Raw genomic sequence first — 144,179 nt, forward strand, 5'->3', positions numbered from 1 at the left:
TTAGGGTAAGAGTTGTGAGTTTGATGAGTTGTTTTGAAATCTTTGAAGTAGGTTAGTCTAAGAAACTTGTCATTAGGGTGAGAGTTGTTGTTGTTAGGGTTAGAGGTGTAAGCTTGGTTAGTCGATAACAAGCTTGGTTAGTTTATAATTTTATTCTTAGATTTATAATTTAATATTTTTTTTTGTGGTGGCCGTGGTTTGAACCCCGGACCTTGCATATATTATGCATTGTCCATACCAACTGAGTTAAGCTCGTGATGACATTTATATTTTAATATGGATAGATAGAAACATATTTTATTTTTCTTTAAAAAAAGGAACATATTTCATTAGGATTATAGTTATAAGCTTGATTAGTGGATAAATATTTGATTAGTCATTGAACGTCCATCTGTAACGCCTGTCTTAATTATTTAATTAATTCGATGAAGTTTAGAATATAATTATAAATATATGCTCATATGATTTATGATTTAAGTGATTTATATGATTGATATGTGTGAATAATATGATTTATAAATAAATTATGTGGAGTATATGATGTTGTGAAGTTGTTATGTTGGTGTGACTTATTTTATTATTAAATAAAATAAGATATGAGAAATAAAATAAAAATATTAGAAGTTGGGCTGTGAGGTGGAAAGAGTAAGTTTATAGGTGAGATGAGTAATAGGGTAAATAAATAGGACAGACATAAGTTGGAAACGTTTTACGTGAAACGCTTTTGGGGGAAAAAGGAGAAAAAGTCAGAAGAGGAGAACCAGAGGGAGAGGCTATCGATTCTGCAATTACAAGGTAAGGGTGAGACTAATTTTCATTACTATTAAGGGTATGATTCTATAGGATGAATTTAGCATGATTAGGTTAAGTTTGGTGAGAATTGGGAATTAGGTTTAAGACCGAATTTGATGATTGAATCATGAAAAGATGTTAGGTTGATGCTAAATTAGTGTACAGAACTTAGTTATACCATAAGATGATAATTAGATGTTAAATTGAGGTTAGAATTAGGAGATTAAGTGAAAAGTTGGAATTTTTAGGTTTCTGGCCGTACTGACATTCATCGCTCGCACCTGCGAGCAAGAACACTCGCATCTGCGAGCTAGAACCCAGAACTCGCAACTGCGAGCAACATAACTCGCAACTGCGAGTGACCTGTGAGCTCGCAACTGCGAGCAGAATAACTCGCCACTGCGAGTAAATACGTAGGCACCCAGAATGCACACTTTGCTCGCCATTGCGAGTGAAGTTACTCGCCACTGCGAATTAGGCTGTTAGTTGCCCAAAATTGTCCTGATGCGATCCTTTCGCACGTGTAGTCTTGAGATGACCTTAGAAGTAAGTTAGAGAGCTGTTTAGGATGCTTTCATAAGCTCCAGAAGTCTGTTATGGTGACTGAAATTAGAAGTGTTGCTGCATGAATGCTATAATGATGTTTTATGATATTTATATTGATGTAATTAATTCTTTACGTGAATGTTAACACATTCAAGCGTTGTTAATTGTTGTATGTTGTTGCTGTTTTCTGTTGTCGACTGTTAGTGTCTTGAGGTTGCATGAGTCGGTCTATGTTGTTGGAATTTAAGAAGTTGTCCATGATTATGAGTCATATGAGTTGTACACGTCGTTGTCTAAGTTGTTGGGAGTTGAGTTCATTGCATACTCATTAAAGTTGGGGGCTTTAGGCCCGGCAGCCTTTGTGCTCATTAAAGTTGGGGGCTTTAGGCCCGGCAGCCTTTGTGCTCATTAAAGTTGGGGGCTTTAGGCCCGGCAGCCTTTGTGCTCATTAAAGTTGGGGGCTTTAGGCCCGGCAGCCTTTGTGCTCATTAAAGTTGGGGGCTTTAGGCCCGGCAGCCTTTGTGCTCACACGTTGAAGAGGCTATTATGCTCATTTGTTGTTGATTGGTACCACATGCATTTGCATATCAAGAAGTTTAATGATGTTTAAGTTGTCAAGTTGTTGTCAAGTTGATAAAGTTGCATGGTCTAGATGAGTTGTGTTGTCAAGTTGTTGTTGAGTTGATAGAGTTGCATGGTCAAAGATGAGTTGTGTCGTCAAGTTGAGTGTTAAGTTGATTATGATTTGTGATGAAAATTAGTAATGATATTTGATGATTGTATTTGTTATGACATGAAAAATATACTGATTGTTAATTGTTGACATGTTATTAATGTTTAAGTTGTTAAATGCATTTTATTGGATTATATGCTTAATGTATTGATTATGAAATCTCACCCCTTCTGCGTATATGTTGCCTCGACCGTGGGTAATGTGCAGGTAATAAAGATTAGAGGCGTTCATGAGTGGACTCTCAGTTGGTGTCTAGGTGCTCTGATACGTAACGGGATGGGGGCTTGCATTTACTTCTATTCCTTACGTGTCTCTTTTATGAACTAATTTATGAGATTTTTCAATAAGGCCTGCGTGCCAAGACTTTTAAATGTTGAACTAATTTCCGCTGCAATAGTTTAAGATTTTTCATGATGTTGAATTTGAAGGATTATTATTATTATCCATTTTATGATTTAAATGAAGTATGTGACATTCCGTTGTGATCAAAATACTCTGATTTTAAATGAAATTTTTATGTTGGGAAAACGGGGTGTTACACCATCCAAGTACTTTGACTCCAAGATTCTTCCAGATAGGGTAAGAGTTGTGAGTTTGATCAGTCGTTCTAACATGTTTGAAGTAGTTTAGGTCCAAGAAACTTGTCATTAGGGTGAGTGTTGTAAGCCTGATTAGTAGATAAATAGTTTGATTAGGCATCGAACATTCATCCAAGTACTTTGACTCTAAGATTCTTTCAGTTAGGGTAAGAGTTGTGAGTTTGATAAGCCGCTCTGAAGTCTTTGTAGTAGTTTAGGTTAAACAAACTTGTCATTAGGGTCAAAGTTGTCATTAGGGTGAGAGTTTTTAGCTTAGTTAGTGGATAAATAGTTTGGTTAATCATTGAACGTTCATCCAAATACTTTGACTCCAAGATTCTTTCAGTTAGGGTAAGAGTTGTGAGTTTCGTCAGTCATTCTGAAATCTTAGAAGTAGTTTAGCTGAAAGAATCTTGTCATTAGGGTGAGAGTTGTCGTTAGGGTGAGAGGTTTAAGCTTGGTTTGTCGATGACAAGAGTTTGATTAGTCATTGAACATTCATCCAAGTACTTTAACTACAAGATTCTTTCAGTTAGGGTAATAGTTGTGAGTTTAATCAGTCGTTATGATAATTGGAAGTAGTTTAGGTCGATGAATCTTGTCATTAGGTTGAGAGTTGTAAGCTTTATTAGTCGGTGAAAAATTTGATTAGTCATTGAACATTGATCTAAGTACTTTGACTACAAGTTTTTTTTGGTTAGGGTAAGAGTTGTTGTAACACCCCGTTTTCCCAACATAAAAATTTCATAATAAATTATCAGAGTAATTCACGTAAACGGAATGCTACATCTCTTTATTCATAAAATCTTAACAAAATAGATAATAATTTATCCTTCAAAAATTCATCAACATAATATTTAAAAACTTCGCAGCGGATATAGTTTAACAATTTAAATAGTCTCGGCACGCAGGCCTCATCATAAAAGTCTCATAAATCTTAGTTCAATAATAATTCTTAAACATCAAAAGCAATACGTAAAGGAACAGAAAATAGTATTAAAATCCTCATCCCGTTACGTATCAGAGCACCTAAGGACACAGTGAGAGATAGTCACCCACGACCGCAGTTAATCTTGATTACCTGCAAGTTACCCATACGAAGAGCAACATTTTCAAGCAGAAGGGGTGAGATTTCTCAAACAATAATATAAAGCATATAAATCATATAAAGTACATTCAACAACTTAAACATCTTATAATTCATTAATCATATCTAACAACTTAAACTTTCTTAACTAGTGTCACTATTCTTCCTATATTAGTCATATACTTCATCTTATATTATCAATAATATCACATACATCATCACATATCATCATTAGTAAACATGTAGCATCATATCATAAATCACATAGCATCATACCATAAATCACATAGCATCTTATCATAAACAACTTCATAATCAATCATCATAAGCAACTTCGTAATCAATCATCATACACATCATAATCATTCATCATCTTAAGCATCATAATCATTCATAAAGCACTTCATTAATAGCTCATCAACTTGACATCTTAACATCTTAACATCTCGATAACTTGACATCTTAACAACTTGACCTGACAATGCATCTAGACTCAACTATACAACTCTTAACGTCTTAAACCATCTTTGATCATCATGAAAATGCAAATGCATGTGGTACCATTTTAGGGCATAAGCCCTCATCATCGTGGTTGAGCATAAATATACTCCTAGGGCATAAGCCCTCATCGTCGTGGTTGAGCAAAAGCTCCATCGTCGTGGTTGAGCAAAAAGCTCCATCGTCGTGGTTGAGCAAAAGCTCCATCGTCGTGGTTGAGCAAAAAGCTACATCGTCATGGTTGAGCAAAAGCTCCATCGTCGTGGTTGAGCAAAAGCTCCAGGGCATGAGCCCTCATCTTTAAATGAGTATGCATGGACTCAACATCTTACGTCTTAGAAACTTTATGAACATCTATGACATCCTAACATCTTGATATCTTGACAACATAACATCTTAACAACTTGATGACTTCATAACAACTCGACGACTTAACAACTCTTATCATCTTAACGTCTTAACATCTTAACATCTTGACAACATATGGATCACATAAATAATTCATGTCATATCATAATATAACAATATCAAATGATAATAAACAACGTCTTAAAACATCATATTCATCAATCATAAACAACTTCATATAACATCGTATTTAAACATCGACAATAATTCACTATGTATCTTTGTAAAAACATAATAAATTATCCACAACATATTTTCATGTCAAACCAAAGCTACTGGAAAGATATCACAAATATCAACAACTTTCATGTTTAGAACAAAGATCAATTCAAAACAGAAACATATGAACAAAACGCAAAAACATGAAACAGAGAATGCTGTCACCGTACAATTTTGCTAAGACCTCCCTGTAGTATTTTAATCATAACTCAAAGACCAGACATTATTTTCATGTAAAACCAAAGCCACTAGAAAGCTAACAAAATTATCTAAAACTTTCATGTTTACACCTAAGACCAATTCTGTACCGATCAATACCAGTTTTTATTTTAAATTCGGAAAAGTTGTGCTGAAAGTCCATAAAAATTCACTGTGACCTACGTGCAGTAATTTGACCATAACTCAAGCTCTATAAATCCTATTGACGTGAGACCAACGGAATTAGAAAGCTAACATCCATACCTACAACTTTCGTGTTTACAGCTAAACCCAGTTCGGAACTTAAACTTGTCAAACTGAGACAATAAAAACGCATTTTGCACATTGACAGCAAAATCGCAGTTCAGCTGCGATTTCGCTTTGGGAAAATCTTTTCCACTTCTTATTCGATCAAATACTCTCCAAACTTGATCCTAATCATTACTCTATGATTGCCCTATCATTAGAACACTAATTATTCATCAACTTACTGTATGCAAATTCAAAGGGTTCTCAAATCTATTAACAACCTATTACAATTATTAAACCCTAATTCTTAAACTCACCAACATCTCATCCAATTCCATGGTTCTAACCTCAAAAATACATCCAATAATCATCATATGGGTTATCTAAGGACTGTATACAATTTCTACATCAATTCAACAAGTTTTCCTCATCTAATCATCAAATCTCTCTCAAAACCCTAATTCTCAAATTCTCACAAACTTTCCCCAACTTGTTAGATGCAATCTAATGATTTAACAACTTAATATTAATGCAAGATAGTCTCACCCTCACCTTAGATTAATTCCTGAATCAGCGGCAGCGTTCTTCTTTCCTAAGTCTTCTCCTCTTCTCTTGACTTTTCTTTCCACTTCTCTTCTTTCTTGTTCTCCTCTTTTCCAAAAAGCGGTTTCCGGTAAACTCTTTCTAACCTAAACTTCTCTATTTATAATACCAAATACTCTTCCTAAACCTATTTAGGCCCAATAACTTATTCTTCTTTCTATTCTAACCTCCAATTTTACTTACACTAACAATTCTCATATTCTAATAAATAATAGAATAATGCCACATAATAAAATACTAACACCTCGTATATTTATTTTATTTTCGAATCTTATTTTATTTCTAAATTAAATATATCTCTACACCAATTTAACAAATATATTTCTACACCAAATAACATATATATTATACTAGTAAATACCAACATATAACATATTTAAATAAATCACATAAATAAACTCTAACTTAATAAAAATAATTAAATAAAAAGGAGGGCGTTACAACTCTCCCCAACTTAAAAGAATTTCGTCCTCGAAATTCAAGGCACAAGAGAAAATAAATTTAATTATTGCTTTTTCAAACAAAACACAAAAACCACATCAAAGTTAGTCTGTTAAACATGATCACGTAAAAAACATAACTACTAACTAGAAAACATGACGACACGACACAACGACTCATCTACTTGGCCGGACGGACCGACCTGCTCTGATACCAATTGTAACACCCCGTTTTCCCAACATAAAAATTTCATAATAAATTATCAGAGTAATTCACGTAAACGGAATGCTACATCTCTTTATTCATAAAATCTTAACAAAATAGATAATAATTTATCCTTCAAAAATTCATCAACATAATATTTAAAAACTTCGCAGCGGATTTAGTTTAACAATAGAAATAGTCTCGGCACGCAGGCCTCATCATAAAAGTCTCATAAATCTTAGTTCAATAATAATTCTTAAACATCAAAAGCAATACGTAAAGGAACAGAAAATAGTATTAAAATCCTCATCCCGTTACGTATCAGAGCACCTAAGGACACAGTGAGAGATAGTCACCCACGACCGCAGTTAATCTTGATTACCTGCAAGTTACCCATAGGAAGAGCAACATTTTCAAGCAGAAGGGGTGAGATTTCTCAAACAATAATATAAAGCATATAAATCATATAAAGTACATTCAACAACTTAAACATCTTATAATTCATTAATCATATCTAACAACTTAAACTTTCTTAACTAGTGTCACTATTCTTCCTATATTAGTCATATACTTCATCTTATATTATCAATAATATCACATACATCATCACATATCATCATTAGTAAACATGTAGCATCATATCATAAATCACATAGCATCATACCATAAATCACATAGCATCTTATCATAAACAACTTCATAATCAATCATCATAAGCAACTTCGTAATCAATCATCATACACATCATAATCATTCATCATCTTAAGCATCATAATCATTCATAAAGCACTTCATTAATAGCTCATCAACTTGACATCTTAACATCTTAACATCTCGATAACTTGACATCTTAACAACTTGACCTGACAATGCATCTAGACTCAACTATGCAACTCTTAACGTCTTAAACCATCTTTGATCATTATGAAAATGCAAATGCATGTGGTACCATTTTAGGGCATAAGCCCTCATCATCGTGGTTGAGCATAAATATACTCCTAGGGCATAAGCCCTCATCGTCGTGGTTGAGCAAAAGCTCCATCGTCGTGGTTGAGCAAAAAGCTCCATCGTCGTGGTTGAGCAAAAGTTCCATCGTCGTGGTTGAGCAAAAAGCTGCATCGTCATGGTTGAGCAAAAGCTCCATCGTCGTGGTTGAGCAAAAGCTCCAGGGCATGAGCCCTCATCTTTAAATGAGTATGCATGGACTCAACATCTTATGTCTTAGAAACTTTATGAACATCTATGACATCCTAACATCTTGATATCTTGACAACATAACATCTTAACAACTTGATGACTTCATAACAACTCGACGACTTAACAACTCTTATCATCTTAACGTCTTAACATCTTAACATCTTGACAACATATGGATCACATAAATAATTCATGTCATATCATAATATAACAATATCAAATGATAATAAACAACGTCTTAAAACATCATATTCATCAATCATAAACAACTTCATATAACATCGTATTTAAACATCGACAATAATTCACTATGTATCTTTGTAAAAACATAATAAATTATCCACAACATATTTTCATGTCAAACCAAAGCTACTGGAAAGATATCACAAATATCAACAACTTTCATGTTTAGAACAAAGATCAATTCAAAACAGAAACATATGAACAAAACGCAAAAACATGAAACAGAGAATGCTGTCACCGTACAATTTTGCTAAGACCTCCCTGTAGTATTTTAATCATAACTCAAAGACCAGACATTATTTTCATGTAAAACCAAAGCCACTAGAAAGCTAACAAAATTATCTAAAACTTTCATGTTTACACCTAAGACCAATTCTGTACCGATCAATACCAGTTTTTATTTTAAATTCGGAAAAGTTGTGCTGAAAGTCCATAAAAATTCACTGTGACCTACGTGCAGTAATTTGACCATAACTCAAGCTCTATAAATCCTATTGACGTGAGACCAACGGAATTAGAAAGCTAACATCCATACCTACAACTTTCGTGTTTACAGCTAAACCCAGTTCGGAACTTAAACTTGTCAAACTGAGACAATAAAAACGCATTTTGCACATTGACAGCAAAATCGCAGTTCAGCTGCGATTTCGCTTTGGGAAAATCTTTTCCACTTCTTATTCGATCAAATACTCTCCAAACTTGATCCTAATCATTACTCTATGATTGCCCTATCATTAGAACACTAATTATTCATCAACTTACTGTATGCAAATTCAAAGGGTTCTCAAATCTATTAACAACCTATTACAATTATTAAACCCTAATTCTTAAACTCACCAACATCTCATCCAATTCCATGGTTCTAACCTCAAAAATACATCCAATAATCATCATATGGGTTACCTAAGGACTGTATACAATTTCTACATCAATTCAACAAGTTTTCCTCATCTAATCATCAAATCTCTCTCAAAACCCTAATTCTCAAATTCTCACAAACTTTCCCCAACTTGTTAGATGCAATCTAATGATTTAACAACTTAATATTAATGCAAGATAGTCTCACCCTCACCTTAGATTAATTCCTGAATCAGCGGCAGCGTTCTTCTTTCCTAAGTCTTCTCCTCTTCTCTTGACTTTTCTTTCCACTTCTCTTCTTTCTTGTTCTCCTCTTTTCCAAAAAGCGGTTTCCGGTAAACTCTTTCTAACCTAAACTTCTCTATTTATAATACCAAATACTCTTCCTAAACCTATTTAGGCCCAATAACTTATTCTTCTTTCTATTCTAACCTCCAATTTTACTTACACTAACAATTCTCATATTCTAATAAATAATAGAATAATGCCACATAATAAAATACTAACACCTCGTATATTTATTTTATTTTCGAATCTTATTTTATTTCTAAATTAAATATATCTCTACACCAATTTAACAAATATATTTCTACACCAAATAACATATATATTATACTAGTAAATACCAACATATAACATATTTAAATAAATCACATAAATAAACTCTAACTTAATAAAAATAATTAAATAAAAAGGAGGGCGTTACAACTCTCCCCAACTTAAAAGAATTTCGTCCTCGAAATTCAAGGCACAAGAGAAAATAAATTTAATTATTGCTTTTTCAAACAAAACACAAAAACCACATCAAAGTTAGTCTGTTAAACATGATCACGTAAAAAACATAACTACTAACTAGAAAACATGACGACACGACACAACGACTCATCTACTTGGCCGGACGGACCGACCTGCTCTGATACCAATTGTAACACCCCGTTTTCCCAACATAAAAATTTCATAATAAATTATCAGAGTAATTCACGTAAACGGAATGCTACATCTCTTTATTCATAAAATCTTAACAAAATAGATAATAATTTATCCTTCAAAAATTCATCAACATAATATTTAAAAACTTCGCAGCGGATTTAGTTTAACAATAGAAATAGTCTCGGCACGCAGGCCTCATCATAAAAGTCTCATAAATCTTAGTTCAATAATAATTCTTAAACATCAAAAGCAATACGTAAAGGAACAGAAAATAGTATTAAAATCCTCATCCCGTTACGTATCAGAGCACCTAAGGACACAGTGAGAGATAGTCACCCACGACCGCAGTTAATCTTGATTACCTGCAAGTTACCCATAGGAAGAGCAACATTTTCAAGCAGAAGGGGTGAGATTTCTCAAACAATAATATAAAGCATATAAATCATATAAAGTACATTCAACAACTTAAACATCTTATAATTCATTAATCATATCTAACAACTTAAACTTTCTTAACTAGTGTCACTATTCTTCCTATATTAGTCATATACTTCATCTTATATTATCAATAATATCACATACATCATCACATATCATCATTAGTAAACATGTAGCATCATATCATAAATCACATAGCATCATACCATAAATCACATAGCATCTTATCATAAACAACTTCATAATCAATCATCATAAGCAACTTCGTAATCAATCATCATACACATCATAATCATTCATCATCTTAAGCATCATAATCATTCATAAAGCACTTCATTAATAGCTCATCAACTTGACATCTTAACATCTTAACATCTCGATAACTTGACATCTTAACAACTTGACCTGACAATGCATCTAGACTCAACTATGCAACTCTTAACGTCTTAAACCATCTTTGATCATTATGAAAATGCAAATGCATGTGGTACCATTTTAGGGCATAAGCCCTCATCATCGTGGTTGAGCATAAATATACTCCTAGGGCATAAGCCCTCATCGTCGTGGTTGAGCAAAAGCTCCATCGTCGTGGTTGAGCAAAAAGCTCCATCGTCGTGGTTGAGCAAAAGTTCCATCGTCGTGGTTGAGCAAAAAGCTGCATCGTCATGGTTGAGCAAAAGCTCCATCGTCGTGGTTGAGCAAAAGCTCCAGGGCATGAGCCCTCATCTTTAAATGAGTATGCATGGACTCAACATCTTATGTCTTAGAAACTTTATGAACATCTATGACATCCTAACATCTTGATATCTTGACAACATAACATCTTAACAACTTGATGACTTCATAACAACTCGACGACTTAACAACTCTTATCATCTTAACGTCTTAACATCTTAACATCTTGACAACATATGGATCACATAAATAATTCATGTCATATCATAATATAACAATATCAAATGATAATAAACAACGTCTTAAAACATCATATTCATCAATCATAAACAACTTCATATAACATCGTATTTAAACATCGACAATAATTCACTATGTATCTTTGTAAAAACATAATAAATTATCCACAACATATTTTCATGTCAAACCAAAGCTACTGGAAAGATATCACAAATATCAACAACTTTCATGTTTAGAACAAAGATCAATTCAAAACAGAAACATATGAACAAAACGCAAAAACATGAAACAGAGAATGCTGTCACCGTACAATTTTGCTAAGACCTCCCTGTAGTATCTTAATCATAACTCAAAGACCAAACATTATTTTCACGTAAAACCAAAGCCACTAGAAAGCTAACAAAATTATCTAAAACTTTCATGTTTACGCCTAAGACCAATTCTGTACCGATCAATACCAGTTTTTATTTTAAATTCGGAAAAGTTGTGCTGAAAGTCCATAAAAATTCACTGTGACCTACGTGCAGTAATTTGATCATAACTCAAGCTCTATAAATCCTATTGACGTGAGACCAACGGCATTAGAAAGCTAACATCCATACCTACAACTTTCGTGTTTACAGTTAAACCCAGTTCGGAACTTAAACTTGTCAAACTGAGACAATAAAAACGCATTTTGCACATTGACAGCAAAATCGCAGTTCAGCTGCGATTTCGCTTTGGGAAAATCTTTTCCACTTCTTATTCGATCCAATACTCTCCAAACTTGATCCTAATCATTACTCTATGGTTGCCCTATCATTAGAACACTAATTATTCATCAACTTACTGTATGCAAATTCAAAGGGTTCTCAAATCTATTAACAACCTATTACAATTATTAAACCCTAATTCTTAAACTCACCAACATCTCATCCAATTCCATGGTTCTAACCTCAAAAATACATCCAATAATCATCATATGGGTTATCTAAGGACTGTATACAATTTCTACATCAATTCAACAAGTTTTCCTCATCTAATCATCAAATCTCTCTCAAAACCCTAATTCTCAAATTCTCACAAACTTTCCCCAACTTGTTAGATGCAATCTAATGATTTAACAACTTAATATTAATGCAAGATAGTCTCACCCTCACCTTAGATTAATTCCTGAATCAGCGGCAGCGTTCTTCTTTCCTAAGTCTTCTCCTCTTCTCTTGACTTTTCTTTCCACTTCTCTTCTTTCTTGTTCTCCTCTTTTCCAAAAAGCGGTTTCCGGTAAACTCTTTCTAACCTAAACTTCTCTATTTATAATACCAAATACTCTTCCTAAACCTATTTAGGCCCAATAACTTATTCTTCTTTCTATTCTAACCTCCAATTTTACTTACACTAACAATTCTCATATTCTAATAAATAATAGAATAATGCCACATAATAAAATACTAACACCTCGTATATTTATTTTATTTTCGAATCTTATTTTATTTCTAAATTAAATATATCTCTACACCAATTTAACAAATATATTTCTACACCAAATAACATATATATTATACTAGTAAATACCAACATATAACATATTTAAATAAATCACATAAATAAACTCTAACTTAATAAAAATAATTAAATAAAAAGGAGGGCGTTACAACTCTCCCCAACTTAAAAGAATTTCGTCCTCGAAATTCAAGGCACAAGAGAAAATAAATTTAATTATTGCTTTTTCAAACAAAACACAAAAACCACATCAAAGTTAGTCTGTTAAACATGATCACGTAAAAAACATAACTACTAACTAGAAAACATGACGACACGACACAACGACTCATCTACTTGGCCGGACGGACCGACCTGCTCTGATACCAATTGTAACACCCCGTTTTCCCAACATAAAAATTTCATAATAAATTATCAGAGTAATTCACGTAAACGGAATGCTACATCTCTTTATTCATAAAATCTTAACAAAATAGATAATAATTTATCCTTCAAAAATTCATCAACATAATATTTAAAAACTTCGCAGCGGATTTAGTTTAACAATAGAAATAGTCTCGGCACGCAGGCCTCATCATAAAAGTCTCATAAATCTTAGTTCAATAATAATTCTTAAACATCAAAAGCAATACGTAAAGGAACAGAAAATAGTATTAAAATCCTCATCCCGTTACGTATCAGAGCACCTAAGGACACAGTGAGAGATAGTCACCCACGACCGCAGTTAATCTTGATTACCTGCAAGTTACCCATAGGAAGAGCAACATTTTCAAGCAGAAGGGGTGAGATTTCTCAAACAATAATATAAAGCATATAAATCATATAAAGTACATTCAACAACTTAAACATCTTATAATTCATTAATCATATCTAACAACTTAAACTTTCTTAACTAGTGTCACTATTCTTCCTATATTAGTCATATACTTCATCTTATATTATCAATAATATCACATACATCATCACATATCATCATTAGTAAACATGTAGCATCATATCATAAATCACATAGCATCATACCATAAATCACATAGCATCTTATCATAAACAACTTCATAATCAATCATCATAAGCAACTTCGTAATCAATCATCATACACATCATAATCATTCATCATCTTAAGCATCATAATCATTCATAAAGCACTTCATTAATAGCTCATCAACTTGACATCTTAACATCTTAACATCTCGATAACTTGACATCTTAACAACTTGACCTGACAATGCATCTAGACTCAACTATGCAACTCTTAACGTCTTAAACCATCTTTGATCATTATGAAAATGCAAATGCATGTGGTACCATTTTAGGGCATAAGCCCTCATCATCGTGGTTGAGCATAAATATACTCCTAGGGCATAAGCCCTCATCGTCGTGGTTGAGCAAAAGCTCCATCGTCGTGGTTGAGCAAAAAGCTCCATCGTCGTGGTTGAGCAAAAGTTCCATCGTCGTGGTTGAGCAAAAAGCTGCATCGTCATGGTTGAGCAAAAGCTCCATCGTCGTGGTTGAGCAAAAGCTCCAGGGCATGAGCCCTCATCTTTAAATGAGTATGCATGGACTCAACATCTTACGTCTTAGAAACTTTATGAACATCTATGACATCCTAACATCTTGATATCTTGAACATAACATCTTAACAACTTGATGACTTCATAACAACTCGACGACTTAACAACTCTTATCATCTTAACGTCTTAACATCTTAACATCTTGACAACATATGGATCACATAAATAATTCATGTCATATCATAATATAACAATATCAAATGATAATAAACAACGTCTTAAAACATCATATTCATCAATCATAAACAACTTCATATAACATCGTATTTAAACATCGACAATAATTCACTATGTATCTTTGTAAAAACATAATAAATTATCCACAACATATTTTCATGTCAAACCAAAGCTACTGGAAAGATATCACAAATATCAACAACTTTCATGTTTAGAACAAAGATCAATTCAAAACAGAAACATATGAACAAAACGCAAAAACATGAAACAGAGAATGCTGTCACCGTACAATTTTGCTAAGACCTCCCTGTAGTATCTTAATCATAACTCAAAGACCAAACATTATTTTCACGTAAAACCAAAGCCACTAGAAAGCTAACAAAATTATCTAAAACTTTCATGTTTACGCCTAAGACCAATTCTGTACCGATCAATACCAGTTTTTATTTTAAATTCGGAAAAGTTGTGCTGAAAGTCCATAAAAATTCACTGTGACCTACGTGCAGTAATTTGATCATAACTCAAGCTCTATAAATCCTATTGACGTGAGACCAACGGCATTAGAAAGCTAACATCCATACCTACAACTTTCGTGTTTACAGTTAAACCCAGTTCGGAACTTAAACTTGTCAAACTGAGACAATAAAAACGCATTTTGCACATTGACAGCAAAATCGCAGTTCAGCTGCGATTTCGCTTTGGGAAAATCTTTTCCACTTCTTATTCGATCCAATACTCTCCAAACTTGATCCTAATCATTACTCTATGGTTGCCCTATCATTAGAACACTAATTATTCATCAACTTACTGTATGCAAATTCAAAGGGTTCTCAAATCTATTAACAACCTATTACAATTATTAAACCCTAATTCTTAAACTCACCAACATCTCATCCAATTCCATGGTTCTAACCTCAAAAATACATCCAATAATCATCATATGGGTTATCTAAGGACTGTATACAATTTCTACGTCAATTCAACAAGTTTTCCTCATCTAATCATCAAATCTCTCTCAAAACCCTAATTCTCAAATTCTCACAAACTTTCCCCAACTTGTTAGATGCAATCTAATGATTTAACAACTTAATATTAATGCAAGATAGTCTCACCCTCACCTTAGATTAATTCCTGAATCAGCGGCAGCGTTCTTCTTTCCTAAGTCTTCTCCTCTTCTCTTGACTTTTCTCTCCACTTCTCTTCTTTCTTGTTCTCTTCTTTTCCAAAAAGCGGTTTCCGGTAAACTCTTTCTAACCTAAACTTCTCTATTTATAATACCAAATACTCTTCCTAAACCTATTTAGTCCCAATAACTTATTCTTCTTTCTATTCTAACCTCCAATTTTACTTACACTAACAATTCTCATATTCTAATAAATAATAGAATAATGCCACATAATAAAATACTAACACCTCGTATATTTATTTTATTTTCGAATCTTATTTTATTTCTAAATTAAATATATCTCTACACCAATTTAACAAATATATTTCTACACCAAATAACATATATATTATACTAGTAAATACCAACATATAACATATTTAAATAAATCACATAAATAAACTCTAACTTAATAAAAATAATTAAATAAAAATGAGGGCGTTACAGTTGTGAGTTTAATCATTCGTTATGACATCTTGGAAGTAGTTTAAGTTGAAGAATCTTGTCATTAGGTTGAGAGTTGTAAGCTTGATTAGTCGGTGAAAGATTTGACTAGTCTTTAAACATTCATCAAAGTACTTTGACAATAAGATTCTTTCAGTTAGGGTAAGAGTTGTGAGTTTGATCAGTCGTTACGACATCCAGGAAGTAGTTTAGGTCGAAAAATCTTGTCATTAGGATGAGATTTGTAAGCTTGATTAGTCGATAAAGAGTATGATTAGTTGATAAAGAGTTTGATTAGTCGTTGAACGTTCATCCAAGTACTTTAACTCCAAGATTCTTTTAGTTAGGGTAAGAATTTTAAGTTTAATCAGTCGTTCTCATGTCTTTGTATTTGTTTATGTCAAAGAATCTTGTCATTAGGGTGATAGATGTAAACTTGTCATTAGTTTCATCACTCGTTTTGTGGTCTTTCTACTAGGGTTGGAATTTATTTGTTCTTCCTTTTCAAAATCATCATTTTTCTAATTTTCACAATTTTGTTCCTTCTACTAAGGTTGGACTTTATTTTATCGTCCTTTTCAAATTCATCATTTTTTTTTAATTTCCACAATTTTGTTTCTTCTATTAGGGTTGGACTTTATTTGATATTCATTTTCAAATTCATCATTTTTCTAAATTTCACAATTATTTTTCTTTTATTTGGGTTGGACTTTATTTGATCTTCTTTTTTAAATTCATCATTTTCTTTTTATAATTTTCACAATTTTGTTTCTTCTATAAGGGTTAGACTTTATTTGATATTCCTTTTCAAATTCATCATTTTGCTAAATTTCACAATTATTTTTCTTCTATTAGGGTTGGACTTTATTTGATATTCTTTTTCAAATTCATCATTTTTCTAAATTTCACAATTATTTTTCTTCTATTGGGGTTGAACTTTATTTGATCTTCCTTTTCAAATTTATTATTTTTCTAATTTCCACAATTTTTTTATATTCTACTAGGGTTGGACTTTATTTGATATTCATTTTAAAATTCCTCATAGTATAGAGCACAAAAGAGCTAAAAGAGGTTATTTTCTTTATATATAGTGTAGATTACGTGAAAAGAATATATTAACCAAACAAGGGTGTTATTTAAAAAAAATAAAAATAAGTAAGGGAATGATTTTTTTTTTTGAATAATGCAATGAATTGAATATTAAATAAAAAAACTTAATTTCACTTTAAATATTGTTTTTGGCATAAATCATAGTACTCAATTTCCCTTTTCCTCTTATGCCAAAATAATCAAATTTTATCTCCCTCCAATTTCACTTTTTCTTTTATGTCAAAATAATCAATTTTTATTCCCCTCCCATTTCACTTTCCCTCTTATGCCAAAATAATTGAATTTCATTTCCCTCTTACCACTATTTTCACTTTGGCTCCAACATTTCCCTCCATTTAATTTTCAGAAAAAGTCCCATATTAAATGAAACTAGATTAAAATCTATTTTTCTTCTCCAAATCAAAACCTAAAAAACAAAAGCCACTCCATATTTTCTTCTTCCTCTGTCGCTGTAGACTCTTTCTTCTTCTTCGTTATCCTTTTTATCGTCACCACCACCACCAACTTTCGGATGCCACAACTCTTCCGTCCAGCCTCCTTTAAAATTCCGACCACCACCATTGAATTCCTCTCTTCTTCCTCTACAAAAGCCCTCAATTTATTTTTAGATTGGAGAAGTTTAATTTTTGAGATCTTTCCCTTCTCTCTTGTTTTCCGGCCACCGTGAGTTGCCAATGGGAAAACCAAACCCACCATATTCTTCGTCATGTTGTCAGCAGCAAAACCTCTATGATTATTTTGCAATCGGAGCAACTTTGTCGGCGACCACTGTGCCAAAGTTCACCTCTGCCGCGCCGGAAAAGTTGTTGACGGCCATTTACTGCATCTTTCTCCTTCTTGGTGAGTTTCATCTTCTTCGTTCAAATAAATGTAAAAGTTATCTTTTGAGGTATTAATACTAAAGATGTTTGTACTTGCTTTTGTAAATTGATTTCATATTTAAGCATTTGTATCTTTCTCTTTATACACTCATATATTTACACTAATGTCAGTCATAGTTTTATCATTGTAATTGCCAATTGATTTCGTTTTGAAGTCAGAATTTTAGCATTTTAGACAAATTAAATGGATTGGAACAGGTTGTGTATCATGAATGTCAGAACAGGCTGAAAATTTACTAAATTTTGACTGTCTTATTACCTGCTTCCAGTAAGAAAAGCTTTTGGGAAGCCTTGGTGGCCTCTTCTCCAAAACATGGAAACCAAAGAAGACACGTACATTAATAGGCCCTGTTATTTTTGGAGGTTAATATTTTCTCTCCATATGTTTTCTTTTCTAATTATTGTGTTGTATCATTATCATAGGCATAATGTGCTTCATGTTATTTTTATCTAATTTTCAGGTGAAGTGTTCAAGAGGGCCTTACTATCACAAGAAGTGTAAGTCTAATTTTGCTTCAATTTAGTTGTGTTGATTCAATGAAGTTTTTGTTTCATTTTTGTTCATACCTTGTGATTTATATTAAGGGAAGTGTCACTATAGAATGAATTCACTTTCTAAATGTATACAATGTTGACTCAGATTCACAATATAATGTTGATAACATTATGATTTAAATGTTTTTTTTCATCAACTCTGAGCTTCACACCGTCGAGATTTATGCCGTTGAAATTCGACGCCGAGCTTCACCTTGCGGAGCTTAATATATTTTGCACAAGAAGCATGCTGCTTGGGCAAGGGGTTTCTATATGACTTAACTTATATGGTAAGTTGCATTCAGCTTAACTGGCTATTAAGTCATCGTTTCTATCTAAGGCTTTGTCAATAGAGAACTATGCAGCAGGCAAAATCACAAGTATATCTACTTTTAATATGGTATTGGCCTTGGTTATAAAATATAGGTGGAGATTTGTTTCAAATTACTTAAGTTTCAGTACCACTTTAGGGTCAAGTGCATCGAAATCAAAATTTATACAGTTTGAAGTTTGGAAATTTTGTTATGAATTAAGTTGATCTTTTCAAGTGTTTCCCTTGTTGTGCTCTATTTAATATCTAAGTAACATTAGGGTTCAAAATAGGTTGGGGGTCTTGTTGCCAATATTTCTCAACTCTGTTAATAGAAATGGTTTATATATTCCTTACAAGAATCACGAAAGCTCATGAATTCAAACTATCTATCTTATATTTAAGATTGTTTTACTTTTCATTGGACTACACTACTTTTATTCATATCATATTACCTATTTTACTAGTTGGAACTGAGATGTCTCGGCGTTGCATTTGGCATAGCATAATTGACCCAGTTGAGAAATTCCTTTTGAGTTTGGCATTTGGCATAGCATAATTGACCCAGTTGAGAACTTCCTTTTGAGTTTGGCATTAAAATATTTATGCATGTTGACGCTTATTTAGTGCTCAATTCTGGTGTAATGTGAAGCCCTTCCCCTATATCATAGCATGACCGGTACTTTCTACTTTTCATTTTGATTTTGCCAAATTGATCTGCTTTGTTGGCTGTCATGCTCATATATGATTTAGCAAATAGGTCTTTATGCCAAGAAATTCAGAAACTTATGTATTATAAAGGACATAAAAGATTTGCATGCGTGTCTGTGTGAGCATATCTTATGTTATTATTTTTTTCTTCCCTTATCTAATGTAGATCTAGAACTATTGAAGGTTGTTGTCACTGCTGCAGACAAGTGATGTTGTTAATAACAGTTCGACCTTGTCTACTAATGCAAATGCGAGTGCTTACCAAGATAGAATTTAAAAAGATGGTTAGTGTTGTTTATCGGTAGATTTGATTTATGAGCTATGAGACAAGACATTGCGATGCCTATTGGGAGAAAGCTTAGTTTGTTGTTCACTTGATTTGTGATATTTATCCTTATAAAACACATATTTATGTTATATAATTGAGGGTTATTTCCAAGTTTTAATTTTTGTGTTTCAAGAATAAGTTTGACTCAGGAGCAGTGGCTAGCCTTCAAAGAAAATTATGCCTGACATAGAACAAGCCATTCAGAAAAAGGAGTCATGCGCATAAGGATGAGAAGATTTCCATATGCAGGTTGAAGTATTCATGTCGTTGTCTTATGATTGCCAAGTGATGCGGTGATACTTGATGTCTCAACTCTCAAGTGACATGACTTTGCTTTGTACCTCAACCATTTTGTTCAGGACTTTAAATCACTAAATCATGTTTTGTTCAGTGTAGTGCAATTGGAGTAAAACTTTGTAGGAAAACTCTAGAGAAGCTGAAATGAATGCTATTCAATGCAGTAATATGATATTTCCTTCCAAATATTTCTCTCTGATGGTTTTGTGTTTAGTAATATGCCAATAAGAAATTCTCAAATGAAACATAATAATTAAAGTGTCATCAATTGTAAATTAAGGAACCAAAATTGAGTAAATTTATTTTTAAAAGACCAAAATAAAATTTAAAATTAACTTATAGATAAAAAATATAATTTACCTAAATTTAGAAACTATCAAAAATGCTATTATGTCATATATGGCTCGGCCTTGGAGACTACCTACCAAGCTTTCCCTTTCCTTTCAAAAACAATTTCTTTATTTTTAGGTAACCTTTTTTACCTTTTCATTTGTCTAATCTAATCTAATAAACTCATAAGGTAACATGTGTGGTTATTTTTTTCTTCTCTTTTTATTTTATTTTTCCCATATTCACACAAAATACATTTTAAAATGGGGAAGGAAAAAAAATTTCAAAAAAAAAATGGGGAAGGAAAAACAAACCATTGGCTGCTAAGTCAAGACATTCAATTTTACAGGTTATTTGGTTTGCAACAGTGTGAAAAATATGGAAAGAAAGAAACAACAGAATTTTTAAAGCAAAAGAAAGCTCAATTATGCAGGTGGTGGACAAAATAAAGTCATTAACTTACAGGTGGTTGAAGGAGAAACTCGTAACTCTTCCTTTTAATTATCATGGATGGTGGCTTAGACCGTTTACCGTTTTAGACATACGCTAATTCTCTGTTGTTGTTTCTTGTGGTCCTCTCGGTGTTGGATTTTGCCTTGTAATTATTGTTTATACTTTGGATTTTTTTTTTGAAGGAGTTTATACTTTGGATTGACTTTGTTTTTTTGGTAATATATTTTATTTTAGCCTATTCAAAAAAAAAAATTAAAACTATTTTATATATTTCTTCACCAGATTCCAACCATATCTAAATAATAATTACATCCATTAAATATTATTCATTGATTTAATACTACTTCATAGAAATAATATTTTAATTCCCTATTCAGTACCATTGGATCCATTTATAAATTTCGACATTTTCATTTCCTTTTTAAACTCCAAAAATTCAATATATTTTCTTTCTATTTTCTCAAGACCAGAATATTATTTTTCCTATTTCAAATTTTAGATTTTTTTTTTCTTCATCTAACTCTACTATTTTTTTTTTATTTAACGATGAAATTTATGCACATGGTGCAACTATTGTTCTTGTTTAATGCTTTAGTTTCTCAAGCTTTTAATTTGATTTTAATCTGTTAATTATTTTTCTTTTGAACAAAAATATTTACCAGTGAAGTTTTGAGTGAAGTGTTTGAAAACATGGAGGCTAGTGGCGGCGTTACGGTGGTCGGGTCGGATCAGATGCTCCGTCGGAGTACCACGTAGCTTCGAGAACAGACAACCAAACTCCGACCACTTGATTGGATATCGTCGTCTGCTCCGTTGCCGCTGGTGATCGATTTCACGGCGGAGAAGCGTGCAAAAGTGAAGCCAGTTAGCTCTGTGATATGCTTCTCTGTCAAACAAACATGAAGGATGGGGGAAAGAAAATTAAGGTGAGAGTGAGAACCAAGCTGATGGCACGTGTTTCTAAGGGGGTGTGAATTACTACTCTCCATGTTTCAATTTTAGTAGGGGGTATACAAGTAATTGCTGATAATTGGTGGTTTTTTAGGGGGGTGTGAGCAACATAAACAATAAATGGAATAGTTTATAATATAATATGTTACATTAAAATATTCCAGCAGGTAAAAAGTGATTTTTTTACCGCCAGCTGTCCTTAATATTTTCCCTTGTGCATGTGCACAAGTCTTTTGCTTGTGCAGGCTAAATGGCACCAACGCATAGTATTGTTGTGGTTAAATATCAATTAAAAAGGTAAATATTCGTTGTCCACCATAGACCATTTGATGCAAGTGGTCCATAGTGGTCCATATTAACATTAGTCATTTTTGAACAACCAATTGTGTAGGGTGACATTTAGGGTGGGACAGGGAAAGAGTTTCCCACTATGGGAAAGCTGTTTTTAACCGTCAGATACACATCTTTACAATAGACTCTCAACACCATATGTCCATCCCTTTCTCTCTCTACCTCATCCTTTCACTCCTCCCAATAACAAACTTCCCTCCCCACCGTCGTCCACCTATTCCTCCACCACCATCAATATATTATGCTTAAAACATGAAACTTTGTATGAATGAGATTGATTACAATAATTTTGCAACATATGTTCATAAATAAAACTCAAAATCAATTAAATAGAGAATCAAACAAACAATTGAATACATTACAATTCAAGCTGTTTAATGGGTTCAACTACACAAATTCAGCTTAAAGTTTTTTGCCCTTACGACACTGCTTGCTCCCACAATAAGATAGTTCTTGCTAAGCAGTTCTAAATTGAGTTATAACAGCTTTTATTAAAGGACTAACAACAGTGAAATCTTTACTGCAAGAATCTTGAGGCAATATAGGTAGATCCAAATTCTTGTGACTAACATTAGGTAGAAATAATCGGTACAATTAAGTTATCTAGAAAACCATAAAAGATTTCAAATTAGACTATTGGATTGAACACACAACCTTATTTATTATCATGTTTGTTTCTGGTAGTGCACTGTTTGTTTCTAGAGTTCTTGAGTTTCACTTCACATAAATATATGAATAATAAGGATCTTGCTTGTTTGTTTCTGGTGTTCTTTATGACCAAATTGACAAATCCGATTCAATCTGAAATCGCCACCACCACCGGCGCCGGAGAAAGGACGAGGAAGCTAAAATTAAGCATCGAAGAAGCTTTCAATTTGGAAATTAACGAGATAACCGTCGGAGAGAGCAAAGGAAGGGGATGATGGTTCATGACGGAGGGTAGTTAGTACAAGTTTTTGCATGGCGGTGGTGATGTGGGAGGAGGGTGGGAAACAGGGTGATGAGGGTGGAGGGTCGGATTGGGCGATGATGGTGGTGGAGGTGGATGGCCATGGCAGAGGCGTTGGAAGATTCAGTGAAGTGGTGGGGACAAGGAGGAAGATGAGTTAGAGGGTGAGTGGTTTGATCTGATACTGAGAGACTATGATAAAGAAATGTTCTTACCTTGATCTGACGGTCAAAAACAACTTTCCCATAGTGGGAAACTCTTTCTCTGTCCCACCCTAAATGCCACCATTGTTGTGTAAATCAGAAAAGGAAAACTACATGAACAAGGAAATGGGAATCAATTCCCATATACGTACACAAAGAGCAGTTGTACTAAAACCACTTAGTCTATAGTGGATTAATGCCAGAAGACCTATTTAAAGTCACTCTTCTTGCTTTGGCTCTTATAATTGGTAGAGGTTAAACTAAAAATAACAAAAATATTCTTCTTCCTCTATTCTTTCACACTTAGACTTTTAGGCATTTATTTACAAACAAGCAATAACCTAGCACAAGATAATTAAAAACAAGAGGTTCATATGGAATATCATAGACGTTTAGGGTGCTAACACATTCCCTTTACGTAAACAACCCACGAACCTTTAATCTCTTATAGGGTTATTCTTTCTTTTCTCCTTTTCCTTGGAATAAAATAAAAGATCGGTGGTGAGTCAAATTTGTGATTCAAGACTAATCTAATAGCTTGATATCCAAAAATCACCGCGACAGTACGCCTTTGGGGTAGCCTTGTGTGCAAGGTTGTCATCTTCATTGTATGCCTTCATTTTTTTCAATCTTTGTTCATTTGAATCTGTTTTTACACCACATTTTAGGAATTTTTTCTTGCTCAAAGATAGAATCTTAACATATTACACTTGTTAAGTCCTAGGATTTTATTACTCAATAGTAACTATGAGAAGCTACTTCCACAAACTATGTTATAATTTAAAATTGATTTTTGCGTATGAATATGATCACACGATTTAAACCACAACTATGTGCATTTCAAACTAGTCCTTGTAACTAAATATGCACATCATACAATTTGAGCCATAATTTCAATTTATATGAAATTATAGCATGAACACATCACAACACATATTTGGGACCATCTCATAATCTCAAAATGTTATACTAAAATTTTTGAAAATGAAAAGTGAATGAAACTAATTTGGCTAACAGTATTAGAAATTAAAAAAAAATTATTATTAAAGTTTCATGATCAAGCATATTTTATAGCGATAGCTCAAAGTTGTATGCCTAACTATCACATGTTTTCCATATTTCTTTATTTCCACACCGATGGGAAGAAAATATATGCCTATGTTGTTTCTTCATTTATAGGGTGGCATTAATAGATGATTGTAGGTGGATGGCAGAGATTAGAAGTCACAAGTTTACTTCTTTAATATTTCTCTTTAATACTGGCATCTTAATGAAGGAGGTTTATGGACCACAACATATATAGGATTTGTTGTTTACGTATTTAAAAATCAGAAACTACTACCGAAGAGATTACCGGGTTGAGGCACGAGCATGCCGCTCTCTTTAAGACGTTTTGCGGTACTATTCAAGTTTGTGCAAGGTAGACTAACAACCGCGCCACCTCCAGGATAAAACATCTCAGTTCACTGTTCAATTGCGGCACTATTCAAGTTTGTGCAAGGTAGACTAACAACCGCGCCGCCTCCAGGATAAAACATCTCAGTTCACTGTTCAATTACGTACTGCACAGTATGTAATTGTTCGAGAATATATATCCGGAACTTTTCGGATACGCGTTTTGGAGGTCACCCCACCCTTATGTAAACACTTGCTAGTTGGTGTCGCTCACCAATGTGGGACATTTTTAAGTCTCACACACTAGTTCTTATACCTTGTGTTTTTCTATCCAACTTTCACTAGAATCAACTAGTGTTCCAACAGGATTGCATCAGATTCTTAGTAAAAAGCTCAGAAAGATGGCTTGGGTAGAGAATGCTGAATCAAATTTTTAATCGATTTTGTTTTACTTTTTTCCATTCAAAATTGTACTTTTTTTAAAAAAAATTTATTGGTTTGTATGTTTAATTTTTTGAAAATATAGAAAAATAAAAAAAAATAAAAAAAAATATAATAATAAAACAAGTTATTATGGCGAATTTAAATACTAGCTAACATTGATGGTTAGTATATGGCAGCAGTAATGTGGCTATTATGTATGGTCACTTTCTTTTGTAGTTTAAAAATAGGGAGAATCGAAAAAAGGGGAAGAAGGGCCGTTGGGGTTGGATTGGGGTGTTGGGTCAAAATATGATGGAAGTGGTCCTTCCCATGAACTATTATGTTTGTGACATATTAACATGTTTACCTATGAGTGGTTACTCATCAAATTATCACATACTACTACGTCATAAGCTTGCGTTGCGTAGTTTGAATCGCGTGAAGGTATTTAAACTAGCAATTTCGGTATTACCAATTAAGTTAAGCATCATTTGTAATAGGATAGTCTAAATGGTGGTTGTTAATTAGCCAACAAAGAATTAAATCCAATGTTCTTGAGATGACAATGTTATGATGGACGAGTGGACACAAAAGATAATATAGAATTAGGACTCTAAAAATGATATAGTTTAGGCTATATTGTGTTTTGGGCATGCATGGAGAAAACTTGTAGAAGCCCTGGTAAGGAGTGTTAATTGGATGGAGTATAGCCAAATCGTAAGAGTTGGAGAGAGATCATGGACAACTATAAGTCATATCATTAAGAGAGAAACTTATATACCAATCTGTTCCAATTAAAATTTTATATATCAAAATGAATCTTGTAATGAGTGAGTGACTCATATGATTCATGATGCCTACCTATCACATGTTTTCCAGATTTCTTTATTTGCACAAGATGGGAAGAAAATGTATGCCTATGTTGTTTCTTCTTTTATAGGATGGTATTAATAGATGATTGTAGGTGGATGACGGGGATTGAAAGTCACAAATTTACTTAAATCTTTCTCTTTAGTACTAGCATTTTAATGAAGGAGGTTTATGGACCACAACATATATTGGATTGCATTAGATTCTTAGTAAACCATAAGGCCAAAATAGGGAATAAGTTTTGCCACCAAGGCAGCAACACACTAACCTTGATTATGAATATGCTTAATTGTAGGATAGTATACCCAACTAAACAAGTAACACTTTTTTTTTTAACATAAGCAAGTAACATTTTGACCACATGGATAAATGTCACCATCCTTGAACGGTGTCCCCAACAAGAGCTTAAAGGAATAATATGTATGAGTATCCATTAATTAGAACAAGTAATGTCATAATAACTATCAATCTAATTGTTTCAGCCACCTTTGGATATTATTTACCAGCACTGCACCTATAGCATGTCCATACAAAAAGGGTTTGCATTGCATGGCAACATAATTGCACCGGTAGGTCAAAATCACATTAATTACTTGAATGAAGATATTTCTTTTATTAACTTGAGATATATCTTTAACTTGAAGTATATGTGTTATAGAATTCCTTTAGTTTGAACAGAATTCCTTTAGTTTGAACAAAGGACCTCTTTCTCAAACTACTTGGAATGTCTGAGCTCAACCTGGACGGTGCATTTAAACAAGCTTATATATATATATATATATATATATATATATATATATATATATATATATATATATATATATATATATTCAACATATATTGCTATTTAGAAAGTAACTTACCGCAAGGATACTAATAGCCAACTACCCTTCTACAATGTAACTAAAATAACGATAAAAAGAATACGTCAATATGTTATATACTTATATATATAGTTAGGTAGCATTTTTTTTTTTTTTAGGGATTAGGTATTTCTTAAAATTTAACATAAATCACATATAGTTGACCCTTGGCAAGTCTTCTATAAAAACCTGTTGCTCAAGGATCATTTGTCAAACGTAATTGTTTTTATTATTTCAATAAATCACATATAGTTGACCCTTGGCAAGTCTTCTATAAAAATCTGTGAGAGTGAGTTTGGTATTTCGCCGAAGATGCTGGTGCGGCTGATGATGAGGACCTCAAGTTTGGTGAGTTTCGAGATGGAAGGCGGGATAGTGCCAACGAGGTTGGGGATGTTGTATATAGAGAGAAAGTTTATGAAAGGGAGGTTAGTGAATATGAATGGTGGAATTGGAACGGGTTTGGGGAGGTTGAGGTTGTAGAGATCAAGCTTGTTGACATGGTAGGTTTGTGAGTCGCATACGACACCTTCCCATTTGTGGTTGCAGCAGTCAGTTGTTGGGTTCCATGAAGAGAGTTTGGTTGGGCTGCCTAATTCTTTTTTGATTTTGAGTAGGGCTTCTTTTTCAGCTGGGTTGCATTTAACTGAGAGTGAAGGAATTATCAAGTGATGTGTGGTTAGGGTTAGGAGGAGAAGGAATATGCATGAGGGGAATTTCTCCATGGTTGATGATGATAACATCTTTGTTATTCAATTCATTTGCTTGCTGTTGGGATGCAAATATATAGACATATATATCGTAGCTTTTAATGTTGAAAGATGCATCAAGGAAAAAAATAAAAAAAAGAGTTTGTGGTGAGATGAACTAATTTACTTTGGGAAATGTTAGCCAGTGCCCCAGGGGCACTGGTTAAGAGTCAAATATAGTAGTATTTTGCATTGAAAGTTGGGTGGTCATTGCATTAAAAGCATAAAAAGTGTCTTTTTTGATTTAAAGTTTTCATTTTTAGCTTCCTTAACCGGTGCCCCGGGGGCACTGGTTAACATGACCCATTTACTTTTAGTAGTACCATGTGAAGATGTTTTGTTTTTAACCAGAATAGGATGTTACTTTTGACTTCCTTCCATTATAGTACCACTTGTTTTTATTGTTGAACTATATATTTGATTGGCCCTTCATTATTATGGGAATCTCATATGTCATAGACTTATAGGTTGTTACCAATCCTTTTCAATTTCATTACTTCTGAATGTATTAAACAGCTTTCGATGTTGAATTATTTCATGTAAGTGATAGAAAAAAGATGAGTGATTTGTTTGTGATATTGTGCTCTGTGTGAGAGAAAGAAAAATGAATGAAAAATAAAACCAAGTAAGAGAAAATCTTGTGTGGACCAAGACCAATAATTTTGGTTTGGTCACACACAAAGAGAGAAGAGAGAAGAGAGAGAAGAGAGAAGAGAGAGAAAATGTAGAAGAGAGAAGAGAAGAGAGAGAATGAGAAAATCTTGTGTGTGTGACCAAACCAAAATTCTTGGTCCTGGTCCACACAAGTGTTTCTCTTTATTCCATATATAGGCACTTGTAAATAATGAATGTTGATTGGTTGGATGAGTTGCAAGAATTGTGATTCTTGTGGTTGGTTGAGATCATGCCACATCAGCATTGTGCTTCTTCAGGTTGGTCAAGATCAAATCATGTCACCAATCCTAGTTTTGAGCAACACAAAGGTACGTTGTAAAATAAAAGATTCGTTTCTTTACAAATGTGACTTTGTTATAATGGTTTTTTTATATGACAACACAAGCAATTCACAATACACTTATTACAAGTGAACCAACGAATACACCGGAGTACAAGCCACAAGGTTTATATATTTTCTAAACCCTCACCCATTCGCAAAAGTGGGGATACTCCAAGCACATATTCTTGGAGGTCACCTCCTACTTATATAAACACTTATAAGGTAGTATTTCTCTCCAATATGAGACATTTTTAAGTCATATCAACACTAGCTCTTATCAAGGTGTTTTTTCTTTTCAACTTTCCACTACGACTTACTAGTGTTCCAACAGTACTGAATAGCATGAATCGATGAATCAAGAATCAATGATTAATTTATGTTGTTACTTTTATTTTACAATTTAATTCATTTGCATTGACATTGTAAAAATAGTTTACACCATCAACTAATCATAATTTTTTGATTGTTAGAAGTGTTTGAATAGTTGTAATGAGTTGACTCTCAATTTTTTATACCGATAGAGTATGAAAATTAAACTCTTTAATTTATAAATGGAAAATTTAATTAATATATTTTATCAACATATAATTATTGTAGAAATAAATTTAATGATTTGTGGCCACATCAATTGAGTAAAATAAAATGCCAAATATATCTTAGGGTCTTTTAAGTTTAACGTTTATACCGGATTAATCCTTTTAGTTTTTTTTTTGTTTTAAATTGGTCCTTTATGGTAGTAAAAGTGAACAAGTTAATCCTTTAATTATTTTTTCTAACAAATTATTTTTTTCATACAACTTTGTTAAAAATGATTATATGACCATTTAACATTGAGGTGGAAGGTCAAAAAGTGTTTATGACACCAAAATGATTACTTATATACATTTTCTTCTTATTGTTTTGCTAAATCATTCCTAATTGTAGAGGTAAATATTTCATCAACAACATTATAAATCAAGTAATTGAATGATTTTTGTTTCAAACTAAGATCGAATAATACACTTATGAACCCTAGTTTTGAGAGAGGTACGGGCCGGCCCGTTTAGCCCGATTAATTATAGGGCTTAGGCCTTAAATATTGATCATGAATTTTTAGCCCTAAAAAGCCCGATGCTCGTTAGGGCTAGCCCGAACGGGCGACGGGTAGCCTATTAGCCCGCATAACAAAAAAATCCTATAAATTATATATATATATATATATATATATATATATATATATATATTTTAAATAATTCTTTACTTAGTTGATTATCAAAGTAAAAACTAAAAGTGAAAATTCAATGAATTAACACATAAATATTAAAGTAATATAAAATTATTTTTACTCGTTTCGTTATTTATAATTTTAAAGATCGAATATATAAATATCTATAACCATAACATATGTAATTTATTTAAAATTGTTTTTCTTTGCCGTTTTAGTTTACGACGTTTGTACAAAAATGTTTACGATATTTTTTTGTGCTACGCACTATTTAAACATATTAAAAATATTACCTATACTATATATAAAGAAAACATCCCATTTCAGCTCTTTTGGGCTGGATTTTTCTTTCCAAAAATTCCCTCAATTTTAAATACAAATAACACATGTAACAAATAGATAAGAACAAATTTAAATATAATGTAACAAACACGATATGAATATATATGTCTGGTTTATTTTTCCTATATCATTTAAAAAGTGTACCAAACTAGATGAGTATATTTATACTTAATTTTTCATTATTCCAATTATACACTTAAACAACTTTTTCTATAATAAAGATCGTTGTTGGTGTCATTAAAAAAAATTAGATTATAATTTTTTGTTATATTGTTGGTGTCATTGAAATAAATAATCATGGTTAACTTGGTTTTGAAGTAGATAAAATAGTCACAAGGAAGGGGGGTTTTGAATTGTGACCCTTTAAAAATTATCCTGAAACTTAAAAGTGATTCTCAAGTTGTTTACTTGGAATAGTTAAGTTAGTATTCTGACTTCAGAACGTTCTGAAGTTCATATGCAAAAATTGCTTAATAAAATAGATGTGCAAGTGTATGTTGTGTATACTGTAATTAAAGAGTATAGAGAAGAGAGAAAAAACACACAGAGATTTATAGTGGTTCATCCAATGTGGGCTAGTGCACTCCTCACAATCTTGTGAGAGTTTCCACTATGATGCTTGAGATAACTTCTCAAATCCTGCACCTTACCATCTTTGTTCACCTGAATAATTACAACTCTGTCTTCTGTAACAGCCCGATTTTTCGCTAGATTTGTTTTATTATTTATTCATGTGTGGTATATGTGCTCTTATGTGATTAATTGCCTCTGTGTGTAGTTTGATTGGGAGTTGTAGAATTCGGTGCTAGAAGGGTATTTTAGTCATTTTGGACTCAGGGGTATTTTGGTCATTTTGTGAGTAGGTGTAATTTAGTAATTTTGTTGAGGATTATTTTTAGTGCTTAGTGAGAGCTAGTATTATTTTACTAAGTGCTAGGGAGTTGTAGTGAATTGTTTTATTACCGGTAGGTGACCGTTATTATTACATTTTACCGTTAAGTGAGTAGTAACATTTTGAATTAGATTAGTAATGGGTTAGGCCCATTAATGCATTGTGAGTTGAGCCCAATTAGGTAGAGCCTATATAAACTCTAGTGTTAGAGAGGATAGGGTTTACCTAATCATTTTTCATTTGGAGAGAAGAGGTAGAGAGAAAGAGCAAGAAAAGAGAAAGGGTTTGAAGAGGAAGATCTAGAGAGAGAGCTAGAGGAGGCTAGATGTAACACCCCGTTTTCCCAACATAAAAATTTCATAATAAATCAGAGTATTTAAATCTTAAATGGAATGTCACATACTACTTGAAAGTCATAAAATAGTTAATAATAATTATCCTTCCAGGTTCAACATCATAAAAGTCTGAAAATACGCAGCGGAAATAGTTCAACATGAAATAAGTCTTGGCACGCAGGCCTTATCAGAAATCTCATAATTTGGTTCAATACTTATTCATAAAAAGTTCATAAAAGACACGTAAGGAATAGAAGTAAAGCAAGTCCCATCTTGTTACGTATCAGAGCACCTAGACACAATGTGAGGAGTCCACTCACGAACGCCTCTAGTCTTTATTACCTGCAAGTTACCCATACGAAGGGCAACATTTTCAAGCAGAAGGGGTGAGATTTCACAATCAATAAATTAAACATATAATTCATCAAAATGCATTTAACAACATAAATCATCACTAACATATCAACATTTATTACTTAGCATCATATCAATCATAATCAAATATCATTATCAATTGTTATCATCAAATATCATCATTAAATTTCATCATTAAAATCATAATCAGCCATCATATTCAGCTTAACACTTGACTTGACAACGCGACTCAACTTGACAATGCAACTCTTAACAACTTAAATCATCGTGAAACTTCTTGATATGCAAATGCATGTGGTACCATTCGGGGCATCAAGCCCCCAACATAAATGAGCGTAATTAGGCTCCTCAACATGTGAGCATAAAGCTGCCGGGCCTCAAGCCCCCAACGTCGTTTGAGCATTAAGCTGCCGAGCCTCAAGCCCCCATCTTTAATGAGTATACAATGGACTCAATCTTCCTACAACTTCGACAACATCTTGAACATCTTTTACAATTCCATAAACATGGACAACTTCTTTAATCTTTACAACTTAGACCGACTCATGCAACTGCAACACATTACTGCCAACAACATCAAATAACAGCAAGATTCCAACATATAACAGTGCTTGAATGTATTAACATCATTGGAGGAATGAATTACATCAACATATACATCATAAAACATCATAATATTACTCATGCTTCATCATTAATAATTTCAGTCACCTAAACAGACTTCTGGAACTTCTGAAAACATCCTAAACAACCCTCATTCTCACTTCTAAGATCAACTCATGACTATACGTGCGAAAGGATCGCATGGGGAACAAATTGGGCAACTAACAGCTTAACTCGCAACGGCGAGTAATCTTGCTCGCAATGGCGAGTGATTTCACTCGCAATGGCGAGTGTTTGGGTTTGTTTTATCTTGGTTTTCGGGTGTCAAACATTGATTACGTTTGAACCTTTTTAACCGGTGATATCTTATTTTTTCTTGGGAAGGGAAAAAGTAAGCAAAACCCTTGAGAATCGAGGTCCGGGAGTTGTTTTCGCTACGGGAAGGTGTTAGGCACCCATAACGACTATAGTATTCTATAGGAACCGTCTTTAATTTCTACGCGTGCGCTTTATTTTTAAATGCTATTTTGAAAATGTTATTAATCCTAAGAGTTTTCTAAGTGAAGAATTGGAGGGAGAAGAATGTTTTTGGATTTTTATTTTAGTCGAATTGAAGGAATTTTGTTCCTTGCCTACGTACCCGTTTAAGGGATCAAATCCACCGTAGTTCTCTCTCAAAAATGTTTTTGTTTTTGTTGGTTGATTTTAAGTTTGAAAATTGGATTTTGAAGAATGGAAAGAGGCCTCAAGGGCATGAGATTGGGAAATTGTGAGGTTGAATTAGTCATTTGCAAAAACAAGTCAAAGTATGATTAAAGTTTATTGAAATTTGATTAAGAAAATGAAAAGGAAAATCAATGGGGTTTTGACCCCAAGGTTTGTTGTAAAAAAGATTTGGGTGAAGTTTGTTCATATTTTTTGGAAAGTTGATTTTTTTTCTCTAAGTATAAAGCCTAACATTCATCTAAGCATACAATCCTAAACATACATCTAAACATGCATATTCTAGCTATATCTAAAGTGGCGTGTGTGCATGTGTCGGTGCTTGTGTCGGTGTACATCATTAGAGTCCATTGTCCTTTACATCATACCCTAGATACATTCTATGGCCTCTTTGCCAAGAAAATTAAAAGTGCATAAAGGAAAATATTACAAAACTCCTAAATTTTACATTCTAATTTTTGCATGGAATTTTAAAGTGTAAGAAAAATAAAAACCAAGAATGAGAGATGGGGATTGAAATGCTTATGGAATGTATGAAATATGAAATGAAAGGGTTAGTATCACAAGATGCAATAGGATAAAGAAATAAGGCAAGAAAGTGTTTAAACAAAAGTGGTAAAATCAACAAGAATAAAGTGTTAAAATATACTAAAAATTTACCATAACTTCTCAATATGCACATGACCTATAATTCTCTCATCATAGCACTTTTCAAGAGACTTTATTGCAGCCACAATGTGGTAATTATAGGCACATATTCAAACCAAGAGTTATGACACACTTTTAGGCACATTTTACACTTTACTTTTGCATAGAAATATTCACATAACTTGTAAAACACGAAACTAACAAATCAAACTCCAAAACAGTAAAGAATAGCACCAAATCAGAGGCATACACATTGTAAATTCTCATACCAAGGGTCAATATACCATTGTAAGATTTTAGGATCAAGAACATGCAAGAATTTCACAAGAAATTAACAAAAAGTAACATAAAATCACAAGGAAACTCCACATATATTTTTATCAATTTTCAACAGGCTAGAATCATTACAAAAATACCACAAAACTACCAAGAAATGTGTATGAAAATTTTTAGAATTTTTAAAGAATTTTTAGACACAAAAACATATAACAACTTCACAATTTTTAACAAGAATAGTAAACAATTGACAAGAAAATACCACACATTTTTTAATCAAGATTTAACACATGACAACATCACAAAAATATCAAGAAAATGATCAAGAACACATAGGAATTTTTTAGGAAATTTTTTATGGAAAAAAATTAGACAGACAGGGGTGCAATTAGCAAGAAATCAGTAAAACATGCAAAAAAGGGGGGGTGTGCGTAGCAGGTCGTATCAGCAAAGGCAGGTTTGGGCTCAATCTGCATGGAAATGGATCCTGGAGCGGGTCGAACCGGTTCACAGGCCTATATAAGGCCTTGAACCGGTTCCTTCTTCATTTTCTACATCTCTCTCTCTCTCTAGAAAGCTCCCCTTCTCTCACTAGAAAGGAACCCGTCGGAAACTGGAAAGAGTAGGCCGGAAAGTTTGAAGGCTCGCCGGAAACTTCATCTTCTCCGACGAGAAGTGCAGATTCCGGCGAGTCCTAAAATTGTCCAGATTCGAACTTTTTTTACATAGAAACGTTTCTTTCCTTCTCCTCTTTCCAATTCCGAAACTAATTTTCTTGAAATCACAGTGGTGTGCCCTAGATCTACACTTAGGGTTTCGAAAATTTTTGCAAGAAAATGATGAATAAAAGCTATGAGACGAAACCGTTACCTTGAATTTAGATTGGAGATGATGAGAACACGAGGGAAAGCTTCTGAGCACCTTCGATTCTTGCTTCCGTGTTTTCGAACTTGATTCTGTTGCAACTCGTTTTGAATGATTTTGAGCTTGTGTGTGTTGAATTCGTTTCGAATTCGTGGTTCTTGATCCCTTCTCTTCCACTAAGCTGATTCGGTCCAAATCTTTCTATGGATTGATGGATTCGATTCGGTTTTCGTGGAACTTGAATTCGAATGCTTGGATTTAATCTGTTGATGTTGATGGTGGATGATTCTTGGTGAATCAGTGATGGATGATGAGGATTTTTGAGAAATTTTGTGAGTTAGGGTTCAAGGATGAAGATGAACCTTCATCTTTGTTCTTGAGGATTTTCGGTTTTGATTCTGTTTTGTGGAGAGAGAAATTGTGAAAGTGTTTCTGAGATTTTTTGGGGAATGTGCAGAATGAGAAAATTGTTGACTCTTTGACTGATGAGTTGCCTTATTTATAGCTGACACATGTATGGACCTGGACCAATGATAGACTGCCATGTGGCACTGGACTGTAACTAACTTTTGGACTAAACTGCAATTATTAAAAATTGGGGACTAAAATGCAAAATGACACAAGGGACTAAAAAGTAATTAAAAATAAAATTGGTAAAAAACGTAATTTGGAAATAACGTAAAGTGAAACGATTAAAAAACGACAAAACGGACTAAAAGGAACCAATGACTTAAATGAGGTACTTTAAAGTAACCTCTCTCTGCCGAAATTTCGTGTGAAATGACCAAAATGCCCCTGGGGACTAAAACAACTCAAAATGACTCAGACGCAAATTTTGAAAAGGATTTTTAACAGGGAATTAAAGCAAGAACTTACACAAGCAAAATTAAAAGACTCAGAGACAATTTTAGAATTTAAACAGGGTTTTAACACATGAAAAGACTAAAATGCCCCTAGGGGCAAAACTGACTCAAAATGACTTCAAATGCAATTTTTAAAATGGAATTTGACATAGAATGAAACAGATACTTATTCTAACCAAATGGAAAGACTCAAACAAATTTTTAAAGATTGAAAGAGACTTTAACATAAGAAATGACTAAAATACCCTTGCATATGAATTTTGCAAATAACATTGAAATAGAATGCAGAGAAACATGCAATTGTTCAGAGACATATCAAATGACTTGAAATGCAAGAAAGGGACAATTGATTAGTATTTTTAGGTCCAAAATTAGGGTATAACAGGGTTGAGCTCGCAATGGCGAGTGATCCTGCTCGCAGTTGCGAGCGTCTGGGGTAGCTCGCAGTTGCGAGTGTTACTGCTCGCAGTTGCGAGCGACAAATGTCAGTACGGCCAGAAACCTAAAAATCACAACTTTTCATCTATCATCATGGTTCTTTCATCCAAATAACATCTAATTATCACCCTAGGTAATATCTAAGGTCTGTACACAGGTTTTGCATCATTCTAACATCTTTTCATGGTTCAATCATCAAAATCGATCATAAACCTAAATTCCCAATTCTCACAAAATCTCAACCTAATCATGTTAAATTCATTCTACAGAATTATACCCTTAATAATATTGAAAGTTAGTCTCACCCTTACCTGGTTTTTGCAGAATCGCAGCTCTCACTCTCTTGTTCTCCTCTTTTCTGACTTTTCTCCCTTTTCTCCAAAAGCGTTACGTAAAAATGTTTCTAACTTCTGTCTTCCCTATTTATCTTTTCGTATCACTCTACTCACCTCTAAATTTACTCATCTCACCTCAGCCCCACTTCTTAATATTTTTATTTTACTTTCATATCTTATTTTATCTAATAATAAAATAAGTCATACTAACATAATAACTTCACAAAATCATATACTCCACATCAATCTTGAAAATCACATAATTTATCTATAAATCATGTAAACTACTTAAATTCTTAAATCACATAAATCACACATATAAATCATATAATATATATATATATATATATATATATATATATATATATATATATATATGCTAAACTCATCAAATAATTAAATAATTACGACGGGCGTTACAACTCTCCCCAACTTAAAGAATTTTCGTCCTCGAAAATTTACCTCAAGCAAATAACTCTGGATAAGACTCCAGCATTTTACTCTCTAGCTCCCACGTCAAGCTTTCACCAGTCGCTCCATCCCAAACGACTTTCACAAGAGGTATCTCCTTGCCTCTCAACTTCTTCACTTCACGACCTTCAATCCTCACTGGTAAAGTCTCCACCGTAAGGTGTTCTCTTACTTGCACATCATCTCTCTGGATCACATGGGACGGGTCTGGAACATACTTCCTCAGTTGCGATACATGAAACACATCATGCAAATTCGATAAATGCGGCGATAAACCCACTCGGTACGCCACCGTTCCGACTCTTTCTGATATCTGGTACGGACCAATAAACTTCGGAGTCAACTTCTTTGACTTCAATGCACGACCAACACCGGTCATCGGAGTAACTCTCAAGAACACGTGATCTCCTTCTTGAAACTCAAGGTCCTTCCTACGCTTATCATGGCAATTCTTTTGTCGACTCTGCGACACTTTCATCTTTTCTTGAATCATCTTTACCTTCTCAGTAGTCTGATGAACAATCCCTGGTCCTAAAAAAACACTTTCACCTGTCTCAAACCAACACAACGGAGTCCTACACCTCCGACCATACAAGGCCTCAAAAGGCGCCATCCCAATACTTGAATGATAACTGTTATTATAAGTGAACTCTATTAACGGGAGATGACTATCCCAAGTTCCACCTTGCTCAAGTACACAAACTCTCAACAAGTCTTCGAGTGACTGAATCGTTCTTTCCGACTGACCATCTGTTTGAGGATGATAAGCCGAACTCAATCTCAACTTAGAGCCTAAGGCCTCTTGCAAACTTTTCCAAAATCTAGAAGTAAATCTTGGATCTCTATCTGACACAATGCTTGAAGGAACACCATGCAGCTTCACAATGTCTCGAATATAAATTTCCGCCAACTGAGCTATAGGAAAACTAATACTAATATGAATGAAGTGTGCCGACTTCGTCAATCTATCAACAATCACTCAAATGGCGTCATTCCCTTTAAGAGTATTCGGCAAACTCGTCACAAAATCCATGGATATACTATCCCATTTCCATTCTGGTACATCTAACGGTGTCATCAACCCAGCAGGTTTCTGATGCTCCACCTTCGACTTCTGACAAATCAAACAAGAGTACACAAATTGTGCTACATCACGTTTCAATCCAGACCACCAAAACAACTTCTTTAAGTCATGATACATCTTTGTAGCTCCTGGATGAATACTCAAGCTACTCCTATGACTCTCTTCAAGGATCATCTTCTTTATCTCATCATTGTCTGGAATACAAATCCTACCTCGAAACCTCAACACACCCTGATCATCGACCTTAAAGTCACAATCTTCAGTTTGATTACTAGCAACCAACAAGTCCACAAAATTAACATCAATTTTCTGCGCATCTTTAATACTTTTCAAGAAATCATTATCAATTTTCAGCATTCCTAGCTTAACACTCCGAGACGACATCTCACAGACTAAACTCAAATCTCTAATCTGTTCAAGCAACTCAAACTCTTTAACCATCATAGCAGACATATGTAAAGTCTTCCTACTTAAGGCATCCGCAACAACATTGGCTTTACCCGGATGGTAATTCAAACTAAAGTCATAATCTTTCAACAATTCGAGCCACCTTCGCTGTCTCATATTCAATTACTTCTGATCAAACAAATACTTCAAGCTCTTGTGATCACTAAACACCTAAAATCTCGAACCATACAAGTAATGTCTCCAAATCTTAAGCACAAATACAACTGCAGCTAATTCAAGATCATGAGTAGGATAGTTTCGTTCATGAATTCTCAACTGTCTTGATGCATAAGCAACCACTTTACCATCTTGCAAAAGCACACCGCCTAAGCCCAACTTGGATGCATCACAATACACTACAAAAGGCTCATCTGGTTTCGGCAAAATCAAAACTGGAGCTGTCGTCAAACGCTTCTTCAATTCATTAAAATTGTTCTCACAATGAACATCCCACACAAAGGTTTTACCTTTACACGTCAACTGCGTTAACGGAAGTGCTAACTTAGAAAATCCTTCTATAAATCTTCGGTAGTAACCTGCTAAACCCAAAAAGCTTCTAATCTCTGTAACCGACTTAGGAGTCTCCCATTGGGATACTGCTTCAACTTTAGACGGATCGACTGCAATACCACTACCAGAAATAACATGGCCAAGAAAACTTACTTCCTTCAACCAGAATTCACACTTAGACAATTTAGCATACAACTTCTTCTCTTTCAGCACTTGCAAGACAATTTTCAGATGCTCAGCATGTTCTTCCTCTGTCTTAGAGTAAATCAAAATATCATTGATGAACACAACCACATAGCGGTCCAAAAATGCATGAAAAATGCGATTCATATACTCCATAAACACGCCAGGCGCATTACTAACACCAAGAGGCATCACCTTATATTCATAATGTCCATATCGCGTCCTAAAAGCCGTCTTCTGCATGTCTTCATCTTTTACTTTGATCTGGTGATAACCCGACCTCAAGTCAATCTTGCTGAACACACGTGCACCCACTAACTGGTCCATCAAGTCATCAATTCTAGGAAGTGGATACCTCTTCTTTATAGTTACTTTGTTCAACTGTCGATAGTCAATACATAACCTCATACTACCATCCTTCTTTTTAACCAACAGCACCGGCGCTCCCCAAGGTGAGACACTCGGTCTTATAAACTTCTTATCAAGCAAATCTTCCAACTGTTTCTTCAACTCAGCCAACTCAGATGCTGACATACGGTAAGGTGTCATAGACACAGGCTTCGTTCCCGGAACAAGATCAATAGAAAATTCAACCTCTCTCTCCGGCGGCACATCAGGAATTTCTTCAGGAAAGACTTCAGGGAAATCGCACACTACTTGTAATTTATCAATTACTGCTTGACTCTCCAAATCACGATCAAACATTGACAAGGAACACCGTAAACAAACAAGAGAAGTGGTCACTGAACTCTTAGCTGGAGTTTCGACAACCATTTCTCCATTCATATCAGACATAGCAAGGCCCAACTTAGAAGCACAATCAAAAGCAACAAAACAATGTGTAGCACCAGTATCAATAATAGCAACTAAAGGAGTATCGTTAATATAACAAGTACCTTTGATCAAACGATCCTCATTTTCAGTCTGAGTAACAGCCAAAGCAAAAACTTTCCCTCTGGTCTGAGCCTTCTTCGGATTCTTGCATTGAGACCCAATATGACCCTCTTCATTGCAGTTGAAATACACAACGTCTTCATGCTTAGACTCTGCAAGTGTATGTCCTTTACTGCCACAACGAAAGCACCGTTTTATATCCTTAGTGCAAACATTACTCTTATGGCCTTTCTCGCCACAAGCGAAACAAACGATCTCAGCAGCAACATCTCTCCTATTTGACCTTCTTTCATCATTAACTCTTCTCTTTCCTTTATCAGCAGGGGCACTGTAAGGCTTTGGGCGACTTTGCTGACCCTTACCTCTCTTCTTACTCACAATCTTATAATGAGCTTTACTATCATCTTCATATATTCTGCATCTGCTCACCAAATTTGAAAAATCACAGATCTGTTGGTAACCAATGGCTCGCTTGATGTCAGCACGCAAATCATTCTCAAACTTGATACACTTAGAAAACTCAGCATTGTCACCAGTATAGTGTGGATAGAACTGAGCCAACTCCACAAACTTCGCTGCATACTCTGTCACCGACATGTTTCCTTGCTTCAGCTCAAGGAACTCAATCTCTTTTCTTCCGCGAACATCCTCAGGGAAATATCTGTTTAGGAACTCCCTCTTAAACACAGCCCAAGTAATAGCTGTATCATCTTGCTCTAGGGTACGTTGGAGGCTCACCCACCAGTCATCAGCTTCCTCAGCCAGCATGTGCGTACCAAAACGTACCTTCTGATCATCAGTACATTGCATAACTCTGAAAACTCTTTCAATCTCCTTGAGCCATGTCTGTGCTCCATCAGGGTCGTACCTTCCTTTGAAAGTGGGAGGATGATTTCTCAGAAAGGTCTCCAACATTCTCACTTCAGCATTAACACCAGCACCAGCATTCAGATGTTGTCCCACAGCTTCCAACGCAGCAGCAATCGCAGCATCATTCCTTCCAGCCATTCTAGTTCTCTTATAACAGATAAAATTTGCAGCCTCCAGGTCTCTTCTCTGCACAACACACAACTATTAGAATAACATAATAATGGTATTCCAACTGCTAACGACACAACTCGACTCATATACTTGGCCGGACGGACCGACCTGCTCTGATACCAATTATAACACCCTGTTTTCCCAACATAAAAATTTCATAATAAATCAGAGTATTTAAATCTTAAATGGAATGTCACATACTACTTGAAATTCATAAAATAGTTAATAATAATTATCCTTCCAGGTTCAACATCATAAAAGTCTGAAAATACGCAGCGGGAATAGTTCAACATGAAATAAGTCTTGGCACGCAGGCCTTATCAGAAAATCTCATAATTTGGTTCAATACTTATTCATAAAAAGTTCATAAAAGACACGTAAGGAATAGAAGTAAAGCAAGTCCCATCCCGTTACGTATCAGGGCACCTAGACACAATGTGAGGAGTCCACTCACGAACGCCTCTAGTCTTTATTACCTGCAAGTTACCCATACGAAGGGCAACATTTTCAAGCAGAAGGGGTGAGATTTCACAGTCAATAAATTAAACATATAATTCATCAAAATGCATTTAACAACATAAATCATTACTAACATATCAACATTTATTACTTAGCATCATATCAATCATAATCAAATATCATCATCAATTATTATCATCAACTATCATCATTAAATTTCATCATTAAAATCATAATCAGACATCATATTCAGCTTAACACTTGACTTGACAACGCGACTCAACTTGACAATGCAACTCTTAACAACTTAAATCATCGTGAAACTTCTTGATATGCAAATTCATGTGGTACCATTCGAGGCATCAAGCCCCCAACATAAATGAGTGTAATTAGGCTCCTCAACATGTGAGCATAAAGCTGCCGGGCCTCAAGCCCCCAACGTCGTTTGAGCATTAAGCTGTCGGGCCTCAAGCCCCCATCTTTAATAAGTATGCAATGGACTCAATCTTCCTACAACTTAGACAACATCGTGAACATCTTTTACAATTCCATAAACATGGACAACTTCTTTAATCTTTACAACTTAGACCGACTCATCCAACTTCAACACATTACTGCCAACAACATCGAATAACAGCAAGATTACAGCATATAACAGTGCTTGAATGTATTAACATCATTGGAGGAATGAATTACATCAACATATACATCATAAAACATCATAATATTACTCATGCTTCATCATTAATAATTTCAGTCACCTAAACAGACTTCTGGAACTTCTGAAAACATCCTAAACAACACTCATTCTCACTTCTACGATCAACTCATGACTATACGTGCGAAAGGATCGCATGGGGAACAAATTGGGCAACTAACAGCTTAACTCGCAACGGCGAGTAATCTGGCTCGCAATGGCGAGTGTTTGGGTTGAGCTCGCAATGGCGAGTGATCCTGCTCCCTAATTCTTTGATTAAGTGGTTAATTTGAATTTTTATGTAGAGATTCATGCTTAATTTTGATGACATGATTATGTACTTGAATTGAATGATAATTGTGTTATTGTTGTTGAAATTGTATGTCAAAATGGGTATGTATGAACATGATGTGTTTTTATGTGAAATTGATGATGAATGATGTTGTGGTTGTTAGATTGAGGATGAATTCATGATTAGATGTTGTTGTTGTTGTTAAATGTGTTGATGATGAATTGATGCATTGTGTATCATGAATTGGTGAATTGGTGATGAGAATGATTGTTGTTGTTGAAAGTTGTGGAAGTTTGGTGAATTGATGAATTTTGTTGTGTTGATGTTTTAATCTCAAAACTTATGCATCTTTAAGTGTTTTGAAGTGTATATGACCTATAAACACCTTTGGGATTAAGTTTTGGGGTTTGGAAGGATCAAAATTTGGATTTTGGGGTGAAAAGGGTTGGAACCCGTAACATTTTTGAACTGTTCTGGTGTAGGACGCTTAAGCGTGCTGCACACGCTTAAGGGAGCTACCCAGCGAGCCGCCAGCGTGCTCCATGCGAGCAACCTCCAGAAGCTACTGGAAGTTGGACGCTTAAGCGTGCTGAAGACGCTTAAGCGTGCAGCTCCCAGTTCAGCCATTTTTGAATCTTCGCTTCGTGCACTTGGGGGCCAATCCGAGCTTTCTAAAATGTTTATTTTAACTTGTTTAACCTCTGTTTACACACTTAAACTTACTGGCACTTCATTTGAATCGAATTGGACTTGATTTTGTGAATTTCACTTAACTTTTGAAAAATGGTCCAAAACGTCAATTTTCCGGAAACTCGTTTTTCTCATGGAATTGAAGTAGGGTTAAGGTTGTGTATTGATTATATGATTTCTAAAAATGGATGTGATTGGTTTCATCAAGTCTTAGTTTGTTTTGCTTTGAAAATGGGATTTTCTTGAAAAGTGATAAAGTGGGACGAACTTTGTGAATTTCATGATTTCGTCGTGTTTAGCTGGTGAAACGCCAAGGTATACTCTACTGCACTTATATGTAGCCTAAAGGTATACTTAGTTGAGGCATTAGATCTTGTTTACTTGGTTTTGGTTCAATAGCTTCAATTATTTTGAAAATGGTAGTAAGATAGACGAACTTGGTTGAAAATGGTTCCTTTAAACCAACTACCTTATAAATCTTTCGTGAATGGTTTTACATGATTAATTGAGGATATGTGGATGATTGTTGAAGGTTGAATATGATATTTATCATGAATATGGAATTGTTATGATATTTTGTAGTTGATGTATGTTGATCCATGTTGATGACCCTTATTTGAATTGTGAATTGTTGAATGTGTGGGCATGAATACTTGATAATGCAATTGTTGTTGAGATAGTCAATGTAATTGGAGGTGTACTTTTACATTGTCGTTGATAGTTCTTATGTTGAAGTTGTGCATTATCGGGTCATTGTTATATGTCCATGCATCATATCATATAAGTCGTATGTTGAAATGTAAAAGGAGGTGTACTTTTACATAGTTGTTTGTAAGAGGAGGTGTACTCTTACATAGATGTGTGGTTGGCATCTGATGTTGTTGTGTGGTACCACATGCATATATGTGTCGAGTTTAGGCGCATTGCATATGAAAATGAGATCTTGTTGTGATATGTGAATGATGTCTGTTGGTGATAAGTGTTGATAAATTCTTGCTTGCGATACTTGGATTGATTGTATGAATGTATATGAAAATTTATTGTTCATGCAAACTATTGAAAGCTGAATTGACTCATTTATGTCAATTATTATTTATATTGATTATGATTGATGTAAAGCTAACCTCCAGTGGTTTTTGACCGCCTACCTGTCTGTATGGATGGGTAGATGTTGTGCAGGAGTAGTTCGCTTTTGGTGAGTGCTTGGATAGCGGGAGCTAATCTCCATTATCATTTTGGAGTTGTAGGTTTAGGCTCTGATTAGGTTGTCTATGTCTTTATGTTATTGTTGGATTTTGTTTTATTGTTGAGATTTGCCCACTTGTCGGGACTTGGAGGATTTTCATGATGATGTATTGTTGACCATGGCATGTTATGTTGGAGATATATGTTTTGTATCCGTTGCGACTGATGAGATATCTTTATATTATGCATGTTGTTTTGGATTTTTGTTAAGATGTAGCGTCTATTTATTGAATATTTGTTATATTCGCGTGTTTTATCGCTTTAATTGAAATAGGGCGTTACATATTCTCTAAGCCTCAGCAGGCTTGCACCTTGTTGCTAAGTTACCTACTTAGACTTTTACAACCCTTGCTCAAACTAACACTTTAGTACCCCGAAAGCTAGATGAGACTTTGTTTACAATTTGTGTGAAGGTTGGATTTTGAAAAACAAACAAAGTGGAATGGAAGAAGTTATCTTTAAAAGAGATAACAGAAAGAATTGATTTACACTATAAAGAAGATAGAAAGAGTCTTCAGTGATGATCAATTCAAATTGCAAGAGCTTCAAACACGTTTCAAATGTTTTCTTGTATGCTTTGCAATGGTGCAAGTAATGCTGAACCTTTGATCTCTATTTATAGAGTTTTTGGGCCCATATAGCCATTGCAGGATGTCCATTGGTGTTATGTCATGTGTCCTGGGTCCCACAAGCTTTTACTTGAAATTTTGGGTAAACATTCTGATCAAAGATGAACTTCAGAATGTTGTTGTGTTCTTGATGATCTTCATCTGGGTTCATCATGATATTCATCTGGGTTCATCATGTATGAATGAACACATGAATTTCTGGGTTTATCATATGCGTTTCATATGAATTTCTGGGCAATATCCAAGAGTAGTGGCTTTTCCACATACATCAGAAAGTTGCTTTCCCAGATTTGCCTAGGGACTAGTGCAGGAGAGATAAAGTGGATTATGCATCTTCATGCCCATGCTTTGAGGGATTGTGTGGTCCATGTACTGTACCAACTCCCATGCGTGTCTATCTCTGATTGAGCAGGACAGATTTGCTTTGCTTTTGCTTTTTGCTTTTTGCTTTTTAACCTACTGTACTGTTCATAACATAAGCATGTGCAAAGCTGAACATTCTGATGATCATCAGAATGTTCCTTTTGTTTCACTTAGGATAATTTGTAAGACTACCATTTGATGTAATCAAATCCTAATAGTGAAACAACAATGAAGAGCAGTGATTTTAACATCTAGGATGATATTCCCTTTTGGAATATTCCTAGTACTTCAATGTTCATAGTCTTAAATGAACATTGAGTATCCTTTTTGACATAATCCTTGTATATGCCTTTATTGCTTGATTGATCAATGCAAATGTACTTTCCTTGGCATTTATTCATGTCACGTGTGCCTTGCATGACCTTGATCAATGTTCTTGAGATTCTGGGCTTGTGTAAGAACAACCTCCTGATCTCTGCTTGAACATTCTGATCTCTGAGCAACATTCTGATCTAATTTTCTGACCTCGGTGTTAGATCATGAATTCAAATGTCCTTTGATTTCTTGATTATTGGTATGATTTAAACCTTGTTCCTGTCATAGTAAAACACTCAAGTGCACAAGTTAAATACCAAGGAATAAATCAAAGTCCATTAATTCTTTAATCATAATGGTCTATTATCTTTAAAATTAATTTAGGATTTTGCCTCAACAGGTTTGTTATAACATAATCATATTTAGCTTGATTTGTTATAACTTGAAAGTAACAAACATTTATATTATTAGTTTTAATTCAAATCAAAATTTCATAAAAAAAAACTACATTAATAATTTTAAAACGTTAGCGTAATAAAAAGAGGAGAAAGACAGGCACGTGAATGTCGTCTTTTCGCTAGTTTATAAGAAATTTTATAGGAGTATTTTATAGTATTTTTTTTAAAATGTAATTTTTAATGCGGGCCGGCCCTTTAGCCCGCGACCCGTGTCGGGCTGGGCTCGGGTAGTATATTTGAAGCCCATTTTCCAACCGGGCTCTTTGGCCCCACCCGATAAAGCCCGAAGCCCGTTAGGGCCGGCCCTAAACGGGCCAGGTAGTCCGTTTTGACAACTCTAACAGTCAACTTAGCAATATCACCCACATATACATTTTTTAACTAAGTTTGTTGAACATAGGATAATGATACATATATTTTATGACTTAACATTAGATGCACAATTTCACTAACATGAATGACCAATTTAAAATTAAAAAACTAATAAAACTTGTCCAATATAAACGTTAAACCTAAATAATAAAGATTGGTAGACACCACTAATGTGTACACCCCTTTGTACCACTCTCAAAAATTTCAGTTAACGAAATATATGTTCTATGTGACCACATTTTTCAGTTGCGTGACTACATTTAGAAGCTGAAAAATGTGGTCACACAACTAAAATGCGCGTGATCACTATTTTTCCACTTAGTTAATCAAATAAATTTTGGAAAAATAGTGGTCACTCAACTAAAAAAATATGGTCACATATACCATATATTTGATTAAGTGTAATTTTCCAGAGTGATACAAAAGATGTACTCCATCCGGTCACATTTTTAAGCAAAAAACAACTTTTTAGATACATTGAATAATTAATGTATCTAACCTATAAATGTGACTGGATACATTAATTATTCAATGTTCCTAAAAAGTTATTTTTTGCTTACATATGTGACCGGAGGGAGTACACGATAACGGTGTCTACCTATCATTTTCAAACCTAGAAATCGGACGATGCATTTGGCAAAAATAAAAGTAAAACGAAATAAAAAAGAAAGACAAAATTACACAATTAGTCCCTTAACTTAATTTTAGATAACATTTTCGTCCTTTATCTTTTTTTTTTTGTCACGATTTAGTCCTTTATGTTATAAAATGACAATATCTTATCATTTTTTTATGAGATTTTTTCAATGAAATTTGATTTTCTAAGCTTGTATGATGAAGATCTGTGTTTGTCTATGAGTTTGATGAATTTTTTTTTGGAGTTTTTGATTATTTTTTACATAAAAAGGGATAACTACGTTGTTATTTTATAACTACGTTGTTACCTAAAATTAAAAATTAAGTTAAGGGACCACTTGTGTAATTTGCCATAAAGAAATGTGGTTTGACTAGTCTAAAAATATTTTGTTTTGTTATTTGGAACTATTAGTCATTTCGCACACACTCCTCTAGTCGCAACTTGCATATATGTTTCAATGGGAACCGCCTTTCTTCTTCGACCCGACAATTCATCTTCCATCATCAGACCACACCGAAACCCTAACCCTAACCATACTTCCCGGAAAAAGCGAATTCCTAAGACCGTGAACCCTAGTTCGCCAGATCGAAACTGCACGGTTATGAAGCACCCCGGATCGAATCTAGTGATGGGTCAGGTGAAGATTCTGAAGAGAGGTGAGAAGCTGAGTCCCGATAACATGATGAAGAGTGAAGAATGTTACGATTTGGTTTTAGGATCAACGAATCGGCTTGGTCCTGATCCTGTTACGGTGATGAAGCAGGTTAGGGTTCAAGAAGGACTTTACGCTGGACTCACTGTTTTGTCTCCGCCGCCTAGTTCTGTGCCAGTTCCCAAGTTTCTTGTGATGGAAAAACCTTAGTGAATCATGATTCTGTTTATGAAAGAAAGAATGTTGATGATGATGGCAATTTCAGTGTGAGGGAAACAAAGAATGTTGAAGGCAAAAGAACAGAGCAAAGATTGTTGGGTTCTTCAAGATTTATTAGCTTTTGGTTTATGAAATAGAGAACGGGTTTTGGGTTTGTGTAGGTTGAGATAGGTTTCTTATATAAGAGTTTTCAAATTAGAATTAGAATGCTTAGGAGGGTTATGTTTAGATTTTCACTTCTAGTTTATTTAGAAAATTATAAAACGAGTAAATTTATTGTGTTGTGCTTTGATCATCACTTATAATACTGATGTATTTCTGATATTCAATGCAATAAACTTTCTCGTTTTGGTAGTGATACTGGATAATTTGCGTTTATTGTTTTTGTTTTGAATTCATAACCATTGAGGTATATATATGCATTTTATGTTTGTAAGATATAATTGTGAGTTTAATAGATTTACATTGTCGATGAAACTAGTTTTTACACACATCATCAAATATGAGCTCTATATTTTACTGGGTCATATCGCTGTCACTTTTAAGCTCTGTAGTATCAATACTTCTAATCGAAGGAGTGTCCGACACAACACCGACATTTTAAATTATGTCATTTTCTCAAATTATTATCGGTGTCGACATGCCAATATCTGTGTGTACTTGTGAGTACAGTCTAATAAACTAAGGTTTATTCTGTTTAGGTAATGGATTGAGAATGCTCTCAAGGTTAGTATTTATAGCCACCTTGGGCCGGTTTTTCCGATAACTTAGGCGCTAAGTCAGTTGGGTTTAGGATACGCATTCACAGGCTTCTAGCTGTTTCTAGAAGGTTTCTAGGCGGTTCATGCGAAAGGGGCGCTTAAGGCCTCTTTGGCCTATACGAAGGGCGGTTAGGCCCTTGCTAAGGGCGCCATGCTCTTTACCCGGGTTTTCCCGATCCACCATGTCATGTCCTATATGTGCTTCATAGCTTTTAAGATGAAGTTATAAGAATGGTGTGGTGCGGGGCGAGGAGTGCAACACTTCAATGTTGGTCATTGCCGGAATAATATTAGCAGGAATAACACATTTTGGTTGGTAAAAATGTCTCAATGATCTTTCTAAGGAATGATATTTTAGAGCTGGAAAGAAACATCATTTGGTTGGCTTATGAATGAGTCAACTCTTTCTAAGGATGGATATGTGAATCTCTCTTTTCTGGTCTAACGAGCAAAGAAGAGTTTTGTTTCTTATTATATGTTCTGTACTTGTTTTGTTTGTTGTAATTTTCTTAAGTGATCTTATCTCAATATTATCACAGGCAAGGAATTGGAGGTAATTAGATGCTTCAAATGTTTTGATAGTTTTAGAATTAATGTTGCTTAAGTGTCTCAGTGCCTTGCTGGAAATGGTAGTTGAAGTTAACATAAGTATATGCAAGCAAGCACCCTCAAAACCAATTTCATAAACCAGAAGGATAAAAAAGGTGCAGGTTGTTGGTTCTCTTTTTACCTTCCCTTTACTAATCTTTTCTGTTGCTGTAAAGCTGCAATTGAATATGTCAAAGAAGAGTGGAAGGAGAAAGAAGATGATGAAAAAACTAAGATAATAAAGACAGATACGAAGAAATAGCTATTTTATCCCATCTGTTTGTAGTAAGTAATTCCTTTCTGGCTATGATTGATAAAATATACAGTATCAATTTCAGTTGTGTTTGTCGATTCTTCGTTTATTAAATGTCCGTATTAGCCTTTGCCTTCCTTGTGTGATTAATGGCTATCAGAGTTAGAAAGGTAAGTTTTGTTAAGTTAGATTCCTACCAGAGTTAAAGCATACCTTTGCTTCTGCTTCGATATTGCTGAATGGATCATGTAATCCTTATATAATGTTTCATCATTATAAGATTTCACTGCAATTCAGCTGTTTTGCATAATATAAGCTAGGAGTTTAGACTTAGACAGAAAATAAAAGAAAACAGAGATGGGTAGATCACACGCAAGAAGGGCCGTTAAAAGTAGTCTTAGAGCGTTTTTGGTTGGGAATTTTACTCACAACGGTGTGTTTCTGCTAAATTCTCTGAATTGTATCTTGATAAATCGCAGTGGGATGCAAAAACGTGCATCCCGCATACAATTAAAGCCATTAGATTTGTTGTCGGCGGATGTGAAACGGAGCTTCGGCGTGGAGGAAATGAATTCGAAGTTGTTCGGTGTTGCTAGTAGAACGAAACTTGAGAGATGGGCAGATTGGTAGGAGAAGGGAGCTATGGAGTGTACATATGAGAAGGAGTAGCTCGTAGCCATGGAGTTTGTTGAGACTTCGATTTACAGTTCAATTCTAAAAAAACAAATAAAATAAAAATAAAAATTGAGCAACCTGTACCACCGGTTAATAGGTAAAGGAACAATAAAACTTGATGATATGACTAATTTATATTGTAGTGTGTTATAGGAGTGTGTTAGAACTTAGAAGGTGTGATTCTATCATTCTTTCATACTAGTATGTATGTATATATATATATATATATATATATATATATATATATATATATATATATATATATATATATATATATATATATATATATATATATATTATCAACTGGTTTCGTCACAAAAAGTAATCGAGAATTCAATATAACTAGTATCATGTGAGGCCCATAATATTTATCAATACAGTTGCTTATAAACAAATTTATTCCACCCTCTTCTGAAATTCTCAAGATCATTTATAATTTGAAAATACTTTTGAATCTTCAAGCTGTTCCACCCCAAGTTGCACTACAAACTCCGATTTTACCATAATCACTTGGCAAATTGTCGTAAGTTCAATTATATTGTAAAAAAGCAAAAACTTTGACACTTTTAGTATGCTCAAAAAAACATGCCACTCAACGAGCCCCTGCACAAGAAAATAGGTACATCAATCCAATGAAAATAGCTTCAGAAAATTTAAGACTAAAGGAAAAAAAAAAACTAATAATAGATTGAGGCTAGATGTTTCTAACCAAAACCCTGAGGCTTTCTTGGTTTCATTTCTGCAAAATTTTCAGATAAACAATTCAATGAGTGTACTATTTTGTCAGATAAACAATTCAATGAGTGTACTATTTTGTTTAGTTCAAATTTTAAATAAAAAATTTAAGATAAGAAGATCTATTACCTCGGTTTTCCTTCAAAGGAATCATTAATTTCATCGACAGTAGGCCTTTCAGGAAAGGTGGACAAAAGTACATACTTCTCTTTTCCCGGCGACTCTTCTACTCTTTTGTACAGCTCGTAACGGTATGGATAGGACATCCTACATCATAAAGCAGTGAAGTATAAACTTAGATCAATAGGATTTGTTTCAATTGACTAATGAAATTTTCCACCCTATGAGGTTCTCACGCGCCTTATTCAATTCGGATTTTAGAATCCGAACTGCTAAAAAGCCCATAAAACCTCTGAAAACACGTTGAAATATTTCGGATTTTAGAATCCCAATAGGGCGCGCGAGAAACTCATAGGGTTGGAAAAGTAATGACCATAGTTTAATGACAGAAATATATGTTACCATCTTACCTGAGAGCTCCCATTATGGGATACTGGGTTCCTGCATAATAGAGAAGCCGAAACAAGTAGCAACTTTCAAATGATGCTGAATACTCGAGTCTTTTGTCTCGCCCCATTGTCTAGTGATTAAGAAGACAAAGTTATAACCTTATTTTTCTCTCGAATAAATTGTTATCTTCAACTTGCTGGTTTAGTACTCACTTGCATAATACCACTAGAAGCAGGTAAATCCTGGATTCATAGAAATGTATTAGTTTTGTATATTACATTGGAAAATGACTGATATAAATGTGAATGAACTGTTCAAAAAGGGGTTACAAGTTGTAATATCCCTGGGAAAACCATGCAAACAAAGATATTCTATGCATATGTGACATCTAACTGCCAGTGTACATTCGATAAACTGGTTGTATGACTACCATGTTACAATATAATTAGGTCAACCATGCAGATCATGATGCCTGCTCAGTCCTCGGTTATGAGTACATCAGTTTTGGATTATCAATATGTATCTATGTTATGACAAATCTGAAAAACTTGTAAATCGTACAACTATTTCATGAAATAAACATGAACTACAGTATAGGAAACTAGGAAAGGAACCTTAAGCTTAGCATTGATTAGGATAACTGGTCTGTGTTCGGCAGCAGTGGTCATTGCCTTTAAATCCTGTATATCCAACCTCAGAAAATATTAAGATATGTGAAGAAAACAATAGCAGCTTGGAAGAGTTGTGATAAAATACATCAAAATCCATCAAGCTAAATAGAAGGTTCAGAGGATGATATATCTCTAAAATGCGTCGAACTTCCACTCTATCCCCTTACATCAATAATACAATTCCCTACAGCATTTTGAGGAGCCACCAAGAAATACATGTCATCTTGCTCTTCAACCTCCGCTGCACCTGAGATTAGAAATTCACAAGTTAATTCTATGCCGATATCAAAACAAACCATAAGGAAAATATATCAGTATGGCAATAAATCAGAAGCCCGTATAGATACTCACAATAAGATGTTCGGAAGTAAACAACACAATCAATTAGTATGAAACATATAAATGTTTCAATTCTTTTTTCTATTTATAGGAGGACATATATATATATATATATATATATATATATATATATATATATATTAGGGCAGAAATTAATTATTTTTAATATGTTCATAGAACAAGCATTTAACATAGCAAATATAAAATGTTTCAACCCATATAAGTAAAATGTTAATTGTCTTGAAGCAGCTACGTAGAAGTGGATGACCAAGAAAATAGATGGATAAAATAAAAGGTTAGACATTAAGGTAAAATCAAGAAAACGAAAATCTAAATGCGTCCAACTCCAACCAGTTAAAATACAAAAGCGGCATTAAATCAAAAACCGCAACAGCAGAACCATAAAGGTTTCAGCTCATTGATATACCTATGGAACCAATGTTGATGAAGGTTCCTTTTGCACCATAATCACCCCAATCCATGAATTCTAAAATCTTTCGACTTCCAGCAAGCTGTAATGGCATTCCAGCAAGAGCACCTTCTCCCATTGACCCCTGTACACAAACCTGCAGGACAAAGTTGATTTCAAACAAAAAGAACTATGCTAACGTTTACAGATAAAGTAGTGCCATTTAATCTCTACATAAAGAAAGTGTTGTATGTTAGAACAAAAGGAGTAAGGAAGATACCTTTACACATTTTCCATCATTGGCAAATGAAAGTGCAAGAGATCGAATAAGTTCCAACAGTGTACCAATTCGATAAACATCCTGTATACAAAAATATATGGTTATATCAAGACATTAAGAGAAAATCAAAGGTACAAAAAAAATGTCCGTACCATTTCTGGATTCAGTTCAGGAATGTTGATGTCAACCTATTATATTTGGAATGAAAACAGAAGAAGATATCATCAGAGTAGGCCTCAGGGGCATTAAAAACAAGACAAGTCCAGGAAACTGTGAAACCTATTTTTTCCATCTGACCATCCTAAACTTCATTCACCTCAGTTATAAGTTATAGTTTTACTCTCTAAAACATAGAAAGAATGTTCTGTAAGCAAAATGAATGTTGATTCTTACTAATTTTTACATTTTACATTTAGAAGTAGAATACTCTTCTTACGAAAGGAGTAGGAATATATGTAGCACCGACACTTCACATCGAAACTTGTCGGTGTCGGACACTAACACGGAATCGACAATATGGTTATTTTCAAATATTTAATTTTCTGAAAGTAATACTGGTGTTGACGTGTCAACATGTCTGATGTCAGTGTTCTATAGGTTGGAATGTTATGATCAAACGTCTCGCTCAAATCTAGAGTCACCCAAATAACAGGAAGAATGGCAATGTTGTACAGACTACAATTACATACAGTTCTGGAGTTATGTTATTCTTATACCTTTAACCTAGTTTTTCCATCATTGATGGCCCTCTGTGTAGCTAGTAGCACATCATCATAGAAATATTTCCTCATTTCTCGAGAATGGGGAATGTTATTTAGTCTAGTAGGTATTCCTCTCCATTTATCCTGTAACAAGCTAAAGCAAAATAAGAAGCGATATACAAAGGAAGCTTTTCTAGCACATAAAGGAGGAAAAATATTCAAAATAAAGAAATCAATGCCTTTTACAAAGTACTACCATCTACCTGGATCAAAGATGCTTGCCCCTTTTTCATACCAGGAATCGGTTTTTCTGAATAAATAGCAGTTAGTAAATAATCTTCAAAATTTATCAATTTTTCTTACTTATTGCATATCAATCCCCACCATGTCAATTAAGACCAATAAATGTAAGTAGAGTTTCAATCAAAAAGTTATGAGTACCCTCATATCATAACAAAACCGAATAGCAGAAAGATGTAATTACATACAGATATTAATCAAACTAGTTTATAAAATACTATGTCAATTGTTAAACTCTGGAAAGCAGCTCTACATAATAAGCTCATGAACAATATCAGTTCATAATATAGATTTGTGATTCCCTACAAATATATCATGGCTGGAGATTGAAAAATAGGCTTTTGAAAATTCATACCTCCAGATTTCACTATTTTCACTCTATTTTGTTGCAATTGAGATAATAAAGATTCAATATCTTTGAAAACTTCTTCTTTTGGACGGCTTCCATCAATCTGTAAATATGCCAAATAAATTAACAGTGGCAATGTCCCATCGGTTGACATTAATGACATGACACAGAAAAGAGAATAATCTTTAGTAACCTTATTTGTTATGTTTGAGTAAGAGGAAGATACTGATTCTGCATTTTGCTTATAGATATTTAGGCGTGACATAACCTGAAAATGATTAAATAAGTACACATAAGTCACTTCAGAGCAACATCAGATTCATTTACTTAATGACTACCTTTATGCTTCATAACTATGCATTGCAGAAATGGAGCTCAGAACATGCCCAAATGAGACACAAAATATAGACAGAAAGAGAGGTTCATGTCATGACATTGCGGGCTTGCGAAGACATTTAAAGTCTATTTTAAAACTACATGTACCATTCCTTTAGACCCTTAATGCTATTACTGAGAAGGAAATCTAATTAAGATAAGACATGCGTCCTCAGTTTGATTACAAATGCGACCACTCATATTTTTACATTCTCAAAAATACTGTGGACAAAATTGCCATGCAACAAACTGAAAAAGTTATTCATGGAAACAAGTATTTAAGAGATCTTTTCATGTTGAGACCATCCTTTTCTTATTGCAATGATGAAACATATCCGACACATTTTCAGATGATACAGCCCAGTGTTATATCCACGAAGGTAGCGAAAAAAGAAAAGAAAACGAGGAGTATAGTATCTCATACTTTTTCTTCAGTGTCATCAGGACGAGTTACTAGCCTTGCTTTGATTTCTTCTGTCTCCGGCGGAAAAAATTTCTCATGATAGATCTTGCCAGTTACTGGATCTAACCTTCTACCAACGCATCTGTCGATCAGAATTTCATCATGAACCTGAATATTAGAAAATTTTAGTAACTTGGCAAAGAAGATGAAACTATTTTTTTCTGATTGACACTTATAAAGCGCATACATTACTCAATGGAATGCACTTAAATTACATATGTTACTTCAATATCTCAATATCAGCAGAAGTCTTTATGTGCACTATCAATAATAAATAGTTTAGTAGTTTGTTGTATATAAGTTATGATATCTCTTAACCCACTTGGGTTGGCCTGGTGGTATTGACTTGGGACCCGGGAGTGTGCTCTTCCTCAAGGTCTCAGGTTCGATTCTCCGTGGTGCCAATTTGGGCGGGTTAATTTCGCTTCTTCAAAAAAAAGTTATGATATCTCTTTAAGACTGTAATCATTTTACAAACTTGTTTTCGTTAAATTAAGTGAACTAGGCCACATTTGTAAGAACAGACTGAAACTTTGAGTAAAAGAAATAAGCCAATATTTGATGAACTTTTGTGCTTTAAGAAAATTGGAAATTTAGCATAAGATGTTTTGGAGATAAATGAAAAAACAGTTTGTTTCAATTACTTAGTTATGTTTGCAAAGAGTTAATGGAAACCAACATCCGAAAAAAGATACTTCAACAGTATGCAGTTACTAAACATTTAACATACATCTAATACGATATACACATCAGGTCGTATCTGCATTTTCTCTAGACTTTCAGCTTGGGATAAACTACGAGGGTAACCGTCAAGAAGCCACCCTTTTTGCTTAACATCTTCGCAAGACAACCGTGCTGCCACCATCTACAAATGAAAAAGAAAAAGAAAACAAACGGAGGCATGGCTTTCAGCATATGAAAATGGATGAAGCACAGAACTGCAAATAAAAATGTGCAATTCTTGACAGTACAGCTGTCACAATTTCATCAGGAACCAAGCGACCAGCATTCATGAACTCTTTTGCTTTCTTTCCTATTTCTGTTCCAGCTGCTACTTCTGCTCTTAGCAAGTCCCCAGTTGATATGTGCACTAATCCATACTGCAGAAACAGACACAACGCATATGATCATGGCTCCGGCCATTATTTCTATGAATGCACATTACAAGCTATCACTTTTATCAATAACATTAACAGATAACGAGACTGTAAAAAGATACAATCCTTCCGTCTCATAATATCTATCACTGTTGTAATTTTGATTTATCTCAAATTATTTGTTACTTTAGAATATATGAGAAAATAAAACATTACTTATAAATTATAATCCTTTTATTCTATTTAACGACAACGCTAACCAAAAATAGTTATTTTACAATGCGAATCAGTAATATTAATAAATTTCTTATTGTGTACACATTAGCTTAAATGAAAAATAATGACACAAAGGGAGCGTGCAGCTAGACATATAGAAAATAAAGCAGAACAAAATAAACACTCCTGCATTTTTCTCCGTTCAAGGTGATGTACAGGTCATAGAAGAATCACTGGTCATACTTATTTCTGTCGTGAAATAACCGTTTGTTACTCAAAATGTCCTAATTAATGAACAACTTATATTTAAACTATACAGTTTACTCATCTTTAGAAGAATATAAAACATTGCTAAAAAAAAAAAGAAGAATATAAAACATTGCATTTGGTAGTGATTGAATTTATTACAAACTACAGCATAATTAAAAACATAATTAATATATTTTTGGTATTAAAAAATGAGAATTAATTTCTGACAAACCAATGCACCTTCTCGAATGAAATATAAGCAAAAACTAACTCGCGTTTCTTAGAAAGAAAGAGCTCTATAGGTCAGAATCTGGGTTATTTGTGGCACTGGCAGAGTATTTGTATGGCTGGAACTCTTCTAAAGGAATGGTAGTGATGGATAATTGGGTATGGAAACACATAGGTTTGTGGAATGAGCGCTGACTGAAAAATGGGGAGAGACAAGTCCCTACCTCCATGGCCACAGCTTATTCTAAACGCCAGAAGGTAGCCGATTTAACCAACACGGCTGGTACAGGTTGGAACATGCAGTTGACAGCTGAGTTTTTAGATCAAAACCAAGTTTTGGCTGTTGGCTGTACACGCTTGTTTTTGGAAATTCGTGAAGGCAGGTGAATAAGGAAGGCTACTAGACAAGATTAGTTTTCTGTCTAAACAGCCTCTCATATTGGTATCAGTTCCATGATTGATATTGAACCCATACAAGAAGGGAAATGGTCTGAAATTTAGAAGATGCAAGTACTATACCGAGTTGAAAACTTCTTATGAAGAGCTTGTAGAGATGTTCTTCCTACCAAAAGGCAAACACTACCAAAGCAAGAATCTTAGAAAGCAGTAGTGCATTGCTCTAATATGTGTGAGGTTTGCAGGCAAATGAGGCTTGTGGTCCATCACACAAAATGTTCTAACCCAGTATTAGAACCAGTAATTCAAAAACCAATTGTGGTTGCCACATATGTTTAGGCCTTCCACTTACACCAGTTGTGACTTGGGTTCTAGTCCGAAATTCTGTAATTGGTAGGTTATACGTCAAATCCTCAACGAGGTTGGTGGTTCTCTCTGACCTTACATGAGAGTGTGCGAATTACTTGTGTTATTCACAAATAAATGGTTGAGCTCTGCCAATCGGGCAAGAACTAAACCAGAGCACAAAATAAGGAATTCCAGAGGCCTTTTCTCTCCCACACTATGTGACGTACAACAAAACTGTTTTCTCACTACCATTGACTCCTATACATCTTTAACTTAACATTTGTTTCCGATGAATGAATTAACGCGGAGTCTTTAAATACTCATTTTATAAGTGAGGGCAGACCTCGGCTCATTGTACCGAGTATTTCAAGTAAAAAACAAGAGGGAGGGACTAATTAACAAACCTTATTAACAATTAATTCACATTGAGTTCCCTTGCCAGATGCAGGTGCACCTGATATCATCACCTTCAATGGCTCGCTTGTGGAGCAATTTATCACCTTTCTTGTTGCCTTACCAAAAAGAATAAAAAAAAAAAAAAAACACCATTAACTAGTAAACAAAAATCAAAATTCAATTAAATGACATAAATTCATTAATGAACCTTGGGTCTTAATGGCAAATTGGCATGTCTGCTGAAGTTGGTTAAGTGAAGATATTGAGTGTTAAAGTTGTGGTGTTGGAGAAGTAAACATGGTTGATGAGAAGAAGAAGAAGAAGACGAAGAAGAAGAAGACGACAGAAGAGAACGAGGAAGAAGAGTTGTTGAGTGGACGTAGGAGGAAGAGGGTGTGGTGTGCAACATTGTTGCTACGGGAGAATGAGCCACACAGACTCACTTTGTTCTCAACTGATTTTCAGTGGTTCTTAGTCATTCATTCCCACATTAAAGCCAAGCAACCAAGGCCACTACTTCTTACACTAAAAACCAAATAAAAAAATTCTTATTAAAAAGTTTAAGTGAGTTGGATTTGGATCAGAGCCGACTTGAAAACTCAGAGACATGGATTTATGACCCATCAAAAAGATCATTAAATTGGCGTCCAAGTTGAATTCACATTTTTTTTTAATAAAATATGGTTCAACTTACCAATTATTCAACATTCATGTATTCGTATTTTTTTATTTTATATTAAATTTTTATTTTTATAAAATTTGAACCTTATTTTCTATTCTTAATCCAAGTTTACATACATATTTAAAGAAATTCGATCAAGATAGTAGACTCTATTGGATTTCGCCCCCCTTTTCTATATAAAAAAAAATACAGTAGACTATATTGAGGAAAAATTGTAATTATAATTAATTGATAATAATCATTCACAAGTCATTACAGATTCAATTTTTTTATTTTTCTAGAAAAACCATATGCATGCGGATTTCTTTAATCAAATTTTGGGTGGGTTTTACCTTTAAAAAAATAGATTTTGTTTTGCCAACATTTGCAAAAATATAAATAAATAAATAAATATATTTTGTTTTAAAAAATCTAGACATTTTTTTATTGAGATTAAACAAAATTGATGCTATTTCTATTTCTTTATTATCATCAAAATTGTTTTTTTTTTACAAAAATATATGTTGTTTAACTTGTTCATGAGCCTTAAAAAAAAAAAAAACTTGTTCATGTGTTTGAAAAAAAAAATAGATTTTGGGAAAGCTAATCCTAATAGCTTTTCATTTTAGAGTCAAAAATGGATTTTTTTTATAATAATAAAAAAACATTTAAAAATGACAAAAGTGATTTTTTCTCAAAAAAATAAAAAACCTTAATCAAACGGGCTCTCTTTTTGGACAAAGTTTTGTTTCGTGTTAATTTTAGGCAAAAATTAGAGTGCAAAAATGTTTTTTTTTAAAAGCTAAAATGGAATTTTATTAAACATACCTCTTGACTTTTCCCGCGCTGAAGAGAAGTAAAGAGAAAATTCAAGTTACATCAGAAACAGATAAGGGACACTTGAATGAAAATAAAAAGAATTATTACAAGAAATTTAAAGGATTGACCCACCATAACACATTATAAATAGTAGTAAAAAGCAAGATTTTAATAAAGATGACATTTAAACTATGTTGGTCGGCTCTGGCTACGGTATGCATGCTGCATAGGTTATGTAATGTGCATGACCTTAACCTTTTTTTTTTTGTTGCAAAATGAATTTGATCTATTGGATATACTTTTAATCTATTGAATGGTTGTGATATCTTTGAATCATGACCTGCTAGCATTTATTATTTGAACATATATATATATATATATATATATAACCAAAAGATAGTAGCTAGCAAAGAGCTAGACTACCAAAATGAATTGAAGCAAACAAAATGAAAAGAAGTACAAGAAAGGAGGGGGACAAGAACCAAAACCTCCTTGAAAGTTAACAAACCTATAATTAGTTATCCCTAATTTGTTCGTTACACAAGGTTCTCTAATACATTCAGGAACAAATAACCAATTTGTGATATTAGAAGCATTTAAACCTATATTAGCCAAAGCATCAACACAAGTGTTACCCGCTCTAAAAACATGGGTAGCTAGGAAATTCATGGATATGGTGATGATTAAGCAATTCTCCCATCTGTTTCTTAGATTCCAAGGCACTATGAAATGGTTTTATATAGCAATTATAACCAGTGCAGAATCACATTCAAGCCACAAATTATTCCATTGATACTGTTTGGCAAGCTCTATTGCTCTCAGAGCTCCCAATAGTTATGCATGAAAAACATTACAATTATCTGTATTCTCAGCAAAGCAAAGAAGTAAATCTGCATCATGATTTTTAAAGATGCCTCCACAAGCAAAAGATTGACTTGTTGAGGAACCATCAGTATTGCACTTTATCCAATGAGGGATAAGTGGTCTCCAAATAATATCAATAATCTTAGGAGCTTTGGGAGGATGAATTGTGACATTGGATTTTTTTTAGAATGACAAAATTCGAGATGCTTGCAGAAGCTACAACCTTTGATAGATTACCATACAAAGCAGTGCTTGAAATAATTGTGGATAATGAGCTCTTCCAGTGAATCTTCTTGTTTAAGAATCTCAGTTGGTTTCTAGCAAACCAAACTGAATTAATGATATTAATCATAGTAGTAGTAATCACCAATTTGCACTGAGGATTCCATGACCTGTTACAGAGAGACCACATATCTTCCACTGACTGAAAGTGAAGATTCTTGTTCAGCACTGATGCAAGCCAACACCATAAATTCGCTGCATAAGAGCATTCAAAAAACAGGTGGAAGGAAGATTCTGCATACTTGCTACTGAGAGAACACATAGAGGGCAAGTGACAATTTAGATGTGATTTAGAGTATTTGTTCATGGTTTGAAGGACATTTTGTATTGTTTTAATTTGAGTTATTGAAATTAAGTTTTTTTCCTGATCATGCAATTTTATAGGTGTTTTGAGTCTTTTTTATTGATAAATCATATAATTTGGTAAAGCAAGACACTACTTGGTGGACTAAAGGAGTTGAAGAATGAAGATCAATGTTACTTAAAAAGTATTTTAAAGACAATACAAGTTGGACAAAATTCATCCAAAGTCCCAAGACATTTCAAGACGAAAGACCACTCGAATGCACCCAGTGGCTATCAACAGCGCCCCTTGCACATAAAAAAGGTTCCCATGTGCATGGAAGCCATTTGGTTACCTTCGAATGCACCCCTATGGATGGAGCCACGTTCTTGGTGCATCCTAGCAGGGTTTTGTATGTTTTCAGCTTGTTTTCCAAGCTGGATCAGATGAAAAAGTCAAGAATTATCAACAAATCCTAGATGCAAATATGCCTATAAATAAAGACCCATACACACACTTATATTCATTTATAAATTTGGTGGTACAAGGCAGAGGTCAAGCATCCGGAGCATGGAGGATGAACTTTTTCTTCCCAATTGTTCTTAATATGTTTTTGTTTTCTTCTGTTATGTTATCAGTTACCATGAAAGACTAAACCTCGATCATTAGGGTTCCAAGATGAACCTCTATTTATTTGTTGGATTCAATTAATACAATTTATTTATTCATTATGAACAGAGTTATATTTGCTTTTCATATATTACGCAAACTAGATTACGGTTCATTAGGTCCCTGTGAGCTTAACTCAGTTGGTAGGTACAATGCATAATATATGCAGGGGCAGGGGTTCGAACCCCTGACACCCCACTTCTTCACATTTAAAATGTGTGAGCTCCAGCCACTAGGCTATTTGACAAAAAAAATAAGATTAGGGTTCATTAGACTTGGTATTACGTTTTCACCAGAATCATTACACATCACTTTTGCTTAAGAGTCTTTAATTTATTAGGGACCTCAAAGTAAGAGGGTTAGACATATTCATGGAGTGTAAGTCCTTTAGATGCAAAATTTAGCAGGCACACGAAATGTTTAGGTTAAAGGATATGTTTGATAATGGAGCATCATATGTTATTTTGGCTATGTTTTTAGTACTTTTTCTTTTTGTATTTGAAAACAAATAAGATGAGAGTTAGAGGAGTTGTCAATGGTTTGAGGAACATATTGTATTGTTTACACTCGATTTGTTGTAATACACTTTTATCCTAAATCATGCAACTCCAAAGGGGTTTTGAGTGTTTTAAGTAGTGAGAAATCATGTAAATCGACAAATCAGGACATCACGTGAAGGATCAAGGAAACGAAGATTGAAGATCAATGGTTCTTAGAAGGTTTTTGAAGACAATGCAAAGTGAAGAAAATTTATTTCAAGTTCCTAGGAGTTTCTAGACGGAAGAACGATTGAAAACGCAAGAATTCACACAACAAGGGCTACCTCATGCGCCTCTTGCACATGGTCATGTGATTCCTATGCATGAGGCAGTGTTCTCACTGCCTCATGCGCCTCTACGCATTGTTGGAACAAAATGTGTTTAACAATAAACCATTGAGAGTTTTGATGATAACAAGGTATTAAAAAATTGACAATTGGACTAGCTAATATTTGTTCAAGTGTACATGACCATAGTTAAAAATTTACATCACATAAAGGTTCTGAAGAACAAAATAGAGCTAAGGAATCAAGAAAAGGAAGCTTAAAGCGTCTGAAGAGAAGTGCTCCTGAAGACTAAAAGTGCTCCTGAAGTCAAAGTGCTCCTGAAGATGGATGACGTCATCAGAAGCCGAAGTTCATCAGAAGCGAGTAGTTCAGAAGCGACTTCATCAGAAGCTGAAAATCACCACAAGCTGAAGATTCAAGAATTAACACTTCAAAAGCTGTCTATTGGATTCGAAACCAATGCAGAAGACTAGTGGAACTTTGCAATAGTCATTTTTGGTGAAGATTTGAAGGCATTGGAAGCTTATCTTCAAAAAGCGTTGACATTGTACTATGTACGAACTGTACAACCACCTTCTCCACTACTCTGTTTTGTGTCCACGCTACAAGACAAGAAAACAGCTCCAGAATACGGCTAAGACTGCAAAGATGTTCCTTCACAATGGGAATGGATTTCAAATTGGTTCTTCATAGGACAACAACCAAATCAGGCAAAAGATCATTGGTGAAAGATCAAGCTTCAACAACGACTCTTTTGATGTGCTGGCAATTTCACAACGTCTCTTTCACACCTCTATATAAAGGAGTGAAGACTTAGAGATTTGGTAATGCTGAACGAAAGACTCTCAACATTTTTACAAGTGTCAAACCTCTGCTGAAATTGTTCTGCATTCACTTAGAATTTCTGTTTCTCAAGTCATATCCTAGAAATTCTTAAGTCTTAGAGTCTTATCTGATTTGTATTGTGAGCACCTCTGATTGTATATGTAACACCCCGTTCTCCCAACAACGTAATATTAATAAATAAAATCAGAGTAATCACACAACGGAGTGTCACACTGCTAATCAAAATTTCATAATAGAAAATTGTCTATTTATTTAAATACCAACATTTAAATTATCTTACAAACTGCAGCGGAATAATTCTTTAAAATATAAATTCAACCAAATTCAACATCAATAAAAATCTTGGCACAAAGGCCACAACATAATTCAGCTTTATTCTAATAGCAAGTCTTTTCCAAAATATGTGATACATAAGAGAAATGAGAAGACACTCGCGACGATCCCCATCCTAATATGTATCAGAGCCCTAGACACTTGAGCCAATCAACCTACAAGCCATCATTACCTGCACATTACCCACGGTCGAGGCAACATATACGCAGAAGGGGTGAGAAACTTATCCAATAATAATATATATAATTCATCAAATTGATGAAAACAAACAAGCATATCACAACAGACATCATTAATAATGTATATAAATAAACACATAAGCAACGACATAATTATTTTCAGCAACAAGGTACAGCAACAACAACAACAACAACGTTATCCACAACGACACTGACAACTCGACAATGCGACAACGACAACAACTCGACAATGCTACAACGACAACAACAACTCGACAATGCTACGACAACAACAACTAATGCATCATGCAGGTGGTACCAATCTACGCGCGTTGAATGCTAAGCATTCCAGGGCATAAGCCCCCAACAATTTGGATGGTTAAAGCATCCCAGGGCATAAGCCCCCAACAGATGAATGATAAACATTCCAGGGCATAAGCCCCCAACAATTTGAATGATAAACATTCCAGGGCATAAGCCCCCAACAGAATATGAGTATGCATATGGACTCGACTTGTGTATATCAACATACAACTTCAACAACGACTACAACAACAACATATGTGCCTACAACAATTATGACACACTCCCCAACTTTGACATTAGACGTTACAACAACGTCAACAACGGGAATCAACAACATAGTATATATTTATAAATCAATTACATTCATCTCAAAGTCTAAAACATCCCCCAAAAGCAATTAAGTTTTGATCAATAGAACATAAGTCAAATATCCATAAAACACCTCAACTAAATCCCTAACACTTGAGTTTATTGATTTGGGGTCTTACTATACATCTTAGGACCCCTTTAGAGGCATAGAAATAGGTCAAAAATAGTCTAAGTCAATACTTCATCGTGGCACGTTAAGGTACCATCGTGGCACGTTTGGACAGCCTAAAAATGGTTTCGTTCCTGGAAAAATCGTGGCACGTTGGGATGCCATCGTGGCACGTTCATAGTTCGACAGACAACATCAGATTTTCTACCTCTCACGTTTTCGTGCGTAAAACCTAAACCGTTAATCCGTTTTCGATGCCGTTTTCGCTCATGCGCTCCTGACACTAAGCTCTATCATATTCTACAGGAAAATTCAAGTTTAAACCACTCAAAAAAAAATCGTTTTCCCAACCTCACATAATCACTTGTCTGTAGAACATTCAGACACCGACGTTTCAATCAAAATCCCAATTTTTGATCCCTGATTACCCAAAATACGTTTCAACAGTAGTTTTCAGGCTCAATTAGGGAATATAGCAATCAAATAACATAGAAACATGCATCAACAACACAATTCATCATATTAAGCAATTAACCTAAAACTTTCTAACCCTAATGCCCAAAACACCACAATCATCAAAAATCAGAATTATATACCATGATTATTGAAAGGAATCCCACCCTTACCTTAGTTCAGCAACACCAAACGACAAGCTACCGCAATCGATTCCTTCCTAGCTCTCTCTTGGTCTCTTCTAGGTTTTCTCTCCAAAACCAGTTTTCTTCTAATGTTTTTACGTGAAAAATGTTTCTCTCCCTTTTCTTTCTTTTACTTCAAAAATATCTCTCTTTTCTTTTCTCACCCAACTCCCTTAATTTCTATTAATTTCCACTTAATTCCCATTAACCAAAAATAAATACTATTTCTATAATATTTCTATTTCTCATATTATTTCTATCAAATAATAACAACATTCATTCAAATAAAATACAACTCCATAAATCATATAATAAAATAGCATCATAACATTTATCACACAAAAATCATATAAAATATATATTTCACATAAAATCATATATATATAACAAATAAAGTCATATAAAAATATTCACACATCTATTAAAAATAATAGAATAAAAATGGGGCGTTACAACTCTCCCCAACTTATAGAATTTCGTCCTCGAAATATTACCTCAAGTAAACAACTCAGGATAAGACTCCTGCATCTTACTCTCCAACTCCCAAGTAAGACTTTCACCAGCTGCTCCTCCCCAAACAACTCTCCCTAGAGGTATCTCCTTGCCTCTCAACGTCTTCACCTTACGATCATCGATCCTCAAAGGTAAAGTTTCTACCGTAAGGTTGTCTCTAACTTGCACATCATCTCTAGGAATGACATGTGAAGGATCCACTACATACCTCCGAAGTTGTGACACATGAAACACATCATGCAAGTTCGAAAGATGTGGTGGCAACCCGACTCTATAAGCCACCGTGCCAATTCTCTCAGATATTTGATAAGGACCAATAAACTTTGGAGTCAGCTTCTTGGACTTCAATGCACGACCCACACCGGTCATAGGAGTGACTCTCAAGAACACATGGTCACCCTCTTGAAACTCAAGGTCCTTCCTACACTTGTCATGATAGCTCTTCTGTCGACTCTGCGACGCTTTCATATGCTCTCTTATCATCTTGACCTTCTCCGTAGTCTGCTGAACTATTTCAGGCCCTAACACAACACTTTCACCCGACTCAAACCAACATAAAGGAGTTCTACACCTTCGACCATATAAAGCTTCAAAAGGTGCCATACCAATACTCGAGTGGTAACTATTGTTGTACGTGAACTCTATCAATGGTAGGTGACTGTCCCAAGCTCCACCTTGCTCAAGTACACACACCCTCAACAAGTCTTCTAATGATTGAATCGTTCTTTCTGACTGACCATCTGTTTGCGGATGATACGCTGAACTCAACTTCAACTGAGAGCCCAAAGCTTCTTGCAAGCTCTTCCAAAATCTCGAAGTGAACCTCGGATCTCTATCCGACACAATACTCGATGGGACACCATGCAACTTCACAATATTATGAATATAGATCTCCGCCAACTGAGCTACTGAATAGGTGATTTTAATCGGAATAAAGTGTGCCGACTTCGTCAATCTATCGACAACAACCCAAATGGCATCATGCCCTCTTTGAGTGTTTGGTAAGCTAGTCATAAAATCCATGGAGATGCTATCCCATTTCCATTCAGGCACATCTAAAGGCGTCAACAAACCAGCAGGCTTCTGATGTTCAACTTTCGATTTCTGACAAGTCAAACATGCATAAACAAATTGTGCGACATCACGCTTCAATCCAGACCACCAAAACAGTTTCTTCAAGTCATGGTACATCTTTGTAGCTCCCGGATGGATACTCAAGCTACTTCTGTGACTCTCTTCTAAAATCAACTTTTTCAATTCATCATTGTCAGGGATACAAATCCTGCCTCGGAATCTCAACACTCCTTGATCATCAACCTGGAAATCACCATCTGCATTCTGATTACTAGCAGCCATCAAGTCTACAAATTTCAAATCAACTTCCTGGGCTTCTTTGATACTCTTCAAGAAATCATTATTAATTTTCAACATACCCAACTGCACACTCTGAGGTGCCAATTCACAAACAAGACTTAAGTCTCTAAACTGTTCCAGCAATTCAAATTCTTTCACCATCATAGCCGACATGTGCAACGTTTTCCTACTCAAGGCATCTGCAACCACATTAGCTTTACCCGGATGGTAATTTAAGCCAAAATCATAATCTTTCAACAACTTTAGCCACCTTCTCTGCCTCATGTTCAACTCTTTTTGATCAAATAAATATTTCAGACTCTTATGATCACTAAACACTTCAAATCTGGAACCGTACAAATAATGCCTCCAAATTTTCAACACAAAAACCACAGTAGCCAACTCTAAATCATGTGTAGGATAATTCTTCTCATGGATTCTCAACTGTCTCGAAGCATAAGCTACTACCTTGCCATCTTGCATAAGCACACCACCTAAGCCCAACTTGGACGCATCACAATATACCACAAAAGGTTTATCCGGCTCTGGTAAAATTAAAATTGGAGCCGTTGTCAATCTTCGATTCAACTCATTGAAATTATTCTCACACTGAGCATCCCACACAAAAGCTTTACCTTTACAGGTCAACTGAGTCAATGGAAGTGCCAACTTCGAAAATCCTTCGATAAATCTTCTGTAATAACCAGCCAAACCAAGAAAACTTCTAATCTCCGTAACTGACTGAGGGGTCTCCCATTGCGATACGGCTTCAACTTTCGACGGGTCCACTGCAATACCACTACCAGAAATAATATGGCCAAGGAAACTTACTTCACTTAACCAGAACTCGCACTTTGACAATTTTGCATACAACTTCTTTTCTTTCAGCACCTGCAACACAATCTTCAGATGTTCTGCATGCTCTTCTTCAGTCTTAGAATAAATCAAGATATCATCAATAAATACAACAACAAACTTATCCAGAAAAGCATGAAAAATTCTGTTCATATACTCCATGAACACACCTGGCGCATTAGTGGCACCGAAGGGCATCACTTTATACTCATAATGGCCATACCGTGTCCTAAAGACTGTCTTCTGCATATCTTCATCCTTCACCTTAATCTGATGGTAACCTGACCTCAAATCAATTTTACTAAACACGCGAGCACCCACTAATTGATCCATCAAGTCGTCAATTCTCGGAAGTGGATACCTGTTCGTTATCGTCACTTTATTAAGCTGACGGTAATCTATGCACAATCTCATGCTACCATCCTTCTTCTTCACCAACAATACCGGCGCTCCCCAAGGTGAGACACTCGGTCTTATAAACTTCTTATCAAGCAATTCTTCCAACTGCTTCTTCAATTCTGCCAACTCGGAGGCTGACATACGGTAAGGAGCCATCGACACAGGCTTCGTACCCGGCACAAGATCAATCGAAAATTCAACCTCCCTCTCTGGTGGCACATCTGGAATCTCATCAGGAAAAACTTCAGGAAATTCATTCACCACGGGCAATCTATCAATTATCGACTGACTCTCTACAGACAAACACGCCATCAAGGAAAACATTAAGTTTCCATCATGCTCTAACCGCTTCAGCTGCTTGGTAGATAAAAATTCTGCTCCACTCTCTTCTTCAGCAGCAGAAAAGTACACCGTCTTTCTAAAACAATTAATATGCACATGGTTGTATTCCAACCAGTTCATACCAAGGATCACATCCATACCCGTCAATGGCAAACATACAAGATTAACTTCAAAATCTCTACCATACATGGATATAGGGCAACTCTGACAAACAAATGATGTGGTTACTGAACCCTTAGCTGGAGTTTCAACAACCATTTCCACAGGCATACTTGACATAACTAAACCCAACTTATTTGCACAATCAACAGCAATGAAACAATGTGTAGCACCAGTATCAATAATAGCAATTAAAGGAGTACCATTAAAGAAACAAGTACCTCTAATAAGTCGATCTTCATTAGCCGTTTGTGTACCGGCCAATGCAAACACCTTCCCACTAGTCTGAGTCTTCTTAGGCTTCTTGCACTGAGAACTAAGATGACCCTCTTCATCACAATTGAAGCAAACCATGTCACCACGCTTGCATTCAGCCATGATATGCCCTTTCTTGCCACAACGATGACACTTCTTCTCATCCCGTTGAGTACATGCATTACTCTTGTGGCCTTTCTCACCACACTTGTAGCAAACTATCTCAGCTTGAACATCTCTTCCCTTGGGTCTCCTTTCCTTAGGCATCCTCTGTTTGCCCTTGTCAGCAGGGGCACTGTAAGGCTTCGGACGACTCTGCTGTCCCTTACCCCTACGGTCACTCATCACCTTATAGTGAGCTTTAGTATCATCTTCATAGATTCTGCATCTGCTCACCAAAGCAGAAAAGTCACGGATCTGTTGGTAACCAATGGCCCGCTTAATATCAGCACGCAGACCATTCTCAAACTTTATGCACTTGGAAAACTCAGCATTATCTCCAGTATAGTGTGGATAGAACTGAGCCAGCTCCACAAACTTGGCTGCATACTCTGTCACCGACATGTTTCCTTGCTTCAGCTCAAGGAACTCAATCTCTTTTCTTCCGCGAACATCCTCAGGGAAATATCTGTTTAGGAACTCTCTCCTAAACACAGCCCAAGTCACAACTGCATCACCTTGCTCTAATTCAGGTAAGAGACTCACCCACCAGTCATCAGCTTCCTCAGCTAGCATGTGCGTACCAAAACGCACCTTCTGGTAATCAGTACATTGCATAACCCTGAAAACTCTTTCAACTTCTTTGAGCCATGTCTGTGCTCCATCAGGGTCGTACCTTCCTTTGAAAGTAGGAGGATGATTCCTCAGAAAGGCCTCCAACATTCTTACATCAGCATTAACACCAGCACCAACATTCTGTTGTTGTCCTATAGCTTGGGCTACAGCTTCCAACGCAGCAGCCACCGCAACATCGTTTCTTCCAGCCATTCTATTTCTCTTGTAACAGATAATATTCGCAGCCTCCAGGTCTTTACTCTACATAACAACAAAAATCAGCACAACTAAGACAATATAAATTGTCAAACAACTCTACATGGCTCGACACGACTCTACTAATTGGCCGGACAGACCGACCTGCTCTGATACCAATTGTAACACCCCGTTCTCCCAACAACGTAATATTAATAAATAAAATCAGAGTAATCACACAACGGAGTGTCACACTGCTAATCAAAATTTCATAATAGAAAATTGTCTATTTATTTAAATACCAACATTTAAATTATCTTACAAACTGCAGCGGAATAATTCTTTAAAATATAAATTCAACCAAATTCAACATCAATAAAAATCTTGGCACAAAGGCCACAACATAATTCAGCTTTATTCTAATAGCAAGTCTTTTCCAAAATATGTGATACATAAGAGAAATGAGAAGACACTCGCGACGATCCCCATCCTAATATGTATCAGAGCCCTAGACACTTGAGCCAATCAACCTACAAGCCATCATTACCTGCACATTACCCACGGTCGAGGCAACATATACGCAGAAGGGGTGAGAAACTTATCCAATAATAATATATATAATTCATCAAATTGATGAAAACAAACAAGCATATCACAACAGACATCATTAATAATGTATATAAATAAACACATAAGCAACGACATAATTATTTTCAGCAACAAGGTACAACAACAACAACAACAACAACAACAACGTTATCCACAACGACACCGACAACTCGACAATGCGACAACGACAACAACTCGACAATGCTACAACGACAACAACAACTCGACAATGCTACGACAACAACAACTAATGCATCATGCAGGTGGTACCCATCTACGCGCGTTGAATGCTAAGCATTCCAGGGCATAAGCCCCCAACAATTTGGATGGTTAAAGCATCCCAGGGCATAAGCCCCCAACAGATGAATGATAAACATTCCAGGGCATAAGCCCCCAACAATTTGAATGATAAACATTCCAGGGCATAAGCCCCCAACAGAACATGAGTATGCATATGGACTCGACTTGTGTATATCAACATACAACTTCAACAACGACTACAACAACAACATATGTGCCTACAACAATTATGACACACTCCCCAACTTTGACATTAGACGTTACAACAACGTCAACAACGGGAATCAACAACATAGTATATATTTATAAATCAATTACATTCATCTCAAAGTCTAAAACATCCCCCAAAAGCAATTAAGTTTTGATCAATAGAACATAAGTCAAATATCCATAAAACACCTCAACTAAATCCCTAACACTTGAGTTTATTGATTTGGGGGTCTTACTATACATCTTAGGACCCTTTTAGAGGCATAGAAATAGGTCAAAAATAGTCTAAGTCAATACTTCATCGTGGCACGTTAAGGTACCATCGTGGCACGTTTGGACAACCTAAAAATGGTTTCGTTCCTGGAAAAATCGTGGCACGTTGGGATGCCATCGTGGCACGTTCATAGTTCGACAGACAACATCAGATTTTCTACCTCTCACGTTTTCGTGCGTAAAACCTAAACCGTTAATCCGTTTTCGATGCCGTTTTCGCTCATGCGCTCCTGACACTAAGCTCTATCATATTCTACAGGAAAATTCAAGTTTAAACCACTCAAAAAAAATCGTTTTCCCAACCTCACATAATCACTTGTCTGTAGAACATTCAGACACCGACGTTTCAATCAAAATCCCAATTTTTGATCCCTGATTACCCAAAATACGTTTCAACAGTAGTTTTCAGGCTCAATTAGGCAATATAGCAATCAAATAACATAGAAACATGCATCAACAACACAATTCATCATATTAAGCAATTAACCTAAAACTTTCTAACCCTAATGCCCAAAACACCACAATCATCAAAAATCAGAATTATATACCATGATTATTGAAAGGAATCCCACCCTTACCTTAGTTCAGCAACACCAAACGACAAGCTACCGCAATTGATTCCTTCCTAGCTCTCTCTTGGCCTCTTCTAGGTTTTCTCTCCAAAACCAGTTTTCTTCTAATGTTTTTACGTGAAAAATGTTTCTCTCCCTTTTCTTTCTTTTACTTCAAAAATATCTCTATTTTCTTTTCTCACCCAACTCCCTTAATTTCTATTAATTTCCACTTAATTCCCATTAACCAAAAATAAATACTATTTCTATAATATTTCTATTTCTCATATTATTTCTATCAAATAATAACAACATTCATTCAAATAAAATACAACTCCATAAATCATATAATAAAATAGCATCATAACATTTATCACACAAAAATCATATAAAATATATATTTCACATAAAATCATATATATATAACAAACAAAGTCATATAAAAATATTCACACATCTGTTAAAAATAATAGAATAAAAATGGGGCGTTACAGTATATCAAGTGTTCAACCTCAAACATTTTTCTCTGTAATCTTGTTTGTTTAGAAGTCTCTTGCAGTTGTGCTTGAGCATAGAAGTCTCTTGATTGTGTTCTTGAGCATAGGAAGACTCTTGCAAAGTGTGCTTGAGCAAAGGAAGTCTCTTGCTATGTGCTTGAGCAATTGTAATCAGATATTACATTTTAGTGAACTCTCCTTGGAAGTGCAAGGGGGACAGGACTACTTCCGGTTTGTGGAAGGAACCTGTATAATTGCTTTGTGTCTTTCTTCTTCTCTCTCTCTGTTTTTATCCAATGCGTTCAGATTCTGATTATCACTTCAGAAGCTGTCTCACTTCGCTTCTGACCAGTGTGTTTCAGTTTTAGGAGAAACGAAGAATTTTTCAAAACACAATTCAACCCCCCTTCTTGTGTTTTTCTCACCTTCACGCACAGCTGCGGGCAAAAATCGCTCGTAGCTTGTTTTTCAAGCAGAAACGGTGGAAAAAGCCCAATTTTCTTCTCTTAAACTCTAAGAATCATATGCTATAAATAAAGACTCTTGCACACATTATTTTTTATTCAGAAAACTAGCGGTTCAAGGCAAGGGTCAAGCATCAGAGTTCCAAAGTAAGATCTCCATCCTGCTATTGTTCTCTCTAGGATATGTTTTACTATTGTTTTGTTATGATGTTTGTTGATGTGTGAAACTAAACCACTTGATTAGGGTTCTAAGATGAAATCCTTCTTATTTGTTGAATTTAATTAATGAAGTTTTCATGCAATTATGGTTTTCTTGTGTTCGATTTAAATTCGTACTTGTTTGTTCTTAATGCTTTTTCAATTGAAAATCCGCATCGGTAATCTTGAAAATTGATCCATAAATGAAAAGTAGGATTGACAACCCGAAATTCTTTATCCAACCTTGACAGTGCCAATTACTTATTTCATAATTATTTTAATCAAATTCAAGTTTGAAATTCAAAGTTTTCTACTCTCTTCTGTGGGGAACACAACAATATAACTAGGTTAACTCGGAACATATGTTGATGTCAGATGTTTTAATGGAGTTTTTAATGTTAGTTTCAATAAATTATCAGTAGACACCACATTGATTATTGTTTTCTAAGTTAATTCCAACAAAGACGAAGGGGAGATTCAAGGATTCCTTAATTGTCGTTAATAATCTGAATTAAAAACCTAATCTCGCTTTGGGCAGGGCAATTAAACCCTGCAACTCTATTCAATTCTCTTTTAGTTTTACTATTTGAAATAAGTTTTACTTATTGCTAAGTTGAACGACAATCCCTGTGGAGAACGATAAATTTACTACTTTATTACTTGTTACGATTTGGTGCACTTGCCAATTTCGTCCATCAATGTCCATGGCCTTTATAACTTAGTTATAGTGGTTATGGAGTAATTCAACATTTGGATGGATAAAAATATTCTTCCCGCAAATGAAGGTACTTTGCATTAACCCAACAAAGAAGGTCGAGGGGATTCGAAGAATCCTAATCACCATTAAACATTTGAATTAAAACCTTTACTTTTTACGCAATCAAACAACTACTCTTATTATGATATCAATTCAAACATACTGATGACATGTTAACTTACGTTATTCTTAGCATGGTTTTTAGTATATTTTAGTAGGTTTTACTAGCAAACCAGATGAGTATTAGAGCAATTGCCTATAATTTCAGGACATTTGTAATGTTTTATATATTTGAGTCTATAATTCTATTCTTCCTCAAACATTCAAATTAAAAATCTCCCCTTCTCTCCCTTCCAAAACTCTCCAACCAAATTAAAGTTTTCCTATTTTTATTGATATTTCATTTTTTGGGTTCTCAAATTTAAATTGAACACGAAATTACAGTACATAATTTCCGAACTAGAATCCAACTAACTAGCATGAATTGCTGTGTTGTCCTACCTGGTCTTGGAAGTGAACCACAAGACACGGATCTCACAACGCATGTGTCGTTTACCGTCAACAAATTTCATTTTCCCTTTCTCTTTCTCTTTCTTTATTCCTTTTAACAAACGTTGCCATTTGCCAACTCTTTGTATAAAATGTCCACCACCCATGTAATAACCTCTTAAACTAAACACCACTTTTGTGATCTCCCAAAGCCTAGCTAATAGCTAATAACTTGGCTATCAGCATGGCCACCGGTGCCGGAGATGGGTTTCTTCGGCCAATATTTGAGGGTTGTATTTCTGGATACGATCACTCCGTGGAGCGTCGTCCTTATCATCGCAAGTGTGGTTGTGTACTTCATAGCAAATCAAGAAAATCATCAAGCACACAAAAATTGCCAACGATGTGTGGCAAAGTCAAGTATCCTATAAGAAGAGCATTTAGTGAAGGGAATTTGGCTTTGATTGCTTCAACTCATTCTTCTCCTTCTCCTTCTACTTCTCCTGCTCCTATTGGTGGTGTAAAATCTCGTCGTGGTTCAGTCGATCTAGATCATGATGATATGGAAGAACAATTTAATAATAATACTAGTGGTTTTGTTTGAGGTGAATCACTCATTTTCACCATTTTTTTTTTTTATCTTTCTTTATTTTGTTTCATTATATTTGTTAGGTTCCAGTTTTGAATTATTAATAATTTGAGTCTTGTTAACCTTTTTTCTTTGATTAATATTAAGATGATTTGTTGGAGGTTTTTTTGGCTTGTAATCGATTTGTTTATTTTTTATTAGACAACAACCCCTTTATTGTAACGATGTATTTTGGATCTTTTAATGTATGAGTATATATCTAACTTCTTATGGAATTACTTGGGGTTCAGAATTTTGATGAACGAACAATTCCCTTTATTTTGTGTATCTTTTTGTTCAATTCGATATTAATGTTGCAATTCGTTGGTTAGTGTTCATATAAATGTTTCTCAATTGATCAATTTGGTTTGAATCCAAAACTGTATTGAAATAAATCGTAATTCAACAAGGGATCTCTCTATGCTCTAGCATTGTGAGTAATTAATTAATTTAATTATATTTTAATATAAGACAGATCTAGTAAGTAAGATGGGTTATGAAAAGTCCCATGACCATGTGGCCAGCAAATAATGCACCGAACCATTTAATGAGAAGTGGGTGCCGGCAACACGGAGAAACAGCTAATCTTTCCAAAAACTTTGAGTGTTTTCATTGAAAAGGACTAAAGATATTTTTTTGATTAAAGCTAAAATAGCTGTCCTTTGTTTAATTTGATGAATCTATGAACTGTTTCTGAAGTTGACCTGTTAGGACGGTTGTACTTACAATCTAGAACAAAGAATTGATTCGTAATTTAAAAATTATTATTGCAGCATCAAAATAATGATTTATTTATGTAAAAAAAATATAGGGTGAAGGAATGCAATAAAATGGAGAATATTGTAGAGTTTAAAGAACATGTACAAAAGAATTTATATTTATCTCATTTGAAGGGAATTACTAGAATTTGAACCCAAAATCTCCTGATCCAAATCAGTCTTTTGACTACATGCAATTTTCTGTCATTTAATCTATTAAACCTATTTGCTTAATCGATTTAGTGTGAATTAGCCAATTTTGCCAGTACTACAACAGAACTTAATAAATTCTGGTACACATTGCATTAAAAAAATATTTGGTTAAAAAAAGCAGATAGAAACAAAACTTTTTGTAAAATAGTATTTGTATTACTAAATTTCAAGTAACTCTGCCATAAAGTCCTAATGTTTAACTTCAATGTCTGTATTTTATACATCACAACTTCGAAGTAAACGAACTAAACTATTACGCAGATCTATGTTTTGTCCCAATGTTTAACTTTACTTCCTTTCAATTTTCAAGTCATTCATTTTGTTCACTTTAGGGTTTATTAATCATCAGTTCCTTTGAAATAATTTGAGTATGATTTACAACAACAGTTAAATGAAATTCTCTTGAATAATAATGTACACAGGGAAAGAAGTTAAGGGAGAGAAGGTGTGAGGGAAGGCTTTGCAACCTCTAGCACCCCACAGTCACTAATATAAATTGTGGTAAGAGGCCTGTTCCAAATAGCACGAGCATTCTGGGCCCTTTCGTCTCCGAAAAATTCAGCTAAGTCATTAAATTGGCGAATTCGTTCACCTGGTTGGTACGTGGGAGTTGACGCTATGGCTGTGATGACATCCAACCCTGCAATTAGATTCAACTAGAAGTTGAGCAATGTAAATGGTGAAAAAAACAAGATTTATGATCAAATATTTCAATATCTAAAAACAACTCTTAACAGGTTGATACACAAAATGGCTAAATAGAGATCAAAAGTCAAAACTATTAAACATGGAGGTATAAAACATGACCTCTTACTAATGGGAGAGTACAATGCTTGTGCAAAAAACAAAAGCACAAACGTTTCACCAGGTTTAGTTACAAAGATTATAGTCTACACACAATCAAACAGTGAGTTCAGCGAAGCAACTTAGACCTTATGATACTGTGACAAACCATCATTGTAACCTAGTTCTCAATTCTCTTTACTACATGGTGGTATGAGTTCGGGTACACAGTATGCTACTCTTGAAGTATAGGGTACTTGGGTTGGGGGGTATACACAGTTGGTTCGTTGGTACTCAATTCTCGTTAGACAATAATTATCTATCTTGTCTAGTTAAAAATAATTAAGTACATGCTAAAATCAAAAACAAATAATCCAACAGCTAACAATAATAAGATGAGAGTAGTCCATTTTTCAAAAATAGAAGACGAAAATAGTCCGACATTGAAAGTTGAGAGCATAGAACATTGTCTCTATAGTTTAAGATATTGCACTAATGTTAAAATAGTCCCACATCAGGAACTTTAAACAATAGAGAGGAGGATTTATATATATAAGGAATCATTTTTCACATACTCTGTTGTACAGCAGAATCAAATTAGTGCACTATGTCATAATAGAAGGCAGCGCGGGTTTCCATATAATAAATTTAATGGCCACAGACCAATTTTTTACTATGAGTGTTTCCATAGTCATTAAGGCTGGAAGTAAACAGTTTTATAGTGATTTTCTACGAATTGGGCATGAGTTTGTGCGAACCAATTTGTAAAAGTACTACAAATTGGTACACACAAACTGGTTTGCAGTTCTCAAGGCACCCTGGCGAGTTATGTCACCACTCATTTTGAGAGTAGATGCATGATGTCAAACTTAAATGTGAATACCAACACTCAGTGTGTCACTCTTTTGTCAATTCTCCTTATCTCCTACAAAGGTATCTCCAGTTTCCAGTTTAAACAATGAAAAGGTGCAGCGAAAAAAGGTAGCCAACCACAATTTGGATTGGGACATCCAAGGTTTTTGGGAGCAATGCTAGCACAATTTAGTGTACATCAACCACATTTAAGTGTTTAACTATATTCTCAACGGTGTTATTAAATGGCAATGATGATGGCCATGGCAGAAATTTTTACAACTGCACTTAACCAATTTGTGAAGGATCCCTTGCCTGCCATGGTTTTTACCTTCCATCGCCACAACACTGATTCTCAATCATACCAAAGGAAAGGATCGCAAAGCAAATGAAATTTAAAACAATTTGCATATTGAATTTTGTGTGTGCCCTGATTTGCTGCTTTTGACTGTAATATTTGTTATATACAATGCATAACCTATATTCATGAATCCTAAGCTTCATGTGTTTGAAACAGATGAATCATAAAGCTTCAAGTTAATCGTGCAAGTTGTTGTCTGGCAAGTGCTTATAAACCAATTTTGCAGGGTTGAGTTTGATTCAACCCAATTTTTTTAACTGCTACCACAACATATCTAAGATTTGTTCAGTCAGCCGTTATCAAACAATCGGCAACACTTCACAGTCTCCTCGGTAACGAGGGCTATGCTAAGAATATAACATTGAATAACATATAGGCTAAAAAGTGCTATAAATGAGACACATTCCTTGTACTACACAAGGATTAAGCTATTTTCAATTTGGTTCACTAAGCAACACATGAAAAACACAGCAAAAAGAGTTAGTTACCTTCAAGCACGGTTCCAAAGACGATATTCTTGTTATCAAGCTGAGGACAAGGTCCAGGTCCAGTGGTGATTAAAAACTCAACATTCCTGTATTCAGGGTCAAACTTGATCTCATCATCGTCATCATTCTCCGAGAGCGAAAGCGAAACAACGCCGGGGCGAGAATGCGTAAGCGCAAACGCCTTAGGGTCAACCGTTTCAATGTTGCGTGGGAGGTGACGAGGAGGGCGGACCTCGCCTTTTTCAGGACGACCCTGACGTCCAGCAAGAAAGTACTGACCTGGTAAAACCTTGTGGACGAATGTGTTCTTGTAGGAGGAAGATGATGAATTAGGAGAGGAAATGCAAAGGGATTTGAAATTTGAGACTGTGCGTGGAACGAGGTTACCGTAGAGGCCGAGAATGACGCGACCGAGTAAGGTGGAGTCGGAGCATAGGGTGGAGATGGTGTCGCCGAGGGTGCGATTTGGGAGGTAATAGTTGGGGCAGAGGCTGAAGTCCATGAAGATGCGGTCGGTGATGGTGGGGTTTGGTGGTTGTGGTGAAGCGGAGGAGGAGAGGGAGGGGAAGGTGAGTGTGGTGGTGGTGGATGTGAGGAGAAGTGAGCGGCGGGTGATGGTGGGTTTGAGAATTGGGTGGTGGAGAGAGGGGAGTGGTGGTGGTTGTTGGGTTATGGAGGAAGCCATTGAGGAGAGGAGAGGAGTGAGTTAGGTTGTTCATGACGCAGAGGTTGAACTAGGAGAGGTGCCAATTAATGTGGGGTCTACCTTAGTTTAGATTAGATTATACTCGTGAAATGTTTGCCAGCAAGGTCTTATTTCCATAGGAATGATATTTTCACAAGGGTTAACCGTGTTTTATCCTTGAAAATTTTTTTTTTGGATTTTGTCCTTGTAATTTGAAAAATTTTGGTTTTGAACCATCATGAAATTTGACTGTACAAAATCGAAGATATGGCAGGGGTTAAACCGAAATTTGCTCAAATTAATAGGGAGTAAACCAAAATTTGCTCAAATTAACAGAGGGTAAACCGAAATTTGCTCAAATTAACAGAGGGTAAACCTAAATTTGCTCAAATTACAAAGGGTGAAATTTTCCATGAAGGTCCAAAACCAAAAATTCTTCAAATTACAAGGATGCAATTCAAAAAAAAAAAAATTTAAAGGAGGAAAAATCGGAAATGACATATATTATAAGAGGGTAAAACCCTATTAACCCTTTTCGCAATCAATCTTAAACAACTTTTATTTATGATAATCTCAATATATAAAGAAAATAGTATCGTTTGGTTTGTTAGATTGGCTTTTTTTCTTTTTCAAATTACCTTTAACTTTAAATACAAATAACAATTTAACAAATAGATAAAAGTAAATTTAAATATTAAAAAAAAGTAAAACAAATTTAATATTTATTGTCCATGATATATCAATTTTTTTCCTTATCATTTATTCTTTAAAAAAGATAATTGATGGGAGTGAGTTCAAAATAAAAAAATAACAACCACAATATATATATATATATATCCATTTTTTTCGTTTATGCTTTAAAAAGTGTAACTTGATCGAGTATATATATAAGATTTTGTGATGACTTTTTCATCATCTCAATTATATTCTAAAGCAATTTTTTCTATAATAATGATTGTTGTTGGTGTCATTAAAAAGATAAAAATTTAGATTATATTTTTTTGTCACATTGTAGGTGCTATTGAAATAGATAAACAATGCTAGTTTGCTTTGTTATAATTTCAAAGCAACAATCATTTATATTTATACTTTTAATCAAAATAAAAATTCCATAGAAAAACACAGTACATAAATTTCAAAACTTTAGTGCAATAAAAAGAGCGGAAAGATGGGCGTGTGAGTGTCTGTCTTTTCGTTAGTATTGGATAGTAACTATATATATATATATATATATATATATATATATATATATATATATATATATATATATATATATATAAGAATTGTAACAACCCGTTTTTCGCTAGAATTATTTTAATTAATTATCATGTGTGTTTATATGTGCTTGTATGTGATTATCTGTCTTTGTGTGTATTTTATTCGGGTTTTGGCTTAAGAAGGGTATTTTGGTCATTTTAGGCTCAGGGACGTTTTGGTCTTTTGGTGAGCAATGGTAAAATAGGCATTGGATTAAAGAAATTATTTTTAGTCTTTTAAGTGAGAATAATTATTTTTACTAAGTTACTAGTGAGTTGTGGTAATTAATTAGAGACGGTAATTATTCGTTATTTTTTAAGGGTGAGTACTCACTTGGTAAAATAGTTAGTAAAAATATTGAGCCCATTAAGACAACTAAAGGTTGAGCTCATTTGTGTAGTGACTATATAAACACTAGTCTTAGGAGAAAATAGGTCATAACCTTCATTTCATTCATTTTCACAAACATTTCAAGATAGAGTTAGAGAGAGAAAGGGGATATTGGATAGCAAAAAGAACTAGATGTTGGAACAAAATGTGTTTGACAATGCCACTTTGAGTTTTGATGATAACAAGGTATTAAAAAAAATATCAATTGGATATGCTAATATTTGTTCAAGTGTGCAGGACCATAAACAAAAATTTGAATGTCTTTTGATGAAGCACAGGTTCTGAAGAACAAATGAGAACAATGGAATCTACGAAAAGGAAGCTTGAGTTGCAAGGAAGCATCTGAAGAAAAGAGGTTCTGAAGACAAGAGGTTCTGAAGATCACCAGAAGATGACGTCATCAGAAGCACTCTTATCAGAAGCTGAAGACTACCAGAAGTTGACGTCATCAGAAGCACTCTTATCAGAAGCTGAAGACTACCAGAAGCTGACATCATCAGAAGCTGAAGATCATCAGAAGCTGCAAGACTGAAAGCTTCAATGTTTGTCAAGAGCTGTTTTTATCATGCATCATTACAGAAGGAATAGAAGCCTGGAGCAACAGCTATTTCAGAGGAATTTGAAGGCAATGGATGTTTATCCACTGAAGAGCGCAGAAAGGACAATAGTACAATTGTACAACCACTATCTCCACTACTCTGTTTTGTGTCTGCAATAGTTCAAGAACAACAGCTGTGACTACGCTGATACTCCTCTATACATGGAATGCATTTGAAATTGTTCCTTCATAGGACAATAACCAAATCAAGCAACAAATCATTGGTGATTTGATCAAGCTTCTACAACGACTCTAATTTGATGTGCTGGCATGTTTCCAACGTATCTCTCACACCTCTATATAAATGAGTGAAGACCTGCTGTTTGGATACTCAAGACTCTTACAACAATTTTACAAGTTCCAAACCTCTGCCAAAATTATTACACATCAAAGTCCACTTAGAATATCTTAACAACTTTTATATCTTAGAAATTCTAGAGTCTTAAGAGTCGTATCTGATTTGTATTGTGAACATCACTGATTTTATATCAAGTGTTCAACGTCAAACAATTTTCTTTGTAATTCTGTTTTAATAGAAGTCTCTTGCAGTTGTGCTTGAGCATATGAAGTCTCTTGTAGTTGTGCTTGAGCAATAGGAAATCTCTTGCAGTTGTGCTTGAGTAGTTTGAAGTCTCTTGCTATTTCGAACAGTGAGCAATTGTAACTAGATATTGATTTTAGTGTGTTAGAACAAAATGTGTTTAACATTACCTTTTGAGTTTTGATGATAACAAGGTATTAAAAATTGTCAATTGGATATGCTAATATTTGTTCAAAGTGTGCAGGACCATATACAAAAATTTAGTGTCTCTTTTACGCATAGGTTCTTGAAGAACAAATGAGAGCAATGGAATCAACAAGAAGGAAGCATGAAGCGTCTGAAGAAAACAAGTTATGAAGACAAGTGATTCTGAAGCACATTAGAAGCTGACGTCATCAGAAGCATGATGACATGCTGTCATTACGTAATTTTTAGGACTTATTTTGACATTTTGATAGAGTTCTAAAGCAAATATAAGGATCCAGAAGTGTTAAAGAGCAAGAAAACACCAAGAGCTTGAATGGATAAATCGTGGCGCGTTTACAGGCATCGTGACGCGATTTTGCAAACAGAGAGACATGTTTTTGAGCTGCTTACATCGTGGCGCGTTGATGTATGACGTGACACGATTGAGAAGAAGGATCTGGAATGACTCGAGGTTTTGAGTGCATCGTGACGCGATTAGAAACAGGCGTGGAGCGATTATGCACTCAGGAAAATATTTCCTATTTAAACAGAAGTCAGATTGAGAGACAAGGGTTACGATTTTGGAGAACAAAAGTGCGATTTTGAGACTTGAAGACTGCTTGAAGGGCGATTTCCTCCTCCTTTACTCAATTCATGTATGTTTTAATTATTTCCTTGATTTTGCTATTTGTAAACTCAATTATGAGTAGCTAAATCTCTTAGAGATTAGGTCAGAGATGAATCTATGTAACCCTAATTGATCTATGTTGTTGTGAAACTCTATTACTTATGAATGACAATCTAGTTTTTATTCAATTCAATTGTTCTTAATGCTTTTTATATCCTGATCAAATATAAACATGATTTTGTGAGAACGAATGACTAGTGACCATAGCTTTCGACTTAGACCTAATTGAATTGTTCTAATAAACATGGTTAGTCTAGGAATGGATAATCGTTTGTTAGTGATATTAGGTTAACGTGCTTAAACCTTCAAGGATTATTAGACCACCTAAGGAATTAGGGGCTGTAGTTTAAGAAGAGGGGCCTAACTCAAGGGATTGATTAGGGCTAATTTGTTAACTATCGTGAGGATTCGACAGACCTGATCTCATCTCTCTCATATTTTCTTAACCAATCTTTATTTTCTATTATTTGATTTCATAAAATCAAACCAAATCAACTGCCTAGTGGCAAACCAAAAATAACTTTTATACATCCTATTTCTATAACGCGATTGAATTATTGAGATTTAAAACAGTCCTTGTGGGATCAATATTTTTACTACTTCGATAGTTATTGGTACACTTGCCAATCTTTCATCAAGTTTTTGGCGCCGTTGTCGGGGACTGTTGATTTATTTCAACAAGGCAATTACGTTATAATTTAGGATTTCCGCAATTTAATTTTCTGTCTTAAAATTTTCTTTGTTTGGGTATTCATTAATTATTTTGTATCGTGCAGTGCTACTAAGGTATTTTGCTGTTTATGCGAGGTAAACAGAGCGCCGACGACTTAGTGTACAATCCGGAAATAGAAAGGACTGCTAGAGCACTTCGGAAAGCTGTCCGGTTGCAAAGGTTGTCTCAATCTGTTCCTCCTAGTGCACGGGAACCGATACCGGAGCCAACACCTACTGAATCTGAAACAATCTCTTCTCCTAAATCTGTCATCATGGGAGAGCCTCAACCAGAGAGACCTAAGTTGGGAGACTATGGTTTATCTAATAACCGTGGTCGCCTGACTCACACATTCCAACCTGCTAATCTTGTGGCTTTTGATATCAAGACATCTGTTCAGAATGGGTTGAAGGAGAGACAGTTCGATGGGACCGACCTCATGAGTCCTCATGAACATCTGAGTCACTTTGCTGAGACCTGTGAGTTTTGTGTACCTCCAGTTAATGTTACGGAGAGTCAGAAGAGACTTAGGTTGTTTCCATTCACCTTAACCGGGAGAGCCAAAGATTGGTTGTTATCTTTACCGAGTGGAACAATTCAAACATGGGATGAGCTGGAACTGAAATTCTTAGAGAAATACTTTCCTATGGCCAAATATCTTGACAAGAAACAAGAGATCTCAAACTTTAGGCAATGGGAGAGTGAGTCACTATATGATGCTTGGGAGCGATTCAACTTGCTTCTAAAGAGGTGTCCTAATCATGAGTTCACTGAAAAGCAATACCTCTAAATCTTTACTAAGGGCTTAACACATAACAATAGGATGTTCCTTTATGCCTCAGTTGGTGGTAGTCTGAAGTCCAAAACTGATCATGAAGTCCAATCTCTAATTGAAAGCATGGCTGCGAATGAATATCGTGCTGATGTGAAAAAGAAAGAAAGAGGAGTATTTGGGGTGAGTGAGCAAACTGCAATCTTAGCTAACCAAGTAGCCATGAACAAACAATTGGAGACTCTAACTAAGGAGTTTCAAGGGTTCACTTTGGCCCATAAGCAACAACAAGCGGCTGCAATCAGATGTGATATGTGTGGAGAAGGACATGCGAACGGTGAATGTGTTACCTGAAGGATCTAGTGAGGAAGTTAACTACATGGGGAATTATCAAAGGCAAAATCACTACTACACTCCAGGCATTAACAAGCATCCAAACTTAAGCTACTCAAATAACAATGCTTTGAACTCTCACATGCTTAATCCCCAACAACAACAACCAAGGAAGCCTTCAGCTCTTGAGGAAACTATGATTAACTTCATGAAAATGACTCAAGGAAACTTTGAAGAAATGAAGAAAAGCCAAGAAGCTGAAAGGAAGAACAATGAAGCCTCTAGGAAGATGCTTGAAACTCAACTGGGACAATTGGCTAAGCAATTGGCTGAACAAAACAAAGGGGGATTCTCAGGAAATGATGAGTCAATATTTAGTCTATTTTTATGTATTATTTAGTTTAGTTTTATTTAGATTTGATTTTATTTTATTTAAATATTATTTCCTTTTTGAATCTTTTTACTTCAATTGCATATTTTATATTTCAGGAATGAATATTGGATGGAAGGAGTCTTGGAGCAAAAGAAAGGAGTCTGGAGCCGATTTGGAGCAAGAATACGAAAGATCCGGGAACAAAAATACATTCCGCCAAGTCAGAAGCTTGGCACGGCCCGTGCCAACATGTGGGACGGTCGTGCCACTCTCCAGAGTGCCTTTTGCTGCTTTTGCTTTTGCCCCAAGTTACTCTGTTTTAGTTTTACCGAAAAGCCCTTGTAATTGCTTAGATTTTAAGTCGAATGTAAGCTATAAATAGAGTAGCTCTCCATCACAAATATTCATCTTTATCCTTGGAATTCAATATTGACAATTGTTTTCTTAATAAAGTTCATCTTTTTATTCCTTTACTTTCTTGAAATTTATTTTATGCTTTCTCTCTTCTTCCCCATGTATACGATGAACATGAGTGAGTAGACTTCTCTTGTCTTGGGATTGTTGGATAAGTCCAATGACATAATCCTAATAGAACCAAGCTTTAACCCTAATTTCATGTGACTCTAACTTCTAATCTAAATTCACCGTTTTAACATGAATTAACCATTATCAAACTGTGAAAACGAAAGTGAAGGGTTTGATAATTGTTAATCCATCATCTCAAATATCAATTCATAATGCGAAAGCGGAGCTTTGATATTGGAACAAGTGAATTTAGACAAGAATTGCAAAGGCAGTGAAATAGTCTTTGCAATCCTTGAGACATGTGTAGTTTCAATCCTTATAAGCTTATTCTAGTAATCAAGTCAGCGAAATAGGCTTGGTTGCTAGGGGTAAACTCTCACCGGACTTGATCGGAAAGGTGAGTGGCTAAAGGGAAACCGGTCTTTAGAAATTAGGTGTAAAACATGAAATTAGAAGTTAAGGTCTTGGCTAGTGAAGGACTTATTATTATGACGAACCAATGATCTCAAGGCTCTTTTTATTATTATTATTTACTTTCAACCAGCTGAACCTCCAAACTTTATAATCTTTTTTACTCTCCTCTAATCATTCTTTAAAGGTTAGTTAAATTGAACAACTCCCTAGCGGAATGATACTCTCTTTTACTACTATTACTTCGATAGACCGTGCACTTGTGGTTTGGCCTATCAAGTTTTTGGCGCCGTTGCCGGAGAGTTAACTAATTGAATTAACTTTTTCTTAGTGATTAGAATCCTCTTCTTTTTTCTTTTCCTTTTTCTTTTCTTATTTTTCTGTTATCGTTAACTTCTTGGGTTCTCAATCTTTTATGCGAAAAACCAGAAATCGAGTGGTATTCATTCCCAAGATCGAAAGGTTTTTACATAGAAGAAAGAGAGACGAACAAAATAATACCACCATGGCTGATCGCACTCTCAAAGAGTATGCAACGCCGTCTACGGCTGAGCCACAAGCTATTATTGTGTACCCAACGGTTGAGGATGACAACTTTGAAATCAAGCCTGCCCTACTTAACTTGGTGCATCAAAATCAGTTTTCGGGATCCCCCACTGAGGATCCCAATCTTCACATCTCTGTTTTCCTACGAATTAGTGGAACCCTAAAGGAGAACCAAGAGGCTGTAAGACTTCATCTCTTTCCCTTTTCCTTAAGGGATAGAGCTAGCGCTTGGTTCCATTCCCTTGAAGTCGGTTCCATTACTTCATGGGATCAAATGAGGCAAGCATTCCTTGCCCGATTCTTTCCCCCCTCTAAAATTGCTAAACTAAGGGACCAAATCACACGATACAATCAAAAAGATGGGGAATCTCTCTATGATGTGTGGGAGCGTTTCAAGGAATTGCTTAGACTTTGTCCCCACCATGGTTTAGAGAAGTGGCTCATAGTCCACACTTTTTATAATGGCTTGTCTTATACCACTAAGATGTCTGTTGATGCAGCTGCAGGTGGAGCTCTAATGAACAAGAACTACACGGAGGCATATGCCTTGATTGAAGACATGGCTCAAAATCATTACAAGTGGGCCGACGAGAGAGCCATCACTAGTTCTTCACCCTCCAAAAAGGAGGCAGGTATGTACGAAGTCTCTAACTATGACCACCTTTCTAGTAAACTTGATGCACTAACCCAAAAATTTGAAAAACTAAATGTCAGTGCTGTCAATTCTGCTTCTACATCTCCTTCTTGTTAAATTTGTGGTATAACTGGTCATGTTGGTGTTGATTGCCAACTAGGTAGTGCTATTAACGGTGTTGAGCAAATGAATTATGCTCAATACAACCAAGGGATGAGACAAAATCAAAACTTTTATAAAAACCCTCAAAATCCCTATGGACAAGTAGTACCACCTGGCTATGCAATCAACCGTCAGAAATCTAATTTGGAAATCTTGTTGGAAAATTCTATTGTAAATCAAACTAAACAACTTCAAGAACTTAAAAACCAAACTGTATTTTTGACTGATTCTCTTTCCAAACTCAATACTAAAGTTGATTCTATTGCCACTCACTCTAAAATGTTTGAAACCCAAATCTCCCAAGTGGCCCAACAAGTGGCCACCCTTTCTCAAACACCGGGAGTCTTTCCTGGTCAAAACGAATCCAACCCTAAAGCTCATGTTAATGCTATTTCTGTTGAGGGTAGTAAGTTAGGAAAAACCATTGCTAAGGTTAAAAACATTGAGAAAGAAAGTGTCAAGCTTTTAGGTGAGAAAACTGTGAAGCCGCTTGATGAGACCAAAGCTCCTTCCCCTTTAAAACTTGCTAAGATCAACTTGGAGGGTGAATTTAATAAATTTGTCAACATCCTCAAGAAAATTTGCATTAAGATCCCCTTTGCGGAAGCTTTGTCTAGGATGGCTCTATATGCTAAGTTTTTAAAGGAAATTTTTTCAAAGAAAAGGGCTATAGAGCATAGTGAGACAATAGCTTTAGCTGAGGACACTAATGCAATTATCCAAAAGACACCCCCTAAGCTTAGAGATCCAGGTAGTTTTGTCATACCTTGTATGATTGGGAGTGAGACCGTTGACAAAACCTTGTGTGACTTAGGAGCTAGTGTTAGTTTGTTGCCTTTGTCCCTCTTTAAAAGGATGGGGATATGAGAGTTGAAACCTACCGAGTTGGTCTTGAAATTTGCTTATCGTTCTACTATAAATTTAGTTGGGTTTGTTGAGGACAAACCCGTTAAGATAGAAGGAATATACATCCCAGTTGATTTTGTGGTAGTTGACATTGAAGAGGACGATGACGTCTCCATAATCCTAGGTAGACATTTCCTCGCAACTGCGGGAGCCCTAGTTGATGTTCAAAATGGTAGGATTGTCTTTCAAGTGAGTGATAAAATGGTAGGCTTTGAGTCCGCTCTTTACTCTTGTGCATTATTTAAGGATCATGATGTGAAAGAACGCTTCGTAGCGTCATCTACACAACATGATCTCTTTGATCCATTTTAAGGACTCTTTCTAACCATCAAGCTAATGACTTTAAACGAGCGCTTCGTGGGAGGCAACCCATGTAACAACCCGATTTTCGCTAGTTTTTATTTTACTATTTATTTATGTGTGATATATGTGCTCTCATGTAATTATTTGCCTCTGTGTGTATTTTTGGTTGGGAATTGTAGGATTCGGTGTAGAAGGGTATTTTAGTCATTTTGGACTTAGGGGCATTTTGGTCATTTTTAGAGCAGGGGTAATTTTGTAATTTTGGATGAGGATTATTTTAGTGCTTAGTAAGAGTATTATTTTACCAAGTTACTAGAGAGGGGGTAGTAATTATTTTAATTACCATTAAGTGACCGTTAGTGTTATAATTTACCATTAAATGAGTAGTGACATTTTGGGTGTTAGAATAGAAATGGGTTAGGCCCATTAAGGTTTAAGAGATAAGCCTAATTGAGTAGAGCATGTATATAAACTCTAGTGTTTGGTAAAACTAGGTTTTACAAACATTATTCATTTCATTTCATTTGGGAAGAGAAGAGATAGAGACTAGAGACAACAACAACAACAAGGATTAGGAGGCAAAGAGGGGATTCAACATATAGGAGCAAAATTGAAGCTTGGGTTAGAGAATCTTGGTGTTAGAGGTAAGAGGGTTAGATTTCAACCATAATTCACATCTTTTTCTTTTTACCCATTTTGTGAAATTGTTGAATTGAGCCTAACTGATTGTAAATTCGTGTTCATGTTTTGATGCAATGTTTGAGTATGTAATTTGAATGTTAATTGAGTTGTTGATGATGAAATTACATGCTTAAATTGTGGTTATATGTATGCTTTGCATTTTTGTCCAAAAATGGTGATATGAGATGTTGTTGTGATGAATTGTTGATGAATTCATGATAGTTAGTTGTTGATGTTGTTGAGAGATGTTGTTGTTGATGATTAAAACCTTGGGTAATCATAATTGTGGAGTTTGCTATGAACTTGTGTTGTTTTTGAAATTTTGATGAAAAATGGGTCAAATGATGATTTTTGTTAAGAGATTGTTTTGGAACAGATTTTATATGGATTTGTGTGTCTTTTCATGTTTGGAAATGTTTAAACAAACTTTGGGATCGAATTGGAGTTTTGGGAAGTCAAAATTGGAGTTTTGGGGTGAAAATGAGGTTTTTCCCGAGACTGGACTGTCATAACTCGCAGTTGCAAGTAAATCACTCGCAGTTGCGAGTTGCACAGGACATAACTCCCTGTTTCGCGTTCTTGTGTCTTTTTCGCACGTTTCTGTTTTGAATTGGTTTTCGGTGTAAACATGAAAGTTGTAGATAATTTTGTTAGCTTTCCAGAGGCTTTGGTTTGACTTGAAAATGATTTTTGGTTTTTGAGTTATGATGAAAATACTCCAAGGTGGTCTTGGTGAAATTTTACAAAAAATTTCGCATAACTACTCTTGAGTCGACCCAAACCTTATGGATGGGTTCCAAACTTCAAACTTATGTTTTATGAGTTCAATTAAGGCGTTTAATGGCATTTAACCTATGAGGTGATGGATTTAACTAGTTTTGCTTAGAAAATGAAAAATTTCTTGAAAAGTGTTTCGGTGAGACGAACTTTGTGATTTTTATGAATTCATCGTATTTGGCCGATGAAATGCTTATGTAACCTCTACTGCACATATGTGTGACTTGTGAGGATACATGGCATAGGAAATTGAGCTCGTTTACTCGGTTTTGGCTTAGGTGCTCAATTATTTTCAATGTTGTGATTTTTGGAGACGAACTTGATAGAAAATGATTTTTGAGAACCAATTGCTTATGAACCCTTTATGAATAGATTAATATGATTATGAGATGATGTATGAATGGTTTTTGAGTGATGAATATGATGTTTTTGATCATATGTTGTATTTGTTCCTCTATTTGGATTGTAAGGAATTATGTGGAAATGTGGCAACTATATGTTGATTTATGTGGAGATAATTAATGATGTATGTATATGTCAAGTGGTGGTGAATTGTTGTTGATGCATATATACTAATTGAATGGTGATGAACATGTTTATGTTATGTTATTTGTTGAACATGTTAAATGTTGATTGTTGGTGGTGTAATTATGTGACAACTTCATGTTGTGTGATTTTTGATGTTGTTGGTGATTGTATATATGTTAAATTGGTGGTGAATTGTTGATGATTGCATATATACAAGTATTGGTGATGGTGAGGTGATTATTGTTTGTGTGAACATATGCATTTGTAGTTGAGTCATATGTTCATGCATTCATGACTGATGGTGGTGGATTTTATATCCAAGACTGATGGTGGCGGATTTTATATCCAATTGAGGTGAGTACGATGTTTTTGTTGCATCAAAGGTGACGACCTTGAGGTGATTTGGTACCACATGCATCTAGAGAAGAGTCTAGAACATTGCATGCATTTGAATAATCGATGAGTTGTGTCATAATTGAATATATGACTTGGTGAATTTGTGTATTGGTGAAATTTGGTGAATGTTGTGATTATGTGGATTGGTGTATATGTACATTGGTGAATTTTGTGGATGGTTGTGAATAATTGTATTATGCTCTAATTGCATGTCTTAATTGTTTGTGCTTATACACTTGGTGAATCAATTGATGATGGTTATTTCAATAATAATGATGAGGTGAGATTTGTATATGTATATACATACATATGATATGGTGATTTCTTTGATAATGATGATTGTTTGCTTATAATTTGGAAATGATGAATTGTACTTGTTGAATTAAGCATGCTAAATGAGTAATGAGGTAAGTGATGTTATCATTGATTGATGTTGATAAATGATGAGCTTTTGTTGATGACTTGATTAGAGGTTGAATATGCATGCTATGCTATGATAATAATGTGATAGCTTGAAATGTAAGAGATGGGGGATAACAAAATCATGTGATGCTAGTATTCTAGGAGGGAGGGTTATGTATATGTGATACGTGTATGATACAATTGTGGAGATGAACTTGGAATGATGATAAAGAATAATATGCATGTGTTGTGATTACTTATGAATATATGTATGGATTGTTATTCTTGAATATATTCTTTCATTTCCAATGTTCATGATAAATGTTTTTCGTGGATTATGATGATGTAATGCTAACCCTCAGTGGTCTGTGGTGGACCGCCTACCCTTCTGTATGGACGGGTAGACGGCGTGCAGGATGCTTAGTTGTTTGCTTGATGATGCCGAGGAGTGGAGTTCCTCTTTTATATGCAAGTGTCTAGATTAGAGCTCTGATCTAGAATAGTTCTTGCATGTTGTTTTATTTGACTATGTATTTGGAGTTGAGATGTTATTGTTATTTGAGAATTGGAGAATACAATTGTATTTTGTTGAGATCTGGAGATGTTTTATGAATTATATGTCTGTTCCACTGCTATGTTGTGTAACATGATCTTTATGCATGTATGAATTGTGGTTTATTCGGAGACGTAGCATCTATTTCTAGAATATTTCTGATGTATTCGCGCGTTTTACCACTTAATAGAAATAGGGTGTTACAAGTTGGTATCAGAGCCGTGGTCGGTCTTGTCCAGACCAAAACCCGTTGAATTTCCTGTTTGTATGCGACATGTACGGAAGTACTATCGGTACTTGTTGTGTTGTTCCGTTCTTTTAGGTGGGTTTGAGCGCAGTGGGGGAGTAGCAGGTTGTTTCAGGTTCGTTGGGTCTGGCAAGGGAAGGTATCTTTGGCTGCGAAGGCTCAGTTGTTTGTGGTTTGTGTTAAGGTTCCTGTTGATTTTGAGTTGGATCTTGTGTGTCTTCCGTTGAAGCATATGGATGTGATTTTTGGTATGGATTGGATGTTGACTTTTGGTGTTAACATTAATTGTTTGACCAAGAGTGTAACGTTTTCTAAGCCGGTATCTGAGGAAGGCGGGAAGTTCTTGACCCCAAAGCAAGTGAAGAAGTCTTTGGATGGTGAAGCTAGTGTGTTCATGATGTTTGCTTCCTTGAAGGAAAGTAGTGAGAAAGGAGTTGGTGATTTGCCGGTAGTGCAAGAGTTTCTAGAAGTTTTTCCGGACGACATTACCGAATTACCGCCGGAGAGGGAAGTTGAGTTTGCAATTGATTTGGTACCTGGAACGAGTCCTATTTCGATTGCGCCATATCGGATGTCTGCATTAGAGTTGGGTGAGTTGAAGAAGCAGTTGGAAGAGTTGCTTGAGAAACAGTTTATCAGGCCAAGTGTTTCTCCGTGGGGTGCTCCAGCGTTGCTAGTTAAGAAGAAGGATGGAAGCATGAGGTTGTGTGTGGATTATCGGCAGTTGAACAAGGTAACAATCAAGAATCGGTATCCGCTTCCGAGGATTGATGATTTGATGGATCAGTTGGTTGGTGCAAAAGTGTTCAGCAAGATTGACTTGAGGTCAGGATATCATCAGATTAGAGTGAAGGCGGACGATATATCCAAAACTGCGTTCAGAACGAGGTATGGACACTATGAGTATTCTGTGATGCCATTTGGAGTATCTAATGCGCCAGGTGTTTTCATGGAGTATATGAATAGAATATTTCATCCTTTTCTGGACCGTTTTGTGGTGGTGTTTATCGATGATATTTTGGTGTATTCTAAGTCGGAGGAAGAGCATGCCGAGCATTTGAGGATTGTGTTGGGAGTTTTGAAGGAGAATAAGTTGTTTGCTAAGTTGTCGAAGAGTGAGTTTTGGTTGCGGGAAGTGAGTTTCCTTGGTCATGTGATTTCGAAAGGTGGTATTGTCGTGGATCCGTCAAAGGTTGATGCAGTGTTGCAATGGGAATCACCTAAGTCTGTTTTTGAAGTTAGAAGCTTTCTTGGATTGGCAGGTTATTATCGAAAGTTCATTGAGGGATTCTCTAAGTTGGCGTTGCCATTGACGCAGTTGACTCGGAAAGGACAAGCTTATGTTTGGGATGCTAAGTGTGAGAAGAGTTTCCAAGAGTTGAAGAAGAGGTTGACTTCAACTCCAGTGTTGATTTTGCCGAATCCGAAGGAATCGTTTGTTGTGTATTGTGATGCTTCTAAGATGGGTCTTGGTGGTGTGCTTATGCAGAATCGTCAGGTTGTGGCTTATGCTTCGAGGCAGTTGAAAGTGCATGAGAAGAACTATCCGACTCATGATTTGGAATTAGCGGCCGTTGTGTATGTGTTGAAGATTTGGAGGCATTATCTGTATGGTTCTAAGTTTGAAGTGTTCAGTGATCATAAGAGTTTGAAGTATTTGTTTGACCAGAAGGAGTTGAATATGAGGCAGAGGAGATGGTTGGAGTATCTTAAGGATTTTGATTTCCAGTTGAGCTATCATCCTGGGAAGGCCAATGTTGTTGCTGATGCTTTGAGTAGGAAGTCGTTGCATATGTCTGCTTTGATGGTAAAAGAGTTGGAGTTGATTGAGCAGTTTCGAGATTTGAGTTTGGTTAGTGAGTTGACACCGGAGGGTGTGAGACTGGGAATGTTGAAACTGACGAGTAATATTCTGGGGGAGATCAAGAATGGTCAGAAGGGAGATTTGAAACTTGTAGATCGAGTAGTGTTGGTTAACCAAGGTAAAGGTGGGGATTTCAGGTTGGATGAGAACGGTGTTTTGATGTTTCGTGATCGTGTTTGTGTGCTAAATGTTCTTGAGCTTAAGAGACAGATTTTGGAAGAGGGTCACAGAAGTAGTTTGAGTATTCATCCAGGAGCGACTAAGATGTATCAGGATTTGAAGAGGTTGTTTTGGTGGCCTGGAATGAAGAAGGATGTTGCAGAGTTTGTGTATGCTTGTTTGGTGTGTCAGAAGTCTAAGATTGAACATCAGAAGCCGTCAGGTTTGATGCAACCGTTGTTTGTGCCAGAATGGAAGTGGGATAGTATATCAATGGACTTTGTTGGAGCGTTGCCGAAGACTGCTAAGGGTTTGATTCTATTTGGGTGATTGTTGATCGGTTGACGAAGTCGGCACATTTTGTTCCTATTAAGACCGGTATGTCTGTGGTGAAGTTGGCTGAGATCTACATTGAGCAGATTGTTAGATTGCATGGTGTTCCTTCTAGTATTGTGTCGGATCGGGATCCGAGGTTTACTTCTAAGTTTTGGGAGAGTTTGCAAGATGCTTTGGGAACTAAGTTGAGGTTGAGTTCTGCTTATCATCCCCAGACTGCTGGTCAGACGGAGAGGACTATTCAGAGTTTGGAAGATTTGTTGAGAGCTTGTGTGTTGGAGCAAGGTGTCATTTGGATTGAATGTTTACCGTTGATTGAGTTTACCTACAACAACAGTTTTCATTGTAGTATCGGGATGGCACCGTTTGAGGCTTTGTTTGGCCGGAGGTGTAGAACTCCTTTGTGTTGGTATGAGCCAGGAGAAAGTACTTTGTTAGGACCGGAAGTTGTGCAAGAGACGACCGAGAAGGGTAAGTTGATTCAGGAGAAGATGAGAGCGTCTCAGAGTAGGAAGAAAAGTTATCATGAGAAGGGGAGGAAAGACCTTGAGTTTCAGGTTGGCGATCATGTGTTTTTGAGAGTGAATCTTGTAACTGGTGTTGGTCGTGCTTTGAAGTGTCGAAAGTTGACTCCTCGTTTTGTTGGACCTTTTGAGATTGTTGAGAAAGTAGGGGTCGTAGCGTATAGGATTGCGTTACCGCCATCTTTGTCGAATCTTCATGATGTGTTTCATGTGTCTCAGTTGAGGAAGTATGTGTATGATGTGTCTCATGTGATTCAAGTGGATGATTTGGAAGTAAGGGATAATTTGACCGTTGAGACTTGGCCAGTTAGGATTGAGGATCGTGAAGTGAAGCGTTTGTGTGGCAAGGAAGTCGTTTTGGTTAAAGTGATTTGGGTTGGACCGACCGGTGAGAGTGCCACTTGGGAATCGGAGAGTAGGATGAGGGTTGCGTATCCAGAGTTGTTTCCTTCAGGTAAATTTTCGAGGGCGAAAATTCTTTTTAGTGGGGGAGAGTTGTAACAGCCCGATTTTCGCTAGTTTTTATTTTATTATTTATATATGTGTGATATATGTGCTCTCATGTGATTATTTGCCTCTGTGTGTATTTTTGGTTGGGAATTGTAGGATTCGGTGTAGAAGGGTATTTTAGTCATTTTGGACTTAGGGGCATTTTGGTCATTTTGAGAGCAGGGGTAATTTTGTAATTTTGGATGAGGATTATTTTAGTGCTTAGTAAGAGTATTATTTTACCAAGTTACTAGAGAGGGGGTAGTAATTATTTTAATTACCATTAAGTGACCGTTAGTGTTATAATTTACCATTAAGTGAGTAGTGACATTTTGGGTGTTAGAATAGAAATGGGTTAGGCCCATTAAGGTTTAAGAGATAAGCCCAATTGAGTAGAGCATGTATATAAACTCTAGTTGTTGGTAAAACTAGGTTTTACAAACATTATTCATTTCATTTCATTTATGAAGAGAAGAGATAGAGACTAGAGACAACAACAACAACAAGGATTAGGAGGCAAAGATGGGATTCAACATCTAGGAGCAAAATTGAAGCTTCGGTTAGAGAATCTTGGTGTTAGAGGTAAGAGGGTTAGATTTCAACCATAATTCACATCCTTTTCTTTTTACCCATTTTGTGAAATTGTTGAATTGAGCCTAATTGATTGTAAATTCGTGTTCATGTTTTGATGCAATGTTTGAGTATGTAATTTGAATGTTAATTGAGTTGTTGATGATGAAATTACATGCTTAAATTGTGGTTATATGTATGCTTTGCATTTTTGTCCAAAAATGGTGATATGAGATGTTGTTGTGATGAATTGTTGATGAATTCATGATAGTTAGTTGTTGATGTTGTTGAGAGATGTTGTTGTTGATGATTAAAACCTTGGGTAATCATAATTGTGGAGTTAGCTATGAACTTGTGTTGTTTTTGAAATTTTGATGAAAAATGGGTCAAATGATGATTTTTGTTAAGAGAATGTTTTGGAACAAATTTTATATGGATTTGTGTGTCTTTTCATGTTTGGAAATGTTTAAACAAACTTTGGGATCGAATTGGAGCTTTGGGAAGTCAAAATTGGAGTTTGGGGTGAAAATGAGGTTTTTCCCGAGACTGCACTGTCATAACTCGCAGTTGCAAGTAAATCACTCGCAGTTGCGAGTTGCACAGGACATAACTCCCTGTTTCGCGTTCTTGTGTCTTTTTCGCACGTTTCTGTTTTGAATTGGTTTTCGGTGTAAACATGAAAGTTGTAGATAATTTTGTTAGCTTTCCAGAGGCTTTGGTTTGACTTGAAAATGATTTTTGGTTTTTGAGTTATGATGAAAATACTCCAAGGTGGTCTTGGTGAAATTTTACAAAAAATTCCGCATAACTACTCTTAAGTCGACCCAAACCTTATGGATTGGTTCCAAACTTCAAACTTATGTTTTATGAGTTCAATTAAGGTGTTTAATGACATTTAACCTATGAGGTGATGGATTTAACTTGTTTTGCTTAGAAAATGAAAAATTTCTTGAAAAGTGTTTCGGTGAGACGAACTTTGTGATTTTTATGAATTCATCGTATTTGGCCGATGAAATGCTTATGTAACCTCTACTGCACATATGTGTGACTTGTGAGGATACATGGCATAGGCAATTGAGCTCGTTTACTCGGTTTTGGCTTAGGTGCTCAATTATTTTCAATGTTGTGATTTTTGGAGACGAACTTGGTAGAAAATGATTTTTGAGAACCAATTGCTTATGAACCCTTTATGAATAGATTAATATGATTAGGAGATGATGTATGCATGGTTTTTGAGTGATGAATATGATGTTTTTGATCATATTTTGTATTTGTTCCTCTATTTGGATTGTAAGGAATTATGTGGAAATGTGGCAACTATATGTTGATTTATGTGGAGATGATTAATGATGTATGTATATGTCAAGTGGTGGTGAATTGTTGTCGATGCATATATACTAATTGAATGGTGATGAACATGTTTATGTTATGTTATTTGTTGAACATGTTAAATGTTGATTGTTGGTGGTGTAATTATGTGACAACTTCATGTTGTGTGATTTTTGATGTTGTTGATGATTGTATATATGTTAAATTGGTGGTGAATTGTTGATGATTGCATATATACAAGTATTGGTGATGGTGAGGTGATTATTGTTTGTGTGAACATATGCATTTGTAGTTGAGTCATATGTTCATGCATTCATGACTGATGGTGGTGGATTTTATATCCAAGACTGATGGTGGCGGATTTTATATCCAATTGAGGTGAGTACGATGTTTTTGTTGCATCAAAGGTGACGACCTTGAGGTGATTTGGTACCACATGCATCTAGAGAAGAGTCTAGAACATTGCATGCATTTGAATAATCGATGAGTTGTGTCATAATTGAATATATGACTTGGTGAATTTGTGTATTGGTGAAATTTGGTGAATGTTGTGATTATGTGGATTGGTGTATATGTACATTGGTGAATTTTGTGGATGGTTGTGAATAATTGTATTATGCTCTAATTGCATGTCTTAATTGTTTGTGCTTATACACTTGGTGAATCAATTGATGATGGTTATTTCAATAATAATGATGAGGTGAGATTTGTATATGTATATACATACATATGATATGGTGATTTCTTTGATAATGATGATTGTTTGCTTATAATTTGGAAATGATGAATTGTACTTGTTGAATTAAGCATGCTAAATGAGTAATGAGGTAAGTGATGTTATCATTGATTGATGTTGATAAATGATGAGCTTTTGTTGATGACTTGATTAGAGGTTGAATATGCATGCTATGTTATGATAATAATGTGATAGCTTGAAATGTAAGAGATGGGGGATAATAATAATCATGTGATGCTAGTATTCTAGGAGGGAGGGTTATGTATATGTGATACGTGTATGATACACTTGTGGAGATGAACTTGGAATGATGATAAAGAATAATATGCATGTGTTGTGATTACTTATGAATATATGTATGGATTGTTATTCTTGAATATATTCTTTCATTTCCAATGTTCATGATAAATGTTTTTCGTGGATTATGATGATGTAATGCTAACCCTCAGTGGTCTGTGGTGCACTGCCTACCCTTCTGTATGGACGGGTAGACGGCGTGCAGGATGCTTAGTTGTTTGCTTGATGATGCCGAGGAGTGGAGTTCCTCTTTTATATGCAAGTGTCTAGATTAGAGCTCTGATCTAGGATAGTTCTTGCATGTTGTTTTGTTTGACTATGTATTTGGAGTTGAGATGTTATTGTTATTTGAGAATTGGAGAATACAATTGTATTTTGTTGAGATCTGGAGATGTTTTATGAATTATATGTCTGTTCCAATACTATGTTGTGTAACATGATCTTTATGCATGTATGAATTGTGGTTTATTCGGAGACGTAGCATCTATTTCTAGAATATTTCTGATGTATTCGCGCGTTTTACCGCTTAATAGAAATAGGGTGTTACAACCCACGCATTTAATTGTTTTCGTTTTGTTTTGTTTTCCTTTGTTTTAAGTTGTTTTGTAGGTAATTGTCCAAGTATGATTCGAGAAAAGCTGAAAATTTTGAAGCCCCCTGACCAGAAGGTTGGCACGGCCCGTGCTAAGGTTGGCACGGCCGTGCCAAATGTTTGAAGCCAAACCAACATAAAACTCCAGAATGTTGGCACGGCCCGTGCCAATAGGTGGCACGGCCGTGCCCGACTTCTACACTACTATAACCACAAAATTTTCTTTCTTCTTCCTCATTCTCAACCACAAACCTCTTTCATCTTTTAAACTTCTCTCTAAAACCTCCATAACCATACACCTTCAAACCTTCATATCTCCATCAAAACTCCACCAATTCACACAATTCTTTCACCAAATCAATTCTAAACTTCATTCTAAACAAAACCCTTCCATCAAAAACAACTTTCATCCACCCAAACCTATAATTCACCAAAACCCTATTCCCTTTAACCTAACCTTAAAACCACAAATTCTTAACCAATCTCCACAACCAAACTCATAAACCTTACTCAAACATCAATCCCAAACCAAAACCAACCGTTTCCACCAAAAATCTTTCAAAACCCCAACCTTCACCCAAACCACAAAAAGTCAACCTAAAGTCAATGGCTTCAAGGAGAAGTGGCAAGGAACCAGCAAGCTCTTCCGGAGGACCTCCCTGAAAGAAGCAAGCACAAGAGAAGAATCATGGAATCAAGTTAAAGAACAACACGCAAAGGGATAGGTACATGAGGATCAATATCATGATGAGGGAGAAGGTGCTAACTTGCACCATGAGGAAGAGCACCATGACCATGAAGCCGGTGAGCTAAATGAAAATCAAAGATGGGCATGGATGCACAATGAGGTTGAAAGGATAAGCACCGAACAACAAAGGCGAGGTGTTGAATTACCGGGGCTCCGAAATGATGTCCAAAGGGGCAATCGCTTGAAACAAGAGAACAATGAAATGCTCCGGAGGATGATGCAACACCTTAATCTCCAAGGTCCTCCTTATGGACCTCAATAAATTGTGAGCTTTCCTCTTCCTCTCTTCCCTTATCTCTTCTCTCTTTCTCCTACTCTCTCTTCTACTCCTTCTTCTTCTCTTTTCTTTTAATTTGCTTTTCTTTTGAATCATTGAGGACAATGCTTCTCCTAAGTGTGGGGGGAGCCTAATAAAGTGTCTAGAGTCGTAGTGTTTCCAAACTCCCTTGAACTTTATTCTTTTGTTTTTATAGCGAAAGGCAAGATTAAGTAGCTTGTTTTTAATGGAAATCATGGCATAAATTTTTTTGTTGTCTTCTCTTAAAAAGGTTGTTTCTTGTGCATGAAAGTGATCTCTTGTGTTTTTAGTGTTCTTTCTATACCCACATCTTGTTTTATTGTTAAAATTCTCCAATGAGAAAAGCACTCAGTTGCAATCTTTGAGTAAGTGTATGAGTAGGTATTTTAAGGAGCACATTCTATCTTTAATGGTAACTTCGACCCTTAAAAGTCTTTAGAGTAAAAGTAGTATAAGTTTGTGTGGGAAATAATTAATGTGCTTTATTGTTATATTCTATTATAAATTGTTGAATTAAAATGGGGTTGGAGAATGACACCAACATGTGGAGGGAAGGACACTCCCTCTTTGAATTCCTAAATGTGGTGGTGACTCCCTAATTGAACTTAAATTCCAAATCCCACAAATGAAGAAATAAATTCATCAAAGCTAGGGGAAATGACACCCTCTCCAAAAAGACTTCCTACGCGGAGATGAATAAAAATTTTGCAGCACTACTTAGGGTGATTTTGAATCTAGGAGAAAAGGACACCCTCTCCATAAAGACTTCCTATGAGGATAGATAGCCCCTAAGCAATCTGCAGCCCCTTGTGCTTAAATTGTTAATCAAATTTAATTCTGACTAAATTCCCATCTTTCTTATACGAAATGAAGAAAGGACTTTTCTAGGTTACTTTAGTATTAGGGATAGAACCTGTTCCTCATAATATCTATCTTATACAGGAGCAAGAAAAGGGTTGGACTGCACACACACACACACTCACTTAAGACTTGTTGTTAGGTTGAATAGGTTCATAAGGAATACTTGAAGTCGTGATTAGTGTACTTGAAACAAAACATTAGGAGAGACATGAGTTTTCAATTGTGTTGCCATGTTAAATATTTTTATTGCTACTATGTCTATTGCCCTTTGCTTGAGGACAAGCAAAGATTCAAGTGTGGAGGAGTTTGATGAGTTAATATTTAGTCTATTTTTATGTATTATTTAGTTTACTTTTATTTAGATTTGATTTGATTTTATTTAAATATTATTTCCTTTATGAATCTTTTTACTTCAATTGCATATTTTATATTTCAGGAATGAATATTGGATGGAAGGAGTCTTGGAGCAAAAGAAAGGAGTCTGGAGCCGATTTGGAGTAAGAATACGAAAGATTCGGGAACAAAACCAAGTCAGAAGCTTGGCACGGCCCGTGCCAACATGTGGCACGACTGTGCCACCATCCAGAGTGCCTTTTGCTGCTTTTGCTTTGGCCCCAAGTTACGCTGTTTTAGTTTTACCGAAAAGCCCTTGTAATAGCTTAGATTTTAATTCGAATGTAAGCTATAAATAGAGTAGCTCTCTATCACAAATATTCATCTTTATTCTTGGAATTCAATAGTGACAATTGTCTTCTTAATAAAGTTCATCTTTTTATTTCTTTACTTTCTTGCAATTTATTTTATGCTTTCTCTCTTCTTCCCCATGTCTACGATGAATATGAGTGAGTAGACTTCTCTTGTCTTGGGATTGTTGGATAAGTCTAATGACATAATCCTAATCGAACCAAGCTTTAACCCTAATTTCATGTGACTCTAACTTCTAATCTAAATTCACCGTTTTAACATGAATTAACCATTATCAAACTGTGGAAACGAAAGTGGAGGGTTTGATAATTGTTAATCCATCATCTCAAATATCAATTCATAATGCGAAAGCGGAGCTTTGATATTGGAACAAGTGAATTTAGACAAGAATTGCAAAGGCAGTGAAATAGTCTTTGCAATCCTTGAGACATGTGTAGTTTCAATCCTTATAAGCTTCTTCTAGTAATCAAGTCAGCGAAATAGGCATGGTTGCTAGGGGTAAACTCTCACCGGACTTGATCGGAAAGGTGAGGGGCTAAAGGGAAACCGATCTTTAGAAATTAGGTGTAAAACCTGAAATTAGAAGTTAAGGTCTTGGCTAGTGAAGGACTTGTTATTATGACGAACCAATGATCCCAAGGCTCTTTTTATTATTATTATTTACTTTCAACCAGCTGAACCTCCAAACTTTATAATCTCTTTTCCTCTCCTCTAATCATTCTTTAAAGGTTAGTTAAATTGAATAACTCCCTAGCGGAACTATACTCTCTTTTACTACTATTACTTCGATAGACCGTGCACTTGCGGTTTGGCCTATCATGAAACACTAAAGAGAACCCTAAAATTGAGTCTTGCAATGCTATTGAGTTAAGAAGCAAAAAGGTTTTGACACCTTTAATTCCAAAAGTTCCAAAGAAAGATGATGAAGTGGTAGTGGAGGTAGAGAAAGATGGTGAAGTTGAAAAGAATGTTGAGGATGTAGTTGAAAAAGAAATTGAACATGGTGTAGTTTAAAAAGAGAGTGATCAAGGAGTAGTTGAAAATGAAAAGAAGAAAAAAATAGAGGGAGAAAAAAGTGAGAAATTGATAGATGAAGATTCAGTCTTGAGGAAGTTGAAGAGTCAAATATTGAAGGATGGAGATAAACCACAAGTCATTCCATCTTATGTGAAGCTTCCATACCCTCATCTAACCAAGAAGAAGAAGGAAGCGGGATAATTCAAGAAGTTCATGCAACTTTTCTCACAACTATAAATGAATATTCCTTTCGATGAAGCTCTTGATCAAATGCCCATGTATGCCAAGTTCATGAAAGAATTGTTAACGGGACGAAGGAAGCCAAAAAATGATGAGAACATTTCTCTTTCCGAAAATTGTAGTACTATTCTCCAAAAGAAACTCCCACCGAAGCTAAAAGATCCGGGTGCTTTTACTTTCCCTTGTTCCAATGGGCCGGTAGACATTGGTAGAGCTCTATATGATTTAGGGGCAAGTATCAACTTGATGCCCCTCTCAATGATGAAGAAGCTTGGATATGGTGAGCCAAAGCCAACAAGAATGACCCTCACTTTAGTTGATCGGTCAATATCTTATCCTTTCGGTGTGCTTGAAGATGTGCTAGTTAAAGTTAATGAGCTAGTGTTTCCAGCAGATTTTGTGATCTTAGATATGGCTGAAGATGAGGAGATGCCACTCATTCTAGGAAGACCTTTTCCTCGCAACTGGTCGTGATTTGATTGATGTTGAGATGGGTGAGCTGATGTTGAGATTCCATAATGAACAAGTGGTGTTTTATATCTTTGAGGCAATGAAACACCGAACTGAAAATCCCAAATGTTACCAGATAGATGTTGTTGAAGAAATAGTTGAAGACAACTCCCGCGAACCTCAACCAACACAACCAATGGAAAGAGTAATTGTAAATTCTATAGAGAGTTGTAAGCCCGATGAAGATATTGAGGTGAGTGAATGTGTCAAGCAACTTGAGGCAAGCAAGCAAGAGTTAGAACCGGTGAAAGTCAAAGAGATAATTGGTGAAGACTCTACAAGTGTGCCAACTTTGAGTGGAGAAGGAGAAAAAAAATCCAGAATTGAAAGAACTTCCTTCTCAGTTGAAGTATGTTTTCCTTAGCAAGGATGCCTCCAAACCAGCAATCATCAGCAGCACCTTGACACCTTTAGAAGAAGAAAAATTGATGAAGGTGTTAAGGGAGAATCAAGGAGCTTTGGGATAGAACATTTCTGATTTGAAGGGTATTAGTCCAGCTTATTGCATGCACAAGATACACATGGAGGCTGAATACAAACCAGTGGTTCAACCTCAAAGAAGACTAGATCCAACAATGAAGGAAGTGGTGAAGAAGGAGGTGTTGAAGTTACTAGATGCAGGTATGATTTACCCTATCTCAGATAGTTCATGGGTAAGTCCGGTTCATGTGGTACCCAAGAAAGGTGGAATGACAGTGGTGGCTAATGAGAAAAATGAATTGATACCCACCCGTACCGTCACCGGTTGGAGAATGTGTATAGACTACCGGAGACTGAATACCGCCATAAGGAATGATCACTTCCCGTTACCATTCATGGATCAAATGATTGAGAGGTTGGCTGGCCAAGCCTTTTATTGCTTTTTGGATGGGTATTTGAGGTACAATCAGATTGCGGTGGCTCCGGAAGATCAAGAGAAGACTGCCTTCACTTGTTCATTTGGTATATTTGCTTATAGGAGGATGCCCTTTGGGTTGTGTAATACGTCGGCGACCTTTCAAAGGTGTATGCTCTCCATCTTCTCTGACATTATAGAGAAGAACATTGAGGTATTTATGGATGACTTTTCTGTGTTTGGTAAGTCTTTTGATCAATGCTTGTTTCACCTAGATGCTGTCCTTAAACGATGCACCGAAACTAACCTTGTTTTAAACTAGGAAAAATGTCATTTTATGGTGACTGAAGGAATAGTTTTGGGGCATAAAATAAGTGCTAGAGGCATAGAGGTGGATCAAGCTAAGATAGAGGTTATAGAGAAACTTCCCCCACCTATTAATGTTAAGGGAGTTAGGAGTTTCTTGGGGCATGCTGGTTTTTATCGGCGTTTCATAAAAGATTTTTCTAAAATTTCAAAGCCCCTCTATAACCTCTTGGTCAAAGAAAATGAGTTTAATTTTGATTCTGAATGTTTAAATGCTTTTTCTTTGATTAAAACCAAGTTGGTGACTGCACCAATAATTATTGCACCCGATTGGGATTTACCTTTTGAACTTATGTGTGATGCAAGTGATTATGCTGTTGGTGCAGTCCTAGGCCAACCAAAGAACAAATTTTTCCATGCAATTTACTATGAAAGCAAGGTTTTAAATGAAAATCTAGTTAACTATTCCACAACTGAAAAGGAGTTGCTTGCGGTAATCTTTGCATTGGAAAAGTTTCGTTCTTATCTAATAGGCTCCAAAGTCATTGTTTTTTTAGATCATGCAGCTCTGACATATCTCTTGACCAAAGGGGATTCAAAACCTCGGCTGTTGAGGTGGATCCTATTGTTGCAAGAGTTTGATCTTGAGATTCGTGACAAGAAAAGAGTAGAGTACGTGGTAGCTGATCACCTCTCAAGGCTGGAAAATGATGAGGTGACAAACAAAGAGAAGGCTATCAAGGCTGAGTTTCCAGATGAATAGCTGTTTGCTATTGGATAAAGGCCCTGGTTTGCTGACATGGCGAACTTTTAGGCCGGTAACATAGTTCCTGATGATATGGATTATCATCAGAGGAAGAAGTTCTTCAAAGATGCGAACCACTACATGTGCGATGACCCTTATATGTTTAAGGTAGGCACTGACGGTCTGATAAGACGTTGTGTTGCAGGTGAGGAAGCTCATAGTATCATGTGGCTCTGCCATATCTCAGCTTACGGGGGCCACCATACTGGAGAAAGAACCGCTGCAAAAATTTTGCAAAGTGGATTCTGGTGGCCCACCCTTTTCAAGGATTGCCACGACTTTGTTGCACGGTGTGACAAATGCCAAAGGACAGGTAACATCTCTAAGAGGAAAGAAATGCCCCTTTCAGGAATCATTGAAGTTGAACCATTTGATTGTTGGGGCATCGACTTTATGGGACCTTTTCCTTCCTCTTACTCTTATCTCCATATACTTGTGTGTGTTGATTATGTCTCAAAATGGGTTGAAGCGATACCATGTATTGCTAATGATGCCACGACTATTGTTAACTTCATGTAGAAGAACATTTTCACTAGGTTTTGAACACCTAGAGTCTTGATCAGTGATGGGGGGAAGCATTTCTGCAATAATTTTCTTGAAAATGTGCTCAAAAAGTATAACATTAAGCACAAAGTTGCGACTCCCTATCACCCACAAACTAGTGGTCAAGTAGAGGTTTCAAACCGACAGCTGAAATGGATACTAGAAAAGACAGTGGCGTCAAATAGGAAGGATTGGTCTAAAAAATTAGATGACGCACTGTGGGCATACAAGACAACCTTTAAGACTCATCTAGGGCTCTCACCCTATCAGTTAGTCTATGGGAAGGCATGTCATCTTCCAGTTGAGCTAGAACACAAAGCATATTGGGCCATTAAGGCCTTAAATTTTGATCAAGTTACCGCTGGTAAGAAAAGACTTTTGAAACTTAATGAACTTGAAGAGATAAGGCTTAGAGCGTATGAAAATACGCTCATCTATAAAGCCAGGACTAAAAGGTATCATGACAAAAACTTAGTGTCTAGGAATATTAACTGTGGGCAACTAGTTTTGTTGTATAATTCCAGGTTGAAGCTGTTTCCTGGAAAGCTCAAGTCAAAGTGGTCTGGACCGTTCTTGGTCAAAAATGTGTCACCATATGGAGTTGTTGAATTAGTGAAACCAGAAGGCGACCGAAGTTGTTTTATCTTGGTTTTTCGGGTGTCAAACATTGATTAAGTTTGAACCCTTTTTAACCTTTGATATCTCATTTTTTCTTGGGAAGGGAAAAAATAAGCAAAACCCTTGAGAATCGAGATCCGGGAGTTGTTTTCGCTACGGGAAGGTGTTAGGCACCCATAACGACTATAGTACCCTATAGGAACCGTCTTTACTTTCTACGCGCGCGCTTTATTTTTAAATGCTATTTGAAAAATGATATTTACACCTAAGAGTTTACTAAGTGAAGAATTGGAGGGAGAAGAAGATGTTTGAATTTTTATTTTATTTGAATTGAAGGAATATTGGTTCCTTGCCTACGTACCCTTTTAAGGGATCAAATCCACCGTAGTTCTCTTTGAAAACATTTTTGTTTTTGTTGATTGATTTTAAGTTTGAAAATGGAATTTTGAAGAATAAGAGAGAGAGAGAGGCCTCAAGGGCATAAGGTTTGAAAAAAATATGAGGTGGAATTAGTTATTTTGCAAAAGGAGTCCAAGTATGGTTAAAATTCATTAGGATTTTGTTTAAGAAAATAAAGGGAAAATCAAATGGATTTTGATCCCAAAGTTTATTTAGAAAAATGATTTGAGGGAAGTTGTTCATATTTTTTTTGGAAAAGAGAATTTTTCTAAGTTTCAAGGCTCCTAAACATACATCTAAGCATGCATTCCCTAAACATACATCTAAAGTATCCATGTGATGTGTGTGCATGTGTCGGTGCTTGTGTCGGTGTACATCATTAGAGTCCATTGTCCTTTACATCATTGGCCTAAATACATGCTATGGTCTTGCAAGAATTTAAAAGCATAAGAAAAATATTACAAAATCCCTAAGTTTTACATTCTAACCTTTGCATGAATTTTAAAGTGTAAGAAAATAAAGACCAAGAATATAAGATGGAGGATGAGATGCTTATGGAATGCATGAAACATGAAGTAAAATGGTTAGTAGCATAAGGCATAGTATAATGGAAATTATAAGCAAAAGAACCACTAAAAACTTGACAAAAAGTGATAAGATCCTTAACCTAAAAGTAGCAACATATGCCTAAAGTTTATCATAACATCAAAACAAGTATATGACCTATAATTCTCACACCATGACAATTTTCTAAAGGTTTTATTACAATCAATAATGTGAGGATTATAAGAACACATTCAAGTCAAGAATTATGATATGTTTAGACATATTTGGCACTTTATCTTCACAAACAACCATTAAGTTGCCTTGTAAGGCAAGTAATTAACCACACATATTCACATACAGCAAGAAGCACATCTAAACAGTGACAAATCAATCCCCAATCCACACATCCCCACTCACAAGCATACACTAAAAATTGGAATCAAAATTATGCATATTTTCACAAGTTCTAATACTAAACCTCAAGAAAATCATCACATTATTTTTTATTAACTTTTGATATGCAAAATCACCACAAAAACATCACAAAACGGATAAGAAACATGTATGAAATTTTCTAGAATTTTTAAAGGATTTTTAGGCTCAAGAACATGCAAAACTTCACAAATTTTAACAAGAAATAGTACACAACTAACAAGAAACACCACATATATTCTTAATCAGGATTTATCATGTAAAACAGATCAAGAATTACAAAAAAATACAAGAAAACAACTAGAAATTTTTTTAGGAAGTTTAACAAAATTTTCAAGTAAAACAGTGGTGTAAACAACAATATGCAGTGCTAACATAGCAAGAAAATAGGTAAAAACGAAATCCAGTACAGAAAACAGGCCCAAGCCCACACACATATGGATCCTGGATCACAAGGGAGCTTGTGGAACGTAGGATTGATCCAGGAAGGCTAACCCTAGATCTAACGGTGGAGTTCAAGGCCCAGGGGTGAACCAGACTGGTTCAAACGAACCGGTCTGGTTCATACACCTATATAAGTGCAACAGACCGGTCTAAGGTCATTTCACTCCTTTCTTTCTCTCTCTACGCCTCAGACGCTCTGCCTTCTCTCTAAACTCAAAAGCCTCGCCGGAAACTGGGATGGGAGCGGAGAACGGTGGTTGACAGCGGAGGAAGATGAAGATTCATTGGAATCTTCATCTTCTCCGGCGATACGACGCCGTTTTCAAAATAATTTGTACATAAAGAACCACCTTCCTCTCCTGTCCCCGTTTCTGGTGCTCAAACACTCAAAATCTCTTTATATTTTGCTAGATCTAAAGATGTGTGGATTCGGTTCTTTGAGACAGTGAAAGATTCAAAGATATGTGAATATGCATGAATCAAGTTGTAAGAGGAAAGGATGATACCTTATCAGTCCACGTCGACGAGTCCTTGATGAGAATCGAACACTTTCTCTTCGTCTTTTGATTTTCTGAAAGCTATTTGAACCCTAACCGTTTCAGTTCTTTCGCAGATTCAGGATCCCTTCGCCGTTGACCTTTGATTCGATCCTTGATTTGAAACCCTAGGGTTTCGGACTTTGATTTGATTTCGTTGAATATTTTGATTCGGCTTTGGCGAAGTTGATTCAATCTTGATGAATTGGCTTCTGTTTGAGTTTGATTTGATTTTGTGCTGGTTTTCTTGATCCTTTTCTTCTCTTCCTCAGTCCCTTTCTTGTGATCACATTCGTGCTTGAATTGCAAGAGAAAGGTTCGGTGATGAAGATTCTCGTAGAGAATCACTGAGAACCTTCGTAATTTCGATCGAATTTGGTAAGAATTTGTTGAATTGGAATGGTTTCAGTTTCGGTTTTCTGGAGATTTATGTGCAATTTGCGTGTTTGATGATGAATTTGGTGAATTGCTGCGAAATCAGTGATCAATTTGGGTGAATTTGACCTTGATTGTGATGATTCTGGGAAAGTTGATGAGCTAGGGTTCAAGGATGAAGATGAATCTTCATCCTCATTCTTGGAGAATTTTGACTTTTGATTCTGTTAGAGAGAGAAATTGTGGAAGTTGTTTGTGATGAGTTGTCACAGAATGAATGGGTCTTGTGATGACTTGGCCTTTTATAGGCTGACACTTGTGCACTCTGAACCAATGGCTTGCTGCCACGTGGACTGTAAATGTAACAAACTTTGACTGATCTCTAACTGCTTTGACCTTTGGGCCTTTTCTGCAAAAAAGGAAAAATACAAGGACTGGACTGCAATTATGGAAAATGGACTAAAAAACAAAAATTTGAGACTTAAAGGACTAGAATGCAATTATTAGAAATTTTAGGACTAAAATGAAAAAATTAAAAATAAAATTGAATTAAAATTGGTAAATGGAAAATAACGTAAAGTGAAACGATTAAAAAATACAAAATGGACTAAAACGAACCAACTACATAAATGAGGTACTTCAAAGGAACCTCTCTCTGTCAAAATTTCATGTGAAATGACCAAAATGCCCCTGGGGACTAAAATGGCTCAAAATGACTCAGATGCAAGTTTTGAAATGGGTTTTAACATGGAATTGAAACAAAGGCTCATACAACAAGTTGAAAAGACTCAGAGACAATTTTTAGAGATTTAAACAGAGCTTTAACACTGGAAATGACTAAAATGCCCTTGAGGACTAAACTGACTAAAAATGTCTCAGATACAATTTTTTTGAAAGGGATTTTGACATGAATTAAATCAAGGACTTATACAAACAACTTGAAATGACTTAAAGACAATTTTTAGGGATTTTTAAAATGAAGCTGGACACATGAAATGACTAAAATACCCTTTGTTATGAATTTTGCAAATAATATTGAAATAAAGTGCAGAGAAACATGCAATTGATCAGAGACAACTTCAAAATGACTTGATATGCAAGAAAGACATTTGGATGGTTTTAAATGCAAGAAAACATAGACAAATACACAGTTGAAAAGATTTTTAAAGCTAAATTGGGAGATAAAGCAGGGTGGAATATCAGTGTAAAATAATGGCAAATTGACAATTTTCCAAGAGTAATAGACACATATCAAAGATAGAAAAACATTTTGAGCAAGTATTTTTAGGTCCAAAATTAGGGTATAACAGCTGCCCCTATTTAAGTTTCTTTGTCCGGAGGGTCAAGAGGCGAAGTCTTTGACTTGACGGGACGAAGATACTTAAATATTAACATTTGTACTATTTTTGGACATAAAAATACGCTTTCAGATTTTCAAAAACATGAATGCCATGCAACATTTTGATTATGAATGCAAGACAAACAACTGGAGTCTACAAAGCATGTCATATCACTGGGGATTTAGGTAGACATTGACAGGGTAGACAAACCAGGGGACAAAAGATAGGTACAAGTTGTCCTTTGGATCGAACTCGCCACTTGACCATGTAATACAAACAGAAGGTGAGCACAAGCTGTTCTTTGGATCGAACTTGCTGCTTGACTGAGAATAGAGGTATAAAACAGGTACAAGCTGTTCTTTGGATCGAACTTGCTACTTGACCGGAAACATAGACATATAAGTAGATATAAGCTGTTCTTTGGATCGAACTTGTCGCTTGATTGAAAACACAAACAGATAGGCAGGTACAAACTGTTCTTTGGATCGTACTTGCCGTTTGACCTAGAGACATAGACAAAAGGTTGATACAAGCTGTTCTTTGGATCGAACTTGCGGCTTGATCAATATCACAACATGTAAGTTGGTGCAAATTGTTCTTCGGATCGAACTTGCCGTTTGACCGGAAACATAGGCATATAAGCAGGTGCAAGCTGTTCTTTGGATCGAACTAGCCACTTGACCAATAACAAGACATATAGCAAGATACAAATTGGAGGTTTGATTTAACAAGATACCAATTGAGGGTAAGTTGATATTGACTGGATTTGAAGATAGACATGACCATTTTTGTTGCCCCAAAAGCAAACTGAGAGTGGATTAGCATTGATTTGAATTGAATTGAAAGTTGACATTGAAAGAGACATTGAAAGTGGAAAGTAATCAGAGACACAAGTATAAACATTGAATGGAATTTGAGAGTTTAACAGAGACATATACATTGAATTGAGAGCTGAAATTGAGTTGAATTGGAAATTGAAATTGAGTTGAATTGAGAGTTGGGATTGAGTTGAATTGAAAGTTGAGATTCGAGATGCAACATGTATGTATGGTATAACAATATTATCAAATGTATGAGCACATAAAATGCATGATTATGCATGTATGAATGCTTGAAATGCATGATTGGTTTGTAGTTTGACAGAGAAGTTTCACAGAGACAGATGAAACATTGGAAGATTGGGCACGTAGTGGCTCATGCTATAACATGTACACATAGAAATCCTCTTTGGATAGACCGTCGTTGAGAGACGTATCAAAACCATGGCTGAGAGCACCATATCATATCACATACAAAGCTTGTAGAAGAGGGACCTTGGAAGATTCTTTGATACAAGTCGCCATTGCTAGGCGTGTCAGTGCTAGGTAAACATTGGATGTTCGCATCTGTGGTCAACGCTTTTCATATCATTTTCATTCTTCAATCCCATTTTTGCCTGAACTGCCCTTTTGGGTTTTCGATTCACCGGGAATAAATTCTTTTCATTGCCCCATTTTTGCCTGAATTGCCTTCATAGGTTGTCAATCAGCGGGGTGTTCATTTTTTCCTAAGCCGCCCTTTCGGGTTTTCAACTTAGCGAGCTTTTCATTTGCATTTTTTTTCAAATTTTCATTATGTTTCTTCATTTTTGCCATTGACCACATATCATCCTGGGGAACAACCTGCTTGTAACATGTATTGGAATAGATATTGACACACATTTGTTCATGCATGCTTCACTGGAATGTACCTTATTGCTCAAGTTTACTTTCAAAATAGATGGAAAAGATTTTCAACTTTCAAAAAAATGTTTGTTTCAGATATTGACATTATCAAAATGGAAAGAAAATACTTTGTTTATTAGCATTGAAAGTAGAAAGAAAATAGAGTTTCAAACAATAGCACAGGCTCAAATTGATGTAGAAGAGTGAGAGTCAGCCAAAGACATAACTCCACGGATTTACAAAGCTTAGAAAATGGTAATTTTATTGGTTGGTGGTACATTGAACACGATGACCGCTACATTTCATAGAAATTTTGAATTCACAGGTACAGAAGCTTCTGATGAAGACGATCATTGACAGCTACAGATGCCCTAAGAGGTGATGGTGATTTGCCAGATATAGTTACTTGTCTTCTATTATCAATCTCATTTTTGCATGAACCGCCCTTTCGGGTTTTCGGTTCATCGAGACGCTCATTCTTGCCTGAGTTGCGTACAATCTCAGCGAGCTTTTTTCATATTCATTTTTTTGTCTTTATCTTTTGCCTGGATCGCCCTTTCGGGTTTTCGACCCACCGGGAAGCGCATTTTTGCCTAGGCCGCCCTTTCGAGTTTTCGACCTACCACGCTGTTCTTTTCTTTTTAGACAAAGTATTTCTTGACTATATCGGCATTTACAGGATTTGGAAGTTCCACACCATCCATGTGTGTAAGGATCAAAGTACCACCAAAGAAAGCCTTCTTGACAACATAAGGACCTTCATAGTTAGGTGTCCATTTGCCCCTTGGGTCAGGTTGTTGGCTTATCCTTCTTTTCAATACAAGTTCGCCCTCCTTGAATCCTCGAGGTCGGACTTTCTTGTCAAAAGCATTCTTCATTCACACTTGATACAACTGTCCATGAGCCATAACATCCATACGTTTCTCTTCAATCAAGTTCAACTGATCATACCGACTTTGACACCATTCAGCCTCAGTTAACTTTGCTTCCATGATCACTCGAAGGGATGGAATCTCCACTTCCAGGGGGAGAACTGCTTCCATGCCATATACCAGAGAAAAAGGCGTTACCCCGGTTGAACTGCGCACTGTAGTACGGTAACCATGCAAAGCAAACGGTAGCATCTCATGCCAGTCTTTGTAAGTGGTGACCATCTTCTGAACAATCTTCTTGATATTCTTGTTAGCGGCCTCAACTGCACCATTCATTTGAGGTCTATAAGGAGAAGAGTTGTGATGTTCAATCTTGAATTCCTCACATAAAGCTTGCATCATGCTGTTGTTCAGATTGGAACCATTGTCAGTGATGATCTTGTTGGGAACACCATATCGACAGATGATGTTATTCTTGATAAACTTTACTACCACTTGCTTGGTTACATTTGCATAGGAAGCAGCTTCGACCCACTTGGTGAAATAGTCAATTGCCACTAGAATGAAACGATGTCTATTAGAAGCCTTTGGTTCAATCCTTCCGATCATGTCAATGCCCCACATAGAGAAAGGCCATGGGGCAGCTATAACGTTGAGAGCATGTGGAGGCACATGAATCTTGTTAGCATAAATTTGACACTTGTGGCATCTCTTGGCATGTCTGTGGCAGTCACGCTCCATAGTTATCCAGTAATAGCTGGCTCTTAACTGTTTTCTTGACATAGTGTGACCCGTAGCGTGGGTCCCAAAGGTACCGTCATGTACATCGTGCATCAATTTCTCAGCTTCTTGTTTATCAACACATCTCAACAAGACCATGTCATGGTTCCTCTTGTATAGAATTTCTCCGTCCAGAAGGAATCTACTAGCCCATCTCCTCAAGGTCTTTTTATCCCTGTTGGAAGCACCGGGTGGATATTCATGATTCTGCAAGAACTGTTTGATATTATAATACCAAGGTTTTCCATTATTCACATCTTCATCAGCCTGATCTGGCATGCTTTCAATAGTAAACACATGAGCGGGTCTATCAAGGCGTTGCACCTTGATTACGGGCACATCATTCTAGTGATTCATACGAAACATGGAAGACAAAGTAGCAAGAGCATCTGCCATCTGGTTTTCATCCCGAGGGATATGGTGCAACTCAACCTTGGTGAAGTATGTCAACAAACGTCTTGCATAGTCACGGTAAGGGATCAGCTTCTCATGATGAGTCTCCCATTCACCTTTTATCTGATTAACGACAAGCGCAGAATCTCCATAGATGTCAAGGTGCTTAATTCTCAGGTCAATGGCCTCTTCAATGCCCAAGATGCACGCTTCATATTCAGCCACGTTGTTTGTGCATTCAAAAGTTATTCGAGCAGTGAAGGGAATGTGGTGCCCCTGCGGAGTTACAATGATGGCCCCAATCCCTTTACCATAAGCATTGATAGCACCATCAAAGACTAATCCCCACTTGCTATTGGGATCTGGCCCTTCATTGATCAGTGGTTCTTCACAGTCTTTTGCTTTCAGATACATAATCTCTTCATCAGGGAAATCAAACTTAATCGGCTGGTAATCATCAAGAGGGTGACAAGCAAGGTGCTTAGCAAGGATACTTCCTTTGATTGCTTTCTGAGCTTTGTACACAATATCATATTCAGACAACAACATTTGCCAACGTGCAATCTTTCCAGTAACAGCAGGCTTCTCAAAGATGTACTTGATTGGATCCATTCGGGATATCAACCAAGTTGTATGGTTCACCATATAATGACGTAGGCGTTTAGCAGCCCAAGCTAAAGCACAACAAGTCTTTTCAAGCATTGTATACCGAGTCTCACAGTCGGTGAACTTCTTGCTCAGATAGTAGATAGCATGCTCTTTCTTTCCAGTCTCGTCTTGTTGACCGAGAACACAACCCACGGAATCATCTAACACTGATAGGTACATAATCAAAGGCCTTCCTTCCACTGGCGGGACAAGGATAGATGGTTCCAACAAGTACTCTTTAATGCTATCAAAAGCTTCTTGGCATTCATCATTCCATACAACAGGCTGATTCTTTCTGAGCAATTTGAAAATTGGTCCGCAGGTAGTAGTCATGTGAGATATGAATCTTGAAATATAATTCAGGCGTCCGAGGAAACCTCTGACTTGCTTTTCAGTTTGAGGGGCCGACATCTCTCTGATGGCTCGGACTTTTTCAGGATCAACTTCAATGCCTCTTTGACTGACAATGAAGCCTAGCAACCTTCCAGATCTTACACCAAATGTGCACTTGTTGGGATTCAACCGCAGCTTTACTTTCTCAATCTTTCAAACATCTTTTTCAAATACACGACATGTTGCTCTTCATCACTTGATTTCACAATCATATCATCAACATATACCTCAATCTCTTTGTGAATCATATCATGAAACAGAATAGTCATGCCTCTTTGATAGGTAGCGCCAGCATTTATCAAACCGAATGGCATCACTTTATAACATAACGTTCCCCACGGAGTGATGAAGGACGTCTTTTCTCTATCTTCTGGTGACATCCGTATCTGGTTATAGCCAGAGAAACCATCCATAAAGGAGAACACTTTGGATTGGGCAGTACTATCAACAAGCACATCAATATGAGGCAAAGGGAAGTTATCTTTTGGACTGGCTTTATTCAGATCTCTGTAATCAACACACATTCGAACTTTCCCATCTTTCTTTGGTACTGGTACAATATTGGCAATCCACTCAGGATATTCAGCTGTCATGAGGAAACCCGCATCAATTTGCTTTTGTACCTCAGCCTTGATCTTAAGAGACATGTCTAGACGAGACCTTCTCAATTTCTGTTTGACAAGAGGGCATTCAGGTCTTGTCGGTATCCGATGTTCCACGATCTTGGGATCTAGTCCCGACATATCTTCATAGGACCATGCAAAGACATCTGGATAATCATGGAGAAGCTGAGTGATCTTCTTTTTCACTCCTGGCTCAAGTGCAGCACCAATCTTGATCTCCCGTTTGTTCTCTTCAGTACCCAGGTTGATAAGCTCAATTTCTTCCTGGTGAGGCTGAATGGCTCTTCTTTCTTGCTCAAGCAATCGAGTGATCTCATACGGTATCTCTTCATCATCCTCCTCATCTTCAGCTTCATATACAGGGAATTCAAAATTTGGAGGAACCATAGGGTCACTGTGTTCAACGGGTTTATTGTGGTTCAATCTGCATAATATGATTGGGATGATTTTAGAAAAATATTTTTCATGCAGATTATTTGAAATTAATAAGAAAATACAGATGTTTTTGTTCTTTCTGGCATTACCATTATTTCCAAGAAAAAGGCATTAAAAAGTACAAAAACAAAGAGTTGCGGAAAAGACGACAACTTTTATTGATAACGGCAATGCCGAAACAAACATGCCCTTACAAGGATGTCACCTTCGCCTTGGGCAGAGCGAAAGGATTATTATTTTGAAAACAAAAAAACATGAGCAACAAGACACATTACATGGAAGCATGCACGACTAAAGGAACATCAATAGCTTCCCAGTTTCTTACAGTGCCTCCTGGTACAACAAACGTAGGCACACAACTACTTTCAGCAGCATCTTCAGCAATAGCATTAATGAACCCAGCACTATAGAAAGTTCCTGTTGAAATGCCTGAGGTCGGGGAGAACCCAAGGCCCTCTTTACGCTTGTTCTCCAAAATCTGTATCACTTTGCCCCAGCCAGCAGCTTGCCCTTCTTGAACAGCTTTCTGGAAGTCTTTCAATGAAGCCATACTAGTACTAGCTCTCCGGGGTTCCGCACCTTCAATAGTCAAGCCTTGAAATGACGTCCCTTCAGCGGACCCTGCTTCAACACAAGAGAAAGATGACACTTGGCTAACCTACAGTGACAAGCTTACCATTCTTCACGAACTTGAGCTTTTGATGCAGAGTGGAAGTTACTGCCCCAGCGTCGTGAATCCACGGTCTTCCGAGGAGACAACTGTAAGAAACATTGATGTCCATGACCTGGAAAGTGATCTGAAATGTCTCAGGACCAATGGTAATTGGTAGATCTACCTCTCCAAGAACATCCTTGCGAGATCCGTCAAAAGCCTTAACCAAATAGCTACTTCCCCTTAGAGAGAGTCCATGATGACTCAACTGTCTCAGTGTAGACTCAGGCATTACATTTAAGGATGACCCAGTGTCCACCAACACGTTGGATATCATGTCAGACTTACAGTGCACTGAGATATGCAAAGCTAAGTTGTGGTATTTCCCTGCTTCGGCGAGCTCATCGTCACCAAACCCCAAGTTATTGCAAGCAGTAATGTTACCCACTATTCCATCGAACTGATCCACGGAGACCTCATGATCAACATAGGCCTGTTCCAGTACTTTCATCAACACTTTCCTGTGAGCTTCTGAGCTCAAGAGCAGAGACAAGATGGATATTTTTGACGGAGTTTGCAGCAGCTGGTCTACAATCTTATAATCGCTCTTTTTAATAAGACTCAAAATTTCTCCAGATTAGACTCTTCAATAGACTGGCCAGATGGGCCGGTGTTCTTGTTAACAGGGGGAGCAACGGGTGGAGTTATTGTAGCAACAGGTGTAACTACCTTCTTTTGGAACAAAGGTGGACGGACTTTTCCGCTTCTCAGAGCTGTAATTTCTCCGGCAATGTTATCAACCGTAGCTGGGGATACCAGAGGCACTTCTACCCCATTCTCAACCATAGATGCATCATACTTGTAAGGGATTGCCTTAGTAGAGGCATAAGATACCAGGCCAGATAGCCTGATCACCAAAGGTTCGTCCTTCCTTGTCTGAGGTACACTCCTAGCAGGAGAATCATGAAATACTGGCACAATCACACAAACGTCACTGGCAACCAAGTGCTGGTTGTCCATTAGGCTCTGTATATCATCTTGCACCACACAACAACCCATAGGGTTTTGAAGACATTCTGAACAAAAAGCATAATTATGATTGAACAAAGAAGCCTGGCAAAGTTTGACATGTAGTGATACCAAAGGAGTAGCAACATTACGGACATCTAAAGTAGGAGCTTCTCGAGGAACACGAACTCCTTCGAAGGCCTCGATCATGTTAACGACAACATGGTTTGGAAATGGATTGTCAAGGACATGAGGGACACTATTTTCAAAAGTCAACCGTCCTCTGTCTATCATATCCTTTACGACGTACTTCAGAGCATAGCAACCTTCCACATTGTGGCCTTGAGCGCCCTGATAGAATTCACATGTGAGATCCTGTCGGAACCTGGGAGGCAATGGCGTAGGCGGAGGCTTGCCTGGTCTGGTGACGCAGTGGCCTTTAGCGAGTAGAGTTGGGAGCAGATCAGCATACCGCATTGGTATTAGTGGGAAATAAGTCTTGGGCCGAGGACCTTGTTGTTGTTGTTGCTGTTGCTGTTGAGCAGGAGGCTGCTGTTGTACCTGCTGGGCAATGGTGTTAACGGGTACTGGTGGTTGACCCGGTCGCAGAGGATATTATTGGTAGAATGGTGGGAAGAAGGGATGTTGAGAGTACTGCATATATTGGTAGGGTGGAGGTAACTGAACAACAGCTGTAGACTGGTTACCAGATACCATCCCGACTTCGGATTCTTTCTTCTTATGATGGCCATTACCATACTTCTTTGGCGCGCTAGTTGAGGACTCACCTTTTTCAAGAACAATGATACCTTCTCTGACAGCCTCCTCTAGGCGAGTTCCCATAGTAACCATGTCAGAGAAATTATTTGGAGCAGAGACTATCATTCTTTCAACATATTCCTTCTTCAAAGTTTTCAGGAATGTCTGTGTTAGTTCTTCCTCATCAAGCCAAGGAGAAACACGGGCAGCTGCCCCTCTCCATCTCTGAGCATATTCATGGAAGGTTTCATCTGACTTCCGAGACAAAGACTTAAGAGAATCCCTATTCGGCTTCAAGCGGGTGTTAAATTCATAGTGATTTTCAAAAGCAGCAGCGAGTTCCTCAAAAGTATGGATATTGTCTTTGCTTAAACCAGTGTACCAGTCTGTCGTATCTTCCATCAAGCTATCCTAGAAGCAGTGGATCATCAGCGCATCATTATCTGCGTAGTTGGCCATCTTTCGGACGTACCGAATGACATGGCTATGTGGACAAGAAGTTCCATTGTATTTGTCAAAATCTGGCACTTTGAACTTCTTAGGAACCTCAAATCGGGATACCAGGCATAGATCACGAGCCTTAGCAGAAACGCTGTTCCCACGGCTAGCTTTGACCTCGCAGAGTTCTCCAGCTAACTCTCTTAACTGTCTTCTCATAGCCTCCATTATAGGGTCTTGTCCACGCGGAGTGTCAACATCGATTACCTGTTGCACAGTGTGTACAATAGGATCGGTAACAACAGTAGTCACTTGAGGCATAGAGGTAGACGTAGGAGTAAAAGTTGCCACAGGAATCTGTCCTTGATTGCCAATACCAGAAATACAAGCCGCAGTATTAGGATGTGGCTGGATGGAATCACTTCAGTAGAAGCTGGGACAGATGTGGCTGGTTGTTCTTGTGCAGCCATCAGAGTGGACATAGTGTCATGAGCCTTAGCCAAGTCTTCTTTCATAGCAGCCAATTCGGCACGGAGCTGAGCATTTTCTTCTTCAAAGTTAGCTATGTTTCTTCTCTTGTACAATCTTGTTTGATGAGCTCTATCTGATTGGTAAACCTTACGAGCACAAGCCACTTTTCAGACTGCGGCAGAAGAACCAGGAGGCAATGAGCACGAGGGAAATCCTTTGTGACCAATGAATGCATATGATGAATGAGATGTGTAAATGCATATGCAAAAGAGACTCTTTTTTGTGTTATCGAAGGGTTTTAGACAAATTAGAAATTTGTAAACATCGCTAAACAAACTGAAACATTCAAACATCACCAGGTCTTACAAGATAACTCCCTTTGAAATACTAAGCCAAGGGATAGACTTTGAAATGTAAAACATCAATAACAACTGAAAATAACAACAGGAAACAGAAATCCTCAAGCATAGGAAGTGGAAACATCATCCTCGGACTCAGTCTCAGACTCATAACTGCAGTATCGGGCATAGAAATTACGGGCACCCCTAGCCCTCTTGGAATCTCTCATAAGCAACTTATCCTTTTCTTCAATTTCTTTCCTAGCTTTAGCCAACTCTTTCTTCAATGTCAAAACCTCATGAGTCTTCTGTTCATCTTTTCCATCCAAAGTCATGATCAAATTCTCAGCCTCATAGTATCTAGTCTTCCACTGATGCTTCTCTCGGCTCTCCATAGCTAGATGCTCCTGATACATCTCCTGGGTAGGTGGGAGTAGAGGCAAAGGCATGGTTGGAATAGATGCAGACACATATCTCATGACGGGGTAAGGCATGACAATCTTCTCGGCCTGGTTTATCACCCACTGAGTATAGGCCTCATGAGCAATACCAGACCTCACACCCATATGCTTCACCTCTTTCTTCCGAAGCTTAGACCAAGCCTCTATGAAATCTTCCCTTATTCCTGTGGGTGCATTGGAGTAATGGAAGAAGTAAGGAGATGTAGCAAGATAGATAGGCTTCTCTTTCATCGGGAAACCAAATTGTCGCAAGGCGAGCTCCGGGTTATAGTTGATTCCACCCCGAATACCAAGAAGAGGCACATTAAGAAACTTTCCACCACCGAAGATAATTTCTTTGACTCTAGCAGCGGGAGTGAGCCAAACCACTTCATTAGGGGTGAGAGCCATGATCCTCTGTGAAATAGTCCAATTCTCTGGATTATCATGGAAAGACTTCGGAAGGTGTGAAATAAACCACCTATAGAGGAGAGGTACACAACAAAGAATGTATCCACGACCCTTGCCGGATCGATCGTTAATAGCATGGTATGTGTCAGCTAGCAAAGTAGGAACCGGATTCTTGGAGTGGAAGATCATAATAGCATTCATGTCCACGAAGTCATCAAGATTCCGGAAGAGAATAAGCCCATAGATGAGTAGTGCAAGGATAGCCTCGAGAGTGTCCTGACAAGCGGTTTTGAGGTTGGCTTTCTCAAGTAGATACTTCGAAGTGAACCCTCGGATGTGAGCCTTAGTGACAAGATTCTTGGAGACATCGGTGGTCTTGAGATAGAGATCTTTAGAAATAACCAATGGAGTAGGAGGATTCTTAAGTCCCGCGAAAGGTACCCCCTTAGCAATAGATAGATCCATCAAGCAAGAATAAGCCTCGAGTGTGGGCACTAACTGAAAGTCGGGAAAAGTGAAGCACCGATAGTCCCAATCATAGAATTGCACTAGAGTGTGCACAAGCTTCTCATCCACATTAGTCCGGAGAATAGTGAGTAAATCCCCGTAACGATGTCGGAAACCAGTCGGATCCTCGATCTTGAGTGCCAAATCTCTCAAACTAGCCAAATCCACTTCCTTGAACTTGTAGGATTTAGTCTTCCCCATTCCTACAATGTTTACAAATTCAATTCGTCTAAGCCTTTCGATAAATGCATGGAAAAAAGTTTATGCATGTATGCATGATTATGTTCAAGTACGGAGAAAACATGGTGGGTTGAAATTCAAAGTCGAGGAGTCATGGGTGGACACGGTGTCCGGTGAATCTAGGGCTTTGGATAATAGTAACCGGGTTCTAAAAAGTTCCCAAGTCGCAACCACTCTTACGTATATCATGGTGCCATGAGAAAAACACTCGCTCCATGATTATCCATAAGAAGGTCTAACTTGAGTGTAGTATCGCGTGATGACTAAAACTCGAGACAACACTCGGTTTAGCCTCCGCACTACATCCTAGAAAATGGCCATGGATGGGTTCAGTTATCTACGGTTCATAGCGTCATAGAACAATTAGAAGTAAAGTGCCTAAACGCGACAACACGCGCCGACAACATCACCCCCAAAATGCCTCAGCTATGTGGGATTGATCACATAATCCAATACACGAGGCAACCCTCGAAATGAATTGTCGATTATATCCCCCCTAAATCCTAAGTTCACTCAGCCCGGGTGTAGGGCTTTTGATATTCTCACCCCACACGTTTGCAAGAATTTAAGCATTTATTCACATAAGAAAGCAAAAAGAAACAAGTAAAAACAAAAGCGCAAGCGTGGAAATAAAGACTAGGTGTAACTCTCGAATCCCCCCAGCGGAGTCGCCAGCTGTTTTATCTTGGTTTTTAAGGTGTCAAACATTGATTAAGTTTGAACCTTTTTTAACCTTTGATATCTCATTTTTTCTTGGGAAGGGAAAAAATAAGCAAAACCCTTGAGAATCGAGGTCCGGGAGTTGTTTTCGCTACGGGAAGGTGTTAGGCACCCATAACGACTATAGTACCTTATAGGAACCGTCTTTACTTTCTACGCGCGCGCTTTATTTTTAAATGCTATTTGAAAAATGATATTTACACCTAAGAGTTTACTAAGTGAAGAATTGGAGGGAGAAGAAGATGTTTGAATTTTTATTTTATTTGAATTGAAGGAATATTGGTTCCTTGCCTACGTACCCTTTTAAGGGATCAAATCCACCGTAGTTCTCTTTGAAAACATTTTTGTTTTTGTTGATTGATTTTAAGTTTGAAAATGGAATTTTGAAGAATAAGAGAGAGAGAGAGGCCTCAAGGGCATAAGGTTTGAAAAAAATATGAGGTAGAATTAGTTATTTTGCAAAAGGAGTCCAAGTATGGTTAAAATTCATTAGGATTTTGTTTAAGAAAATAAAGGGAAAATCAAATGGATTTTGATCCCAAAGTTTATTTAGAAAAATGATTTGAGGGAAGTTGTTCATATTTTTTTTGGAAAAGAGAATTTTTCTAAGTTTCAAGGCTCCTAAACATACATCTAAGCATGCATTCCCTAAACATACATCTAAAGTATCCATGTGATGTGTGTGCATGTGTCGGTGTACATCATTAGAGTCCATTGTCCTTTACATCATTGGCCTAAATACATGCTATGGTCTTGCAAGAATTTAAAAGCATAAGAAAAATATTACAAAATCCCTAAGTTTTACATTCTAACCTTTGCATGAATTTTAAAGTGTAAGAAAATAAAGACCAAGAATATAAGATGGAGGATGAGATGCTTATGGAATGCATGAAACATGAAGTAAAATGGTTAGTAGCATAAGGCATAGTATAATGGAAATTATAAGCAAAAGAACCACTAAAAACTTGACAAAAAGTGATAAGATCCTTAACCTAGAAGTAGCAACATATGCCTAAAGTTTATCATAACATCAAAACAAGTATATGACCTATAATTCTCACACCATGACAATTTTCTAAAGGTTTTATTACAATCAATAATGTGAGGTTTATAAGAACACATTCAAGTCAAGAATTATGATATGTTTAGACATATTTGGCACTTTATCTTCACAAACAACCATTAAGTTGCCTTGTAAGGCAAGTAATTAACCACACATATTCACATACAGCAAGAAGCACATCTAAACAGTGACAAATCAATCCCCAGTCCACACATCCCCACTCACAAGCATACACTAAAAATTGGAATCAAAATTATGCATATTTTCACAAGTTCTAATACTAAACCTCAAGAAAATCATCACATTATTTTTTATTAACTTTTGATATGCAAAATCACCACAAAAACATCACAAAACGGATAAGAAACATGTATGAAATTTTCTAGAATTTTTAAAGGATTTTTAGGCTCAAGAACATGCAAAACTTCACAAATTTTAACAAGAAATAGTACACAACTAACAAGAAACACCACATATATTCTTAATCAGGATTTATCATGTAAAACCGATCAAGAATTACAAAAAAAAATACAAGAAAACAACTAGAATTTTTTTAGGAAGTTTAACAAAATTTTCAAGTAAAACAGTGGTGTAAACAACAATATGCAGTGTTAACATAGCAAGAAAATAGGTAAAAACGAAATCCAGTACAGAAAACAGGCCCAAGCCCACACACATATGGATCCTGGATCACAAGGGAGCTTGTGGAACGTAGGATTGATCCAGGAAGGCTAACCCTAGATCTAACGGTGGAGATTCAACGCCCAGGGGTGAACCAGACTGGTTCAAACGAACCGGTCTGGTTCATACACCTATATAAGTGCAACAGACCGGTCTAAGGTCATTTCACTCCTTTCTTTCTCTCTCTACGCCTCAGACGCTCTGCCTTCTCTCTAAACTCAAAAGCCTCGCCGGAAACTGGGGATGGGAGCGGAGAACGGTGGTTGACGGTGGAGGAAGATGAAGATTCATCGGAATCTTCATCTTCTCCGGCGATACGACGCCGTTTTCAAAATAATTTGTACATAAAGAACCACCTTCCTCTCCTGTCCCCGTTTCTGGTGCTCAAACACTTAAAATCTCTTTAGATTTTGCTAGATCTAAAGATGTGTGGATTCGGTTCTTTGAGATAGTGACAGATTCAAAGATATGTGAATATGCATGAATCAAGTTGTAAGAGGAAAGGATGATACCTTATCAGTCCACGTCGACGAGTCCTTGATGAGAATCAAACACTTTCTCTTCGTCTTTTGATTTTCTGAAAGCTATTTGAACCCTAACCGTTTCAGTTCTTTCGCAGATTCAGGATCCCTTAGCCGTTGACCTTCGATTCGATCCTTGATTTGAAACCCTAGGGTTTCGGACTTTGATTTGATTTCGGTGAATATTTTGATTCGACTTTGGCGAAGTTGATTCAATCTTGATGAATTGGCTTCTGTTTGAGTTTGATTTGATTTTGTGCTGGTTTTCTTGATCCTTTTCTTCTCTTCCTCAGTCCCTTTCTTGTGATCGCATTCGTGCTTGAATTGCAAGAGAAAGGTTCGGTGATGAAGATTCTCGTAGAGAATCACTGAGAACCTTCGTAATTTCGATCGAATTTGGTAAGAATTTGTTGAATAGGAATGGTTTCAGTTTCGGTTTTCTGGAGATTTATGTGCAATTTGCGTGTTTGATGATGAATTTGGTGAATTGCTGCGAAATCAGTGATCAATTTGGGCGAATTTGACCTTGATTGTGATGATTCTGGGAAAGTTGATGAGCTAGGGTTCAAGGATGAAGATGAATCTTCATCCTCATTCTTGGAGAATTTCGACTTTTGATTCAGTTAGAGGCGAGAGAAATTGTGGAAGTTGTTTGTGATGAGTTGTCACAGAATGAATGGGTCTTGTGATGACTTGGCCTTTTATAGGCTGACACTTGTGCACTCTGAACCAATGGCTTGCTGCCACGTGGACTGTAAATATAACAAACTTTGACTGATCTCTAACTGCTTTGACCTTTGGGCCTTTTCTGTAAAAAAGGAAAAATACAAGGACTGGACTGCAATTATGGAAAAAGGACTAAAAAACAAAAATTTGAGACTTAAAGGACTAGAATGCAATTATTAGAAATTTTAGGACTAAAATGAAAAAATTAAAAATAAAATTGAATTAAAATTGGTAAATGGAAAATAACGTAAAGTGAAACGATTAAAAAATACAAAATGGACTAAAACGAACCAACTACATAAATGAGGTACTTCAAAGTAACCTCTCTCTGTCAAAATTTCATGTGAAATGACCAAAATGCCCCTGGGGACTAAAATGGCTCAAAATGACTCAGATGCAAGTTTTGAAATGGGTTTTAACATGGAATTGAAACAAAGGCTCATACAACAAGTTGAAAAGACTCAGAGGCAATTTTTAAAGATTTAAACAGAGCTTTAACACTGGAAATGACTAAAATGCCCTTGAGGACTAAACTGACTCAAAATGTCTCAGATACAATTTTTTTGAAAGGGATTTTGACATGAATTAAATCAAGGACTTATACAAACAACTTGAAATGACTCAAAGACAATTTTCAGGGATTTTTAAAATGAAGCTGGACACATGAAATGACTAAAATACCCCTTTGTTATGAATTTTGCAAATAATATTGAAATAAAGTGCAGAGAAACATGCAATTGATCAGAGACAACTTCAAAATGACTTGATATGCAAGAAAAACATTTGGATGGTTTTAAATGCAAGAAAACATAGACAAATACACAATTGAAAAGATTTTTAAAGCTAAATTGGGAGATAAAGCAGGGTGGAATATCAGTGTAAACTAATGGCAAATTGACAATTTTCCAAGAGTAATAGACACATATCAAAGATAGAAAAACATTTTGAGCAAGTATTTTTAGGTCCAAAATTAGGGTATAACAGAAGTTTCAAACTGAATGGACAAAGAGTTAAGCCATATCTGGGTGGCGACCTACCAAAGGAAAGGGCGGGGCTCGTTCTAAAGGACCTCTAAGGATCCTTGACAGTCAAGCTAGTGACGGTAAAGAAGCGCTAGGTGGGAGGCAACCCACTGAATTTATTTTCAGGTAGTATTTCTTTTATTTTTATTGTTTTCAAAATAAGAAATTTTTTTTTACTTTTCAACCACAAAACATAAAGCAGGCAGGATTGTTTTTCTTTCAAATTTACATGTGTGAGCCTGCCAAGAAAATTGTGATATAATACTGATGTTGTGTCACAATTTTCTCCTCATCAACTTTTTTTCAAAAATATCATGTCCATGTAAAACTTTTTCATTCTGCCATTAAAATCGCGCCACGCCACTTCTAAAACGCGTCGCGATTTTCATGGGTTAACTTAAAAACTGGACTTTGACTACTTCAATCGCGCCGCGCCAGTCTATATTGTGACGCGCTATTCTTGAAAATTTTTGAGTTCCTCTCTGTTCCTTAAATCGCGTCACGCTTAATCTCAACGCGTCATGATTGCTGCAGTTATTCAAAAATTTTGACTGTTACATTTCCAATCACGTCACGCCTAATCCCAAATGCAGCGCGATTGCACCTGTGCCTATAAAAACCAAACTTTTTCTCAGACCTTCCCACTCCTTTTACCCTAGTGTTACTCTGCCAAAATTTTTCTCCAACCTTCTCCAACTCTCAACCACGAAAATCAAACCCTTTTCATCACTTTCCCACATTCTCAAACCATCCCAACACAAAATTCATCCAATATTCTCAACCTAAACCATCATATACCATCTATTCATCTTACCCTCTTCATCAAACATTCACAAAAAGCTTACACCTTCATCAACCCTTTAACCATGGCACCCAAAAATCCACCTAAACCTAAGAAAATCACCAAACAAACAGCCACATCAAGCCAAAACCAACCCAAACGAAAAAGAACCGACCCTACCCCTCCATCCGAAGTTAACCCTTTCATCTCCGAAGAAGCAAAAGAAAGGTTCGATGAGATCAAAAGTTATGAAGTTGTGGGTGAACGGAAGTTTGAAGTCACAAGGCTCACCAAGTATTCGATGTTTGACACAATGATTAAGCAAAGGGGATGGGAGGAATTAGACGGCATGGTGAAAGGTCTCAACAATAAATTTGTGATTATGGAATTCTTTGCTAATGCTCGCTTCTCGCCCACAGTTTATCAAGCGTATGTCAGAGGTAAGATTATCGACTATAGTCCTGATGCGATTAATTCTTTGTTGGGGTTGACACCACCGGAAGAGTGTGAAGTGCAGAGGTTGAGGAGAGAAGCGGCGAATATGCCTGATAGTGAGTGGGATGAGTTGCTTGCTAAGATGTGTAGGCCATGAGCGAATTAGAAGAGGGCTAGGATGCTTACTTATTTTGATTTTCTTCCTATCCCAAAAGCTTGGGCGTCTTATGTTATTCAAACCCTTGAGTGTACATCATGCAATTCAGAGATTCCTCTCAAGCGGGTTTTCACTGTGGCTTCCATTCTTGATGAGAAGGACATTGATGTTGGTAGACTTATTGCCAACAACATTCATGAGTTAGTAACTGAAAAGAGAGTCGTCGTTGGACATGGAAGCATCATCAACTGGCTGTGTGAGAAGCAACTTGTGGAGGAGTATGATGGGGATTTGTATACTTCAACTGTCCAGCCTATCACCGACACTACAATGGATGGGTTTGTCACGAAGTATGAGGCTTTTTTAAGAGAGAGGAGAGCGGCACCTGAGGCCCCACAACAACAACAGCCAGCAAAAATGGAGCAAGGAGAGGGTAGCCAGCATGGTTCTTATCCTCCGATCCACCCTATGCTTTTGGAGTATATGTTTACTTCGGCAAATTGGATGAATGAGACCTCTGATCAGTTGTGGGTAAATCGTCCTAGATTTTCCATTGAGTTTGCTGCAGAGGCACAGATGCATAGGAGGCCTATCACTGGTTCTTACGAGAGGTTTGACAAATCCCACGAGTGTATGGATGCGTACTTTACTCATCAGGAGCAATTTGTTGCTTTTATGAAGAAGGAAATCACTGATGATTTCGAGGCGGGAGAGAAGAGAGTTGCTGATGATTTCTTTGATGGGTTACCTGCGACGGGTGGTGATGAGGATTTGGATATGGGACTGGACCACTGATGGTTCAGCTTGACTTGCTTTAATGTTTTCGTTGTACTTTTGTTTTAGTACTTTGTTTTGTTTTGTACTATTTTTATTTTCCTTGTATTGTCAAAAGTCCGTTGAAGTTGTTATTCCCCGTTTTGTAATGAATCTGAACTTGTTTATTATTAACGAATTTATTTGTTAGTCGACTCTTTACAGTTTGGTAACAATTGTTTGATCAAAGTGATATTCCAAAAGTTCAAAAGGAGGAGTGACTTGTGATTTCAAAGGCGAAGTGTACGGCAGTTCAAGATAGGTAGTCACAACTCCCAGATATCATAATTGTAAGGTTCATGGCCAAATTTTATTTTCCAATTTACTTATATTGAGTGTTCCATGCTTTTACATTTATAGAACTTGCATTGTTTCTCTATTGTCGATTGATCTTTGTCATTAGCACACTGAGGCAAAAGTGCTTGGTCCTGTGAGCCTTTTGAAGCCTACCCTGATTATATTGTTATATTTTATCCTTTCTTAACCAAATTGAGCCGGTAGGTTTAGAACTTTTTGTTCGGTGACAAACTACATTACAAGCTTAGAGACTTTTAGGACTTGTCCCATATTGTTTTTTCTGAGTTAGGCATTGTAGAATGTTGCTAAAGATTAAGTTTGGGGTTGCTATTGGAATTTGCAACCAATTAAGTTTGGGGTGGGGGTACTAGAGAATAAGAAGAACAAAAAAAAATGAACATTATCATGAAAAATACACACAAAGATGGTGTATAAAAAAAAAGAAAATAGAATGAAAACGGGACAAGACATTGAAAATTCGAGTAACTTTAAAACTCGATTGTCCCAACAAGTTACAAATGTTCTCTAGTACCTTTACACATTGTTGTTCCATAAGGTGAATGAATGAAGGGTTGAATTTTGTGATTTAACTTCCGTAGGAATGTCTAACTCAAATTTTATGTAGCCTACTTATCCAAATATTATCCCACCTTCACCTAAGCCCCGTTATAACCCTTAAAGACCTCAACGTGTGCATTGACATTGATTTTGATTGATGTTTAGAAACTTTTCAAGCTTATGGTAATATGTAGATTGCTTGTCTACTGTATGTGAACCCTTTCATTTTGTTGCGTGGAGTTGTGAATTGGTGGTTGCTAACAAGTCAAACTAGTTCATCTTTAGCTAGTAAGGTGTTGAACTTTTGGTAGTATTACTTGATCAGGTTATTGTTATTTTACTGTCGACTGTCAATGTGCAAATGAATTCCTTGAAGACAAGGAACGGTTTAAGTTTGGGGTTGTGATGACATGCTGTCATTACGTAATTTTTAGGACTTATTTTGACATTTTGATAGAGTTCTGAAGCAAATATAAGGATCCAGAAGTGTTAAAGAGCAAGAAAGCACCAAGAGCTTGAATAGATAAATCGCGGCGCGTTAACAGGCATCGTGACACAATTTTGTAAACCGAGAGACATGTTTTTGAGATGCTTACATCGTGGTGCGTTGATGTATGGCGTGACACGATTGAGTAGAAGGATCTGGAATCACTCGAGGTTTTGAGTGCATCGTGACGCTATTAGAAACAGGCGTGGCGCGATTATGCACTCAGGAAAATATTTCCTATTTAAACAGAAGTCAGATTGAGAGACAAGGGTTACGATTTTGGAGAACAAAAGTGCGATTTTGAGACTTGAAGACTGCTTGAAGGGCGATTTCCTCCTCCTTTACTCAGTTCATGTATGTTTTAATTATTTCATTGATTATGCTATTTGTAAACTCAATTATGAGTAGCTAAATCTCTCAGAGATTAGGTCAGAGATGAATCTATGTAACCCTAATTGATCTATGTTGCTGTGAAACTCTATTACTTATGAATGACAATCTAGTTTTTATTCAATTCAATTGTTCTTAATGCTTTTTATATCCTAATCAAATATAAACATGATTTTGTGAGAACGAATGACTACTGACCATAGCTTTCGACTTAGACCTAATTGAATTGTTCTAATAAACATGGTTAGTCTATGAATGGATAATCGTTTGTTAGTGATATTAGGTTAACGTGCTTAAACCTTCAAGGATTATTAGACCACCTAAGGAATTAGGGGCTGTAGTTTAAGAAGAGGGGTCTAACTCAAGGGATTGATTAGGGCTAATTTGTTAACTATCGTGAAACTAGAGAATCATTCATAGGAATAGGTGCAGTATACCAATTAGGGGAATCATAGAGGATACGACAGACCTAATCTCATCTCTCTCATATTTTCTTAACCAATCTTTATTTTCTGTTATTTGATTTCATAAAATCAAACCAAATCAACTGCCTAGTGGCAAACCAAAAATAACTTTTATACATCCTATTTCTATAACGCGATTGAATTATTGAGATTTAAAACAGTCCTTGTGGGATCGATATTTTTACTACTTCGATAGTTATTGGTACACTTGCCAATCTTTCATCAAAGCACCTCATCAGAAGCTAGTCACCAGAAGCTGACATCATCAGAAGTTCTAAAGATCATCAGGAGCTAAAGATCATCAGAAACTGAAAGAATTGAAGCTTCAAAGGCTGTTCAAATGATTTAATCACGCCTATCATTGCAGAATACTAGAAGCATTAAGCAACGACTAATTCAAAAGGATTTGAAGGCATTGGATGCTTATTCTTTGGAGAAAGTTGAAAAGGACAATGTACCAACTATTTCCACTACTCTGTTTTGTGTCTGCAATAGTACAAGAACAACAGCTGTGCATGCACTAGTGTTCTTCCATACGTGGAATGGATTTGAAATTGATCCTTCATAGGACAATAACCAAATCAGGCAACAGATCATTGGTGATTTAATCAAGCTTCAAACGACTCTTTTTTATGTGCTGGCAATCAACAACGTCTCTTTCACACCTCTATATAAAGGAGTAAAGACTTAGAGAATTGCAAGACTCATACAACAATTTACAAGTACCAAAACTCTGCTGAAATTATTTCACATCAAAGTTCACTTAGAATTTCTTAACAACTTTCATATCTAAGAAATTCTAGAGTCTTAAAGAGTCTGTATCTGATTTGTATTGTGAACACCACTGATTCTATATCAAGTGTTCAACCTCAATCAAATTTCTTTGTAATTCTGTTTGAATAGAAGTCTCTTGCAATTGTGCTTGAGCATATGAAGTCTCTTGATTTTGTTCTTGAGCATAGGAAATCTCTTGCAATTGTGCTTGAGTAGTTTGAAGTCTCTTGCTAGTTTTAGCAGTGAGCAGTTGTAATCAGATATTACAATTTTAGTAAACTCTCCTTGGAAGTGCAAGGGGGACAGGACTACTTCCGACTTGTGGAAGGAACCTGTATAATTGCTTTGTGTCTTTCTTCTCTCTCTCTCCCTCTATCTCTCTCTGTTTTTATCCACTGCATTTAGATTCTGATTATCACTGCAGAAGCTGATTTCTATCTGCTTCTGATTAGTGACTTCAGTAGGAGAAAAAGAAGAAAAAGCTAACACAATTCAACCCCCTTCTTGTGTTTTTCTCACCTTCAATTGGTATCTAGAGCCTTGGTCTGTTGTTTTAACACTTAATAGTGTAACAGAAAAAGATCAGAGAAAAACATGTCTGGTGAAGACTCCAGTTCTGGTTAAAACAACAACAACAATGTTGTTCCATATGACTATGGTGATGAGAAAGCTGACTCTGGTAAAGTTCCAATATTTAATGGAGATCCTGAAGAATTCTCTTGGTGGAAAACCAACTTCTACAATTATGTCATGGGATTAGATGAAGAACTGTGGGATATCCTTGAAGAAGGTGTTGATGACTTGGTCCTTGGTGAAGAAGGAGCTGCTGCTGATAGAAAGAAACATACTCCTGCTTAGAAGAAACTCTACAAGAAACATCACAAGATCAGATGTTCACTTGTTCTTGCTATACCTCGTGCAGAGTATATGAAGATGAGTGACAAATCTACTGCAAAGGCAATGTTTGCTTCTCTCTGTGCAAACTATGAAGGTAGTAAGAAAGTAAGAGAAGCAAAAGCTCTTATGCTTGTTCATCAGTATGAGTTGTTCAAAATGAAAGATGGTGAAAGTATTGAGCAAATGTACTCAATATTTCAGACTGTAGTTTCTGGACTTCAAATGCTGAAGAAAAGCTATGTAGCTTCTGATCATGTGAGCAAGATACTGAAAAGCTTACCTGCTAGATGAAGACCTAAAGCTACTGCTATTGAGGAAACTAAAGATTTAAACATTTTAAGCGTTGAAGATCTTGTCATCTCTCTCAAGGTTCATGGGATAAGTCTAAATGAACATGAGCCTGTAAAGAAGACAAAATCTATAGGTCTGCCATCTAAAGGGAAGTCATCAAAAGCTCTTAAAGTTATTGAATCTGAAGAAGAATCAGCTGATGGAGATTTTGATGAAGATCCTACTGAGAAGATGGTTATGCTTTCCAACAAGCCTGAGTATCAGGCAAGGAAGATTTGGAAGTTTTTGAGCAAGAGAGGTGGTTACAAAAGCTCAAAGAAAGAAGATCAGAAGGGATGCTTCAACTGTAAGAAGCCTGGACATTTCATTGCTGACTGTTGGAACAAAATGTGATTAACACTACCCTTTAGAGTTTTGATGATAACAAGGTATTAAAAATTGTCAATTGGATATGCTAATATTTGTTCAAGTGTATAGGACCATAGACAAAAATTTTGTGTCTACTTAAGGCTTAGGTACTGGAAGAACAAATGAGAGCAATGGAATCAACAAGAAGGAAGCTTTATGCATATGAAGAAAAGTTCTCCTGAAGTCAAAGTGCTCCTGAAGTGATGACGTCATCATCAGAAGCAAGTTCATCAGAAGCACCTCATCAGAAGCAAAATCACCAGAAGCTGAAGTTCATCAGAAGATGAGAGACTTAAAGCTTCAAAGGCTATTCAAAGGATTTAATCACGCCTAGCATTACAGAAGACCAGAAGAGTGAAGCAACGGCTAATTCAAATGAATTTGAAGGCATTGTATGCTTGTTCTTTGAAGAGCGTTGACTAAGTACAATTGTACGAAGTGTACAACCACTACCTCCACTACTCTATTTTTATCTCTGCTACAGGACAAGAATAACAACTATGCCTGCAATGACGTTCCTTCATACTTGGAATGGATTTGAAATTGATCCTTCATAAGACAATAACCATATCAGGCAAAAGATCATTGGTGATTGATCAAAGCTTCAAACGACTCTTATTTTGATGTGCTGGCAATTCACAACGTCTCTTTCACACCTCTATATAAAGGAGTGAAGACTTAGAGAATGGCAAGGACTCTACAACAATTTACAAGCGCCAAAACTCTGTCAAAATTGTTCTACATCAAAAGTTCACTTAGAATTTCTATTTCAAAGTTCATATCTTAGAAATTCTAAAGTCTTAAGAGTCTGTATCTGATTTGTATTGTGAACACCACTGATTGTATATCAAATGGTCAACCTCAAACAATTTTCTTTGTAATTCTGTTTGAATAGGAAGTCTCTTGCAGTTGTGCTTGAGCATAGGAAGTATCTTGATTGTGTTCAGGAGCATATGAAATCTCTTGCAGTTGTGCTTGAGTAGTTTGAAGTCTCTTACTAGTTTTAGCTGTGAGCAGTTGTAATCAGATATTACATTTTAGTGAACTCTCCTTGGAAGTGCACAGGAGATAGGAATACTTTCGGTTTGTGGAAGGAACCTGTATAATTGCTTTGTGTCTTTCTTCTCTCTCTCTCTCTCTCTCTCTCTCTCTCTCTGTCTCTCTCTCTCTCTTTGTTTTTATCCGCTGCATTTAGATCCTGAACATTACTTCATAAGTGGAATTCTATCTGCTTCTGATCAGTAGTTTCAGCTTAGGAGAAAACGAAGAAAAAGCTAACACAATTCAACCCCCCCTTCTTGTGTTTTTCTCACCTTCAATTGGTATCTAGAGCCTTGGTTTGTTGTCTTAACACTTAACCGTTTAACAGAAAAAGATCTGAGAAAAACATGTCTGGTGAAGACTCTACTTCTGGATCTGGGAACAACAATGCTGTTAACAACAAGAAAGCTGACTTTGGTAAAGTTCCTAAGTTTAATGGAGATCCTGAAGAATTCTCTTAGTGGAAAACCAATTTCTATAGCTATGTCATGGGTCTAGATGAAGAACTGTGGGGCATACTTGAAGATGGTGTTGGTGACTTGGTCTTTGATGAAGAAGGAGCTGCTATTGATAGAAGGAAACATACTCCTGCTCAGAAGAAACTCTACAAGAAGCATCATACGATTAGAGGATCACTTGTCACTGCTATACCTAAAGCAGAGTATATGAAGATGAGTGACAAATATACTGCTAAGGAAATGTTTGCTTCTCTTTGTGCAAACTATAAAGGCAGCAAGAAAGTCAGAGAAGCAAAAGCTCTTATGCATGTTCATCAGTATGAGTTGTTCAAGATGAAGGATGATGAAACTATTGAGGAAATGTACTCAAGGTTTCAAACCCTTGTCTCTGGATTACAAATACTGAAGAAAAGTTATGTTGCTTCTGATCATGTGAGCAAGATACTAAGAAGCTTATCTGCTAGATGGAGACCTAAGGTTACTTCTATTGAGGAAGCTAAAGATTTAAACACTTTAAGTGTTGAAGATCTTGTCAGCTCTCTCAAAGTTTATGAGATAAGTCTAAATGAACATGAACCTGCTAAGAAGAACAAATCAATTGCTCTACCATCTAAAGGAAAGTCATCAAAAGCTCTTAAAGTTGTTGAATCTGAAGAAGAATCACCTGATGGAGATTGTGATGAAGATCCTACTAAGAAAGAAGATAAGAAGGGATGCTTCAACTGTAAAAAGCCTGGACATTTCATTGCTGATTGCCCTGATTATCAGAAGGAGAAATGAAAGGACAAGTCAAAGAAATCAAGCTTCAACTCAAGAAAATTCAGGAAGCAAGTTAAGAAGAGTTTAATGGCAACCTGGGAAGATTTAGATAGTGAATCTGGGTCTGAAAAGGAAGAAGCAGAAGATGAAGCAAATGTAGCTAGAGGGTTAGTGGCTACAGTGCCATCAGAAGCTAAACCTGACTCAGAATCTGAAGATTAAAATGAGGTATACTCTAAAATTCCCAGAGAAGAACTTATTGAGTCTCTTAAAGAACTCCTTACACACTTTGAACATAGAACCAATGAGTTGAAAGATTTAAAAGAAAGATATGTTGATTTAATGAAACAACAAGAATAAACACTCTATTGGATCTGAAAGCTTCTGAAGAAGGACTTAGAGGCTTTGACTTCATTTTTAAAAGTTATGAATAGAAGCTCAAGGTTCTTTATCAGAAGCTACAAGAAAAGTGTAATGGAAAATCTTTAGGTAAACATGAAATTGCTCTTGAAGATTTTATTATATCTGGTATTGACAGAAGCAAAGTTGCTTCAATGATTTATAACATTTACAGAAACAATGGTAAAGGGATTGGATTTTCAGAAGGCAAACCTAATGAAATCAGTCTTAAAGCATGTTGTGAATGCATCAAGGAAGGATTGAAAACCTTCTTTGTACCTGAAGGTGCTAGGTGTGAAACTGTAGTTCAGTCAGAACCTGAAGTTTCTTGCTCTAAGACTAAGAATATGACAAGAGAAAAGTGTATGTTCCTCACCCTTACAATGAAAGAAGGAGGAAATGTGAAGTTTGGAGGCAACCAATCTGGCAAGATCATTGGTACAGGAACTATTGGTAACTCCTCTATCTCAATTAATAATGTTTGGTTAGTAAATGGTCTTGAACATAACCTTTTGAGTATCAGTTAGTTTTGTGATAATGGTTATGATGTGATGTTTGAAAAGACCAACCGCACAGTAATCAACAAAGATAACAAGTTCATAGTATTCAAGGGAAAAAGGATAGAGAATGTCTATAAAATTAACTTCTCTAGACTGGTTGATCAGAAGGTAATATGTCTTCTATCAATGAATGATAAGAAATGGATGTGGCACAGAAGGTTGGGACATGCTAAATGGAGATTAATCTCTAAGCTTAGTAAGTTACAACTTGTCAAAGACCTACCAGACATTGACTATCATTCAGACGCACTTTGTGGTGCATGCCAGAAAGGGAAGATTGTTAAATCATCATTTAAAACAAAAGACATTATCTCTACTTCCAGACCCTTAGAATTACTTCATATTGATTTATTTGGACCAGTTAGCACTGCATCCTTATATGGAAGTAAATATGGATTAGTTATTGTTGATGATTACAGCAGATGGACTTGGGTAAAATTCCTGAAAAGTAAGGATAATGCTTATGATGTATTCAGTAACTTCTGCACTCAAGGAGGTGGATTAAAAGGATATGGAGGGGGTTGAATCTGATTCTACTACTACAACATTATCAATGTGTGGAGAATCAGGATTACCTTTATCAGCTTCTGGTGCAGCAGCTCCTGAACCAGCAGCTTCATCCTCCTGAACTTCTTCAGCAGCCTTTTCACTAGAAATCATCAGTAGACTCCCAGCTTCTGAAGTCATCAAATCTTGTACTTCTTCAGTAGCTTGAACCACTTGTTGTGCAATAGCACCAACATCTTCCCTTACTATGCTTGATGCAGGAACTTTAATACCCTTTCCAAGTTCTCTGATCTTGGCAAGTGCAGCAACATCTTCAATTTTATTCTTCTTCACTTCTCTGGTAACCAGGTCAGTAGCAGCTGCAATTTGATCTTCTTCTACTACATAGCTATATTCTTTCAATTTTCTCATAGTTGTCTTTCTCTTCTTCTTTGGGATAGAAGGTTGATCAGGAACATACTATGAAGTTGCAGCAGCTTTACCACTTCTGGTCCTCTTGTTCACGACTGTATCAATATCCATGTCCTGAACTTCTTCCTGAATAGTTTGTACTCCAGGACCAACTTTATCCACTTTAGAAGAAGCCTTCACCTTCTTAGATTTCTTCTTCTTCTTATGCTCTTCAGAAGCATCATCCAGATACTCTTCTTTAGTGAGTGCCTTCCTTTTGGTCTTCCTGCTCTTTGCTACTGGCAGAGCACCACCATACATGGTTTCAGGCACATCACAAAGCCTGATTGTCTTACCTATTTCCTGAAAGTGATCTATTATGTAGTTCATCTGAACTTCAATAGGATCCTGCTTGCAAATTGGAGGAAACTCATCCATAAGAGCAGATACAACATCTGACTCTTTCAGATCTGTGCTGAGCTTCTTAAACACTCCTTTTCCCATCAGCTTCATCTTCCTGAGTGTTGCCCCATTGATGACTTTGACTGTTTCAGTACAAAGCTGATCATCAGAGAAAATGTTAAGCTCCTTTAGTACTTTCAGATTTCTTCCTTGATGAAGAATCTCTGAGATTAATCTACCATAAGGAATCTAGCACCTATTGCTATTTTGACTCTCCCTGAGCTCTTTGATCATGTGCTTGAATATGTACTTAGGCACATTAACACTCTCCTTCTTGATGAAGTAATGAAGGAAGACTCTAAGTTCCAGTGATGGTTGATCTCCACCACCACCTTTTGGTAGGAGATTTTCATTCTGTATCTTCAGGAGCATCTTCTTCACCATGGACAGATCATAATAAGCCCCTTTCTTCGTGCTGTTGAACATAGACATGTTCACAACTTCATTCCAGGGACTATTCTTGCTATTGTCTATACCATATGTGAAGCTTCCTCATGATGGTCTTCTTAGAACAAATGCAATAACTTCCTGAGAGATGAAGGCAGGAATACCCATGTTGCTTGACCTAATCTCTGTAACCGTAAAAGGTTCCAAGCCTATTTCTCTCCTTGATTTCCCAGCAAGAGTGGGATCAATCAGAACTTTCTCGTCCACTTTAGCCTGAGCATCTATACGATCATAAACTTGTGCTCTTACCCAGAAATGTCTAACCAGGTTTGTGTAGGTTGGACCATTCAGCATGGTGAAATAATCCATTAGACCTTGAGCTTCACAGTAGCTCTTGATGTCATAACCATGATACGTCAGAGAAGTGAAATCAATAGGATTCTCAGTCAGAACATTGAGTTCCCATTCTTCCAAAGACATGGTTCTTCCCCTGATTTCATACGCAGGAGCCTCTGGTGTAGTTGATTCTGGAACTACTTCTTCAATATTTGATTTTGGAACGAAGCTTGAGGATGCCATTGTTGAGATTGAAGGTTTAGGGTTTTAGGTTTTGATTGAAGAAGTTGAACTTACTTCGCAGAGAACAGAGTGAAAAGAGGAAAATGTAGGTTGTGAAGCGAGTTGTGTGTGATTTGTCTAAGTGTTTTGAGTAAAACGTTTGCAATTCAGTAGGGGACAAAAAAACACAACATTAATGACATAGGGGGTGGAGATAGTGTATTCAAAGCTAAAAATCATCATTGCCCTTTTACGTTATACACCAGTACACATAAGCCACGTCAGAGTTTCTCAGAGTAACTGCCAAGTTAGTGGGACAGGTGTTACTAAAAGTAACTTCCAACATTTCCACTAACTCTGCTATTTAGGAGCATAAAACCCAGCTTCTGGAGTTCAGATGCTGATGTCATCTTCAGAAGCACATTTTCCTCATGACCTCAGTTAAGAGCTTCTGATGGACCATTGCTTCTGGACAGACTTCAGGACCTAAATTCCTATTCAGCAACAAGCAAATTTTAATCAGACACAATGTGCATGTTCAAATTTTTCTTTATAAAATCAAATCTTTCCACAGTTAAAGGCTTAGTAAATATATCAGCCCATTGATGTTCAGTATCAATGAATTGTAGATCTAAAATTCCTTTTTGAACATAGTCTCTAATAAAGTGGTGTTTGATTTCAATATGTTTTGCTCTTGAATGTTAAATAGGATTCTTTGGCAAACAAATAACAGCAATATTATCACAATAAATGGGAATACTGTTAGCATTAATCTGATAGTCTTCCAACTGATGTTTCATCCAGAGCAATTGTGTACAACAACTTGCAGCTGAGATTGCTTCTGCTGTAGACATAGCAATAGTTGCTTGTCTTTTGCTAGCCCAGGATATAATATTATCACCCAGAAACTGGCAGTTGCTGTAACACCCTACTTCTATTAAGCGGTAAAACGCGCGAACATACGAATATATTCTAGAAATAGATGCTACGTCATCAAATCAAAACATACATGCATAAAGATCATGTTACATCTCATGGCAGCGGAACACATATATAATCCATAAACAACATCAAGTCTCAAAATAAAGATACATCCTCCGATCTCAAATACAGTAATATCTCAACTCCAACTACATGTTCAAAACAAAATCCAACATGCAAGAACTATCCTAGATCAGAGCCATAATCTAGACGCTCGCACATAAAAGAGGAACTCCACTCCTCGGCAATATCAAAGCACACAATCTAAGCATCCTGCATTCCATCTACACGTCCATACGGAAAGGTAGGTGGTAAACCACTGATGGTTAGCATTACATCATCATAATCCATATAAGATTAATAAGAACTTTGAAAATGAAAGACATAATCAAGGATAAAAGATGACAATTCATACATAGTTTCTCAATATGCACAACATATAAGCAATCCAAGATCATTCAATATCATTATATCAAGTTCATATCAACAAGTATATCACATGCATATCACAACTTCACCTTGTCAATTAACAATTAACAATTCAATCCACAACAATTACAATTAGCAATTCCACCACCGAGCACATTTCAATGCAATTCAATTCACTAACAATTTATGCAATGGCTCTAGACTCATCTAGATGCATGTGGTACCAAATCACCTCAAGGTCGTCACCTTCGATGCAACAAAAACATCGTAATCACCTCCATTGGATATAAAATCCACCACCATCAGTCATGAATGCATGAACATATGACTCAACTACAATGCATATGTTCACACAAACAATTCACCTCAACATCACCAAAACTTGTATATATGCAATTAACAACAATTCACCACCACATAACATATATACAATTGCCAACAACATCCACAACACAAGCAACATATAGTTGTCACACAAATATACACCACCAATCATCTTCATATAAATTATATCAAATATCCATAAAGGATTCACAAGTCAATTGGCTCTTAAAACCATTTCCAACAAAATTCGTCTCTTAAGATCACAACATTAGAATGTTTGAGCATGTAAGTCAAAACCAAGCGAACAAGCTCAATTGCCTATGCATGTATTCTCACAAGTCACATATGCGTGTAATAGAGACTACATAAGCATTTCATCGGCCAAACACGACAAATTCAATAAAAACTCAAAGTTCGTCTCACTTTATGATTTTTCACAAAACTCTCATTTTCAAGCAAAACAAGTTAAGACTTGATGGAACCAATCACAACTACTTTTTAAAATCATACGAACAAGAGCCTAGGCCAATTGTAAGCAAACAAGCCTTAATTCCAAAAATTAGCCTAAGTCGTTTGAGGAAAATTCCAAGTTTCAAACCATTTGAAAATTCGAACATTCAACAAAGCCAAGTATGTTCCGGTTGAAAAGCGAGTGAAAACAGTACAAGAACACCTACCTTCAAACGTTCGCTACGGACCCCTACACGACTGCCCCTGACCCCCCGAACACGGAACAACGGGCACGTTGCCCTGTGCAGGGCGCCTGGCGCCAAGAGTGTAGCGCCTAGCACTAGCTCTCTGAGTGTGGGCGTCTAGCGCCCTAGCTCAGGCGCAGCGCTCCGCAACGTGCGTTTTCGCGCGTTTCAGCCGCGGGTTTATGCCGTTTTCGCCCCAAAATCGGATGTTTAAAACCCTTCAATGTCAAAAGTGATCCGAGGCATAACCCGAGGCTCCAACACATCAAACTCACACGTTTCATGGCGTTTGAATAAGTTATACAAACCTTTGAAAATTCATTTTCTCAAAACAACAAGTTTTCTTCTCTAATCAAAACCAATTTTCACAACAACCATTTTCAACAACAACATAACAATTCTCATCACCAATTCACAATTAATGATACCCAATGTATCAAATCAACAACAACATGATTCAAATCATCAACAACAACAATTGAACATGAATCCATTCATAATTCACAACCACCACTTCACAATTCATTAATTTCATCCAAAAACATACTATGCTCATTTCTACTCATTTTGACATACAAATTCAACAACAATAACACAATTATCATACTAATCATGTTCTCAAACATAACAACAACAATTATGCACTAATTTACATCAATTAAAACCAATTCATCAATTTCATGAAAATGGGTAAAAGAGAAAAGTTATGAAATTATGAGTGAAGCCTAACCCTCTTACCTTAACTCTCCACAATCACTAGCTAGTGCCTCACTTTAGCTCCAACCCTTGATTCTCTAGCCTCTTCTAGCTCTCTCTAGATCCTTCTCCTCAAAACCCTTTTTCTCCTCTTGTGTTTTTCTCTCTAGCTCTCTCTAATTGTGAAATGGAATGAAATGAAATGTTTGTAAGACCCCAATTTCACTACCAACTAGTGTTTATATAAACTCTACTCAAGTGGGCTCAACTCACAATGTTTTAATGGGCCTAACCCATTTCTATTCTAACCCAAAATGTTACTACTCACTTAACGGTAAAATACAACACTAACGGTCACTTAACGGTAATCTAAATAATTACCCCACTCTTCCAACACTTAGTAAAATAAAATCCTCACTAAGTACTAAAATTAACTTTCAGCAAAAATTACAAAATTACCCCTGCCCTCAAAATGACCAAAATACCCCTGAGTCCAAAATGACTAAAATACCCTTCTAACACCGAATTCTACGAATCCCAACCAAAAATACACACAGAGGCAATTAATCACATAAGAGCACATAGAACACACATAAATAAATAATAAAATAAATCAAGCGAAAATCGGGCTGTTACAACTCTCCCCCTAAAAAGAATTTTCGCACTCGAAAATTACCTGAAGGAAACAACTCCGGATACGAAACCTTCATCCTACTCTTCGATTCCCAAGTGGCACTCTCACCCGTCGGTCCAACCAAAATCACTTTAACCAAAACGATCTCCTTGCCACGCAGACGCTTCACTTCACGATCCTCAATCCTAACTGGCCAAGTCTCAACAGTCAAATTATCTCTAACTTCCAAATCATCCACTTGAATCACATGAGACACATCATACACATACTTCCGCAACTGAGACACATGAAACACATCATGAATATTCGACAAAGATGGCGGTAACGCAATCCGATATGCTACAACCCCAACCTTCTCAACAATCTCAAAAGGTCCAACAAAACGAGGAGTTAACTTCTGACACTTCAAAGCACGTCCAACACCGGTTACATGATTCACTCTCAAAAACACATGATCACCAACCTGAAACTCAAGGTGTTTCCTCCTCTTATCATGATAACTCTTCTGCCTACTCTGAGACGCTCTCATCTTCTCTTGAATCATCTTAACCTTCTCGGTCGTCTCTTGCACAACTTTCGGTCCTAACAAAGCACTCTCTCCTAACTCATACCAACACAAAGGAGTTCTACACCTCCGACCATACAAAGCCTCAAACGGTGTCATTCCAATACTAGAATGAAAACTGTTGTTGTAAGTAAACTCAATCAACGGTAAACAATCAATCCAACTGACACCTTGCTCCAACACACAAGCTCTCAACAAATCTTCCAAACTCTGAATAGTCCTCTCCGTCTGACCATCAGTCTGGGGATGATAAGCAGAACTCAACCTCAACTTAGTTCCCAAAGCAACTTGCAAACTCTCCCAAAACTTAGAAGTAAACCTCGGATCCCGATCCGACACAATACTAGAAGGAACACCATGCAATCTAACAATCTGCTCAATGTGGATCTCGGCCAACTTCGCCACAGACATACCGGTCTTGATAGGAACAAAATGTGCTGACTTCGTCAACCGATCAACAATCACCCAAATAGAATCAAAACCCTTAACAATCTTCGGCAACACTCCAACAAAATCCATAGAGATACTATCCCACTTCCATTCGGGCACAAACAACGGTTGCATCAAACCCGACGATTTCTGATGTTCAATCTTGGACTTCTGACAAATCAAACAAGCATACACAAACTCTGCAATCTCTTTCTT

General features: G+C 36.2%; 6 protein-coding genes, 3 long non-coding RNA genes and 1 other non-coding gene across 10 annotated transcripts; 4 read left to right on the top strand and 6 right to left on the bottom strand.

Moving 5' to 3' along the window:
* The first annotated feature begins 18,189 nt into the window (after nt 1-18,189).
* LOC146946724 (uncharacterized) lies at nt 18,190-20,330 on the top strand. The gene is made up of 3 exons (XR_015026805.1): nt 18,190-18,327; nt 18,426-18,788; nt 19,276-20,330. It is a non-coding gene; the product is annotated as an uncharacterized LOC146946724 (long non-coding RNA).
* A 27,445-nt stretch (nt 20,331-47,775) lies between these two features.
* Nucleotides 47,776-48,612, top strand: LOC146946725 (uncharacterized). The gene has a single exon (XM_085744651.1). The coding sequence runs from the start codon at nt 47,821-47,823 to the stop codon at nt 48,223-48,225; it is 405 nt and encodes a 134-aa protein (XP_085600777.1). The 5' UTR covers nt 47,776-47,820; the 3' UTR covers nt 48,226-48,612.
* A 2,195-nt stretch (nt 48,613-50,807) lies between these two features.
* On the bottom strand, nt 50,808-59,007 carry LOC146946726 (adenylate kinase family protein). The gene is made up of 19 exons (XM_085744652.1): nt 58,782-59,007; nt 58,582-58,689; nt 56,615-56,743; nt 56,374-56,508; nt 55,605-55,751; nt 54,999-55,073; nt 54,812-54,908; nt 54,420-54,466; nt 54,172-54,300; nt 53,608-53,643; nt 53,456-53,536; nt 53,194-53,332; nt 52,595-52,674; nt 52,371-52,436; nt 51,969-51,998; nt 51,777-51,886; nt 51,376-51,513; nt 51,221-51,250; nt 50,808-51,114 (listed from the first exon to the last, which is right to left on the bottom strand). Exons 1-19 carry the CDS (start codon nt 58,980-58,982, stop codon nt 51,087-51,089), a joined length of 1,806 nt encoding a protein of 601 aa, XP_085600778.1. The 5' UTR covers nt 58,983-59,007; the 3' UTR covers nt 50,808-51,086.
* Nucleotides 59,008-61,778: 2,771 nt separating this feature from the next.
* On the bottom strand, nt 61,779-70,620 carry LOC146946727 (uncharacterized). Its single transcript, XM_085748289.1, has 2 exons — nt 68,923-70,620; nt 61,779-61,919 (listed from the first exon to the last, which is right to left on the bottom strand). Exons 1-2 carry the CDS (start codon nt 70,618-70,620, stop codon nt 61,779-61,781), a joined length of 1,839 nt encoding a protein of 612 aa, XP_085604415.1.
* Nucleotides 70,621-76,866: 6,246 nt separating this feature from the next.
* On the bottom strand, nt 76,867-79,741 carry LOC146946728 (Cyclophilin-like peptidyl-prolyl cis-trans isomerase family protein). Its single transcript, XM_085744653.1, has 2 exons — nt 79,034-79,741; nt 76,867-77,189 (listed from the first exon to the last, which is right to left on the bottom strand). The coding sequence occupies exons 1-2, from the start codon at nt 79,716-79,718 to the stop codon at nt 76,981-76,983; spliced, it is 894 nt and encodes a 297-aa protein (XP_085600779.1). The 5' UTR covers nt 79,719-79,741; the 3' UTR covers nt 76,867-76,980.
* Nucleotides 79,742-87,372: 7,631 nt separating this feature from the next.
* Nucleotides 87,373-87,479, bottom strand: LOC146946729 (small nucleolar RNA R71). Its single transcript, XR_015029441.1, has one exon. It is a non-coding gene; the product is annotated as a small nucleolar RNA R71 (small nucleolar RNA).
* Nucleotides 87,480-88,125: 646 nt separating this feature from the next.
* On the top strand, nt 88,126-88,713 carry LOC146946730 (uncharacterized). Its single transcript, XM_085748290.1, has 2 exons — nt 88,126-88,407; nt 88,507-88,713. The coding sequence occupies exons 1-2, from the start codon at nt 88,126-88,128 to the stop codon at nt 88,711-88,713; spliced, it is 489 nt and encodes a 162-aa protein (XP_085604416.1).
* Nucleotides 88,714-89,568: 855 nt separating this feature from the next.
* On the top strand, nt 89,569-92,525 carry LOC146946731 (uncharacterized). Its single transcript, XR_015028272.1, has 2 exons — nt 89,569-89,699; nt 92,244-92,525. It is a non-coding gene; the product is annotated as an uncharacterized LOC146946731 (long non-coding RNA).
* Nucleotides 92,526-138,757: 46,232 nt separating this feature from the next.
* Nucleotides 138,758-139,231, bottom strand: LOC146946732 (uncharacterized). The gene has a single exon (XM_085748291.1). It carries the CDS (start codon nt 139,229-139,231, stop codon nt 138,758-138,760), a length of 474 nt encoding a protein of 157 aa, XP_085604417.1.
* Nucleotides 139,232-140,180: 949 nt separating this feature from the next.
* LOC146946733 (uncharacterized) lies at nt 140,181-142,974 on the bottom strand. Its single transcript, XR_015028273.1, has 2 exons — nt 142,378-142,974; nt 140,181-140,475 (listed from the first exon to the last, which is right to left on the bottom strand). It is a non-coding gene; the product is annotated as an uncharacterized LOC146946733 (long non-coding RNA).
* Nucleotides 142,975-144,179: the final 1,205 nt, after the last annotated feature.

Source organism: Medicago sativa, chromosome 2, assembly GCF_051527215.1.
Source record: "Medicago sativa cultivar Bolivia chromosome 2, Bolivia_mono, whole genome shotgun sequence".
NCBI lineage: Eukaryota > Viridiplantae > Streptophyta > Magnoliopsida > Fabales > Fabaceae > Medicago > Medicago sativa.

Bases quoted from the DNA above. Each gene is read 5' to 3' on its own strand.
- LOC146946725 (XM_085744651.1), top strand. From the start codon at position 47,821: ATGGGAACCGCCTTTCTTCTTCGACCCGACAATTCATCTTCCATCATC.
- LOC146946726 (XM_085744652.1), bottom strand. From the start codon at position 58,982: ATGTTGCACACCACACCCTCTTCCTCCTACGTCCACTCAACAACTCTT. The intron at 53,644-54,171 runs GTATAAGAATAA...CAAATATAATAG, and splicing joins ATGGAAAAACTAGGTTAAAG to GTTGACATCAACATTCCTGA. The intron at 53,333-53,455 runs GTATCTTCCTTA...TTTGTCCTGCAG, and splicing joins ATGATGGAAAATGTGTAAAG to GTTTGTGTACAGGGGTCAAT.
- LOC146946727 (XM_085748289.1), bottom strand. From the start codon at position 70,620: ATGGCTGGAAGAAACGATGTTGCGGTGGCTGCTGCGTTGGAAGCTGTA. The intron at 61,920-68,922 runs GTATTGTTGGTG...CATCTGATCCAG, and splicing joins TCTCACCTTGGGGAGCGCCG to CTTGGAAAACAAGCTGAAAA.
- LOC146946728 (XM_085744653.1), bottom strand. From the start codon at position 79,718: ATGGCTTCCTCCATAACCCAACAACCACCACCACTCCCCTCTCTCCAC. The intron at 77,190-79,033 runs GTAACTAACTCT...ATCTAATTGCAG, and splicing joins CTTTGGAACCGTGCTTGAAG to GGTTGGATGTCATCACAGCC.
- LOC146946730 (XM_085748290.1), top strand. From the start codon at position 88,126: ATGTTTGAAACCCAAATCTCCCAAGTGGCCCAACAAGTGGCCACCCTT. The intron at 88,408-88,506 runs GTCAACATCCTC...ATTTTTTCAAAG, and splicing joins AGGGTGAATTTAATAAATTT to AAAAGGGCTATAGAGCATAG.
- LOC146946732 (XM_085748291.1), bottom strand. From the start codon at position 139,231: ATGGCATCCTCAAGCTTCGTTCCAAAATCAAATATTGAAGAAGTAGTT.